The sequence below is a fragment of the Ammospiza nelsoni genome, chromosome 13 (assembly GCF_027579445.1).
Source record: "Ammospiza nelsoni isolate bAmmNel1 chromosome 13, bAmmNel1.pri, whole genome shotgun sequence".
NCBI lineage: Eukaryota > Metazoa > Chordata > Aves > Passeriformes > Passerellidae > Ammospiza > Ammospiza nelsoni.
Window position 1 is genome coordinate 17,818,570 of NC_080645.1, and position 120,370 is coordinate 17,938,939.

The window sequence follows — 120,370 nt, forward strand, 5'->3', positions numbered from 1 at the left end:
TTTTTTTTTTTTTTAATTGTTTAGACATCTACAAATGCAAATTGTTAGAAATTGTAAGGGACAGCACTGTATTTTGTGTATGAGGCCAGTGGCAGTAACTCCACAAAAGACTTTTTAAAATGCAGATCTTGCAAATAACAAGAGGCAGGGTGACTGAACTGAGGAGTAGGTCAGCTTTTGAGGACTCAGACAAACATCTCAGCAGGCACCAGGCCAGCCACTTACAAGTACAACCTCCCTTCCTTCATGTCAGCTTTCCTGCTAGTGACCTTAGTAGTTTACTTTAAGTCAATATTTACTTTAAATATTATGATTAAGTGACAATAATTTACCAAGATTAAAATGCAACTCTGATAAGAATTGAGCCAAGTACACACTAGAACACTTTCTACAAGAGATTCTCTTCAAGGAGCCTGAGCTGTGTTATGCTCAGAAAATGTGCTGGGAGTCTTGACCTGTCAAGCTGTGATGGTGTTGAAGGTGGATCTGTAAAATTCACTACTTGAATTGTGCTGCTACAGCTGGACATTGCCCTCAAAGGTCAGTTTCCTGCTACAAAGGCCCTTTGAGCCACTAAAGATGATCACTAAAACCTGATCAAGGCTTCCCAGAGTAGCTGAAGCTATTGCCATGGGGAGCTGGGGTGGCACAGGACTCTGCCAGTGACAACAGGCACATCCTTCCCCTCTTCCCTCCGGGCTGCAGCAGTTGTTGCTGCCTCAACTCTAAGAATGTGAGTTCTCTTGACAGGTTTAAAATCAGCTTGAGTCCTGCAGATGAAAACTTCATAAAGGCAAACCTTGAAAATTAAATTTTCTTTATGAAACATCTGGTTATAGTTTTGCAGCTCTAACCAGAAAATCTACCTGAGCTAACATACATCCTGCTAAGGAGTGCAGAGGCTGTGGTGGTTAGTAAATCCTTTGGCTACAAAATGTCTGTGACAGTCTAAAATATTTGTTCCTCCTGCCTAATCACTCTTTAACATTTCTTAAAACTGATGGGGTAAAGGTTTTCAACTTCTGTCTTCTGCACAAAAGGTGTTTTTTTCTCTGTATCTCCTGTGAGGAAGTGGCACCAGTTTTGTGACCATTATTTATGATATCCACGAGGCTGCCTAGCCAGTCCTGTGCTTCTCTTTCATGCCTTACTTTATTCTTCAGGGGAAGCAATCAACACTTCATTACCAAATATAAGACAGGGTTCAACTTTTCAATGCTGTAATTAAGAGAGTGTCAGCATGAACACTATAAATTCCTTTTCTGAGGGATTTATGACCAAAATGTAAAACTATACTCTAGATGAAAAACTTGCCTTTCAGATCTTATACTATAAAATGTGATATTTTAACAACTCAAGGGGTATTTAATTTTTTTAAGAAGGAAGTTAAAATGAAAAGAAAAAAGAATAAAGGAAGGAAGATTTAATTCTAGTGGTTAACCTTCTTTTTAAACACACAGGCTTTGCGGGGGCCGATTCTTCAACTCAGAGACCTAATTTTCCCCCACCTGTCCTCATCATATATTTTCCTCAGAGAAAAAAGCTCTACAGTTTTTTTTTTTCCTACAAAAAAGGACTGTAGATGTCACCTGGTGGTTATCTGTGACTATGAAATCCATAATTCTTACAGGTAATTATGTTGTCTGCCTGGAAGTTCTCACTTTTGAGGTTTGGTTGTTGGATGGCAGAGCTGCTGATTCTGATAATAAATCTGTTGGGATTGTGAGGAAGTCTAAGTACTCTTATTTCAGGTCTAGTGAATGTCCTGAGTAACAGCTGGTGTTTCTAAGAGTTACTCTTTTATTGGTTTGGTTTTAAGGATTGCTTACTCCATCTGAGATTTTGTTACACCCAGCAATTTTTAGGATTCACTGTTATGATCCCCACTGCATCTATGACTCTCTTCAAGACACATATTTTCTCTAGCTATATAACAACTCTTCAGCTTTAAGAGCATTTTCTCAGGTAAGTCTAAGGTCATGCAAGAAATGTTGGGAATGGGTAGGTTTTATTTGTCCTTCCAAAACACCAATGAGGCACAACCACAAGTATGTCCAGACCAAAGTTTTCCTTTGCAGCAGTGTTTTAACTCCTGCAGCACAGCTCTAAATACCATCAAGATGAGCAGCTCTGTGCCTGTGTGGCTTCTGGGCTGTTCAAGGGTGGTTCCTGTGCTGAAGCTGTACCACATGACTGGTGAGGAGACTGTTGGTACCTGGCCAAGTGAAGCAGAACCAGGAGGGGCTGCTGGGGCTGCTATTTGCTGAAACTTGGATTCGCTCTCTTGGAAGACTCCAGGATCTGACATTAAGTGAATACTGCCATCTCCTGCTTGTAAAATGCCCAGGATCACCTGCACCCTTCAGCTCTCTGAGGTGTGAATGGATGTTGAGGAAATTGACTGCTTGGCTCTTGCTTCTTGCCACTGTTCACATAATTTCAAAGGCAGCTTCAATACGAAACATTGAAGACTTTAAAGATGAAGACTAAAAATAATGTATGGCAGAGACACCATAGTGTGATTAACAATTATTCTGCTATTCTTATTAATTTACTACCATGGCTCCTGCTAGATGTTGTTATGGGAATTTGTAGTGAAGTCACACTTTATAAACAGACTTCTGGAAAAATGTGAAAAGTCTTCACAGAATAGCAACAGTGATAAGATTGCAATGATAATTTCTTTGTTTTGCATTTAAAATGAACCACACCTTTCCCAGGTATTGGCTTTCAGACTTTTCTTCCTTTTGTGGTGGCATATTTTGAATGTGTTCTTCAGTTCTTTTCTGATAGGTCATATTTATTTGAAACCCTTTGGTACTTTTGAGTGTGATAAAGGCTTGTTAGCTTGCTTTTGAGAAGAGTTTCCCAAATTGCTCCTAGAGAAGAGCTGGACACAATTGATGTTTTCTTCTCCTCTTGTGTAGCTAGGGAGTATTTTTGGTGGCATTTGGTACAGAACCTCATTGCAGGTATCATTTTGTTTCAGTAGTTTCTGCATATATAGGAAAGTATAAATTAATGTTTGATTACTGTTAAATTATTTATAATGTTGACTGAAATTATGGAAAACTATTTTTCCTCTCAATAGAGTAGATTAATCTGTTAAAAGACCTGTGCTTTTCACTTCATTGTGCCAGCCACCAGTACTGGAAGGAGGGGAGATGAAGAATTACTTCTGTGAAACTTAAGGTCTGTGTTTGGGAATTAGCATTTGGAATACAGGACCTGCCATTGTAATATGGCACAGCCCTTGCAGAAACGGCCAAGATCTTCCCTGGAAATGCTGTGGCATCCCGAGTTTTGGTTTCTGGGCACTTATTTTGGTGTCTGCTGAACTGGCATGACTTGTTCCCTGTGATGACCTTGTCATCCTGCCTATGGGGGTAGGAGTTTTCCCCAGATTTATCAAATTGGTCTCAGGCAAGACCAATACATTAAGTCGAATGGTTGAACCACGGCTTGACCTGCAAGCAGGATGTCTTCCTACCACTATTCTTCTGAATCCCAATCATGGAAATACTTTTAGCATTGCCACTCTGAAACTGACGTGTGACACAACTGTAGTGGATCACTTTGTGTCAAAAACTTGACAAGATAATTCCAGCGACAGTGAAGCCGTACTGCCTTTTCTTAAGGCTCAACCACCCTTCTCAGACGGGCAGAACATCATCTCGGAGCGGCGGGACAGCCCGCCCTGGCAGGGGGACACCGCGCCTCAGGGGCCGGCTGTGGGCACGGGGCCCTGGGGGGACAGGGGCTCGCCTCGACAGCAGCCCCGGCACGGGGCGAGGAATCCCGAGGGATCCCGGCCCCGCTCCGGCGCTGAGGAGGACGCGGGAAGCCCCGGGGCTGAGGGCAGGGCCGGTGCCCCGGGGCTGAGGGCAGCCCGCGCCACGGGCGCCCGGGGTGGCCGCGGGGTCAGGCCGGGTGGCGCCGCCCCTTCCCGGTGACGGCAGAAGCGGAGCCCCGAGAGGCGCCGCGGGAGCAGCGGGACGGCAGCGCCGGCACTGCCCCTGCCCCGCCGCCGCACGGAGCCCCCGCCGCCGCCGCGCAGGTGAGGGCGGCCCGGCGGAGCAGCAGCAGCAGCAGCAGGTGCCGCGGGGCTGGGGCGGGGCGGCCCCGGCGGGAGGGAGGCTCTGGGGAGGGCAGGCGGGCGATGCGCGGGGTCCGTACAGCGGAGGGTGAGGGACGGTCGTGCCAGAGCGCGGCGGGCACTTGGGCTGGAGCGGACAAGGGAGTCTGGGGGCTCCCTGAAGTGGCCCCGCCGCCCCGCACCTTGTGTCCGGCCGGGCCCCGCCGTAGCCCAGGCTGGCGGAGAAGAAGGAAGGAAACCTCGGCAGTGTGGCAGTGCCTGACAGCAGCCCGGCCGTGCGCGGCCCTGCCCGGGCTCAGGGCTCGGCTTGCCCCGGCAGGTGGGCACCGTCGTGCGGCGGTTCCGCTCCCCTGCTCGTCCTGCAGGGCTTTGCGGGCAGCAGCTGCATCGCAAGGGCCGTGCATCGATCGTTATTAATTATTACTGCTGTGGTTCTGCGCTGGTGTCACTGGTGCGGATCCATCCGGCGAGGTGATGTCCCCAATCCAAAGGCACAGCTCCGGGCCGAGGATGCAACAAACTTTTTGCAATGCCCAGAGCACATGGGAAAATTTAGAAATTGACCAGAGACAAACTTTGGACTGCACTTCTTGGTTAACTTTGTGTGTCTGGAAAGCACCTGCTGTGTCATGTGGGTGAAATTAGACTGTGGATCCATCAGTGGTTATCTGAGCTATTCTTTGCTAGCTGGTGTGTTTTTAGCTTGCCTTTTCTAGTTTTTCCTCTCTGTGTTATCATGAAGAGAGTTACAGGCTATACACCAGTCTTTTGCTAAGGAAGGCTTGTTCGTTGAAGTCTGAAGTAAACAAAATAAAACTAAGTGGACAGGACAGATTAAATAGAATTTGGATTTTTTTTAATGTCCATGTTCACTTGGTTACTTGCAGTGTGTCTTTCAGACTTTTTAGTCCAGATCAGTCAGTCTTTTCAATTGAAACCTATCAGAACAGGTCTTACACAAACAGTAATAAGTGATCCAAGTTTTTCTTATGGTACAGGGCACCTTCAAATTTTAGCTCCTGTAATTCCTACAGTCAGAGGGAAATATCATGTCTGTGTCCAAGCTGGAGCTTGTAGTGTGTTTTGATGATTATTAACTCACTTGCTGAGTCCTCTAAGTGGTGCTGGATCTTTTCAACTGAGGCTTAAGTAACTTTTCAGCAGAGGATCAGTGATGCTTCTGTTACACACAGCATCTTGTAGTTCACACTCTGCTGGGTTGGAGGCATGCAGGTAATGGGCTGATGGAGGTCATCACAGAATTCTGCTGCATGAATGGGTAGAAAGATTGTTAATTCAAGTTGTTGTGCAGTGATGGGTGTCAGAAAGGCTGGGGGGCACCTGTGTAAGACAATTCCTGATGTTTGAAGGTCTTATCCAAGGACTTTGTTAGTTCTTTTACTATTAGGCAGCTTTCTGTGATGTTACTCTTAAAGTGGAACAGGTAGCCAGAACAGTCTAGGAGTGGTCAGTTAGGCTGATCAAATATTGCAATATTCTTTCCACCTTAAGTCAAAAACTTGGCTTGTGACTTAGGAGTTAAGTTAGATTAAATCCACTGTTCTCTCTGGTTTTGGGAGAAAGAGCTCCTTTAAAAGGGGAAGTACAGTATATTATATTCAACAGAAACTGCTTAAGAAGCCACCTCTGAGAGGCAGTTCCTTTGTACTAAGGGAGTTATCTCTCAAAAAACCTAGTGCATTGCCCTTTATTAAATAGCTGTACTTAGAAACTTCTTGTCTTGTTTTCCTACATCATATTTCATTTAACAGCCATACCTTGTACTGTAAAAGGCAGAGCTGATGTGTTTTTTATCACCTCTTGAAAACTATACTCATTTAAAAGTTCAGTTTTTTGTTATTCAGTGTGGTGTTGCACAAATGCTTAATCCTTGTCCCAGATCACAGCTTATTTGTTTTATTCTGATTCTTAATGAAAAGAGCAAAGTGAGAAGACTGGGTTTCTGTTTTTTTTAATTAGAAAACAGACATTGTTCAAAGATTTTAATTTAATTGTTTATATTTCCCTCCTTTCATTTCTTATTTTAACAAATCATTGTAGCAAGATGACCATGGCTGTCTTTTTAGGTGCAGTCTTGTCATAATTTAAATGATTATCTGATTATTTTCAGGTAGTCTAAGAGGACCCGTTACATTATGGCTAAAAGAAAATAATAAATTTTTGCTTACATTACTTCAAAGTTGTTCACTCCCTCCCAGCTGTAGAATTGGGATACATAAATTTTTTCAGTAGTATAAGGAAAGAATACTCCATTTTTTTATTACTGTAACAAGGCAATATGAAACACTAAATGATGTCTATGTTTTGCAAACCATGTGCTCTACATCCTGCTGTAGAGCACTTCAAGCTCACGATTGGCAATGTAGAGGTAAGAAGGGACTCTTGTGGCTTCTCTGTTAACTTGCAAAAAAAAAAAAAAAAGTGTTTATTGAAGTGGTAGAATTCAAAAAGGGATTGGAAAGATTGCACCGGGCAGCTTCAGAGTCGGGGAGATGGCTCCTGAAGCAGCTGAGACACGGCGGTGAAAGGCAATTGAGTGCTGGTGATGAGAGGGAGCAGCACAGGGCACTCAGGAGACAGCGACGCGCGGGTGAGGGGGCGAGGGCTGCCAGGAGTCTCGAAGGGGAAGCGAGAAGTGCCACGGTCGAATTAGCCATGAACACGGAAACTGAAACTGCCTGTGATGGGGAGCAGTGGCCTGAGCAGAGAGGAAGAGAAGCAGAGGGGAGCCGTGGCTGGTGCTGCATGCACAGAGCTGCTTCAAAGCTGTCCTGCTCGGGGATCGGGCTGAGGGGATGGCTGGGAGCTGTGTGACAGCAACCCCTGCGGCTTGTGTGACAATGCCGCGCGTTCATGGGTGCCGGAGCAGCTTGCAGACCATCCTGTTGGTAAATAACCTCACTGAGGAGTGATCAGGATTGTAATTAGCTGTTCGGTGCAGTGATGTGGGAGACCAGAGATCTGCTCTGTACACAGCCCCCTTTTGGCTGTTCTGTGCCAAGATGTGTCCCAAGTGTACGCACACAAATATCTGCCACCAACATGTGGGGAAGAAAAGACAGACTGTGTAGGAGAAACAGAGCCATGAAGTTTTAAAAGTGCAAAAACCGATGTTTAGATGTTGCCAGCACTTTGTGTTTGTATTACTCATGTTTTCCCTTCACTCCAGTTCTCAAAAGGACAGTTACCTGCTTTACATTCTCATGAGGAGTCATCTAATTCTAACAGAGTGCAAGAATTGACACAAGCTGATGCTGCTGGCCCTGCCCTCTGTGAGGCTGTTTGTACCTCCTTGCAGGATAAACCAGCAAGAGTTAATGTCGGCCGTGTACCTGCCTTGCATTTGCATGGGCAGGACTCTGTAAGGAATCTAACTGCATAAATGTGTTCTTTAAAGAAATGAAAATGCTGTTTTAAATACTGAATTTTCTCCCTTTTCGTCCTTGTATTTTCTCTCTTCAGGACACTGAAGACCATAAAAGTTTGATTAAAAAGAAAAAATGCCCAGAAAGACTATAGACTATGGAGTGATGCCTGAGTATGAGAAAAGCCAGATCAAAAGGACCTTGGAACTGGGAACTGTTATGACAATATTCAGTCTTAAGAAGAGCAGCCCAGAAAGGAGGACTATTCAGGTGATAATGGAAACCAGGCAGGTGGCATGGAGCAAGACAGCTGACAAGATTGAAGGTTTCTGTGAGTATTTGCAATGTGCACCTGAATTTGGAGTTACTAATAAATTGATGTACTTGTCAAATATTAATTTAACGAGACTTTTATTAACATTATGAAGATTTTGGCTGAAAAAGTTTGGTAATTTGCTTAGAATATTTTGAATTGTTGTAATGTAGACAAAGAATCTTCTACAGCTCATTTTTTGGGTATCTAACACTACTTAAATATGATTAACATGCTTTTATCCTTAGCCTTGTTCTTCAAGTTTTAGTCTTTGAATATCATGGTGTTTGTGTTCTCTGAATTGACAGACTGTTTTCTATCATGTTTTATAAATTCAAGTGAGTAATTATTCTTTACCACTACTCTCCAAAAAAAAAAAAAAAAAAAAAAAAAAAAAAAAAAAAAAAAAAAGAACCAACCAAATGCCTTCAAATACAAGGAAACTGAATTAATTCACAATTTGATATTCTTGGGCAATTTGCTGTCTCAGGATGGAAGTCATTATTTAGGATCATTGTTGGAAAGTACCAATGGCTTGGGAGGATGAAGGTGTGAGACACGAGGTGGTTTCGAGGCCCTGATTTGGTATTGTCTCTTTAGTTGGTATTGGAACTGACTAAACCCATTATTTATAACAAGGTCAGGAAATAGAAGGGGAATGTAAGGCTAGATAGGGCTGCAAAAACTAGAATAGAAGAATAAAGTGAGACTAATCCTCAGTTCTTACGAACACAGCTGATGCCAGGAAAGCTCAGCCTGGGATTTCTGTGATTTGTGCAGCTCAGGGTGGTGTAATGATTTTACTCTACAGCTGCTAAATTGTCTTTGTCCTCAAGAAAGGAATTGAATAGTTCGTCTGAAATACCAGAATAATTTATTGGTCTGTTGAGGTGTGGATTTTTAGAAGGTTTTGGTTTTTTTGGTGAATACACGGTAAGTTAAAAATCCATTGGTCTGTAAGGTTGGAAAGACAGCATGATTTTGAGATTGTCTGAGCAGTTTCTCTTCATGCTCCTGACTTAAAAGTATTAAATCTCTGCTACTGTTTCCATTGGTTCCTGTCTCATTCCTTGTGGAGACTGGACCTGCAGCTGGAAATGTGATATAGTGGAAGTAAAAGAGTGGTTGTCTGGGAGGATGTTTTTATCATTGGTGGTGAAAATATGGTCATATTCAGTATTCTGGAGAAAAGCAAACAGGGCTGGACACCCAATTAACAGGTACTCTGGATCATAATCTTTCATTGCCCCAATTTCTTATGTGACAAATGAGGGTAATTATCCTCTCTATAATGATGTGTGTGAATGCAAGTACAAGTGTATTGCTGGTACCATGCCAAAAAAGAAGTCCTGGGAGGGCGTGTAGAATTCAGTTATGAGAGTAGTGCTTGAATATTGTTTAGCAAATAAAGCCTGGGGTTTACACACAGAGCAATAAGATTAAAACAGAGCAGAAAATGACCACTCAGTGAGGGGAGGAGACCTCAGAGTCCTCTGGCCAAACCAATCTCTGAGTGTGTGTTGAGGTTTTGCTGTAGCCATTTGCACAGAGGGGACAAATTTCAAGCTGAACAGACTGTGCATTCCAGATTTTGGGTCAACTTTTTCAGTCCTGTCTTGTAATCACCTTTTATCAAAGCTTTCCATGGCTGGTGTGTGTTTGTGTAATAATAAATAATAATAAATTAATTAGTTTGCTCCGTGCATGGATTTTAATGCTTTTGAAAGAAGGTGAATATTGTAGTTTGACTCTTAAACCTGGGTGATCCTGCAGGGGAATGACTTGTTTCCAGATCCAGGCTGGAACAGGGAATATTGCTCGAGATCCATGACTTACCCAAAAGCCATCTGCCTCTCCACAAGAATTGCAGTGCTGTAGCAGTTTCTGAAATTGAGCAACACTTCAGTGACGTGTGTAACGCTGGGAACTTCAGGTCTGAAAATATGGCCTAGTCTAAAGCACAGATATGTAAAATGTTGTTTTATTGGCTTTAAAAGCAATGAATCTGCCCCAACAAGCTGTAATTTTCAGGTATTGTTCCAGAACATGATATGAACAATTGCTCCAACTCACCATGAACCATATCTGGTCTGCTAGAAATGAAAGTCACTGCAGTTTTAGCTTGCTGACAGAGTTTGTGCTGAAGAGGAAGGAAGTATTTTATTTAGTTAGTTAGTTATTTGTGTGTTGCTGTTGCTTCTTTTGACTGAGACTCAGGCTTTCTTTTTGCTTGAAAAGTGGAAAAATGATGGATTTGAAGCTTTGCTATTTGAGAATTGAATGGAGTAGCCTCTTGAATATGAATGTATATGCTGGTAGACTGTATTGACTTTGTGACAAATAAAACCCATGTTTTTGTTTCTTGACTTTTTTTTAAAAGTAGTTTAGGGCAGAGAATTATCATCTCAAGTATTATAATATATTCATATACTTAGGCTGTACAAAATCTAATATTCATGATATGATCTTAATGGTTGCTGTTTGCATGTGTGTCAGTCCAGAACCAATTAATATTCAATATGAGTGGGAAAGTTAAGATGGTTTCCTGTTCCATGTGTGCTATTTTAACTCAAGTTTGGCAACTGCTCTTTACAGAAGGCAGAAAACTCAATGTTAGCATCTGCTATGGGTTTGTGTTTCTAAATCAGAGAGTGAGGAGAGTTTAACTTTGGGACACAAAAATAGGCTGCTAATAGATAGCAAAGACAGAGTCCTGTGTTGTGTTGTGAATTTTGGATGTCATAGTGCTGATTTTCTTGCTGATGGACTGTAAATGTTTGAAGAACACTCAAATTCCTCTAAGCCAGAGTTGATTATAATTATTACAATGACCTTTTCCAAGTTTGGTTAATATTGTTTTGGAAATGATTTAAGTTAAGCCTCACAATAACAAAAAGGCAGCTACTCTTATTCTGGAATAAATTGACCGGAGCAGGGGAGAGATGTAGGATTAGCTATGCTTATATAAATATTTACACAGCCCCATGGGCCCAAATGTGGCACTACTGTGTATTTTAAATTGCATTGCTCATAAAAGGCCCCTTTTGTTGAAAACCTGCCCGCATATCTGTTTAGAATAGAGTGAAAGAGTTGCTAAAATTAAGGATATTTCCTGCTCAGTGCAGATGTGTTTCTCTGGATGAGAAACTTCAGAAAACTCTTCCTAGATCCAGGCCTTTGGGGTGGTAAGAAGTGAGAATTTACAAAGGCTAGGAAATCTGGTTTAAACAATCCTTGTCTTCATTGTGTGGTTCAGATCACACAGTGTCCAAGTACTGGAGCTTTTACATTGACCTTTTGAGAGACTTGAGTTGCTGTATACAAAAGGAATTTCTAACAGAAAGGAACTGGGGAGAAACCTCTGTATTTTCCCCTAAATGCAAGAACACAGGTTGGTTGTGTCCTTTAGAGAAGGATATGCTATTTCAACAGTAGATCAAGAGGCACTGTATTTCTGACTGTGCACGACATAAATTTGAGGTGATGTTTTCACAGCCCAGTATTTAGCAGTTGAATTCCAAGGTTAGTCTCACTTGTGTACCCAGACAGGCATTTGAGAGGATTAACTTATTTTTGCATGAGAGAAGAAAAGTTTGGTTTCCTTGTACAGAGGGATTTGATTTGCTTGTTTAATTTGTAAGGGACCCTTTTCCTGCAGAAGTCAATCCCTGCATCCTGGGTGGGTAACTGCAGCTGCCAGCATGGTCTGGTGCAGTGTGTCGGCTCTGATGGTTCTGCTGGGTATTTTTGTGTGTTTAACCTTTGCAGCTGGCTGTGGGTCTGGATGGGTCACACACACCCTGGGTGGTTCTGCCCACCTCAGAGTGTCCCTGGGGGTGTTGTGCGCCCTGGGACTGCAGTGACAGGCAGAGGGGAAGGGAGAGGTGGCCAAGGGAGGGCAGGGTTTGCCAGGTGTCGCAGACATTTCTCCACAGAAATCCTTTCTTTCAGATTTCTGCGTCTTCGGGAGGCCAGAGGCCCCCGAAGAGAAGGTAAACAATTATTATCAGCTGCTGTGGAATGCAACAGGAACACCTTGATTGGCTCATTTTCTATGTTTATAATTAAGAGCCAATCACCAGTGCAAGCTAGGGGACTGAGTCCTTGAACACAACTTTGTTGTAGATTCTTTTCTATCTCTTCTTAGCTTAGCTAGCAGCTCTGCAAACCTCTCTCTATATTCTATTAGTATAACTATAATGTATTATATCATATATTAATAAATCAAGCCTTCTGATTCAAGAAACAAGATTCACCGTCTCTCTCTCACCAGCAGCGACCCGCAGGTCGCAGTAATAGCCAGGACCCTGCTGAGACACGCGGCTCTGTGGCTGACACCTGGGCTTTGCTGTCTGAGAGCACATTCCAAACTCCCAAATTGTGGTACAGCATTTATATGCACATGAATAAATTAAGCCCCAAAGTTAGGATATTTAAGCTTTTGTAGAGCAAGCAGGTGGTGAAGTGCAAATCTCCAGGAAGCTGATCCATTATGGGTATTCCATTCTTTCTCAGATGCAAAGTGCTTTCAGGACAATTATTAAGGGAAAGCTCTGGGTGACTAGAGTTGGATTAGTCACTGGAAAATGTGTGAGTTTCTGCATATTCTTCCAAGAATCCCTTGAGTGAAGGGATGATTCACAGCCAGGAGAATTTATACTCTCAGAAATCTGTGGTGCCATCCTTGAATGTGCAAGTGTGTGATTCTCTGTAATACAAGCATGCTCATTTCAAGGAACATTCTATTTGAGGACTGAAGATGATTTCTCTGTTTTTGAATACTTAGGATTTTTTTTTAATATGAAGAGGTGACCTGCTTTTGTAAAATTATATAAACCATATTTTAATCCCTTATTTTTTAGAAAAGAAAGACAACCTTTTCATGTTTTTTTCATGTTCTTTATTTATTGCAAAAGATCCCATAATAAAAATATCTAGTGACAATTTAGTTGTGCAAGCTCATAACAAGAAATAGGTTTAAAGCATCAGAGGGCCATAGTTAGAAAATGTCATATATCAGCTGTGAAACTGCTCTTTCTGTATGCAGAGTGAGAGGTCAGGGTGTAGATAAGGTGGGAAGAGAAATGTTAGTATTAATTTATTCTGAAAACTTTCTCAGAGGATGAAGTACCTGGACTGGGGAGTGGCAGAGATGCAGGCATCATGTCAATGTAATTGCAGAATTATGAAGCAGGGGAATAAAGGCTGTGCTTAAATTGGAGCTTTTGATGCTCGTGACACACCATGGTGCAATAGCAGCCATTTCTATTTTCTGCAGCCCAGACCTTTATTAATGCAATGAGACTATCTTGTGTCTTTTTCCCATTTATAACAGAAACCCATGTTTGACAATGCATAACATGTTATTTTAGAATTAATGTGAACTGCTCTTTTCACATTGTCTCACTGCTCTAGTTTTTATGTGTAATAATATTTTTCCAGAGTTGGTAAAAAAAAAAAATGCCCATTTTAAAATAAATTTGCCATCTCAAAGTCATTTAGCATTACCAATTTTTCATTTAAACTACAGAAAAGTGTTATCAAGTGTTAAGTTCACTTGAGATTTTCTTCCCTGCTGAACAGGGGAGATTTTACAGAATTTGTCCTCTAGAACATGATTAAAAAACCCAGACATAGAATGAACTTGAATTTTCATGTTTCACAGGTAAAGGGAGTGTGAAGACTAAAATCAGCTGCAGTAAATTCATGTTAAAAGTAGAATTAGAACCTGTGGGAGCTGCTCTGTAAGATTGTCCTGTGCTTTCAGACTTTGTTACACTGCCAAGCAGGAATCACTAATTTCTGCCAAATGTTGCACCTGGATATTTAATGATCAAAGCTCATTATAGGAGCTGTGCATCTGTAATAGAGTCCTGTAGATACCAGCACCAGGTCAGGCCACATTGAGCTGACAGGGTGAGGGGAAAAGCAGGGATCTGCAGTTTAATTTAATGGTAACCTTCTGTGTTTTGCCACAGGCAGTGCTGTTCTACCTAACAAGGCTTAGGGTTTTTTATCTTTGTTTTATTTTGTGAATTGTATCCAGCAGCATCTTTGCCTTGAAATTAAATTTTGATAATGTTGTTTTTAAAATCTTTGCTAAAACGACTGCCAAAGAGAGAGCACATTTTTATGCTGTGCATCCTTTTGGCTTTCAGATACATTGGGGAACTTCAAAAACTAACACCTAAGAGTGTCTTCATGCATGTGGCTCACATTCTTAAACATTGATTTTTTTTTCTATGTGTTAAACAGCTGAGTAATTTATTTAGTAGAATTGTTAATATCAATGTAAATTTCTTCTGTGGTGGAAAGCTTTTTTCCCCTCCCATTGGAGAAGATGGTATAAATATTTACAGATCTCTCCCTGTCTGGGAGAACTGATGAGCATCTATGTATTCTGGTGAGGAGTATGAAATGAGTGCTTAATTTGGCTTGAATACTGGACTTGATCTTGCTGATTTCTAGTAGGCACCTTTGTTTTCCTTACTGCTAGCAGAATTTTTGTCTGAATTTCCTTACTGTTTCAGACTTAAAGTAATAAATAAACTTAACTCAAATTGAAAACCCCGAGTCTCTGTTTTGTCATTGGCTTTCTGTATTCTGCATACTGTTAAAGAACAATATGTCATTGCAAAGTGAATTCACTACTTGCTCTTTTTGGAGTAGCTTCACAAAGGAGCATTCAAATTTACCTTTTTTTGGTGTGTTTTGAAATGGCTGTATTTCAGTTGTTAGCCAGGGGATCTTTGTGTAAGTCTTCAGCTGAGTACATGGAGCTTGGTTTCTGTGGTCAAATGAAAAAATGAACATGTGTAGCCTCTAGCTCCTTTCAAATAATGTCTTCCCTTTAGCAGCTCAGTTCTGCAATGTCTGATGCTAACTTACAACGACCAGACTTCCTGTCATGGCCAGCCAGCAAAACAGGGATGGAATGAACTGCACAGACCTCAGCACCCCTGAGCTGGTTGATCAAAGTGAGTGTGAGATGTAGGTACTCCATCCTTTTCCCAGTTAGGTTTATATACCAACATTTTTGTTTTGTTTTGTTGGATGGAGCAGAATGTAAACTTTTATGAGCACATATATAAATTTTACTCTATTCTTATGTCATTTTGTGGAGATGCCCTTTAATTTTTAATATGAAAACGGTAGCCAGGTGTACAGCCCCTTGAATTCAGAGCTCAAACTGGGAAGCACTGTAACATGATGCTGTACTGTGAGAAGTTATGAATTTAGCAGTAATTTGTTGTTACTGTACATGCCAGCTCTGTGTGACCTGATTATGTAAAACGCTGCGGGTTTAAAAGGTGCACTTCTCTAAACCTGATGTCAGTCACTCAGCTAAATCCCCAGGGGACCCCTGGAAAGGTACTCATGGGTGCTTTCTCAAGGTGCACCACACTGTCTCTCAGGTTTCATCCTTGTAACTGTGTTTTCAGAAGTTTTGTGGCTGATCTCTAATGACTTCCTTGGGCTGCTGAATGTCTCAGTAAACTTCTCTGTTTATATGAGCTGAATTACTGTCCCTGCCACATCTGGGCTGCCATGCTGCAGGACATTTCTGCTTTCTTGTGACTTTGTCCTCCAAGAGAAGCCTCACCTTGTTCCCTCTAGAGTCACAGAGAATTTGTGTTTCATTGCTGCTCTGAAAAAAAAGAGGCTGTTAAAACACACCTTGGGTAGTTAATATTTAATTCTGCAGAAGTGAGAGCAGAGCCATTGTCCTCACTAACCACCATGAAGTACATTTGCAAAAGGCTACTAAAGGCTTTCTTCATTCACTGGGCACTCATTTGCACACAGCCTCTGTTGCAGTGGGCAGTTTCTCACTTTCTAAAATGAAATCTACTTTGGAATATTTTGTAATGCAAATTTTTGGAAAAAAATATCTGGTTCTGAGTGCAGAATATTACTATACATATATACACATGAAAATGCAATTGTATTCATAGAGAGAATGACCAGCTCATGTCTTGGTGCACACATCTTGGGTGATGAGAGTCTCTTATTTTCTTCTTCAAAACATTACCAGTAGTTTCCCTTAAGTTTTCTTGAGACTTACTGAAATAACGCTCACAGCACGATATCTGACTCTGTAAGCCTACTCTGACACTCTCTGTAGGCTTTTCCTTTTCGTTCATTAAGTACATGACTGAGTTTTGAGCTGAGCACCATTTGTGGCCCCAGACACTGAAGGACTCCTGGGGAATCTGGGCTTTTTAATCAGGAATGTTATCTCACAGAACTCTGTAGTCCTTAATGGCAGATTCAGGTAAACTTTTACACTGTTAATGTAGACTTTTCTATCAAGGGTACCTTGATGGGTTGACAACCTCTAAGGTTTTTTGACCCATGCATTTACATGCAAACAGCCTGATGGTCCAGGCTAACATTGACCAAAGGTGTTCTTGCAAATTTGCCTTCCTCCAGTGAATTTAGATGGACATTTCCAGCCCACAGAAGGTGCTCTGCTGGTGGCAGTGGCTGGTTTTTTTTCAGCAGGGTCTGTTCCCCAACCCACCTGTCTGTTCAGGTGCTGGATGGTTCTGTTCCCACCCAGAGGTGACTGGTGGATGACCATTGTGGCAGACAGAGCCAGAACTTCTCTCTTTAAATTGCTGTGTAGCACACTGTTGTGTTTTTTTCCCAGTTCTCCTCTTGACATTAGTTTTCTACCTTTGGTTATCTTGTATTATGTCTTCCCCTCAGCTTGCACAACACCTGCTGTAGTGAAATGCAGGTTCTGTTTTACCATCTACCTCCAAGTGTGACTGCAGGAAATGTAACAGGAATTTGTACCTGCAAGTGTGTGGCTGAACATGATTGCTGCTGGGTTATTTGAATGGAGATCAGTGGAGATGTTGAGGATCAAAAGTTTATTGTTAAGTTCATGGCAGTCAAGAGCTCTGTCAGGTGCCCTGGAAGGCACTGAGCAATTCATCTGTGCAGCATTGGGAAAGTATCAATGTAGTAGTGTAAGGATCCATTGGATTTGCTGATTTGCCAAACACAGCAGCAGGAGCTGAAGTTTGGCAGCCTCAGGCTCTGAACTGCCTCAAATGCACATCCAGATCAGAGCCTGAGACAGTGTGGTAATTGAAGGTGCCTTGGAGTCTGGTCTCCTTAAGAGCCTCTTGAGGGAGTTGTCAGAATCAATCCGTGACTGATGAGGCTGCTAAGGAGATCCCTTCAACCTGGGGAAATAGTCACATAAAGAGATGGACGAACTGTAAACTAATTGTGGGTTTTAGAGTGGCACTAGACTTTTATAAACTGTTTGGCTGGGGACTGGCTGTGCTGGGGGAGTGCTCTCCTTGTCTTGCTGGATGTGAGTCAATTTCTCTACTTTGATTCATGTTTCCTTAGGAAATGTTTTAATCTTCTCTCACCTTTCTTGTGGAAATTGCACCTGCAAGTGTATTGGATTTGGTTTGACTGTGCAAGGTGTATCTGTCCAGGTTTGTGCTTTTTTTGGGAGTATCAGGCCCCAGGAATACGTGTCTGTGAAGCCAGGGCAGGATATGGCTCTGCAGTTTGCATGTGGGATTGAGAAGGAGGAAAGCTCCAGTACTTCAAAGCAGTACAAAGATAGTGTCTGAAGTGTTGTGCCTGCAGTTCTGGCATAGGTATGAAATTACATTTTAATTGTTCAGTGACAGATTGTGCTGTTAAAAAAGTTCACAGTAACTGTGTAACAACTACGTTGGTGCAGTTGATTTACTAATCTGAGTCTGAAACATGCTGCAGCTTTTCCTGGCCTGCTCCTTTCTTGGTATAGTTGGAATCAGCCATTCTGGAGTTACTGGGCATCCTGTGAAGGACACAGAGCTTAGTGCAAGACCAGAATTAATGCTTTGCATTCATATTTCTCTTTTTCCCTTTGATCCTCTACATTGGCTTTTCTTTCAATAATGTAGAGTAATATATCCTAACCAACACTATGAAATGTCGTTAAAAGTCATACATGTATTTTCTATTAATTTTTTGAAACTATAATGTGCATTACATCTTTATTTCTGTAAAAATCTAAAGAATGTTTAACAAAACTTGTGTTTTGTACCTGTTTCATTTATTTTCTAAGGAAATGTAATGATATCTTGCCCAAATTTTGTAGGATATATAGAATATATTGCCTGAAAATAATAGGGATGCTAAATTTTGAATTTAAGTTTTTTAATATAAATATTTCTTTCTCCTCTCTTTCACTCAGTTTTGTTCTCTTGCTGAACCATTCCTCTACTTACTGAATGTTTAGCAATTAGGGTATAGTGAAACCTTTTCTGAAAAACCAGTTGGAGAAGCAATAACATGTCTGTGCCTACAGAAATCCTTGTGCCACTCTGTATATACACATAGGTTCATGCAGGAGAAGGGGATGGTGGGGTTGAAAGGCTGTAGTGCAAGGAGAAGGACTGTAGTGAGTGTGTAACTGAGGGGAGACATTGGGTAAGTTTGTGTGTTTATTTCAGAGGTCAGTGTGAGGTAAGAGCCCCTGGAAATGACAACAGCAATGCAGGTTGTGAAATCTCTTTTATCGCTGCTTCTAGTTTGTACTTTGAGAGGGCCTATTGTTGTGTTGTTCATGTGTGTGGATTTAAAGGAGTCTGAAAGGAAAGGTATGATTCACTTTGAAGTTAAGACTGTGTTTTTCAGCAGGGATTTGTTGGGTGAAGGGAAAGAGAAGAGGTGACTGGGGTTGCCAATGATTGGAATGAGGCAGCCCGGTGTGCAGTCTGTGCCATTTACTGCAGCCATGCAACCTCCTCCCCTCTCCATCTGGGTATTTCTGTCTCTGCTTTCTGATTCTTCTCTGTTGATATTAATGTAAATTCATGGTGTAAGATCAGCTTTTTTAGATGGTGACGTTTAGGATGGTAATTTGGATACATCTTTAGGGATCCACGTGAGACTCTGAATGGTAAGGAGATCAGAGTCATCATTAGGAGCTTTTGGTTCCTGGTCATTTATAGGCACAGTGTAAACTTATTTTAGAAGTTCGCATCTAAATTTAGGGGTCTTCACCAATCAGACATGCAGATCTTAGGAGATGTTTTTGTGGTTTGAGAGGGAGGCTGAGACATTAAAACCTCTACCTTGAGAATAATGATTCTTGGAAAAAATCACGTAAGAAAGATGCTTGTATCCTATAATTAGTTCAGATTAACCTTTGAGGTCTCATTTTCATAGTGTAAGTTGTTTAATGACTGTGAGAAAGGAGTGTCTGGTAGAAGTTTGGCCTGGGATACTTTGCAGAGAATAAGAAGTTCCAAGATGAATTAATGTTTTAATGTTTTGTTATCAGGATTTTGTTGAAACACTTCCTTGCTTGTCTGTCCATGTTGGTATCATAGAAATGCAGCGTTACACAGGTGGAAGCTTTGCTGTTGTTCAGCTCATCCGTGTCTGGCAGCAGAGCTGCTGTTTCATTATGTTCTTAAGGTCTTCTGTTACTGATGAGGTGCTCATTTAAAACAGGGGGTTTATATTGTGGCATTCTTAAATGCAGGGACAGAAACCCTCAGCTGTTTTCCTTGGATCTTGCTCGGTCTGATAAACACATTTTGAGAGCAGCCATGAAATGGTTTTGTTCACACTTCGTCCTGTAGCTTGTAAGTCAAGACTGTCCAGAAGTGGAAAGAGCTGTTTATTTCTCTGGTCCACAGGCAGAGCAAAACCACTTCCTCAGTTTTCTAATAAGTATCTTATCTTGAGAGCACACATATTTCTATTTCAGTGCTGTCTCCCTCCTGTTCTGCAGGCCCTGTAGCACGGGTTTGAAAACAGGGAGCTGGCTTGGGGGAGTGTGTGCTTGTGCAGGGTTCCCATTCTGCTGTGCTCCAGTGCATACCTGTGTTCTCTGGAGAGCTGAGAGGTGAAAGTGATACAACAGGTTATGTTAAATAACACAGATCGCTCTGGAGCTGGCCATCAGAAAACTCACAAACATTTTAATTATTAAGCTTGATTTTCTCTTTATATTCCTACTTCAAATATTTTCCTTGAAAGTACCAGCGACTGTACTAGCTGACAAGGTTAGCTGTGTAAGATTTATGTGGATGGTTTAGGTGGGTAAGGTAGAATTGTATATTTTCTTTTTTGTTTCTGAACAGTTTTCATGGCAATTGGGAAATTACTTGGTTAGAGTTAATGCCATTTGTGAAATCACATCTTCTGTGACCCAAAGGGCTGTGTATATGCACCTTGTCCATGGAAAATTAGAGACAGTGAAGTAATAAAAATATGACATGTTATTTTTCTTCTTCTGGTCCTTTTCTACTATTATCCGTTATTATTTATTTGTGGATTTATGGATTGAAAGCTGGCATAATTTGCATTTCTTGTCCAATACAGATCTACATTTTTACATATATAGCTATTTTCTATGTGTTTACATACTTTGAGTTATCTGTCCTAGCATTTCATGCTCTGCAGTTGTACTGACTGAATGTTGTTTCCTTTCAGTGGATCTGATGGAAATAAAAGAAATTCGCCCAGGAAAGAATTCAAAGGACTTTGAACGTTGCAAAGCAAGGCACAGAGAAGAACACTGCTTTACTGTTTTTTATGGAACCCAGTTTGTCCTCAACACCTTAAGTTTAGCAGGTACTTTTATCTTTTTTCTTTCTTCTTTAAGGTTACTGATTGAACAAATCTAACACATTGATGGAACAGGAATGCACAGAATACTGTGGTTTTAACTTCTGTAGTTCAGGAGCGCACCAGATACTTAAAATCTGGAGCCAGACCTTTTACTCAGCCCTTCTTGTCTGTGACCTGCTGCACTTGGAATGTTTCACTTCCCAGTGGTGTGTCATGCAAGTGTCATTTCTGATTTTTCTAGCAAGGTAAAATAACTCCAGTAAGGTTTTCAGCACTGACGGCAGAGGTAACGTTGCCCTCTTTAAGGACAGCTATTCAGTGTGGCCAGAATATTGTCCTAACGCTTTTGGTCTGGCCAAAATTATTTTGGACGTAGTAGCCATAAACAGCTGTATCACAGAGATTTTCCTATCGCCTATGGGCAATTGCAGACTAATTTGGAAAAATGAAATTTTAGTTTGGGCTATTTGTGTGCATGTCACCTAATAATACTAACCCTCTTCTAAATAAGTACTAGGAGACCATAAATAAAATTGGAAAGTGATAAATTTAGAGATCTTGTGAAACAAATGGAATTTGTACCCTGTATCTATAGAAAGGGTTGGAACACTTTTTATTGCAGGCAACATTATCCAGGGTTACAAACCTAAAGATTTTGAAATGAAAGAGACCAAAGATTTTACAGTAGAGGCTGAATACAATTTCTAACTAGTGGAATTTACTAAGAGATTTATTTTCTAAAAGGTTTGTAGTGGGTCCTTGGTCTAGAACCATACAGACAATTTATTTGGAGTTGCAGTTCTCTCTGTCCTGAGCATGAACATGCTTCTCCATTTAAATCTTTAACTTAATTGCAAAATCTTAATGTGACAAGAGGGGAGTGCTTTGTAAGTATTTAAATACTGACACCTTTTGTTTTTAATTGTTTATGTGATGAATTTCTTATAGATTGCAGTACTAGAATACAAGTTTTTTGCAGTCAGATGCTTTTGAAATGAAAGACTCGTCCTTTCTTAGAGGTTTTTAAATAAGTTTTACCATTGTTGACTGAAGTCTGTGAAAATTTTGAGTACATGGCTGTGCTTACGTGCAGGGAGTTCAGCTTGATTTCCTCTGACAGCTCCTGCGGTCCCTCCCCATGGCAGTTCTCAAACCAGGCCTCTGCCAATGCTTTGAAAACACTTGGTACCATGAGCTGTTGCTGTAATGCTGAACTGCAGAACAACATGACATAACTTTCAGTTCAGGGGAAATCCTTTTCCTTGCTGAAGGGCTTTGTGGTGGTTCCTTAAAACAATATAAAAGAATTGTTCCTTGAGGGAATGGTGGCTGTCATAAGGGGCAGAATTGTCTTGGGAGAAGAATTGGTTTGGCAGTGGTGGTGGGTGTTCTTTCCAAAATTGTAACTAATTGAAAAACATTTCAATGGGGAGCTGAGGCTGGGCTCCAGTTTCATCCTTGGGGTATAAAGCATTGTTTGAAAGTATGTTTAAATGAAATGCAATCTTCACCTTTTGAGAAACTTGTTTGCTTTGAAAGCTGATAAAAGATTTCAGCTCCTGAGTGAAAATAATTTTTCAGAGCTGGTTTAATTGAAGAATGCCTTCATGCAATTTCAGAGCCAGCCTGCTAAATCAAATGGACTTTGCCCAGCTGAGGGCTGTAAAAATCACATCTCATGCAAGGTTATTGCAGCTTAGCTGGTATTTCCTAGGGAAAGCTGTGCCCAGCAAGCAGTTCCTCATCTTCCTTCTGTTGGGCTGAAGAATTACCAAATGCAATCATGATAAATGATGAGGACTCTTCTGGTTTGGGAATTGGAAAGGCAAACTAAATTTTAAACAAAACAAAACAGTGATATACTAATTTGCAGGGCAGGGAGGAAGATGTGCCTGGCTTCTAGCTAAGCCACATAAGGAATTTTAGACCTTTTTTGACTTGTATTAAAATGTGTTATATACACTACACCAATTTTGTACATTGCTCCCTTACTGTTTGTCTTGCCAAAATTTAGTCTGGAACGATCTGTGTTGAGAGGCATGGTTAAGATAAATAGAAGGTGATTATGTCAAAAGCCAGTATATTGTAATTTTGTTGTAAATTGCTGGGAATATAATGAACCAGCTTAATGCCATAGCAGCACTGAGTTCTTTTCCCTGTGTCCTTCACATTGCTCTGATCCGGATCCTGGGCTTTTGCCACTTTGGAGACAGAAGATAAGAGAATGAATTTTGTTTGTGTTACTACAAGAGCTCAGTAGTTTTATAGTGTTTTTGCTGAAATATTGAAACTTTCCTACTCTGATAAAAGTCTTCTAAAAGGAAGTATTTTTTGTCAGAGCTTACCTAACCCCAAACTTACACTGTTTTTTATTAGCTTTATTAGTAGCAACGTGAAGCAATACAATGAGATTTATCAAAGAGGAAGGTTATCAGCAACTTTGTATACTAGGGTTTATCTAAACAAGTTATGTCTTGGTTTTGTGTTGATTTTGCTTTGCTGTACCATATCATATTGTTTTTTTCAGCTGACTCTAAAGATGATACTGATAAATGGTTGTGTGGCTTGAATATCTTGTATCAAGAGGTCATGAGTGCTCCCACACCTGCAATCACAGAGAGGTATGTGGTAATATTTTCAGCTTGTGAGACTGGGAATTGAAAGAGGAAAATCTGAATGAAATTTTTAAGGTTCAACAAGTGGTGCTTGCCAATTACACTAAGAACACTTTCCAGTTAGTGTAGGACACTGAAACCTCACATGGAAATTCTCAATGTCTGTTTTGCTACATAGGTGCTCTGGAGTCACACTCTGCTTCATACAGTAATGTGAACTTGCCATTCACCTTGTTCTGTGCACCCAAAACAAAATCTCTTCATGAGGTCACAAGAGCAGCTGGTGTTTGTGTGTTGGCTTCTTGGAAAATTCAAAAGTCAGCCATATGAAGGTGAAACTGCACCTTTGTCCTTTAGAGGATGTTGTGTGTGAAACTGCTCAGGCTCAGATTGCCAGTTCTGTGGACAAGGATTCAGAATTTCAGTATTTCCAGTATGTCTCCATACCCCATTGCTTTCCATCACTGCTGTTACTGCAGATATGCTCTGCCCTTACTTGCTCCCTGACCAAACTGTGCCCTTGACACTGGTGTTGTCAAACAAGAGTAATTCCTATTGAGGCTCTAGATCAGCTTAGCAGTGCAGTAATCTCTTAGATCAAAATTGTATATGTATTTATTTATTATTGGTGGAACTAAAAGTATTTTACTGTGCATCTAAAACTGACATGCACTGCAATGAGGATTTTCTTTAAAATTCCTTAAAACCCTCTCCCTTCCCGCTAGTTTTTAATTTTTATGCATCTAACAGATATTTGAGCCAACAGCTCAAAGATAAATCTGGCAGAAATCATTGACTTTATGGAGTTACTCCAGTTTAGATTAGCTGAAGTTTTGGCTCACTTTATCCTCTTACTTTTTTACAGCTTCTGGTTACTCATTCTTTTCTGTCCTGCCCACCCTTCCCCTTCCTGTGTTGTTTATGTGACTGTAAAATGCAGCAAAGTACATATTTACAAATGTGGTTAAAAAAACTGGCTGGATCCTTGAATGCTGCACTGGTAATGTTTTTGCTTTGCTAAAAGAGATGACTCTTAAGACCTTTAAGTATTTCTATTGAGTTTTGTCTATAGATTTTGAAATTTCATTGGCTGTATATTCTTTATAATTCTTAAATTTTTTTTCTCCCTCTTCTACAAGCTGGCTGAGAAAGCAGATCTATTCTGTTGATCAAACTAGAAAAAATAGGTAAGAAATTCTGTCTTTTTCCAGATTTTTTAGTGACTTTTTGTTGCAGATTCTAACATGGAATGAAAAGAAATAAAGAATTCATTGTCCAAAATGTGGAGTATGAGATCCCTGCAAATGGCATTTGCCTTTGCTTTAGCAACTTGAGTTTTGCCTTTTGCTAAATACAATGTGTTCATAGCATTTCCTCAAGTTTATGTACATGGTATAACGAGGAAAGAAATGATGACAGCTAAGTATTTTAAATTTTAGCCTAGAATTACTTTGCCAGAATGAGCAAGGTGTTATTTTAGGGATTCAGCTTGGCTGGCAACTGCCTGGCCATGGGCATGTCTCTGCCTTGTATTTGGATGGACCAAAGCCAAACAATCACCTCTGACCTGGTGCTTCTCAAGGACCCAGGGGTTCTAGCTCCCAGTGTGATGTGTGGCTTCATGTGTTTGGGTTTCAGTAGCTTCTTTCAGGTCCATCTGTGATGTGGCTTTGTAGCTTTTACACACAAAGGAGACATTTTAAAAAATGAATTCAGCTGCACACCTCTCCTTAGAGTTGCCAGAAATTGTGTGGCACTGAGAAGAATGTTAGCTTTTCCTCCCTTCTGTGTTATCGTTTCACCATGTTTTTTCTCTTTGTCTGGAACATGCATTTTATTAATAAGTACAAATCAGTGTAGAAAAGCTCATGCTTTCCCTGTTGTGTACACCTTTTCCCAAAAGCAAACTGCAGTGAGGTGTTTCACCGTGTGGCTGAGGCTGTGGTATTGCAGGAAATGACACCTTTGTGCAGACAGCCTGTGGCACTGTGCAGGCTGAGCTGAGACCCCGTTTCAGAGTTGTGTTTCCCCAGCTGGCCACAGTCCCATCCTCTACTGGGCATTGACTTTACCCTCGATGCATTTTCAGAACTACCCCTGCAATGGGGGTGTGTTGTTGGGGTTCATAAAGCAAAAGCAAATGTTAGGATGGAGCAGCTGTGGCTGACAGTAGGTGTCTGCTGAAGGGGTTTCATTTGTTGCTTTACGATTGTTTTATTGGTACAAGGCAGCTTGGTTGGGATCAAGAAGACTTGCACTTCTCTTCCTAGATGATTCATGCTTTTAGAAAAATTCAGGATAGGAGTTTGGACTGAGGTCTGTTGTGTTCAGAGCTGGGATTTTTAGGAAGGTTAATTGTAAGGCTACCAGGCAAGTCCTGTTCCACAGGTTGATTTTTTTCCAGTGGTAATGAAATCCAGCTCTTTGTTTTCTCTTGCCCTTGTCTGGCCAGAGGAAATGGCTTGTGCTTGGTGTTTAGTGTACAAATGGAGTGCTCCTTCTTGCTCCTAATAGTGTTTTTTTCCAGAGGTCTGGTGACGAGGCGGAAAGCCAGGAATTTCCTGAGTTCTAATCTGGCTTGGGCACGGACTTTGGCTTAGTTCCTTCTTGCTTTGCCTCTTTGCCTCTTGCACAATGGAGATGGGAATATCTCCCAGGGTAGCTGCCGGCATGGACAATGTAGAATGGAAGTGTTACTTTCATCTACGTGCTCATTGGTTTTGTTGCTTTCAGGCAACTCTGTTCTGACCTTGTGTTTGCAGAGGTTTAATGGCTCCTGAATTGTGCTGTAGGCCAAGGGCAGAGTTCCTCAGTCTTGTTTTGTTGGGTGTTGTTGGTATTGCTTTAATATTTTGTGGGCTTCAGCAATAGGACCCACATGTTTTGTACCTGTGCTCCCTTGACTTGCTGTTATCTAGAAAACTTTGGTTTTTGAAGTGTTACTGGGATATTATTGGGCATTCTGAAGCTCTGTGAAAAGAACCAGCAGGTCTGTGTAAATGGAACTGGAAGGGAAGACTTGGTTGAGAGGAGCATGAGATCGTGTTCAGGTGTTGCAGGAGGGAAGAGTCTTCCCACTGCAAATCAGCGTTACCAGACTGAATAACATCCAGAGAAAAAGGTTAAAATGGTATTGAAAATTGGGTTTTTTATTTTCTGTTTGTGCTCGTCTGTTCGGTACAGCCTTTCCATGATGTTTTCTGTGTCTGTAATCCAGTTTCAGTGGAAGAAAGGCTGGAATTCATCTGACCATGTATAAACATCTACATTTGAGCTGATTATCTAGATCTGATTAGTTGCTGAGACAGAGATACATATCTATGCAGCATGGTTATTTTAAGTCCAAATTACTTGAAATGCCTCTTTCTCCATGTCTACCTTGCTTCCATGTAGCTGTTAAGTTTATATGTTTACAGGTATGTGAGATGAACCCTGCAAAAAATGTTTCAATAATCACATTTTTCTGTTGATAAAAATATATGAGTAGCTGTCTAGACACAGCACATTGTGGTGATTTTGCTATCCTTTTTTTTTCTCCTTTTTTTCCCCCAGTATCAGTCTTCGAGAGCTGAAAACTGTCCTTCCCCAAGTAAACTTCAAAGTGAGCAGCATGAAGTACTTGAAGGATAAATTTGCGGTAATTACCTGATTACTCAAATGTGTTTGGTAGTATCTGATAAGTGTTGATGTTTCTTTTTAGGACACTTCCTTTTTTTTGATTTATATCATGTACAGTGATTAATCTGTCAGCTTGGCTTTGCCTGTATCTGAGGGTATAAGAAAATACAGACATAAATGTTCCTTCTTTTCATTGTGTGGGTGACCAAAGCCAACATTGGGTTTTGAGCTCCAGTACTGAGCAAGTGCGTAGAAAAGTATTTTTTTGTTTCTTCTACATGAATTTGATCTTAATTTTTTTTCAAAATTATCAACGAATAACCTCTTCTCTCCAGCTGATGCCAATATTAATAGCTTTTGAAGGTCATTCCATTCTTACAGGAACCTTGAATATCCCCACCCTTTCCTGCTTTCCAGTTCTCCACCCTTAAAGCAGACCTTCTTGCTTCTGCTGGCCCAGCTCACAGTGACTAAATGATGCTCCACTTCTCTCTTGGTTATGGAAGTGGAGTGAGGGTGCAAAATGCAAGGCCAAAGATGGGGGCTAGGAACACCATGCCATAAACCAACATCTGTTTTCTTGTTTGAATTCTTAAAAACATAAATAAATTTAAAAATTCAAGTTTGAGTAGAACAGAGAATGCCAACTGAAGGAAGAGTAGCTTGTTCATTGTGCAAGGGGCAGTTTAAGGAATTCTAAATTCAATGTGTGCTACTTTGTGTTGTAGGAAATAGGTGCTCACAAGGAAGAGCTTACTTTTGAACAATTTCATTTGTTCTACAAGAAAATCATGTTTGAACAACAGAAATTGGTAAGCTTTTCATAAATTGTCTTCATACTGTTCAACTGCTGCATCAGAGTAGTCAGAGCTGGTTATCTTTTTGTTTGTTACTGATTTCCTTTTTTCCTTGTTCTTGTACCAGAAAAAGAATGAGTGCTGTACTTGATGTGTAGATCACAATCACTGTCAGCAATTGGCCTAAGGAGATGAACAAGTCATTCATGTTGCTTCTTGGGTGTTGGTAGTAGAGACAGGCACAGACATTGGTGGGTTTTTAGGAGGAACTAATTTTGTGAGTTTGTTCAGGATGCTTTCGTGAGTTTGTTCAGAATGTCTTTTCATTAGGTTTGGCTGGTATTTTTTACTGGTAGAAGCAATTCCATATTCCAGATTAGCAGCAGCAAGTCCATTTCAGGACATGCATGAGACAGTCCTTGGGAGGCATAAATGCTGGGGAATTACATTTTAGCTAATTTAAGTGGGCAACTGCCTGACTGTTTCCTTGTATTTGCTGTACAGATTCATGAAGCTGGTGGAAACTGCTTACTTTTAGTGACTCTGAAAGTTAGGAACCCTTTAAAACTGTGTGAAAACACATAAATTGAAATTACTTGCATGAATGTCTTTCTTCACTATGTGCTTATTGTGGATTCAACTTTAATTTTGCAGATGCTAAAGTAGAAGCTTAGATAGTCAAAGTCAGTGCTGATTTTCTGGCAATACAGCTTGTGCTGTTTAAAAGTGATGCTGAAATCATGGTGAAGTGATAAAACCCCTAGATTAACTGGCAGGATTTTAGTTTTGGCCATGAACGTCCTGTTAATTAGCCTGAGCAGAAAGCTGAAGAGTAAAACACACAGCAAGGAGCCTCTCTGACTTCTTTAAGCTCCTGTTATTTCCCTGTGTGAATCATTGCAAAGAAATTTCTTAATTTGCTTACAAGTGCTTTGGGTCACTTGATAAGTTTCCTGCAATCTCTAACGATGCTGTGCCAAGCTAGAAACAATTTAGGTTTTATATTCACTTGAATAAATGTGATGAATGATACTTAATTTCCAGTTTTTCTGTGATATCAAACAGTAAAAGCTCCCCAGAAATTTGAGTGCTTGTGCTTTGTCAAAGCAAGTATTTTGTATGAGAATTGTGTTCACATTGAAAGGCCTGAAGTGCAGTTGCCAGCCTTGGCAGTATGGTTTTTCTTATGTATTTAATTAAAAATGTGTCTTGCCAACTTGTGTGCAACTGCTCTAGAGCAGACAGGCATTTATTTCCCCTTTCCAAACCAATGGACATTATTAGGTGGGCTTAGATAGAAAATTGGATATTCTTTATGTTTTTTCCCTTTTCTTATGTTTGATTTTTTTGTTTGTTTGTTTTTTCTTTTTTTAAGATTCTTGATGAATTCAAAAAGGATTCCTCTGTTTTCATTCTTGGGTGAGATTCTTCATTTGTATTATTTTTCTTCATTTTCATAGGGTTGTAGTGTTGCAGGACTGTTTTTATATTACCTCACTTTATTTTAAATTTTATTTTTTCTTCTAATGTTTTAGTAAGTGAAAAGAAATCATGACTATTTTTGCATGCAGAAAGGTGAACTTATGTTGCAAGTAAGTCCTGGTGATTGCTTTTTACTTTCTGCCTACAAAACTGGTATGGACTAAAGTTGCCTGTCCTCTGATTTTATAAAGAGCTGAACAGAGCTATAGAAGGACAATTTGATGCAGAAAGTTTTGCTTCAGTCTAGAGAGTGGTGTGGTGCCCAGGCTTTGCCAAGAGCTGAGCTGAATGCTGATAGTAATGGTTTCTGCATCTTCCACTTGATGCACTTGAAAGTTTAAGTAAGATGTGTGCAGCATGAGGAAGGTGCCAGGCATTGCTGATTGTGGATTAAACTGGTTTATCTTAGTTTTGAATATGACACTAACAGATTAAGGAAGTAACTGTAAAATTTGCTCTGAGCATACTGAGTATTTCCTTAGCTCTGGGTCATGTAATAATTAAACTGTGAGGCTGCTTAAATGCACAGATTTGTAAGCACCTTCCTGGTACCAGGTGCTGCTGTGTTTGTGACTTACAGAAGGCACATCAGTGATATCATTCTTCCTTGGTGCAGCTGCACCTTGCCCCCTTTTTCAGAAGATTTAGGTCTATCACAGTAGTTCATCTAAATATTACACAGAAGGAATTACTGGTGAAGTGTGGCTCTGTGATAAATTAAAAGAAGCTTTTGCCTGTACCTCAACTAAACTTACCAAAACCCTGGTCAAGTTAATGCAGCTAATTTGCTACAAAGCAATGGCCACAGATTTGGTGCTTTTCCCAATGAATCCCTCTCAAAAGTACATCAGGAGTCCAGGAGGCTCAAAATAAGTAATTGGATGATACAAGCCTCCTCTAAATCCCATTGAAATTACAAAAAGTCTCTTGCTGGAGGCAGCACCTTTATACTGTAAATCCAAGATACAAACCCATGTAATCTTCTGCTGTAACATCTGATTAACTTCTCTTATTTCTTTAGCTTCATTTTCCCTTTCTTTTTTTAAAGAAATACTGACCGTCCAGATGCTTCAGCAGTTCACCTCCATGACTTCCAGAGATTCCTGCTACACGAGCAGCAGGTGGGAAGGTTACAGAAATACTGAACTCCTTTTCTTGGGGTTGTATCACAGAATTCTCTGCTCATTAAAAAGAAATGTGAAGAGCCATAGAATATGATTGATGCCACTGTAATACTGGGCCTTGGAAAGATTTCTCTTTCTCCATTAAAGTCCACAAAAACTATTATTTTTCATCTATATAAAGCTTCTGAAGGTGCACCAGAGGACAAGAGGGAGGACAAAGTAAATAAGGTTTTAACAAGCCTCCACTTAGTCATGTAGATAAACAGACAAGGTTAGAAATAAATGCTGGGTGCAGTCAGAGATGAATGCCTGGTCTGGTCACTGCTGTCACCAGAGGAGCACTGGGGTGATGCCTTGGCCGTGGCCCCATTTTTGCAGCTCTCACATTGCTGCCTGCCTGCATTGCAGTCAGAGGTAATTTCCTATTGAATGGAGCCAGTTAGATGTCCCGTGCCAGCAAGCAGATAAGGATGAAGGCAGGGATTGGAAATGTCGTCATGGATTTCTGTAATGTTATTTAGCACAGACTCCATGTGAAAAAATGGTGCAGTATTTGGTAGGCACTGCTGAGCTCCAGGTTTGCAAATGTGATTGAAAAGTGAGACCTACACTTCCTGTGTAAGCTTGCTACTTTCTTTTTCTCCCAATTTCATTGTTTTCAAAGGATGTTTTCTAAGGCACTGTTTTCTAAGGCACTTAGAAATGAAAGAGATTATAGTTAAGGCATGTCCAAGGAGGCCAGCTTTTTTCCCTGTCAATGCACATATGTACTTAGATAGTGTGTCTCTCTCTGTAGATCTCTCTGTTCCTTGTTTGATTTTAGTACTGAATAACACCACTTCTAAAGTTTTTTTTTTACTGTATTGCAATTATCTGAAGGAATCTTGGGCACAGGATCTCAGTAAAGTCCGAGAACGAATGACAAAGTTTATTGATGACACTATGAGAGAAACTGCTGAACCTTTCCTCTTTGTTGATGAGGTGAGATAATGGTTCTTTGTAGTACTCAGAGACTTCTTTCACAGAATTTTCACTGGGTGGCAGGACTTGTAGTCCCCTCTTGCTGCGTTGCTGGGTTTCTTTTATTCTCATAGGGTAAAAATGTTTAAATTCAGTCTCTTTGTATTGTAGTTCCTCGCTTACCTATTTGCAAAAGAAAACAGTATTTGGGATGAGAAATATGATTCAATAGATGTGCAGGACATGAATAATCCTTTGTCCCACTACTGGATTTCCTCCTCTCATAACACGTAAGTTACCAGAAGTCCCATTGTCTATCCCAGTTCAAAAAATGTACGAATGTGAGAGAGACAGTAAATTATGCCAGAAATGTGCTGTGTGGATGTGTGAAACTTTCCTACAATGTGGTCTAAATGTGACAAATGGAGTTTCTGTGACTCTTTTTTCCCCTTCTCATAAGATCTTAGAGGTTTTGAGATATAACTCAGCTTCCAGAAAATGCAAGTCCTGTGGATTAAACTGGTTTATCTTAGTTTTGAATATAGCACTAGTAGTATTCAGTCCTGGTAAAAAATAAAAAGTCCTGGTAAAAAATATAAAGTATTGAGTTGAAACTGTTCTGAAAGCCTCTCTGCTTTAAAGCATTTAAGTTACTGAAGGGGCTTCCTTTTTTTCCAAGCACCAACAGCCTCACTGAGCTCATGGCAGAATTCATTAATTGTACAAAGTATGTGATGATGAGTTTGAACTGTCTTCAAATGAAGGGGATTTGCTCATCTGGCACTGTAGTGGAAAACGAGGTGTAAAGAGAGGGAGGAGAGATGAACAAATAAAATAATGCAGGGAATGCAATAAAGTGGATATGGATATAGCATGCAGGTGTATTTTGAAGTATAAGGTGTGATATTGCTCTAAGTACCTCCCACATGCTCATGCATTGAGCATGATAAGGTTTAGGTGGGTTTCAAAGCTCATGATTTGCTCTCTAGAAGGATTTCAGGTTGGTTGCTATTTAGATTGAGCCTTTAACCTGCTATAATTTGGTTTGTTCAAAAATCTGATAGCATCAAGTTCAGCAAAGTCTGGTTCTTCCATCAGAATTAGAAAAACTGAAACAAACCAAAACAAACCAACAACAACAAAAAAATCAGCATACACTGTCCATAAGAGGAGGCAAAATGTCACTCATAAGTCAGTGAGAACTGGTTGAAATTGACTGCCTCTCTTTTTTAACATTTCCTTTTGCTCCTTAGGTACCTGACAGGAGACCAGCTTCGCAGTGAATCCTCCACAGAAGCTTACATCAGGTGCCTCAGGATGGGATGTCGATGTATTGAGTGTGAGTAAAGAGCTTGTGGAGTGGTTTGTAACATTTGGTCTGTACAAGTAGTTTCCCCTGTTTACCAAGAAAGAAAAAAGAACTGAAATCAAGAACTGTTTGCTTTCTGAATTTGAAGTTAGTCATATAAAAATCACTGATTCCTAAATTGTTTTTCTTATTTCTCACCAATGCCTTATTCACTTCCTCTGATTCTTGTTCCCAGGCAGTTTTAAGAGAGTCTTCCTAAATCTCCTCTCACTTTACACCAAAAATTAAATCCTGAATCCATATGAAAGCTTAGGATTTAAACTGGAGTACTTGTATAGTTTATTTACCTTCATTGTAATACAGACAAGCCTAAGGCACAGAGATTTTTGTGATGTTGTGCCTTTTGTCATCCTGTTTAACTTGCTTGTAAATCAGTTAATGTCTTTGTTCTCCAGCAATTGTGTATGTTGTCTGCAGCTCTGTACTTGTGTTCCTTATGGAGAATTTTCACTTCAATTTCATGTTGTTTATTTGACTAATGCAAAATGTATCTCAAATTAGAGTTTCAGGGTTGAAATAAACAAAAGACAGAAGCTCTCAGCTTGTCACTTGTTGGAGTGTATTTATCCCTGGAAAATTACTGTAAACTAGTAGATTGACACTATAGTTGCCTGAATCTCTTATTTCCAGATTCCCACACAATTATGCTTTGGGAACATTTTGTAATGTATTTTATTTGTCTTGCTCTTACTTAAGTAAACTCAGTTTCCTCTGTGAGAGAATAAATTCATCGGATGGGATATTTTATTAGAATATTAAGGTCTATGAATCAGTATATAGAACACTGAAGTTTTGGATGTATTCTCCTTACCAGAGTAATTTCAGGAGCTACCAGGTCTCTTACTTTTCCCACTGCTTGTGTTTCCTAGTGGATTGCTGGGATGGTCCTGATGGGAAACCCATCATTTACCATGGATGGACACGAACAACAAAAATCAAATTCGATGATGTAGTGCAGGCAATCAAAGACCATGCCTTTGTTACATCTGAGTAAGTTTTATTTTCCTTCAGCCTGTTTTCATGTGCTTAGACCTTTCTGAACTGAATTTCTCTGTAATCTAGAGCAAAAAGTAATCAGAGAGTAATGGATTCCAATAGCCTTCATTATTGCCACATGTGGGTGTTTAATAGATGCTGTTTTGAGGAAGAGTTCCAGAGTGTAACCATTTGTTGCTAAGGAAGATAGTGAATACCCTAAAGTATAGTGTTTCCAGCTCCTTTTTTGGGTCTTCTTTTATTAAGTTGCAAGTGAAACTTCAAATGCTTAATAGTCTGTCTTAAATCTTACAAAAAATAAACAAAATGGTACAATTGACAAAGAATAGTCTGTCACATGGTGTTTCTGTTATAGGGAAGGTCTTACCTGAGAAGATACAGAACTCAGAGCATGTCCCCTGAACTGGTAACCTCAGTTTAGATCTGCATCTCTGCCCTTCTTTAACTTGTGCTGAGATGTCCTTAACATGAAAAATATTACCCAATAATTGGGGAAGAAATCAAGCTGTCAGTGTCCTGTTTTTCCATGTTACCACTTGGACACAGAGATGCAATATTTTCCCACGTTCCTCAGTGTCTGCAAAGGAACTTTGTGTTAGTGACAACCATAACATGGGATGCATTAGTGTTAGTGACAACCATGCATGGGATGGTTTCAGACTCTTCTCAGAGTACATGTGAAGGAAAACAGACATGATTTTGAGGAGAGGTGAAGCAAATTTTCACATTATGGTGCTTTAGCAGTGAATCTATGCCCAAAGAGCTTGGAGGGAATCTTTCTCCTTGCAGATATTAAAACCTTGGCTGGATAAAGTTCTGAACAACCTGATCTAACCTAGGAATTGAGCCTTCCCAAAGAAGGGGTTTGGCTTAGATGGGCCTTCACAGGTCCCTTCTGACCTTGGCAACTCCATGATTGCACATCTGTTATTATTTTTTGTGTCTATATCTTCCTTTGTCTTCTTGTTTCCTTTAAATATTTTTCACTCATCTCGGGGCTGAGGGAGGGTGTCACCTTCCTTGCCTTGCGAGCTGTAGCAAAAAGAAATTGTCTTCACCTTGGTTTTGTCCACCAAAGATACCCAGTGATTCTGTCAATTGAAGAGCACTGCAGTGTGGAGCAGCAGCGACACATGGCCAAAGTGTTCAAGGAGGTGTTTGGGGATCAGCTTTTGATGAAGCCTGTTGAAGCCAGTGCAGATCAGCTCCCATCACCAACCCAGCTGAAAGAAAAAATCATCATCAAGGTAGGCTTTCTTTGTGTGCTGGGAGAGAAAATAGGAGAACAACAGCAGGGGCCTGAAATACTGTTCCTGACTTCACAGATTAGTTTCAAGAAACGCCTGGCTTGAAGTGTTTACTGGTTACATTTGCCAATAATGTACAGTGTTCTGTAAAACTCTGTATTGAAGTGCTTTCTCTTGGTTTCCTTTGCAGTAGGTGTTGGCAGTTCAAGTGCCAGATCAAACGTCAGCTCTTTTCTAAAGGTCTTCCACCTCCTGAAATGTCACTGCTAAATTTCAGTGAAGGTTCGCTGCTGCAGATGTTTCATCACACACTCATCAGACATGTTTTACACCATGTGGCCTGCTTAAAAATGATAGAAGTATGTTCTTGAATAGGAAGATAGATCAGTATTACTATGTTTTTTTTCAAAGACTGCCCTTCATTCAAGTGAAACCCAAAGCTCTTGCGGCTGCACACTGAAGTTGTAAAGATTTCACAAATTGATGAGTGTTTGCTAAGTCAGTGTGATTTAAATATGCAGTTTAGTGAACCACTTGTGAAACACAGAGGCACTGCTCTGAAAGGGCAGTCCCTGTCAGTGTAGGACCTTGTGGGTAGTGCAGGTGTTTTATGAGCTTTGTTGCGCAACAACAACACAAGCAAAAGATTTCTCAGATTGAAACTATGGTAGAACTTTTCAAACGGCAAAATTTGGTGAACAATCTCAGGGCTGCTTGTGATCTCTGTAGTAATATAATAATTACTTTTGTCTGTGCTCCTGGTTTCTTGCTCTTGTAACAGTATTGCATCCTCTGTATTAGACATCTGAATGGAAGAAAAAAGGGTAGGTAGGTATAAGAACATGCTCTTGAATGTAAGATTGGAAAAACGAGAACCCCACTATAAGGTGGAAAACTTCTGTGCTTAAGTTTTTGGGGATTTTTTTTTGTTCTCTCCAGACTGTCTGTTATTTCTGTGCAGAGCAGAGAGGGAGGCACATGATTAATAATAATGTGACAGATCTGATTTAAAGGGAATTGCAAACTATTATGAGTGTGCACAAGAGAGCATCCATATCACTCTGTGCTGTCTAAAAGAGCATTGACAAGTCTTTAAATAGATCAGCACCTGCCAGTGAGCTGGTTGTGTTGTTTGGCTTTTGTTTGGAAAATGTTGTCAGTAAACAGTCACAGGCAACAGCTACTTCACTGGTCTGTGAGATTTTTCAGATAGGCCTGTCAAAATGAAATCAGCCAAGAGTAGGCTGTGCAGAACTGAATATGGTTGAGGTCTGATATGAGATGATTAATTCCATCATTAACTGCAATTAAGTAATTGATGTTGCCTGTGGCCCGTTGAGACACTTCTGTGAACTCTCTAAAGAAAGTAGAACTTGACCCCTTTTTTCACAAGAGATTTCCCTTGTACTAATTTTTCTCATAAAAGGGTGAATTCCTCATTCATTTTAATTCCTTTTCCTTTTGTTTTTTGTTCCTTCTGTGCTACTTTCTGCAGGATTCCTGTTTATCCTTATTTCTTGGTATGTGTCACTTCATGTTTTCTGTTCTCCAAAGAATGGGGAGATCTTATCAAACTACTTGTTTCTTCATTGCTTCAGTGATACCTCTGCTAGTTTTTTTAACTTTTATTAATGGGATCTAAATTTTAAAGAAACAAGTTCAGCCCTGTTATTCCTTGTGGAACAGCTGCTGTTATGATAATGACAGAAGGTGGGTGTGCAATAGAGAGAGATACTTCCAGTAACTCTGAATGTGCTGAAAGACTACGACCAATTTTGTGTGATTATCTCTGAATGTGTGAATGTTGATTTTTTTCCTCTGTTTTTTAAGCACAAAAAACTGGGGCCAAAGGGAGACATTGATGTGAACTTGGAAGAAAAGAAAGAAGAAAAGAAGCAACAAGGAGAACTTTACATGTGGGACACAATAGAACAGGTATTATTTCTATGACATCTGCTACAAGTTGTTGATCAGTTCTGTAATACTGAAAATTTATGTGAATTTCCTTAATATTTCTGTAAGTAATATTGTCAGTTGAACAAGTATGGATGAGGGGAAAACAGTCTTTTTTTTTATTGTTACACCATGTTTTGAGATTGTGGTTGAGAGTGATTAGTGAGTTTCCCTCTGTTAATGGTTTTAACTTTTAACTCCCAACTTTCAGAAATGGACTCGGCACTACTGCGCTATTGCTGATGAAAAGCTTTCATTCAGTGATGATATAGAACAGAATGCTGATGATGATTCATCCAAGGTGATGGCTGTGTTTCATTGTTTAAGCATGTTCTTTTTATTATTTCAGATTATTTCAATGTCTACAGATGTGTGTTTTTTGTCCTGATTAAATTTTAGAGATTCTGTATTAGATAACAAGTGTGGGGATAAAAAACTGTAAAAGGGTCTTTGCCAAGGTCAACTCTAGTTAACCTTATTTTTAATAAAATAACTTTTTCCCTCTGTTAATGGAGGACTTGCAAGGAGGAGTACAAGGACAATGAACTATAACTTCAGTATTTCTGTGCTAATGCTGATGTTTGCACTAAGTCTTTTAAGTATTACTGCTGTTCTCAAACTAAGCAGAATGAACTCGTGTATTGTGTTACTAATGTGTTACTTGGCCACTGTGGATGGTATAGCAGGCTAATTATAAAGGGGATTGGCTGGAGAGTTCAGGCCTAGGAAGAACTGAAATCCTGAAATAGTAGATGGTTATATATAACCAATAACAATTACTTAGTTTCAAAGTCATAAAACTAGAAATGTGCTATAAAAAAATCCTTATTTTCTGGTCTAGGAGGTGAAACGAACTGAACTGCACTTAAAAGAGAAATGGTTCCATGGGAAAATGAAAGGGGGGAGAACAACTGCTGAGAAACTGCTCCAGGAATATTGTGCTGAAATGGGTGGCAAGGATGGGACATTCCTGGTTAGGGAAAGTGAAGCTTTCCCTGATGACTACACCTTGTCCTTCTGGTACGGTCATTGTCATACAGATTTAATGGGGGATTTGTTTGTCTGGGTTTGGTGTTTTCTTTTTTCTTCTGGTTGGAACGTTATAAAGAATAGTGTCAAATGGATTTCTGAGCCAGAGAGCTGTCAGACCAAATTTTGCAGAATAAATTTATGCCAGATTTTAAACTACTGTCAGTTGACAATTACTGTTTTTTGTCTTGTAACCTCTCTTGTCAGAATGTTTGTTGTTGGTTACTTTGGCTGTTTTATGAGGTGACACAACTTTCTTGCCTCACAACAAGCTCCTCAAGTAGTTGACCAGGAATGGGTGGGGAAATGCTTCGAAAAAAGAAAATCTGTTACAAACCCTGTATTTCCCTTATGCCCCCTCTGCTCCTTCAGGAGGTCAGGCAGAGTCCAGCACTGCCGGATCCGTTCCACCAGTGATGGGGACGCTGTGAAATACTACCTGACAGACAACCTGACCTTTGACAGCATCTATGATCTCATCCAACACTACAAGGAGGCCCACCTGCGATGTGCTGAGTTTGAGCTACGCCTCACCGATGCTGTGCCCAACCCCAGCCCTCACGAGACCAAAGAGTATGTATGGAAGCCAAGCACTGCTCTCATGTCACTGTCCTTGCCTTGCTTTAGGTGGGAAGTTTGCATAGAAAATTCCATGGATTCAGGAGCACTTCAGTGTTGCTTGTCCGTGGAAGTTTGAGGAATAGGCTTCCTGAAAGATGCTGAGGGAGGGGCGATGACGTTGTGAGAACCTGGTACAACAGAGAGCAGTGACTGGGAAAGCAAATTTCCTAGCAGCAACTGGAGGATCAGTGAGAACTGTAATGCTGTGGAAATGTGACAATTCTTCCTTTGTCTGTGCAGTGTTTTACAACACCCAGTGGGTTGGGTTGGATGTCAGTAGTTGGCTGTGGTTTGGCAACTAAGTGGTCGTGGCCTGTGCCATCTGGAAGCTCTGTTCCTGGGGCAGGGAGCCCAAACAGCTACATTTGCCTAACCCCACCTCCACCTCACCCTCTCAGAGCTGGTTAGGCTGACTTCACCCCGTGTAATAGGAACTAAGCATGGTGTTTACTTCCAGCTGGTAATTGTCTGCCACAGATCCTGGGCAGAGCTTGCTCTTGTTTTTTGGCAGAACATTGTTATTGCTGCCCTTTGTTTTGTTTTCTGTGCAGTGGGCAAAAGTAAATATTTGCATGTAAAATACTAATCAGTGACTTTAAAATTCCATTTTTTTTTGTCCCCCTGGGATCTGGGAGTCACTGACCACCCATAGATTACTTTGGTGGCCAGTGACTTGGGAAAGAGAATTTAAGTGTTAGACTTTCGTGCCTTTCTGCATAAGCTGCAGATATATTGCCATTATAAGTGGCCACAGCTTCACTGAAGGCACATTGGATCCAAGACAGGTCCATCCCTATGGTGAAAGATAAAATCAAGCTCTGAATAAAAAATACAAATCCCTGGTGTCTTTCTTTTGTCTGTGTTTAGGCATTATCTTAAATTTACTATGTCAAAATGGAATAAATACTGAAAACTGAATGGCAGACTAAAAGCAGGATGCAGTGCCTTTGTTTCAGGAACAAATGCAGATTTATGTTTTATTATTTCAGACAGACAAGGTGTTCTGATATATTCTTGATGCTTTCATCCAAAATAAACTGCTGTCTTACAATGTTTTGTAATAAACTGCTGTCATAGGTGCCAAGGTGGGGAAAATCTAATGCATAATTTTTCTTAGGATGTTTGAAACTCTGTTGCTAATAACGCTGGCTGTTATTTTCCAAAAATGACATTTGACAAGCCTTGTAATGCTTTGCCCATTCTGGTTTTTCACTGCTGCAGTTGGTACTATAACAACTTGAGTCGGGGTGAGGCAGAAGACATGCTCATGCGAATTCCTCGCGATGGAGCCTTTCTCATTAGAAAGAGAGATGAACCTGATTCTTTTGCCATGACTTTCAGGTAAGAAAAGACAGGTAGGACTACCTTGCCTAGCAGCCCAACAATATTCTGGTTTTTCTTTAAAAAAAAATAATGATCTTTTCTTTTTTTCAAATTTTGAATAATTAGCGTGGTTCATTTGTGCAGCAGGTCCATGTATGAGAGTATGTGCAAGAGTTAATTTGTGACTGGCCTGAACCTTTATGCTTTTATAAACATTGTTTGAGCACCAGCTGTCCTGTTCTTCCCATACAGAACTATGGGTGGCCCTTCTTTCATTCCCTGGCACTCCTTGCTAAAGAGTGTTATTTTAGTTTCCTTCAAAATTACAGTGCAGATGCAGGTTCATCAATGATTCTATGTCCTTATCCCCTAGAAATCCTGACCTGTCATAAAACTGAAATGCCAAAGTGAAATCGTTGGCTCCTCTTGCCAGGGGAAATAGTTTTGAACAGTTTTGTGGTTCTTGAAAAAGCATTAATGAAATATATAGAACTGTGATGTTCTGCATCATGCCTTCAGATCAAATTATGTTTCTCTGAAAACGCATAGTTTAGCAAAATATAAAGTTGCTTACTTGCATGCCTTATTGTGTATTGAATATTGTCCAAAATTCCCCAGTCTCCTGTTTACTATGGGGTGAAATTTTCTGCTGTTACCAAGGTGGACATTGAAGTAACAGGAGCTGCAGCATCTCAATAAAACCATTTCACACCAGGGAAAACAAGGAGTACCAAAACTTCAACAGCTTGAAAAGGGTGTAGGGTCGTTTTGCATGGGATGGTTGTCAATGGATGGTTTTACTGCGAACACAAACCTTGTGTTCAAGCACAAGAAATTTTTTTTCTTTAAAAACTGATTTCCTTAACTATCGAAATAATTAAATAACCATAATAATTGAATAAAGAAGGCTTTGTTAGAGACAGCTGTGCCCTTGTTCTGCAGGGCAGAGGGGAAGGTGAAGCACTTCAGAATCCAGCAGGAGGGGCGGCACTTTGTGCTGGGCACCTCGGCCTACTTTGAGAGCCTGGTGGAGTTGGTGACCTACTACGAGAAGCACCCACTGTACAGGAAGATGAAACTGCGCTACCCCGTGACAGAGGAGCTGCTGGAGCGCTACAGCACGGTACTGGGATGGGCTGGGGTGGACTGGGATGGACTGGGCTGGGCTCTGGTTCTGGTACAGGATCTCTGCGGGATGTTAAGCAGGTCAATTTCTATGAAGTCTATACTGACTTCTCTCACAAAGGTGTGAAGAACAGCTTCATCTTTGATGATTATTTGATTAGAGAAGCCCCACTGTGTACTGGGGGTCGTTGCACTACTAAAATTGGTTTTTGATAATAGACTTGCTTACAGTTGGCCCTGAATTCTATGGCTGAAGTGGGCATTGATTTTAAAATGATCATGCAGATGCCAATTGCTAAGTGCTTCAGAAAAAATGAAATATTCTGCTGTGCCTCTCACTCTGGACATTTCAGGGACGGTGTCCCACTGCCTTCTGTGGTAAAAGGTACCTCTGAAAGCTCACTGTGAGATAAGCATGAGGAGGAAATCTCCCCAGGAGACTTGTCTCTAGCCATTGACTAAACAAGGAGCCTGGATAATTAACTGAGGATAAAGGGCTGTTTTCTGCATGGATGTGTTTCATTTTGAGGGAGTTTTGCTTTGGAAAGCCTGAGGTGCTGTCTTCACTTTTCAAGTATATGTCTTTTTGAAGCTGCAGGAAACTACATCTGGCAGATCTGCAGAAATCAAAACCGGAGGATTTTATTTTTTCTGGGGAGACTAAAAGAGACTAAAAAGATTTTAGACCTCAGGATTTTTTATCATGTTGCCTATAGCAAAGGTTCTGTATCTTAGGGCTGGGTTCTGATGGAATCACAAGGAGAGGATAAAATGAAAAAAACGACTCTGTATATTGTTGTAGAGTCATCTAATAATGAAACCAGTGCTGGTACTGAAGTACTGTAACACAGAAATCATAAGTGCAGATATTTCTTTTCTGGTTGCACATAGAAGAGTACTCACAATAAAAAAATCTTTTGACTGATTAAAAGATACCTTTATGAGGTATTTCTGTTTCACTAGGTTTTACTCAGTTCATTAAACTGAGGCATAGACAGATTAAATAACATACTCATCTTCAGTTATGTTCAACTGTAGAGGTGAGCAAAACAGAGATGACTGGCTTCCCTCCTCTTCTGTTGGCCTGTGTGCTGTCAGAAAGGTGGTTTCAGAAAGAAATGTTCAATAAACCAGAAGTACTTTTATAACTTCTTGATTCCTGAAACTTGATTATTTTTTCTTCCTTGTTTTTAGGAAAAAGATATTAATTCCCTCTATGAAGTCAAGATGTATGTGGAGCCCAGTGAAATCACCCCCGCAGTGGTATGCTTTAAGAGATATGTTCACACTTACTGTAGACCTCTGAAAATGAGACTTGTTGGTTTCCTGTTGGCAGAAATAAAACGAATTGAAAGCATCAGGCTGCTTGGTTTAAGGGGGGGGACTGGACAACAGAAATTGAAAGGGTGTGACTTTTTTCAAGCTTCTTGCTAAAATTTGTACCCACACGTTTTCTTGTGTGCAAATCCTGTAGAGATTCACTCAGTCTGGGAATTTGGGCACTTTCTTCTCTTGAGTCTGTGGAGGTGATTTGGTTTGTGGGCCTCCAAATTAAATACCTGTGAGAGGGTTTAATTTGAGAAGGCCACATCTTCAAGGAAAAAAATACACCATGAACATTTCTGTATTTGTGGGTGTCTGTGCACTCTTGTTCCATTAGCAAAGATCTTCTGCATGCACAAATAAGTGCAGAGTTTATTCACATGCTTTCTATAAAAATTTGGTGCCTTCGGTCTATTAATGAATTATTAGAATTTTTATCCTTTATATTCTGTTTTAAAAACAAGTGTCCCAGCAAACATTACTTGACTGTAATTCTTGCAGTGCCTGCCTACTTGCAAATTCTCATGAGAATCACCTGCTTGTAAATTTTGTGACTAATTCTTTTTAGTAATTTTTGCTGGTGAATTTGCATCGCTGCTGAAGCATTTGAGTAGGAGTAAATTCAAGATAAAGGTTTAGCTCATCCTGGTGAAACTTTGTCTTCCCAAAGGAAGTGTGATCAGCAGGATTGCTGATGGGGTTTTGAAGTGGAGGTTTTGTAGGCACCTCCGCCTGAAAACTCCAATGTGTTATAAAAATAGAGGATTTATATTTCACTTTGGGTTTTTAAAAATTTTTGGGTTTATGTTTTCTACCTTAATTATGTTGCAGCACCTAAGAAAGATTTTATTTTTTCATTTTCTTTTTTTTCCAAGCTGATACTTGTATAGTACCAAAGTAGCATCACTTACTTCCACCAATAGATGTCACTCAGGAACTTCAGTATTTTGTTTCTAAGCTTCATAACAACAACAAAAAAAATCCAATCTGCCCTATTATTTTTGTTTTAAGATTGCATTATTGATTATTTTCTGACCTGTCCCCTCAGATGACCCCTTTGCTCTGTTTCTCTTAAAGCCTCAGAGAACAGTGAAAGCCTTGTATGACTACAGAGCCAAAAGGAGTGATGAATTGAGCTTCTCTCGAGGAGCTTTAATTCATAATGTCACAAAGGAAAGTGGAGGCTGGTAAGGACAAAGATTCCTCCTGGGAGGACTTCTGGTGACTTTCTAGATGGAGGAAAAAATGAGCTTTGAGTAATAGTTTTTAAAAACTGCCTGTTGTCTGATTGCTGCTTATTAACTGTGCCCTTACAAATCTTTATGCCAGTGTATTAAAAATAAACCAACCCAAACACAAGATCCCCTCATCTTCAATTCTCTTTTCATGCCTTTTTCATTTTTCTATCCCACAGCAATAACCTCAACCTGCAGAACCTCCATAGTGTGGTATATCCCCTATTTTTCCCATAATACCTCCACCCTTCCTGAACATTTGTGTTCTGGGAAGTCATTGCAATCATTGCTCTTCTTCTGTCCTTGCTCTGCTAAGCATTTCTTAAACCCACCTTTTTTAGTGCTCTGTACAGTCTCCTTTCATAACAGGTTTTCTTTTTTAGCTGGCTTGTAAATTGCTTGGAAAGCTTGGGGATCTAATGTTTCCCTGTAGTTTCTACAGGGTAATCAACCACATAATAGTGTTTTTAGTACTGGTGGGGGAAAAAGCCTCTTAAGTCATTAATTGCAGTTTACAGTAACTGTAATCCCTCTGAAATCATCTGTTGCTACAGTTAATGATTGCTTTGTTAGAGCTCTTAGCTACTTCATCATTTATATTTTTGGTGATAGGCAGCTAGACCATCTAGTGTATGGTATTAATGACCAATTTCTTGGGGATTATTGCTTCATTAATAGCCTTTTGAAGCACTTTAACTTTTTTTTCCATTCTCTCTACTTGTCTGTTTAAATTCAGGTGGAAGGGGGATTATGGAGAAAAAGTCCAACATTATTTTCCATCTAATTATGTTGAAGATCTGTCATCTGATAACTCTGCTGAGCTTGAAAATCAGGTGAGGGTAATGGTTTGCTGCATTTCCTTGGCTACCTGCTGAAGTGGAAGTCTGGTTTATACACTCACAATTCCATGTGCTGTGTTTGAGGGAGCAGAATAGAGGGATGAATGCATTCTTCATTGTTCTCTGCTGCTGAATATTTTTGTCAGGACATCCCTTGCTGAAAGCTATTTAAGGAGATAGAATATCTTGAGTTGGAAGGGACCCCCACATATCTATGAATTTATGATAGCTGAATTGGTGAGGCTTTAGGAGATTCTGGTTGTTTCCTGCTAATAAAAATCATGAACAGTTTAGATTTTTCATAGTATAGACTAAAAAATTTAATGCCTGAAACTTAACTAGTTTTCCTCTATAATCACTGTATTAATATTTACAAATAAGAAAATTATATGTCCAAACACACCTTGAGTGGTTTTACTCTCCATAATCAAGTTTTTATGAATAAACCAATCCTATTTGTCAAAATAATCTAAAAAAATTTGGTCCCCTCTCTTGGACAAAGAGCTCTTGAACAAAAGAAAACAGAACTGAACAGTAATAAGTTTTGACATCTTTGGATTTCAAAAATAAAACATTGAATTCTTATGTTCTTCTGAAGCACTTCCAGTGATTTTCCAGAAGTCTTTGGAGAAAACCACAAGTATTACATTTCCTCCCTCCTGGTTATTGTAACCTTAAGCAGAGTTGAAAAAGCAGCAGTTATGTCAAGACAGGAGCTACTACAAAGTAGTCTTGTTTTGACTTCTCTCACTGAAGAGATTCTTGTGTGTTTTTTGGAAACAGGCTTTCAAACATTATGGTGAGCATGCTGTCAGTAAAGCTGAGATTAGATTTAATGGTGCACATTTATTATTTGTTAATGTCCTGTGTGTGTTCACTCAAGAGATTTAGGGTCAGATTTAAATGTTTTTCAGATCATTGAGGACAACCCACTGGGCTCTCTGTGTCGTGGCATCCTGGTGCTCAATACATACAACGTTGGTGTGTATTTTCTGATGCTTATATATGGACTCCTGACCTTTCTCTATTAAGTAGACTCTTTTATTTTAAGCAGGAGAGATTTAAAAAAAAAAACCAAACAAACCCCTCAAACACCTACTTGTATTAATATGGCCAGCAGAATTAATATGTTGAAACTTCGTAATACTAAATGCTGCAATAAATCAACAATGACACCTTAGAAAAAGAGCTGTTGGATTTCAGTATAAATTTCTTGCTATGGTATTATCTAACAGTGAAAATGCCACAAGGAAAACACAAAAAGCCTTTTGTCTTCATTCTGGAACCTAAGAATCCAGAAGATCCATGTGTTGAGTTTGCAACTGATAAAGTAGAAGAACTCTTTGAATGGTACCAAAGTATCCGTGAGATCACCTGGAAAACAGCAGAAGAGGTATTGCAGCAAATTCATCTGTTGTTGTTTTAATAATGTGCTGTTATAAATTTGCAATAGCTTTTGTCTTTAGCTGCCCTACACTGCTAAATGTTTCTCTCACATGGTCCTTCACCCTCTTGCATATTGCTGTTGTCTGCCCATTTTATTGATGCTGTGCATCTTGTTCCATAACCTCTCTGGGGAATAGTACATGAATTAGCATTTTATGTAAATTGATGTTAACAGGAGTTTTCCAGCAGAGTACTGTATTGCACCCTGCCCCTCAGTGCAGTGTGCTTGCTAGGCCAGGGTGGATACCACTACAATTTTCCATCTGGTTACACTGGTTCATCCCAGTGTTGAGCAGCAGAAGTTCTGATGGCAGACTGTTCTTTTCAGAGCTGTGAATCCACCAGTGAGGGTGTGTGAAATCTGAGCTGCTGTTCCCTAAACTCTTCTTGTCCTCTTTGCTAACTCTGTTTTCCAGTGAATGCAGTGGCACTGATAGAGGATTGCTTGGCTAATACTTTATTTGTAACTAATTACCACATTCTGGATTTCCCAGGGCTTCAATAGTAGTATTTCCTAATACTTGCCTAGAGATTCAAGGATTCTGCCTAAGTTTAGCTTCTATGTCCCTCTACTGCCACTGAAAGATATTCTTCAGGACTTGCTGTTCCTGTTCTGATGCACTAATTTACCTCCCTGTAATCTTTTCTAGTATTTAAGAAGTCTTTGTCTTGACCAAAAAATCCTTACTTTGGCTGTGCTTAAGGAAACACTTCTTCTGTTGCTTTTATTCATCTTTTATTAAGTGGGTGATATGGTTGATAGAAAATGTGTTTCAGTGTTTCATGCTCATGGTGTTTATCTGTCATGTGGAGTGGGAGTGCTCTGAGGGTTGTCCTGATCCTATATATAGCAGACAAGTTGATATCTCAAGCAGAGGACTGTAAATCCAGCAAGGAGAGAAGCAACAGGAGCTGCTGACCTGTTGCTGGGGGAGGAGAGATACAGTTCTTGTGCCAGGCTTTCATTTAGAAGTAAAAATGAGAAAAAGAGAAACACGACCTAAAAGAAGTGCCTCCAAATTGAATGTTTTTTATGCTACAACAATGGCTCTTCAGGAGCCTCGCAGCTTTTTCTCTCTCCGTACAGTTGGAGAAGTATTAAACAGTCTGTGTTCAAAGATGCTTTAAAACCCATTTCTGTCAGTTGGGAGGCTTTTCTCACAGCGTGGCCTCCACAAAGTTCACTTGACAGACTGACTGCTGCAAGGGGAGGGGATGAAGATGAGGAAAGGCCCCTGTTGCCAGTACAGTTAAGAGGCTGAATTTTGGGGAAGGAAAAAGCACAGTGAGTTAAGACTGTGCTGCAATGTGATACAGGGGGATTTTTAAATGAGTCTGGTTTTGGACAATGTCTGTTGTGCACAAAAGATAAAACTAAGCTTCATGTCTCTTGTAATCCCTGCTCAGTACTGACACTTGCCATGCTCCCTGGGGTGGCTGTTCCTTGCTCTCCTGCTTGATTATCTCTAGAGGGTTCTGGCTAGGAATGAGCCCATGCCACCAAAAAGTGATCTTTTGCTGCTCAGAGCTCTGGTTACTGTTGAGCAATGTCTGGGAACTGTGGTGGATCACTAAGTACAATGAGGTTTGTACAGCTTTTTCCCAAGGTTATTTCCAAGTCTAAACACTGTATTCCTCTTTCTTTTTCTTTGACTTCAATTTATAATCTGTGGTTCAGTGAGATATTCTGGAAACCTGTGGCTCCCTGGTTCTGATTTTCATTCCTTTTATGTTTGTCGTGTTGGGGGAATTCTTTTGGAAGGCTTCCTGACTGCTGCTGCTTCATGATCTTTGGTGCCAAAGCTAATCACTCTTCAGTATGGGACTCCTCTAACATGTTTTATCCTGTAGCTGCTTCTTGTGCCTGAAAAGCCTCCAGCCCAAATGTCTCCACTCAGGACACGTCCTGCTGCTTTTAGCAGTTCCCAGTCTCTGCTGGCAGGGAACACTGCTCAGCTCCCACAGAGCAGGTGCTTGCAAACGTGGAAGTGGAGAGAGCAGGTTTGGTTCTGGGGATTTAACAAGCTTGCACATGATTTTCCATACAGAACATGATGGGTTTGGTGCACAAATAGAAAACGACATAGGAATGATGCTCAGAGAGTTTGAATTTCACTGTTTGGGAGTTACTAACAAGACTCAAGTTCTGCCAAGGATTATAAATAGATACAGAAACACTTTACTACCCTTTGCATTTTTTCTGCATACATTTGCATTTATATGAGGTATAGGGTTAAGAATGTAACTAAAATTGAGTTGAGTAGAGCCACATTAAAAGAAAAAAAAAACGTTGCCAGGATTCCAGGCATGACTGATCAGGGAAGAACTGAAACCCTTGCTTACAAAACAGCACCTTTGTCCCCACCAAAAAAAACCCTATAAGAACATCCCCAACTAAACCTCAGCATTTGGTTATTACCTGTTCTCTGAGCTGGGTCTGAAAGTGCATTACATCTGTGCAGGTGTCTAAGGTATCAGATAGGAATCTGGGCACCAAAGAAGGCTTTCATTAGAGTGCACCCTGGAGCTACTGTGCCATAATACTCAGTGTTCCTAGAATCTAAACTTCGTTATGTTTTCCAGGAGAACAGGAGGAAATACTGGGAAAAGAATCAGTTAATTGCCATTGAATTATCTGATCTAGTAATCTACTGCAAGCCAACGAGCAAAACCAAGGACAATTTAGGTATTGCCTTTAATATTACATCTGATTTTTACCCTTTTGACTACCTTTACAGATGTTAGTTGGGATTTTAGGTCTGAAGATAAAATCTGTCCTACTGGAAAACAAAGCTCTGCTTCACCCAGGCAGTTTTCAATAGCACTTTGAAATTGTACACCAGGGAACTTGGTGCTGCTCATCTATCACAAAAAGAGCTGTCACAATTTTTAATTAGTTAACTAGAGACACGCTCTCAGATGTATATTCCATGGGGAAGCTCACTAGTTACATTTCAATTGACTTTTTTGAGATTAAAAACTCTGGCTGAACACTTGTGATTTGTTTGTAAAAAACCTTCATAAATAGGTTTACTGTGCATTTGTTAATTTTACTGTAAGAACATGTTTGCCAGGACTAAGCTGTTGGAATGATGTATGGCTTCATAACATGACTGGGCCTGTGTAAGTGAAGCTGTGGATTCTGACACTGAAATATGTACTTTTAATTCCAGTTTTTTGTCATTGCTGCTGGAGAAGCCAGTAAATGTGCCCTTTTTCTTTAAGCTTCTTTGTAAATGTTTTTAATAAGCTGTCACTGCATTTAAGACATTATAATTATAGTTATTTTTTGAGGCATTGGCTGACCCTGGCTCACCCTTTCTTCTCCCCATTTAGACCCAGGAAAAGATGTCTCATTTAAATATGTGTTATAGTGATCAGAAGTACATTATTAGCAATGATGAGATGAGAACATGACTGCAGGCTCTTATCTGCCCTTCTGTAAAGCATGTGGCAGGAAGGCAATTTCAACTTTCAGGCTTGATTTTCAACCATTTTGCCTGAAAACAGTGCCAGTTATTGCATTAAAGGACAAGGCAGAGCAAAGTAAAACAAAGTCTTGGTGAAAATACAGTATAAATGTCAACTTCTTTCTTCCTTTGGTAACCACTCTTCTTCCTCCTCCCCCTGTGTAGACAATCCTGATTTCAGAGAAATCCGTTCTTTTGTGGAAACCAAGGCAGAGAGCATTGTGAAGCAAAAGCCACTGGAGCTGTTGAAGTACAACCTGAAGGGGCTGACTCGTGTCTACCCCAAAGGACAGAGGGTTGACTCATCCAACTATGACCCATTTCGCCTCTGGCTTTGTGGCTCCCAGATGGTGGCTCTGAACTTCCAAACTCCAGGTAATTTTCCCTTTGAAAAAGAATCGAATCCACCTTCTGTGTCACTGTAAATGAGTCCCTTTATGGCCCTTCTGCCTTCTAATCACCATCCTAATTATTTTAACTTCTCTGCAAGAAGCTGAAGAAGTTTGAAATTTGGTTTTTCATGTGTGGGTTGCCATCCAGAGCTGGGCCCCAGAAACAGATCTCCAAAAGCCCTATCTCTGAGCCCAACTGCCCCCAAGCCCTAAAAGATTTATTTCACTTTCATCTCTTGGTAGAAAGCAAGCAGATATATTTCAAGTGAGTTTCAGAAGAATGAATACAGCCAAAGGAAGGCTGTATTCCACTTCATGGTGAGGGCCAGCTAGTTTGTGATACACTGATAGGAAGCTAACTGGGATGGAGATGGGATTTTTTGGGATTGGAATTGGTGAAAAATGGCCTGATAGGTTCAGTTACTGAAGGAACAGTGTCTCCCATCTTTCCAGCTCCTTCTGATGAAGTGGTGACCAGAAAGAATTGCAGAGAGGAGCCATTAATCTGGTATTTCCTTAGCTTTATTCCAGACTATCTTGTGCTGTGACTGTTTCACTCTCTCCCCAGATAAATACATGCAGTTGAACCATGCCTTGTTTTCCCTGAATGGACGCACTGGCTACGTGCTGCAGCCAGAGAGCATGAGAAATGAGGAGTATGACCCAATGCCAAATGACTCCAAGAGGAAATTGCAGATGATTATGACAGTTAGGGTAAATCTCTTTTGTAAATTATATTTTTTACAAGTCATAAATCTCTATAAAACTAAAAATAAAGCTATTATGTTTCAGAGCAAGATCTGACAGGTTGTCAAAATACTGTTTTTAAATGTCAGTGTGTGAGAATAAAACTAACTTCACTGGTTCCTGAAAAGAAATACATGTCTTTATCATGCTAATGAAGAACATGCTATAGGACTGAAAACACAATCCTGGGATGATTTTGTGTAATTGCTAATAAATATATCAAATTAACTAACTTGAATTTCTAATCAAACGAGTTCTTAGTAGAAAGGTCCTATTGGAGATTGATTAGCAGCAGACTAACTAGTTCAGGGATTTTGAGTGTGAAAGAAAGATAGTTATAATGAAATATAAAACCTAAACAGAAAACCTAATAAGCTGATCCCCCACTTCATATTTAATACACTATGACTTAATCTGAATGTCATTCTCATTTTTCTTCAAGAGATGAATTTATGATTGGAAAATGTTGCCATCTTGACTGGGTGCCAAACAGGGCTGAACTTGTTTCTGTTTTCAATTGCTATGCAGTAAGACAGGTTCTTTAAAAGTATTTTTTCTGAGAAAAAAGAAACACATTAATTACTCTTCACTACAGTTTAAAGGTGAGGTAAACAGGGCCTGTGAATGCAAAGCAGAAATGTCTTGAAATGGGTATGTAATAAACACAGAAGAAAGATAACAGAACTTGTGCTCCGGGCTTGGCCTGGAGCTGCACACTGTGTGTAATGAATGTCAGCTACATTGTCTTTTTTTTCCTTACAATGAAAATCATTGAGTTACCCAGACTACTGGAGAGGTTGTTATTGTTGGCACAGATAATACATGCAAACGTATTCAAGAGAGAGAATGTGTGCTTTTCCATGTTCTGGATTTTCCCCCCTTTTGTTCTGTTGGCTACCTTCTGTTAGCAAAAATGATATCAAGTTTCCTTTGGAGGTGGTTCTAATTTACAGTTGCTTTGCAGGTTTTGGGTGCTCGTCATCTCCCTAAACTTGGTAGAAGCATTGCCTGTCCCTTTGTAGAGGTTGAGATTTGTGGGGCTGAATATGACAACAGCAAATTCAAGACAACAGTTGTGAGTGAGTATCTGTGGGTTTCTGTGTTGCAGGGATATGGTTCTACTTCAAGGGTACTTAAACAAAGTGAGCAGAGGATGAACATTGCAGGGGGAGTAAGTTAACTGTAGCTCTAGACTGATGAGTCACAAACTCTTGTTCTTTTTCTTATCATGGGGCCTGTTAATTTGAGAAACTTCAATGTATATCAAATTTAGAAAAAAACAGTACTATTGCAGTTTGGGAAAAAAAAAAAGACCCATTCTGTTATGTTGTTGCACATGCATAAGTTTGTGCCTTTGCATATTTTAAAAAAATACTGTCTTGGGAGTGCCTCCAACAGTGCTAGTCAGTTCCCAAAAGTCTGGCCCAAATGGGGAGTTACTACTGTGAGCTCCAGACTGTGTTTATTTAAACTGAGGTTCTGAGACTGGCACCCCATGGAGGCAGCTTGGGTGTATAGCACTGTAAAATATTTTAACTTGAAATGCATTAGAAGTTTGATCAAAGCTTAGTCCTGGGGAGTTCTGGATAAGGAATGTGTGTGTGTGTGCATGAACTTAAGTGTGCTGAAATGGGCAATATTTCAGCCACTTCATATTTCACCATTTCATGCTTATGGATGCAACACTGTTCCTCTGGTAAAAAACAGGCTCTGGTTATGATTATCCAAACCAGTGACACCAGTGGAAAATAACCACAGCATCAGGAGCAGAATGTGCATTGTGGCTCCTCAGTACTTCAGAGAAGATTATTATTTAAACTTTCTGTGAGAAGTGACCAAGAGTTTAGAAAGCAAACTTCCTGGCTGTGTCACATAAACCAAATCTTGGTGTTCTGTGCATAACTACAAAAATTGGACCAGGGTACATGAGTATTCCTAGAGCTTTTCCTGCTTTCTCTTGGATATGGAACATGAGGCTTATGAATGTGAGAAATTAGCTTTTTCTTCTCTTTACAAATACATGTCCTAGGAGGTTTTATATGTTTGAATACAAATAATAGCTTTTCTTCATGGATTTTCATCCCTGCCAAGTTTCCTCCCACCCCCACCACCAAGTAAACAAATACAAACTTTCTGAAGCAAGGTTACAACGTGAGACAGATGGCAAATAGGATTTTTGGGCTTCTGTATCCTTAGAAAACTTCCTGGGATACACACTCATATGTGAATGAAGTGAAATTATTGCTTCATACTGCAAATGTTTCCTTTTCATTACAGATGACAATGGCCTTAATCCAATTTGGGCACCTTATGCAGAGCAAGTGAGATTTGAAATTTACGACCCAAATCTGGCGTTCCTGCGCTTCGTTGTTTATGAGGAGGATATGTTCAGTGATCCCAACTTCTTAGCACATGCCACTTTTCCCATCAAAGGAATCAAATCAGGTGAGATCAGCAGCTATAATGAGGTGTTGTTGAGCATTACTGAGCTGTGCCTTCCTCTCTGATGCCAGACTCCCTCCTGCCTGGCTGAAGCTCCTTCCTCTGGCTTTACTTTTCAAGAGCATGTGAAATCAGGTGTTTCTCAATTTTGCCAGTCTTGCCTTTTGCTTCTCTGCAATTGCCATAGTAGAGCCTGCTCTCAGCAGAGGAGCATTTGAGCACTGAAGAACGTTCAAAGTGTGCACCATTCCTATGACTGCGAATTTCCCCTTGATGGATTCTGTAATTGCCCTTTGTTTTCCTTCCCCTGGCCCAGGTTTTAGGTCAGTTCCTCTCAAGAATGGCTACAGTGAAGATATAGAGCTGGCCTCGCTGCTGGTGCACTGTGAGATGCAACAAGTTCTGGTGAGAAGCTCTGGGGGTTGTTGTGTGCACTTAGGGTGTCTGTTACCAGTTCTTTGTGGGAACCAGGAACTGAGGATTCAGTTTTCTGTTCTGTGTCTGATGTGCTGTTGTCAAGCATTTCTTCTGCAGGTACTGGGGAACACAAATAGCACAAATTGAGTTCCTCTCCCTCTGGGTGGACAGATTACACGGTTGTTAAAAGAAATAACACACAAACAAAGCCTCATTACCTCCAATAGTTTTTGCTGTAACAGCATGGTCGTTGTCTTTCCTTGTTAACTGACTGATGCCATGCAAAGCTAGCTAAAATCAGCTTTGGTTTCATAGATTAATCTTTTTGTTTTTAAAGGTCCTACATAAAAAGAAATCACTTCAGCAATAGAAGGTAGTAATTTCTCCTAGTATTTCATTAAAATAAACAACCCATCAAGTAGAAGACCTATCTGGTTCTTAAAGAACTGCTAATCTCCTCCTTTTAAGCCTCTCTGAACACCTACTTGAAATAGTAGTATTTTAAAACACATGGGGGAAAAATAATGATGCTCATGAATCCAGGCATTAAAGCAGCTGATCTGTGAACAGTATTTGTTGGTGTTCCAAGGGTGCTGCTGTATATGTTGATTTGTAGGATATTTTTCAGACTCTTTCTCAATAATATATTACATAATTTAAATACACTTGTGATATGATGAAAGTTTAAAGATGCTTCTGGGAAGTGGCTATTTCAGGGTGCTTTCCAGCACCCTTCTGATTCAGAGAAAAAGAAATTTCAAGTTCTTATTTTTAGTCTGTCAAACCATTCAGGCCCACGCTGCACTTCACACTAGTGACATTATTTTCCTGATTGAAACATCAGCTTCTGTGAACTCTAAGTCATTATGTCTCTGGAGGGACTTGTACCTGCAGTTGCATACACTGAACTGGAAATTTCTGAATTCAGTCACATTGTTCTTCCCAGAGGAGTGGAAGCCTTTTTCAAATATTCTTTGTGGAGGTTTTTATGAAGCCCCCTTATAACACCTGGTGTAAAATGACAGTGTGTGCAATGACAGTGTTTGAAAGCTGTGGTAGGTTCTCTAAGTTCCTTCTGTGGGCCAGCCAAGGGATCTGAGAGCAGGAGAGGATCAGAAGCTGAGACCAGGGATGTGTGTGTGTGAAGAGGAGACCTGTATCCTTTCAAGATAATATTTAAATTGCTCATATTTCAGTGACTCAAGTCTCATAGGGGAGGCCTGGTAAATTGCTGGTTCTGGGCTTGATCCCTTAGAGAAAACTGACAAAGTCATCATTGCCTAATGCTGAGCATGGACATCACTTGTGGATACATTGCAAACCCCTCCTGCTGTGGTTTCTCTTCAGGAATCCAGATCATTATTGCCTGGGGCAGGAGCAGCTCTCAAATGTTGTTCATAGCAGCAGTCTGTCCCCCAATCTGTCAGCACTGACTCCTTTGACAGTAGCACATTTCACACTCTAGAATGCCCTTCTGCTTGTCAAGCCAAATGAAGATGCAGCTCAGCTCGGTGTTTTTACAATGCCTCGTGGCAATGCAGTGCAGGACAACTTCCAAAAACTTCCTTTTGTTTGGCAGCCTGCAACAAGCCCAGACTCACCACAGTTGTCAACTCTAGAACTTTTGCCAGGTCATTCATGAAGCATCAGAAAACATCAAGGCTTCCTCTGTTCCTCTGCTTCTTTTTAAGAAGTCATGGCCTTCCATAAAATAATGACATTTAATAGCAGGCGTTCCATAAATAATGCCATTTAACAATATCTGCTTATATACAGAGCCCATCTGCATGTGCTTGGAGATGAAATACAGAATTGTAATGAGGAATTACAGATGGCTGTGAAGTTTATCAGGAATAGTAAAGCAAAAACATTTTAGACATAAATATACACATTTGTGAATTATTGTGTGGGGCCTTAGTTGCTGTACAACTTAAACATGTTTTTTGATGTTGTAGGAATCATACTATACTGAGGTGGTTGTTGCACTTAAAGGCATGTCTTATTTGCTTGAAAATTTATTTACTTCCTTCAGAAAGTGCATGTACTTCTTCAGCTTTGTCTGACTACAGTCAGCCTCAATGCTATATATGTTCGTAACTTCAAAATTGAAGTGGACATCTTAAAATACAATTTAAGCTGTACCTTTGTGGATACATTTATTTACAGGAACTAACCACTGTACATATGCATCTTGATGATTACACCTGCAAATTGATAATTAGCAATCTGCATTTCTTTTGTGATTTGGGAATACAAAGTTTCCTACCCCTTTACAAACAAAAATTAAATAAATTATCTTTAAGTCTTAATCAGCAGTATAGCAGTGAGGCTGTTTCAGTTGCTCCAACCCATGCCTGCAGAGGAATGTATTTCAGGAGGTAAAAAGGGTTTAGGAAAGGATCTTGTTGCTGTAACTGAAACCTCTTGGGTATGTTGCTAAGCTATCAATTTTCCTAGATCTGTACTGAATGCAGAAAGAGGCATTCTTATTAGTATGCTGCCTCTGAAAATGTTTGGATTTATTACATTTATTGATTGCATGTCATTTCTTGTAGAAGGAGTATCTTGTTTTGCTGCTGATGTGAAAATTAAGACTTCAGTCCTGCCAGTTCTGTTCCCCACTAGTGACTCTATAAAGAGGCAGCTTTTGCATCCAAAGTATTGAAGTATTAAAATAATTTGAAGTCCTAAAGGGAATCATGATGATTGCTTATGGTTGTAAAATATTTTGAGACCTTCTACTGTGGGCCACAATAGAAACTCAGACCTACTCAGTTCCTTTGCAAGTACTGAATTGCCATAGTCACATAAAAATACAGGATCTGTCCTTCTTTCTTGGTACATCTGAGTATTTGCTGCTGTAAGGGGTCCTATTTACCAGTCAGTATTTTGACCTTTAGTCTACATTTCAATAGAAAATCCCCAGGATTTTCACTTTGTCACATGATAGGCAAATATGATGGAAGAGCCAAAACCTAAACATTTAAAAGTGTATTTTTAATATTGTTATAATCTGATAAGCCATCATGATGCACTATTTTCTGTTCTTTCCTCAACAGACTGTTAAGGAAAGATATTCCAGTAGAAGTATTTAGATACACAAATTTTATGATCTGTGCTAGAATGTCCCTCATGCCCCTGTCAGAGGGTATGGCTGGTCTTACTGTGGGGCTGAGGGTTTTTTTTAGTGCTTTCTAAGTTAGTTTGTTTCCAGAAACATTCTATAAACATCCAATCAAACTAATTTTATAAAATGTTCCATGCAGTTTTAAAATATGGTTAGGAAAACAAAGTCATCCCCCAAACTCTGCTGGTTCTGTATCATTTTGGGAATGATTTTTACAAATCACCTTGATTTCCAATGTTCCTTTGAAGGAAAGTGAAGAGGAGCTTTATTCCTCCTGTCGGCAGCTTCGGAAGCGCCAGGAGGAGCTGAACACCCAGCTGTTCCTCTATGACAGCCACATGAACCTGAGGAACCCCAACAGGGATGCAATTCTGAAAGAATTCAACGTCAATGAGCACAAACTACAGATTTATCAAGAGACTTGCAACCGCAGGTGGGTTGATGATCATTCTCCTTTCCAAGGCAGCTCTGTCTAGACAGGATTTATGGTAAAGAAACCTCAGCCATACCAAAGGGAGCATCTACAGAGTGGTGAGGGCAGAATGAGCTCATCTGGAATGAGAAAGGGCTGTAGAGAAGCCAGGCTGGGCTTCAAGCCACTAGAGGCCAGCAGAAGCTGAGGAATGTGTGCAGAGTGGCAGTGATCACAGTGACACTTGTAATCCTGGCAGGTTTTATATCCCTCTCTGCTGCTCTCTGGGAGGAAAGCCTGGAAGTATATACAGACAAATAAATAAACCTCTTCGCTCTTGCTACACTATCAGAGTTATGTCCCAGGAAATGTCATGCACATATGAGATATGTGGGAACAGATACACAAAGCACAAAAGATAAAGCCAGTATTGAGTTGTAACAGCACAGCATTGTCAGTTCAGTGTCAGTGCATTATCCAGAGCTTAGGGGAAGGTTCCTTCTCCTTTGCTGCCACTTTTGGCTGGGTGTGAGGGAGATAGAGGGAGGCTTCATGTACCAAGGGGAAGTTTTGAATAGATCTCAAGACTTTAAATATTCTTGCTCTTTTTTGTGTGTGCTGAGCAGCTGTGTGAATCACTTATTTACTCCCATTTATTGAGGGAAAAATTTCAGTACTTGTTGCTGATACATGACTTGCCACTGGTATCCAAGTACATTGAATTTGGTAGACTGTTTTCCTCTGAGAAATCCTATTAGGCTTGACTTTTTCCTTTTCTTTTCCCTTAAGATTAAAGGAGAAGAAAGTCAGTAACAGCAAATTCTACTCTTAGAGCCCATCATTCTTTGATGTGTGCTTTATTGTGCAATTCAGGAAGAGATGAATTTATCCTGGTCGTCCAACTCAGTGATGGTCTCATCAGACAGAATGACTGGAAGAAGAGAAGGAAGAGGAAATACGGATTTCCTTTATAATTTTTCTTCTAAGGAAAACTGTTTTAATATCTAATAATTTATATTCTGTACAAAGCATACCCTCTGTGCAGGCCAGAACTTCTGTGTATTCAAGATTTTGAAAACTTCAGGATGTGTAGTTGGATGGACCTCACTTCTCATTATCAATACCTGAAGTACAAATCATCTCCTGCATGTGTGTGCACAGGCACAGTGTCACAGATAAGACAGTCACAACAATTTGCATGCATGGAATCACACCACTTCCAACAACCTGGCTCCTCAAGATTAACTAGTAGTGAGTTTTTAATTTATTAAATGCTGTAAAAGCACTTCTACACCAGCATTGTCACGTCATGTATGTTACAATCCTCAAGACAGCAGATTGTGCTGCTGATACTGTATAAAATATTTTGGGCAGCTATTGTCTCTTACTAAAAATTTTCTGTTACATTTTCAAGAACAAGATAATATTTTAATTTTGTTGAAAGCAAATACCCTCTGTTACTGTAGTTGTGTTTTTCTTGTTGAACTCTCTTTAAGGGTTCAAGAAAGGAGCAAAGTGTGAACCTCTATTCATAGCCCCTGTGAACTTCTGTTCACAGCCTTGAGGCACTGGAAGGAAAAATTTTAAGATATGCAGTAAGAGATATCTATTTGTTTGCAGAAAGGGAAGGTATTTAAAATTCCGAGGAGCACTTACTTTTGTACAGTATCATTTCTGCAAATCCTTTCAGCTGCTAATGTGCTTAGAAATGAATTTTTAAATGAACTGTCAATTTTTAATCTTGCAATCCTACATAGACGATAGTCGAATGATAGTGTTCTGTAAATGTAGACTGTTTTCCCAAAATGTAACTAATCCAAGACTGATAGTGTGCACAAATATAGAGGTACATCCTTCTGGTGCCTTTAATCAAATCAAGAACATGAAGCTGCAGATGAGAATACTTGTTAGATTAGCAAGTGTATTTTCCTGCCAGAGCAGAACTAAAGGCCTTCGATGGAATATTTAACAGCAGTTGACATCATTTGTGTATGTGTTGGTCCTTTGTGCTTGTGCTGTATTGTTACCATCAAATTTCTGTTTGTTGTATCTCTACATGGGACGAGTTTTGCTATCTATATTCCCAATTTCAGTGTTCAAATGTGTGCAGAGGAGCTCGGTTTTTAGAGTGACTGCCTGAGGCATAAAATATTGCTTCCACAGAGCTGTACTTCTGATCACAGAGGACTTGCACAGATTTGGGATTCATGGCCTGATGCAGCTGCCTCAGCAATTTTCAGTTTCTTCTGCTCCCCGTGCTGTGAGTTCTGTTGTTTCTAGAGGCTCTTAATTGATGCCATTGTGCATTCACAGATGATGGTTTGAGGAACCCCCTTGAGGCTTTAGCTATTCTGCAAAGACAGTCTTGTCTCAGAGATGAAAGTGTTATAATAGTGTATCCCACAATGGGGTGGCTTCTGTAATTTTTTTATTATAAAGAAATTAATTACTAATCACCCAACTGAAAACAGAGAAAAGTTAAAGGCAATTCTCTCCTTTTCATCCTCCTTCCTGAAATCAGTACCCAGCTGTGATTGACCTGTTCAAGGATTAGATGGGTGTAAACCCTGCTCAAAGAAAAAAAAAATCAACATCAACTGTGGATTTGGGAGGTGGAGCTATAACCTAGACTGCTGTATAGAGCTGGTTTTATTTTCATTATCCAGGTGTGGATTGTTCTGCCTGTCAGAATTCTTTTTAAGCTCAGTTCTAAAGCAGACCCAACCAAACTGTCCATTTGTCCTGCCTTCCTTCACTGGGGTGTGTATTCCTGACACAGCACAGCCACTGTGTGATGGACACAGGAGTGAGTCCCTCACGCTGCTCTTGTGCAAATATTTAAGAATTAGCTCATTTTGTAGTCCTTTGAAAAGTGCTGTGCACATTCTCCACTCATGCATAATGTCAGGGGTTATAAGAGCCACTCCATCAGTATTTATGCAAATGCATTTTGTTTTACAGTAAAGCTTTTCCCCAGAATATGGTGTTACACTGTGTGCAGAATGAAAATACTGCAATGAGCCTTCTGCTGACTTGCAAGTGGTGGGCAAGGCTATTTTCTAACTCTTCTCTTGGTTTTGCACTCTGTGTTTTATCTGCAAGACCTCACCTCTCAGTTCTTCCTTGGGGCAGGCTCTGAGGCAACTTTATCACAGTTGCAGCTGTTTGAGTATGAAAGTAGGTTTGAATGTGTGTGCGAATTTTTTTAATCCAGGAGGGAAAACATTTATACATTTTTGAAGTTAACAATTGTTAAATTGTTATATTCTTTTAAATCATTGAAATAACTTATTTTAATAAAAAATTGTTGATATCTCATGTTGATGTGAATGATGCCAGGTGCTTTTTTGTTTAAGCATTGTTTTGTTGAATTTCATTACTTTTGCCAGTCATTTGAAGCAGTGAGTTCTTACTGAAGAGTGATCTGCTGGTGTGGTATGGTGTGCTCTGCTAGAGCTTGGAAGAAGGGCATTTCTGTGTTTTTAAGATGAACTGACTTAGAGATTGTTTCAGTAGACATGGTTATCATGGCACTTCCTCTGGCTCCAAACACACGAGGCAGAAGGAAAAGGTCAAAGATCGAGTTTAACTTGTGACTCCAAACCAACCTTTTTCAGTGAGAGACAGATACAAACTCCAGCTCTAGTGAGAGTCACATTTGTATGAGCTTGAACAATAACCTCTGAGCAAGGCAAAGATTAAATTTGTGGTAATTTGGAAGGACAGTAATATTGATGTTTACAAAAATATTTATCAGAACACGTTCTGCCTGTGAGATTGCTGGGAGAACTGCTGCTGGGTGGGTGCACTGTCTTTATGTGGTGATTTTTTTAATTGTTGGGAGTCTTGGGAACAGATTTTTTCTCATCTTTTGATCAGAATTCCATGCATATTGAACATGAATCCATATGAGGTGTCTGCAGCCCAATTCTTCAGGAAGGTCATTAAATCAGACAAAGAGTCTTTATCACCTTAGTGAGTATTGGAATGCATGAGTTCTGGAGTCTAAAAAATTACTATATTTAGGTGTTTTGTTGCCTGTATTGTCACGATTTTCTGCCCCAACATATCTATATATTTCTCTGTTGAAAGCATTTTGTTAGTTTTGCAGTTCTTTAACCTCTGAGAAGATGTGAATTGTGTACCAGCCATTATGTTTGAATTCTCCAGACCAGCTGGAAAAATCTGAATGTGGTGTGGAAGCTGAAGTGCAGTGGTTGAGATCTGTTACAGTCATGTGTCAGCATTTTTAACTGCAGTCCAACTAGCTGGCTTTGTTCCAGACTGAAATTCCCTTTATGGCCTGAGAAATAGAAGTTAAATATAATGAAAATTACAGTTCAGAGATGAATTTATCTTCTGATCTATAACAGCATTTATAAACATGCTCAGCTATTAGTTTTAAAATAATTTAAATTAAATTAAAAGCATTTCAATTCAATGCTAGTCTACATTTTTAGCTGTTACTCCAGCAAAAACGAGAATTGTGAGCTTGACTAAAGTAAAGCAGTAGTTCCCCCAACACTTCTGTACTCCTGAATTAGTTTAATCCCCAGATTCTTTACAATATGTGTAAATTATCAGCCTTCAGGACCCTTTTCTCTGAAGAGCACATAGTGCATTATTTAATATGACACTGCACTTTGGAAAGTATGTGGAAATCAGTAATAAATAGAAACAAAGGGACATTTTGGTTGGGTCCCTTAGGAGAAGGACTTAGAAAAATCTGGTTTGATTAAGCATCTAAAATAAATATATTTAAATGCACATGAGAAGTATAAATTTTCATGTATATCTTACAAATTTGTACCTTGAAATGCTGTGTCTGAGGTGAAGTAGCTGACCAAGCATTCTTAAACTATTCATTTTAAACATCAGCATCATCCTTTATAGTGAGGCACCTATCAATTGTTCAGTAATTTTGAGGACTAGGAAAAATTGAATCTGAGCTGTATTTTCATTCTGCTCTTCCAATTTTTAGGTGCATTTCTGGTAATTCAGTTTCAGGAAAATAGCTAAGGTGAAAATTTGAAAAGGGACACAACACTTGAATTAATTACCCTAATTTACCCAGATATTCATGCATGAGGAGTAATGATAAAAAAAAATACAGGAGAAAGGAGAGAGAATTCTTGTTGTAAAATACTTAAAATAGAGCAGCTGTGACTGTCTTTACAGGGATGAATTTTCAAGCAATTTTAGAGTATCTTTTTAAGCCACAGACTGCCTGTTTTCCTTTTGGAAAGAGGAAGTGTATCCTTCACCTCTGCTGTGGTCAGCACTTAGGTTTATTTAATAGCTGGAGCTAATTGATGGGGAATTAATCAGTGCTCTGATGATGGCTCGGGGTGTGTCCCCACATTAATCCCGTGTGCTGGAGCACTCTTGGGCCATTGGGACAAAACAATTCCTCCTGCTCTGTTATCAGAGTTCTGGCCTTGACTCCAGGCAGATGAAAAGCTTCACGTGTTGAGCTCAGCTCCTGCAGGACTTCTGGTATTTGGGGTTTTGTGGGGCTTTTTTGTCTTGTCAGGAGCTGCTGCTGCTGCCATACCTCAAACCTGACCAGGGCCTGAACCTCAGCTGGTATTGTGGATTTAGGATTCTTGGCTTAAGGACCCTTCCATAGATGATTTTCATAACCCCACCATTGAGAAAATTATAAATAGCAGTAGCTGAGTTTTACTGAAAGATGACAAAGAGCAGAGAAAATTCCTCTGGGGCACAGGAGTTCAGTTCCCTATGTTAAAACCAATTTTTTAGAAGACTTGACATGAAATACCAATGCTGTTTCTGTGCAACAGGCTTGTGCAATTTCTTCTACATTTTGGTTTTGTCTTCTGCTGGCATTAGAATTTTGTAATCTATTTCTGATAACACTGTGTCAAAGCCAGAGAACTTAAAGGGGAAAAGAACAAAGTGGTTTCCACTTGAAAAAACAGAGCTGTTGGAAAGAGAGCATCGGCCCAGTGCTTTCATGAGGTCATGGATGTCTTTTTTCTGTTTTATTAATAAGAAGATTTTTTCTTTCTGCAGATGATGTTGTATATTAATGGCTCCTGGAGAGTGGCCCCTGTGCCATCAGCGCTCAGTTGGAGACACATAAGCTCTTTATATGAGAGTGCAACACTCCTGCTACAGAAACAGCTTATTTGCTATTAGAGAGGGGGAAAAAAGTGAGTTCTCTCTTGAGCTGTCCCTCAAGCTAAGTATTAAATTTAGTTTCTTTCATGGTGTACTTACTGGTAGGAGAATGAGGGAGAAAAGATCTGAAGCATAAAAATACAAAAAGTTATCAATAGCGTGGGCTGGGTTTTCTTTTTAAGGTAAAATTATCAGGAAGAGAACAGTAAAAAAATAATGCTGTCTTTAGTCACCATGAGCTGTAAAAATCTAAGCAGGGGTGGCTGTGGATTTCTAGCTTGGTTCCTCTCTTTAGGCCTCTTGTTTTCTGAGAATCCTTTAACAGTGCAATGGAACTGCTCTGCTTCTTATTCATTACTTCCCCATTTTGGTTGCAGCAGAGTTGAACAGAAATATCTGGAAGTTACTCTTAATTTAAGATCAGTGTAGCTTCAGCAATTAAAATGGAAAGACTAAAGTTTAAAGAGAAGTTTTAAATTCTGTGAGGATTCTGCTTTTATCAAGGGGTACAGAAGCTGCAATACTGATGAGTTAAGGGAAAACAACTTTGTGTTTAAAATTTGAGGTGAAGTTTCTCAGTTTATGTATTAGATTGGCAGATGGAATTGCATGGGACAGCTGTGACCTGTACTTTTAGTCTTATCTTCTAATCTTGAAATTCCACAAAATTATGAGTTTCCTTGTAGCAAGTGTTTATTTTCCTATCACAAAGCTGAAATTCTATTTAGATGGTGTCAGGTGTTAAAGAAATATTATTAAAGGCTAAAAGTGTTTTAGAAATAGTGCAACGTGAACGCAATCGCTCACCAAATGTCTTTGATGAATTATTTGTTTAACCACTCAATAATGCTGGGAAAAACCATAGGTTTTATTTATGAATGCACTTTCAGCTGGCTCATTCATTTTAAACAGGCATATTTTACTGTTAGAAAAATCTACAAATCTGTGGTGCTTCAAGCACTTTGTGGTAATTTAGATTAAGCATGGTGCATTTTCCAGAAATGTCATTAGATCTCAGAGTTAACTCAGGAAAGCACACCAGAATGTATTCATGTAAAAACCTCATTTATTTATTGTCTAGAAGTTTATCAGTTAATCTTGGTTAGGCATATATCCACCCAAGCTGGGAAGAAGAACTGGGATTTGGAATGTGATCAAAGAATAACTTTATTCTCCTCTGGATCATGTAACACAAACTCTTTAGGAATAAAGGGCAGGGATCAGGAGTAAAATCCCATCAGGGAGGAAGAGTCAGCCTAAGGACATTTGTTCCATTCACTGTATTGTGCTGTTGTACCTGAGAGTAAAATGCTGTTTGCAGTAATACTGAGCTTCATCTTGTTAGTGATCTGATAAATTTCACTTTGAAGAGAATGAATATATAAAAAATGGCACCTTTTTACTCAGCAGTTCCATTCCTTGGGGATAAAGCTGTTATTTACCTCAATCACACAAGTATGTATTTTTAAAAAAATCTTTTATTACCTGTCTGTCAAAACCAAGAGTAAGCAGAGAACATAACTAAATTCTGTCCTCAGCATTTCATCTTTCAGAGTGAAAATGTCGCTGCAGATGGAAACCAGGAGACCAGCACAGCAATCAGCAGCACAAGCAGTCCTCCATCCCTAACCAGGTGCATCATGGTGTAATTTCTTGGCTTTGATCCACATCCCTGGGCTCTAAACCACTCCACCACTTCATCCAAGTTGTACTGCTGGGGCTCATAGCCCAGCTCCTTCCTGGCCTTCTCCATGCTGAAGTAGTGTGTGACGCCAGTTTTGTAAACTTCTGTGCGAGTGAGGAGGGGCTGGAAGTTATAAACATGCCCCACAAGGAAATGAACTATTTCAGTAAGGAATGCAAAAAAATAGACAAGGGAGAGGGGAAGGCGCAAGGTTGGGAACTTGTAACCCAAACCTTCCACCAGTGGTCGGAAAAATTCAAAGTTATTGACAGGCCTGCCATCAGAAATGAAATAGGCCTGGCCTGCAGCAATGTGCTGCTTGCTGGCTCTGAGGGCCTCGGAGGCAAGGACGTGAGCCTGGACCAGGTTGTCCACGTGTACAAACTCCACCAGACTCAGAGGGTCTCCATAGACAAATTTAAACAGTCCCCTTTCAATGTAGCTGACTATTCTTGGCAGGTGTCTCTGCTCCCCAGGCCCGTAGATCCCTGCTGGCCGCAGAGCACAGGTCCTCAGGACACCTCTCCCATTTCCCAGCTCAGCACCGTTTGCCTCCAGCACCTTCATTTCAGCTAAAGATTTTGTTCTGGAGTAGTGATCAGGGTGAAGGTGCAGAGGTAGGTAAGGCAGAGACTCATCCCCATTTTCTATAGTCTGGCCTCCAAATATCACATTGTAGGTACTTGTATAAACCAGGCTGGGCACTCCCCTGCTCTTGCAGGCCTGGATGACATTTTCTGTTCCTTTCACATTAACGTCTTCTATAAGTTTTCGGTTCAGCTGCTCCCTGCCAGACATTCCATAGGAGGCGATATGGAACACGCAGACTACATCTCTGAGAGCTTGTTCCACTTCTGACAGGCAACAGATATCCCCCTGCATGAACTTCATTCCCTCTGGCATGGTTTGAAGGGGCTTCACCACATCAAAGAGGATCACATCCACTCCCTTTTGATATATGGCACAACCTAAACTGAAACATGACAGAAACCATGAGTTAGGATATGGCACCATGGTGCATGAAACATCTCACCTGGAAGGGGGAGAAGACTATTAACTGTTTTTATGCTGATTATTTTTCTGGTGGGAGTCTCTTAAATGCTCAGCCCCCCACTACAGGGAATATTCAGCTGTGATAGTTTAGGTACTGAACTGATTTCTCACATTCCATCAATACTCGGGAGAAAAAGGAGAAAAAGAAAAAAGAGGGAGAACTGCTGTAAATGAAAATTCTGAAGAGATTAGCAACAGCAATTTTCAAACGTGTGACTATTGCCAAATATTTTTTATAAAAACAAGCTTTACTTGTTTTATCTTACTGCTTTTGTACCATCCCAGTTCTGGCAAAATGGGGTGGTCTTCGCCATTGTGTTCAAAATTTACAGAGGAGTGGGAGAGAAGCTTCTAAGCTGCTATGAATGCTTTGCCACATGTCTACATTTCACTCCAAGTCACAGGTATTGACACAAAGTGTAACTCTGGTGTTTCTCTTCCCCTTTCCTACATTTTTGTATGTCTATTGTGCTTTAAGGGTGTGAGAGTGGAGGGAAAAGCCAAGCAGAAGTCAGATAGGCATCTCCTGAGATTTTTTTTCCTTCCCCTGACTTGAAATTTACTTTATTTTCTGGTTCTGACTGTGATCTTTCTCCCTCTGTGAGCAGTTATAGTCTAGGGCTCAAAATAGGATTTTTTCTTTACATGGGCTGCAGCAAGGGAAAATGGATTCCACTGATATGTGCACCTTATTAACAACCCTAATCCTAAACCACCACTGTTCATGAAAGTAATATATTCTTGAGAGTTCAGCTGGAGTTGTTAACCTATAGAGCTAAGCATACGTGTAACTATTTGCAGGTGAAAAGAAAACAAGTGTAGGCTTGTCCTTCAGAGCGGGCTGACGGTGGTGATCCCAGCCCGCTACAGAGGTGAGCACACAGGTAAATAAATGTGTGCCAGGCAGCTGCTGCCGGACATTTGGAGAGGGGATAACAGCTTTACTTACAGCCTCTGGAAACAGAGTGACTGAGGTTGTTTAAAGCTGAGACCCCGGGTGAACCAGAAGATGGGAACACCTGGATCAGGTGTCTCAGGCCCACAGGTCTCCCTTTTACAGATGGATTTTGCTGCCTCCCCAGCAGCAACCTCTTATATTTATTCCTGTATGTATTAACTATTTAATGCACTAACCGGAAGCCAAAATAACCCCCTCCTCCAGTAATGAGGACTCTTTCCTTGGCAGCGTTTCCTTCTTCCATCCTCCTTCCTTTCGCACCGTGTGCTGGAACTGACCTACAAAACACACCGCAAACACACCCATAAAAACCAGTCCGCGTTTTACCATCGCTGCACATTCCCGTCCTTATTCACCGCTCTCGTTCGCGCTTTAATTCCGGCCCTTCCCCGGGGAGCAGGAGGCGATTCAGGGCCCGGATGGCTCCCAAGGGAGGGAGGCTGTTCCCGATGAGGGAGCGCCGTGCCAGCCCCGGGCCCCTCGTACCTGCGGCGCTGCCGGCCCGGCCCGTCCCTGCCGATTCCCGGGGCGGTGCCGCTCCCGATCCCGGGAAATGGAGCCGGGCGGGGCGGGGGCGGCCCGAGATGGCGGCGGGAGCTGGGCCTGTGTTGCTGTCAGCCTGTGCTGGTGTGGATTTCTCTGCCGGGCCGATGACGCTGCTGCCCTCCCCGCACAGCCTCTGAGATGGGGGGCTCGGTGGTGAAATCAGAGCCTGTCCCGGCCCGGTGTTTGTACCGCAGCCCCCGGGATCGATCCGGGCTGGAGCAGCAGTGGGAGACGAGCTCGGGGATGTTGGTGGCTGGGAGCTGGACCTGCTCCAGCCCTGATCCCTCGTGCCTCGGCCCTGATCCCCCCATTCCCCGGCCTGAACCCCCCCTACCCTGCCCCTGATGCCCCCGTTCCCCGGCCCTGTAGTGGCTTCCCCGGGCTGATCCCCCCGTGTGGACAGCAGGGAAGGGGGCAATTCTGCCTCTCTGCCCCGCTCAGGTGAGACCCCACCTGCAGAGCCGCCTCCAGCTGGGAGAACTGGGATTGTTCATCCGGGAAAAGAGAAAAGTTGTGGTCTTCCAGTAGCTGAAGGGAGCTCAGAGGAAAGATGAGGCAAGACTGTTTGCAATATATGTAGTGACAGGACAAAGGGGAATGGCTTCACGCTGAAAGAGTAGGGTTAAATCAGATATTAGGAAGAAATTCTTCCCTCTGAGGGTGGTGAGGCCCTGGCATGGCATGCCCAGAGATGCTGTGGCTGCCCCATCCCTGGCCTTGGAGCAACCTGGTTTAGTGGAAGGCGTCCCTGCCCATGGAACTACATGATCCTCAAGGTCTCTTCCAACCCAAACCATCCTGAGATTCTCTCAGGAGGTGCCTGCAAGTGTCACCCCAGAGTGTGAAGCTCTGCAGAGGTCTGGGACACTTAAGAGGGGCTGAAGAGCCCTTGACTCTTCTCAATTTGGGTGGACATGAGAGTTTCTGGACTTGCTGCTGAACATTCTTCATGGGAAGGGCTGTCAAGCGTTGGAATGGGCTGCCCAGGGAAGTGCTGGAGTCACCAGCCCTGGAGGCATTCCAGAAATCACTGGACATGGCAGTGCTGTGGTTTAGTTGACGAGGTGATGTTGGGTCAAAGGTTGGGCTTGATGATCCTGGAGCTTCCAGCTTTCCAGCTTTCCAGCTTTAGTGAGTCTGTGATTCCCTGGTGCTGTGGAGGTCCCACAGCTGAATATCCCACCATGTGCCCTCACAGCATCTCCCTGGATCAGAGTGGCTGTCCCACATCCTGCTGTGTTTGTCATGAGCCTGGACTATGGAGCACACTCACAGCAGTCTGCTGGGTCCTGTGCAGAGGTTGAGATGCTTTTGGCAGTGGGGAGACCCTGCCCAGCACTGCCTGGCTGCAGCAGAAATGCTCCTGAGCTCACATCAGCAGTCCCAGCTGTCGGTGAGAGAGAGCTGTAATAGGAAAACAATGAAGAATTACACGATCAAAGTCTGGCTTGTATTCCATTGTATTCCATTTTTCATTTGCAGAACTGAGCCACTTGGGGAATGCCAGAGAGTGGATTCAGTGTCAAAGCTACTTAAAACTCTGCAAAACTCCTTTCTGTTTTGCAAAACCTTGACAGAAGTAGATGCAGTAGGCTCTGTTGTATTTTTGATGGATGGCTGGCAAGAGTTAGAACTAAGCAGATTCTAAGAATTCTGCAAGCACTAAAATATTTTTTTCTTTAGGAATGGTTTCTTGATGGTGAATCTCTGGGACTCTTAAATAGAAATTTCAAGATGGACCTGGTGCTGTACCTGGTTATACAGAGCTGCTGCACCTGTGGAGATGTGCAGTGTCTGGTATGGAGGGCATCCCTCAGTCATAGCTGATTTCCCTGTCTCCTGTCTATAGCAGGAGAGTGGGTTTGAAATAGCCTTGAGGCATCCCCTAAGATACCATCCAGACACATAATCAATGATGTGTTCACAGAGGTATAATAATTCTAGCTCACAAGCAGAAAAATCCCTTACTTATTCCTAAATACTAAATATAAGGATTCTGTATGGCTGCACATGCCTTCAGGATTTATGCATAATCTTGATGAAGGTTTTGAGAATATTTTCCCAAATGTTTAATCACTTGCAAAGTCCAAAAGAGTCCTGAACTTTCCCTGAGATCTGTGGGCACGAAGTTTTTTTTACCTTTGAGTCTTACAGAGTTTAGGAAGCTTGGTGGTTCTCTTTTGATGAAAGAAACTGTGTTTGAATGGAATGCTGAAGGATCACAGAATATCTGAGGCTGGAAGGATATTGTCCTGTTGAACCTGTGAAAAGCAGCCAGAGGGGTTCCATGGGTTTGTGTTGGCATTGAATACCTCCAAGGATGGAAACTCCATGTTCAGCCGCTTTCCCCTCACATCTCCCAGGGCTTTGTGCTCTCAGAGCAGTGGCCTCACCCTCTGTGTTTGTGAGCAAATCCCTCTGTTTGAACAGGCAGCTGTTCACCTCAGGGTGATGTCTGTCCCTGGACTTTGTGGTGTGTCCATCCAGGACAATTTGCAGGACTGACACTCTTCTCTGTACTTTCTGCTTTATCTTGCTCTCTGTGTGTCATCCACAGAGAGTGAATTGTGACAGGGTATCTCAGAATTATGGATATTGTGACTATAATAAGGCTGTGGTTTAGATACTGTAAAGATGTTGCTCTTAAGCCACTGTCAGTTTTATTTCTCATCATAGTGAGCTGTCCTTTTTTGGCTTCAGAGAATAGTGAGGAAGATTCATTCCTTCAAAATGGTGACATCTGTGGAAGCTGTGGGTAAATATTGTCCTCCTTTGACATTGACACATCTGGTGTTAAGACATGACACTCTCAGATCTCAGTTTTGCACAACCCATTTATTACTGGTTTTTCATTTCCTGTGAGACTCTGCTTTTCCTAAGGTTTTATGGACTTTCTGAATGTATCATAAGTTCTGTTTTGCCATCAAATGAACAGACTTCCAGTTTTAGTTTATACATAATACTGAGATCGTGTCCTTCTTTAAAAAACCATGTAAACCCTTCTCTTTAAAGATCCAGGCTTTTGGAGCATGCCTTGCATGTATCTCAGCATGCAGGGAATGCGACTACTTGAAGAGATTGCATTGATATCTTGAATTGCATGTTAGGGCAAAATGTGTCAGGATAGAAGGATTTGCAGTGTAACTGGGAATTATCTGCAGTGAACCTGAAATGGGCTGCAAAGGAATCCTTAAATCAGCTAAATAAGCAACTGCTGTAAACAGTGCAAGTTAGAAAGAATCAGCAATTAAATAATTAATTATTCTTTCATAGTATGTTAGTTCATCTGGTTCCCTTTGCAATTTAAAATACTTTGCTAGTAAAATTATTTTTATCATCAGAATACAAAGTGTGCCAGCAGTACTATTTCAGGAAGAAAGGCAATATTTCATCTGGGAAAATAAACCTTAGCTTACTGTTTTCTTACTATTTGATTGATTTCTTTTAGGTATTACTTAATTGTGATTTTTTTTTAATTGAACAATGCAATGAGAGAAGAGAACAAGATTTAAAACTAGGTAGAACCAACCATGCTTATGGCCTTATTAAAACATATAAAACCAATTGGTTAAAGTAGTACTGAAGAGCTGAAAACAGAACATACATTGTGAGGGAAATTAGAATTTAATATTCAAAATTAGAATCAGACTTTCAGTCTAGATGAGACTGGAATATGTTTCAAGGGGGGGAAGTGTTCTGGATAAAAATGCTGGTCTGAGTTTTCATCTTGGCTCTGGCAGAGGTTTCCTTAGTGACCTTCAGAGTATTGATTTGTGTTCTGTGACAAAGGTGTCATTGAACTTTCTCCCTGCCTGAGGTTATGCTTGTGTTGGTTTTGTTTGTGTTTCTGATGCTCAGATGGGAGCTGCTGTAGAAATAAACCAGGAAATCAGATTTATGGAGCTCCAAGAGCTCAGAGAAGTGTGCAAGTAACACCCTTTGAAAATGTCAGCACTGACTTCTTAGGGCAGCTGTTGACTGTACAGTGTTGCTTGTGGAATGTCATACATCTGGTGATGTGTGTGGAGATGACCATCCAAAGTGCTTCTAGTTGCTTTTTCCTGTGAGTTCCAGTAATGGAAAAACTATTTTTTCCACACTGAGAAAGGAAGATTTCAGGATTAATTGTATTTTCTGCTTAGTGAACACCATTCACTGAATTGTTCATCCAAGCAGTTGCTTTATATCATTTTCCTAATCTAATTCTGCTTTAGGAGATATGACTTTATAAACATTTTAGTCCTGACCAGACAGAGGTGCAGGGAGTAGTGGATTCCTTATCAAAGTGAGAATTCACAAAATGGAAAGAAGCCTCTACTTGACAGTCTTGTAAAGGGTCAGACTGTTTGCAGAGTATTTTGAGATCCTGGGATGAAGGAAGATTTTTATGTTTGTTATGTAATACTTTCTGTACTGTCAAAAATAAATCTCCATTTTATTAGAGTTCTGGGATCATCTTGAGTGTGGATGTGGATTTTGGGGTGCATGTTAACCTGTAGCTAAGAAGTTCCTTTCCATCCATGTCCAGAAGCAAGATCCAGTGAATAACCATGGAGGGAAGAGGATGTGATGCTGTCCCTGCTCACAGGGTTCTGTCTCTGCTCGTTTGCTCGAGGCAGCTCTGCTCAAGGCTGTGCAGGAGGGAACCTTCCATCCCCCCTTGCCCAGGAGCAGCTGGCAATGGGGTGTAGGAGGGTGCAGTCAGCTTCAGAAGGGACAAACTGCTCAAACTTTGGCTGTTTCACCCCAAAAGAACAGGTTGGGCAGAAACACCAAGCAACTGCCAGTCAAACCAACTACTTTAGGTGTCTGGTGTTCCTTTTGCAGTTCCATACTCGGATAGCACCTGTGCCCTGGGAGAGGGAGCTGTTGTAGCACTGACAGCATTAATGTCACTGTTGAATTTGATGTCAGGGCTCAGTTCCAGTGAGGTATTTCACACAAGATGTGCACTGTGTGGTGTAAACAACAGGCTGGCACAGGGCAGCCTGCCTTCACAGGGCACCACAATTGAGGCTCAGTAGTCATGCCTTGGCTGACCTGGATTTTCTGGGTGGGTTGCACTGTGGTCATCCTCACTGAGTTAGTTATGAAGAAATCATTACTATAAAAGACACTGAAAATGCTTTGAATTCTCTTGGTGAAGATTCTTAGGGACTGAGCTTGATTCTGAGGTGTCCATTCAGCAGTAGGAAGTGATGCATACTTTCTGTGGAGCCATCAGAAATTAACTTATTTTCCATCCTGCAATGCTTTGAAAAATTTAGATTATCCTGTTTCCAAAAGTAGCAGTTATTTATCCTAAAGGGAAGGGAAGAAAGTTTGCATATTTTGGGATAAGTAAATGGTTGAGCACAGGACTGTGTTCTCCCTTTTTACTTTGATGCCAGGTTGCTGTTTGTGGTCTCTGTGTCTCTTTGTGTACCCTGCAGGGCACATCAATAACCCAGTTCTTAGAATGAGTATTTATTAATCTTCATAACCTCCATGGAGCTGAACAGAGTCTGCAGGGACTCACCCACTGCTGAGCACTTCAGTCCAGGTGTCTGAAGTCAGTGTTTGCTCCTGTGATATTGATCTTAAGCTCCCTTAAGCCTCATGTGTTTTTTAAAGTGGTAATTTGACCTGATGTGTTACCTGATGTTCTGAGGTGTTGATGTCTGTTTGCATAACATATTGCACTGATATTAATCCTTAGCAGTACAAGGTGATGCTATCCAGTGTAATTGCAGCACCTTGGAAGTAAAAGCCAAATTTTAGCTCATCCTGTACCCTCATTAATAACCTCAGTATTGCACGCAGGACTGCAAGGGCTCAAGGGTTGAGCCTCTTTGTACCTGAATGGAATATATACTTTACAAGTTAGTATGTTAAGAAATATCTTATGGAAAGATTGTAAAATATTATTGCAAATACTCTCACAGATGTTTTTGCTCTCAGAGTAGGGGAGGACAGGTTTTGGAATGCAGTGCTGAGTGTCTTTGATTCTGTTACTTAAAGCAAGTCTTCTACATTCTCAATAGGAGGCTATTTCAGAAGGTAATTATACACTTACATTTCAGTAATTGTCTGATTCAGTTTCAGGTGTGATTGATGTGCATCCAGATGCCCTTATTTACCACACTAATAACAAGGAAAGGCTTCTTGTTGAAGTGATTTATAATTTAATTCAGCTATCCATGGCTTTACAGAAATCTTACCCTCCAGCAAAAGCAAGATGAGGTTGGTCTGTTATGAATCGTTGACACTAATAATTGAACACCCAGTTGATGGTACTACTTTGATCTTTTGGAAGGATCTAAGGCATCTTTCAGCTTCACAGGCAGCTAATCATGTGCTATAGATACCATACGTAGAACAAACTCAAGGCAAAATGTGTTCATTAATCCAAATCTTGTGCTGTGCTAATTTTCTGTGTGTGTGTAGGAAGTCTGCAGACACTGGTGGTGAGGATGAGATGTGTCAGCAGGAGCACCAGGGCCTGAATTTGTTGGAGCTTTTCTGTGGGTTTCTCAGTGGAAAATGCACTTGATGAGGGGGAAAGGAAGTGTGTTTGCTGAAGAAATGTTTTCTGTCTTCACACTCCTGGTGCTTTCATATTCCTAGTTCTGTGGTCAGGGTCTAGACAGTGGTCTCCCATTTTCAGGCACCGAGAGCAGCATGAAATCAGGACATTGGCTTAAAAATGTTACTGCCATTTAGTTCTGTCATGACCTTGAAAGCATTCCAAAAATTACATAATTTTGCAGAGGAAAGATTAGGTAAGAGTAGGGGAAGTAGGGGAAAACAAACTCAAAAGAAGACAAAATCTCTTGCTTCAGCTGTGCTTGAGCAAGATAACCTCCACAAGGCTTCCTTAATGTCATATTTGTGTTTGTAAGAGCACCACACTCTTGTGGTGTATCTTTGATACTGATTTATTCTGTTCCACAAGACTAATGATTGCAGAATTCAGAAGCATTTTATCATGGCCTGATGTGTGCCTCTATTCTGAGCTATTTCAAGATAAGAGATTCTGACACAAGCCTGAGTTTTCCTTTAAAAGGGATTTGTTCAGAACCAAAATTTTTGAAGGTTCAAAGCACTTAGTCAAAACAAAATAAATCCAATAACTCTAAAAGGGGGAAAAATAAATGATGTTACAAAGATGAGATAGTTATAACATGCATTTTTCTTCTGTTCAAAAGCCTTATTTGAACATGTTTTAACCTGGAATGATAACACAGAGACGGTGGATCTATTCAACTGGAGGTGTGCTATAACTTACAGTAATTTACTGCAAGTTATTCTTGCTCCTAATTTTCACTCCTTGTGGCAGAAGTTGTGGGTGCAGCATCTGGTTATAACTAATTTTGATTTTTTGCATCTTTTGAAGGAGAAGCAAGATCTGAATAACGAGGGAATTGAAATATCTGATTTTTTCTTTGATTCTTATGGTAAAAGAGTTCTGAAGGAGCTTTGCATTTGAAGTGCTGCTTCAATGTCTTTCAGAGAGTATCCAGCCCATAGAAACAGAATTTGTGCCAGTGGAAAACACTGGATTAATTCGAGTCATACATCAGCTTAATTCTTCATTCATCATAGGATCATGGAAGAATCAAACATCAAACACATTATGGACAAACTGCATAAGCTGAAACGTTCCTCTGGATGACTTAGAGGAACAACATGTTCTAGTAATTGGCTTTCTTGTATAATGAAGGTTTCTCAAGTTGAATACGTAATCTCCAAGTTACCAAAAAAGAAAAAAAAAAAAAAAAAGGCAAGGAGAGCCTGGTTTAGCAGTTGTTGTTTTAACACTTTCCAAGAGAAAACATTATCTGGTTCAGTTCTTTCCCCAAGTGTTTGACTTTACATTGCCTGAACTCCTTTGCCCTTTTTAAAATTGCTCTGTGAAAGCCTGTGACAGCAGTTTGAGTGGCCACTGAGAATCCCTTCAGTGCCATGTTGTTAATGGCAAGCCAGCAGATTTCACCATTTGTGTTTCCTGTGTAGTTTTGGTCCTGGCTCCTTTCCCTTGTGCTCTAAATAAAGGTAATGTGTGCTAGGAACAGGCATCAACTCAAGCAGGCAGTTAATCACCCTTCAACAGCACGCACATTATTAGCTTATCAGGCAGAACCATCCCACCTCCCATCATGTTTTATTTGTTTATGAAGAAAATGCTTTCCATAATTGTAATTGAGAAACCAAAATGACTCAGAGTTTGGAGGTGGCAGTAAGAATATCCTGTGCAGCCAAACTCCCTGTGTCTTGTGTGCAAATGGGTCACTCTGCTTTTGCCATGGCAGCAAGGGTTTTTGTTCATGATAGGCGGCCCCCGGTGTCCTGAAGTTTATTAACTTGATGAAAATTTCAAATTTGGGATGTCCCGAGTGAGAACAGGCTACAGTCATTATTCTTATTTTGGAAACTCCCTCATTATCTCTGGTACAAAACGAAGCAGTCCCAGCAGGGCTGAACAAGGAGGCAGGGCTCCATCTCCTGTAGATTTCACTTTGAAAAGGGGTCTCAGTTAACATCTGCTGCCACCAAATCCAGTTTTCCTAGGTAGTTCTGGTGCAATATTACATCATTATTGAGTTCCATAATTCAGAATTCTTCATATTAGAATTATTAGATTATTTGGGTTACTGAATTTCTTGAACAAGTTGGCTCCTTGGTGCTTCTGGCCATAGTAGCTGAAGTGATTATCAGCACTGATATCTTGGGGTGAAGGTGCTGTATGTTACAAACTTTTAATTTACTTTCTTCCTTTATGGAATAAATAGAGAAATATTTAGTGTATAAATTAAGGCTAAATTAAACATATGCATGTGAGTACTACAGAGAATAGTTCACATGAAGTAGCTGGAGCTTGTTTTGTGCCTCATGCTGAATGCTTCACAACAGCACTCTAAGAAAAGTTGTCAGAGTAATTTTTTCCCCCTTTGGCGCCTGTGTTCTGTGGCTGCATCTGCAGCCTTTGAGCTATGAGTGTTGAATTTCAGCTGCACTCTCTGAAGTCTCTGGGTGATGGAGCTGTCCAATTTTGACTCTTTTAGTAGTTGAACTGTTCTCTTGCAGGTGAGGTATCAAATGTAAACCTTTAACACCATTCATCAACAGTCTTCAGAATCCTTTGCTGTAAATACTGATTTTATAAAAGCTTTCTGTGCTCTCTGGCATTTTATAGATTTTCGAGATTACAGAAGGACATATTTATAGCAGCACAAACCCAAGCATGTGATGGCATTCAGAAGAATGGATGAAAATAAGTGTTGCCACTTCTCCCCTTTTCATTAGAAGTCTTTGTATTTCCCTCTTTATTTTTTGTCTGGCATTACTGTAAATTGAACTTTTACATTCATGGATAATTTGTTGAATACATTCCTGTTTGTGCAGGCGTGTACAAGGCTGGATTGTGCTTTAGCCTCATGAGGTTGCAGAAGCTGTTTAACATGCTCACAAAATTTCACAAAGTGTAAAGTTCCAGTTTTAAAGACTCCAGTGTTACCAATTTCTGTCACGAATCCAACGATCCTAGGGGGTCTTTTCCAACCTAAATGATTCTATGGTTCTTAGCCCTTAAAAATACTCATCTGAGTATTTTTGAGACTCAGGTTTGTACTTTTTCCATCTGTGAGGTATCTCCACTCTGACCTCTGTTGGTTAAATCCAGAGTTTTTCATGGAACTCCTGTTCTCAGGAGGGACACAGTGGGTGGCTGCTTCCAGCTAGACTTGGAGCAATGCAGGTGTGTGAAAGGTGATAGAAGAGGTAAGAGTGGGGTGCAAAGAATCCTCACAGAATTGTGAAACTGAGGCAATGTTCAGGACAGAACCTGCAGCAATTCTGCACAACAGCACTCTTAGGAGCCTTGCCTGGATCAGCATCTCACTGCTGCTTTGTCCATAAATTCCAGCTCAATGTGCCTCTGCTGCAGTGCAGGTACAGCTTGTGCCTCACTGAGGATCTTGGATTTCCCACTTGTTTTGTTGGCAAGTTGGTTCAAGTTTGAACGATCTGTGCCTTCAAAGGAGCAGGAAGAGCCTCACCTTCAGAATTTTAAAACTCCTGTCATTTTAAAAAATTAGTTATCTTCAGTAATGGTGCTTGGATTTATCAATGCTGAAATTTAGTTTCTGATAACAGACATGAACCAAGTGAGGATGATAACATCAGTTGAATAGATAGAAGAGGATTATCTTGTGTGGAAGAAACACTTTGTGAGTTACAACACTGAGGCCAGGTGTGTCATAGTTACAGTTGGCCATGGGCAAAATCTTCATACAATAACATTTGTATTCATGCTTTGGCATGATTCCCATGGATTAATAATATCTTCTTTCCTTGTCTTTCTTGTAAAAGCAAGTTTTCCCCCACCTGTATATGCCCATTTACATATGTAGACATTTCTTCCACTTCTCTCTGACACGTTTCTGGTGAGCCCTTCCAGTCTCCACTGCCCACTTTGGATTTTCTCAGCTGGCCATCTTCTTGCTTTTTCTTATTCTCAAGGGAAATTCTGTATCAACATCTCCAACAATGTAATTGTGGGGACAGAAGACTGAGGATGAATCAGTTATCAGCAGTTAAACATACGAAGGGAAAATTAAACTGCTAAGGATACAAACATACTCCATATAATTTTTTTAGATTTAGTTTGAATTTTACTGATTAAGTTTGATCAATATCTACTGAACTGCCTCAGTACTTCCTGTAGTCCAGTTTTGATGGCTGCTTGGAAAACCTCCCCACTGTCTTTCTGCTTCAGTCATTGAGTGGCTTTCTCTGGGACCATCTCTCATTATTTGGCACATCTCATTTTCAAGCTGCATTATTTTATCAAATGGAATGGTAACCAACTCTTTGTAACCAGTTATAATGGTAAGAACTTTGAAACTTTGAACTTTTAAATGACATTGAAATTCTTATTTTATCAGCACAAAGATGTGTTTGATGTGATCTTTTACTTTCTTTAAAAACCCAGTTTGAAGGAAGCAAAAATTACTCCTAGGGTCTTTTAAATCCTAGCTTCAGTCCATAAATTTGACTGTAGACTTAAATTGAAAAAACATAATATTTAACAGGTAACATAAAATCCTTAAGAATTGGATATGCTCTCTGCTTTAAAATATTAGAAGTCAGAAAAAAGGAATGAAACCCACATAAGAGCTCATTGTTAAAAGTAATTGAAAACTAAAAGCCTCCTTGGATGCTTGTATGTATCCTTTTAAAGTTGATAGAAACTGTCTGAGAACTTTCCTGCAAGCACGTGCCTGGAATAGCTCTTGGGCATGAGCTATTTAATGATATTCCAGCCTGTTAGAATGGAATTCCTGCAATCTGGAACACCTTTATGTTGTTTCAGAACACTCTCAATGTGTTTACAGGATTTTTTGCCCCTCAGTTAAAAGTGTGGTTCACTGGTGAGCAAAAGTTTTTCCCTTCTGGTGCCCATTTGCATCCCATATTTCAGCTCAGTTCCATTTGCTCACTGCTGAGGTCCTATCCTGACTTGCATCCCTAACAGAGAGAGAAAAACTCCACCACATTATAGAGAAGGGGTTAAGAATTGTAAAGGGTTATTAATTTTAATAACTGTGTTCTGAATCTGCCCATATATGTAGATATAAATATAAAAATCCCAGAAATCCCAGGGACAAGACACAGAACCTGTCTGCCATCTGACATTTTTGACAAGCTCTCCAGAATTAATCTGTCTAGGAGCCACAATGCTCAACTTAATTATGGAAAGGCTGCATCTGTGTTCAAAGCTGTTGAGAGAGAAAGAAGAAAATAAAAATGTCCACTAGGTTTGATTAACTGCTTTCAGCCTGATGAATAAAGACAGATGGTTACTAGTTATTTTTCCTTAATGGATTTTGGAGCTCCATTTGGTGGATGAATTAATGTTATAGGTCCCAAATCTGCCTTTGAAGCTACGCCTGCCTAACCCTTAGTGATTCCAGCAGAGTTTCCGTGGCTCCAAGAGAGACGTTTGCCCTCAGGCTGCCATATATATTGTTAAAAACAGTTTTGAAATTAAAAAACAAAAGTGAAGCGATAATTTACACTATTAATAAAACAAGTTACGAGCTCTGCACAGCTCAGGAAGGGATCTCTTACAAGGGATGATTATTTTGAAGTGTCTGTGCAGACTTATCCCCATAGAATCTGTGCCTGTTTGGGAATGACCTCAACCTGGAGCCTGACAATATTTTAATGCCAACTTTAAAAGTTGGAGAAGTTAATTTTAAAGTTGCACTTGCTAGTTGTGTCACCTGGAAAGTAGAAATAAATAGTTTTATGGTGCAGGTTCATTTGCATGAATCAGTTATCATATCTCAAATCCAGGTGGGGAAGGTTTTTAAGGCAGGCTCTAATTCTGCAGGTGTGCATGTTTAAAAACATAGCTGGGAATATTTCTTTCTTTACTTGCATGTGAATATCTCTGTTTATTTTTAAGAATGTGCATATGTGTCTGTGAGTTTGGGCTCTTGGGGATCATTTAGGCCTAATGGGGTCTCAGGACTGTCATTCAGCAGCCTATTAAATCATCTGTATAGTTTTATGAGTGGATAGTCATGGTGATTTTAATGGGATTAAATTTGCTTACATCCAAACGGTTTTTGAGTCAGGGTAAAGGTTCCTGCATGATAAAAAACGTTTAAGATGGACAATATAATAAAGGGAAGCAAACCAACAAAAAATTACATTGAATACACAGGTTTTCCATAGTCAGTGGATTGCCCAGAGGAAAAACACCATTTAACTAAAATGCTGCCTGCCACAGAACCATCAAACCCCCCAGATCCTGAAAGGGACCTTGAGGGGTCCTTGCTCCCCCTGCTCCATGGCAGGATCATCTGTCACTGAGTCATTCCTGACAATGTTTGGACACAATTGCAGCACAAAAACGGCTGAAAAACGCCAGGAATGGGAACGTCCTTCAGATCTCAGCCCTGAAGGGGAAATCAGGGACATCCAGTGTGCACAGCATTCAATCACAGCAGTAATGTAAGCCATTGCTTGCACACAGAGTGAGGTCACAATTCCTCAACAGGGAAAATCCATGCCTGCAGCCTGTGCAAGTGAGGGGCTTGTCCTTCAGGTGACAGCAGACAGAGCGCGCTGGGGGCAGGTGACACTTTGTCACGGCTGATTGCTTCATGCTTTTTGAATCAGGGCTCGTTTTTCATTGCAAAGGCTGCCTGATGGAACTCTGAGGAAAATCTAAAAATAAGCAAATTCCACTGCTGAGAGGAGGAGACGTTTTTAAGGGTTTGAAGGTGGAGGGAAGGCACGTGGCAGATGTGCTCGGTTAATAACCCAAGTGACAACGGGGAGATGCTGCCACCCATTTCCTTTCATCCCTTTTGCAGAGTCAAAGCTCAGACATGTTCTGGGGCTCTCAGTTGTGTGTGATTCATTTTAAATGTTGTCACTGTCTACAGTGAATGACAAGTTATGTTGGTGATGTTGTAAATCCCCCCTCACTTCTAAGGGACTCTTTAAGAGAGTCTCTGTTTGTCCACACGTGCTTTCACCAAACTTTTGATTACCATGCTTGCCTAATTTTCTGGGTTTACCTCTATGTTTAAATTGCTATTCATAAATTCAACTGCACCAAAATTATGAGATTTTTGCATAGATAATACCTAAATGTTCAAAAACATTTTGTGGTCTGATATTAAGATGGAATGGAAAAGGCTGGATGTAAACCAGATGTGTCTCCAGCCTGCCAATGTTTGAAGGCATGCAGGAGGAGCAGTTACAGAAATTATCTGATGTAGATCTGGTTGGTATGACTTGTGGTTAGGGCAGAGCATCAGATGTAAGGCAGGCAAAACTGCGTTTGCTTTTCAGGAAGCACCTGCAAAGAAATGATCAGGCTGTGGGCTATGAAAATGTGGAAATCCTTTGTGTTCTAAGCACAGAGATGCTGCCATTAACTTCAGAGAGGCAAAGCTGCAGAGAAGGGAAGGGGATAGGGAGATGTAATGAAAATCTGGTTGGAAAAACAAACTAAACTTCCTGTTGAGAGTACAGCTTATGTCTTTATTTCTCATTTATTGAGGCAGCACTGTCTGTGCTCTGTCCTAGGCAGGGCTGAGATGTTACTCTGAATATACCAGAGGAAATTTTAGGGAACAGTCTGTGCTGTCAGAGAAGTGCACTACAATAAAGTGGTATCTTTTCTTCTCTCACTGATGGTTTTCTGAAAATGGTTTCATGTTACTGGATGACAAAAAAAGGCAAGCAAGTGTAATTTCTCATGAGGATAACCTGGAGATGATTCTTGGCTAACTTCCTAAAGAGTGCCTAATTGCTTTTAGGTTTTCTGATTCTATCTTCTTCTTGGAAAATAATCACAGTTGGGTTGATAAAAATGACTTATTTTGGAAAGAGTGCAATCCCCTTTTAGCTCTTCCTCAAAGCCCAGAGATACATGGATGTCTGGAGAATTCAGGGGGAAAACCTCCCTTGCAAATACAAAGGAGTGCTTATAATTTTAATGATTTCTCTGATGTTTTGTCTATTGCAGGAAATTAACAAAGGGTGATTGGAGTTCTTGTAAAGGCTGAGGCAGAACTTACAGCCCTTGGCTTAATTTACAGGTTCAAATTTGCCATCAGTACAGACATTCTTCACTCTGAGGTTCTTTTTTCCACTTGAGAAAATAATGGGAGATTTAGCTGAGCAAATTGTTGTTATTGTTGCTGTTGTTATTATTATTGTCTTTTGCTGGCATTGAATTTGAGGAATGATGTGCAACAGTTTTTTGTTCACTGCCAAGAGATGATCTTCAGGATCTATTGTCTATCTCTGAATTTACAATATTTACCATTATTATATTTCTAAAAACAAAATCTCCAGCAGCTTAGAGGTAAAAGATATTTCTTACTTTTCTTTAATAAGTATACACTTTATTTGACAGGAATTATTTTCCCTAAAGGTCTATTAAACAAACAGTTTGATGACAAAGGAGAGGTTACACAGCTTTATTTTCACTTGTACAAAATCCTTTTTTGCCTTAATTCAGTTTATGCCTGTGAGTTCAGAGATCTTAATTCACAAAGATACTTGGCTGCATTTCTAGCTTTAGGCAGAGTAATGGTTTTGTTGTCTTTACTGGGACAATTCTTGTGCTTCAAGTTGAGTGCATGAAGAGAGAACAGGCTGAAAGAAGAGGATTATCTTGACCTTTGTACAGGAGCTCTGCAGAATTTATAAGAGGAAAATCAGTTTGCCCAAATGAATTTTGTTTAAGGAAGTTCAACACTTTCTGCATCCACAAGTGACATCTTGACAAGTGTTCATGTAGCCATCATTAAATGTATGAAGGTGTTTATGTTCTCTCAGAAGCTGCAGCAATAAAAGTAAGTAATTTTTTTTCCCTACAGGTCCTATATGTGCTTAATCACTAGAATACTGTTTCTATCTTGCTTAATGACTCATTTGTTGAAACAGATTCCGACCTGTTTTATGCTGAAATGATTTTCCAGGAAAAACCTCGTAGGGCAGAACCTCCCTACAGAACCTGAAACACAGAGCTCTGACACAAGCCACAAAAGAACAAGAAGCACAGGGAGCAGGAGCTCTCAGGAGCCACAGCTGAAAAAGACTGAATCAGCAGGAAAAACAAAACAGTAAATTGAAGAGTTCTGTGGGAAATTATGACCTGAAATGAAAAACAGATCTGTGACCAGCAGAGAAAGCTGAAACAGAAATTGGAAGCGTAGAAAAAGTGCTTCATGCTTCTAGACAGTGAAATTGATGTTCCACTTGGGACAGAAGGATATCACTTGTATCCAGTTGGGACAGCAGCTCTTGGATATGACACATGGCACTTCTGGCTGAAGGAAAGTGCTGAAAGCAAAAAATACTGACTAGTAAATTACTGGAAAGTGCAAAGAAAGCCCATGGGAAAAGTGCCAAAGAATTGAAAAACAGTGCAGGATGAGGTAACAAAGACATTCCTGAAAACCTTGTGGTTGAACTGGAAGCTTCTACTATGCTGGAAAGTCAGAGAGGCTTGAAAAAATTATAAACATCAGGAAAATCACTGAACTCTAAAGGGAGCCATGAAAAGCAATGACAAAAGAGATCTCATTACCAAGGAAAAACCAAGAAAGAGCTTGGTGGTGTATTTCAAAGAAGTTGTGACCAGGCTCAGCTTCACCACATTTTAAATGAACTGGGGAACCTGAACCTTTCTTCTGCCTTTTTTTTTTCGTGTTAAGAAAGCAATCCAAAGCACAGGCTGCATCCATCATGCTGAAATACATAGAGCCAGCACAGTATGAGAGGGCAAAAGCTTCAAGAAATGGAGAGGAAGTAAGAGAATGTCTGTGAAGAAGTGATTTAGCTCCAGAATGGGAGTGTGGAGCCAACAATTTGATGTCTGTGATGAAGGTCCCACACACTGGAGGGGTGTCCTTGCTGTGTCCTGGGGACAGGGACACTGCAGCAGGTGAAAGGTGCTGTGAATGTAGGATTTGAAGGAAGACAAGCTGAATTTTTAGAGACTGGCTGTTCGTGTTGCTGATTACCATGGCGTGATTGTTCTCCAGGAAAGCCATCTTCTTTTGCCATTGAATATTGACTGTGCAGAGTCACCACGTATCATGAAGAGATTTAGATGGTAGTGCACACGTGAGATCTGCAAAATCCCCAGGAGAAACATCAGGAGCAGGCACAAAGTGCTCAGTGAGGGCCAGCAATGGCCCAGCTGCCAGGAGGATGCTCAGGATCATTTCTCTGCTGCTGTTTGCCACTGGCATGGGCTGCCTCTGGAATCAGGGTCCAGATTCAGTGCAGACTCTGTACTTGCCATGGAATAAAAGGACAGGGCACTGAGTTATTGTGAGGTGGCTCTGAAAAGCCCTCCCTCTTCCCCTGGAAGAAAGAACTGTCCTGGCAAGGGTAGGGTGAGCTTAGCCCCACATCAATTAACTTAAATCCATTCTTGTTGGAACACAGATGTCATGGTGATGCAAAATCCTGACAGTTTGGAGGAGCCTTCCTTTTTCCAGGAAACTATAAGAAGGTGAGATAATGGTGTATATTCATAGCATGAGTAAGCATGGTAGAGAGAAATAGATAATAATGTAAACTCAATGGCAATCCTGGGTTACTGTACAGCTTTTAGAGCTGGAGACATCTGAAAAGTGTAAAGAGAAAAGTAGGTGTTTTTCAAGATGAGTAGTTGGCACAGGATGATAGAAGTTACCTTGTCGCAAAATTGTGCTGAAAAATCCTCAAGCAGCAATCTGTCATTGCTGGTGTCAGGGAAGTGCAGAGGCTTTGTGAAGTGGGTACTCCATGCTAGCATTTTTAGATCAGAACCTCCTTTTTGGTGTGTATCATCTACACATTTACATGGAATTTTACTCACCCACATGGTCACCTTCTCATTAAAGGAAGCCTTCAGTACTTGTATTTTATTTCAAAGCGATAAACTGAGCATTGATTCAGGCAGAATCAGTCCTGCCAAATCAGCTGTTCTGCAGGGGTGTGGGTGCAGACAGGTGCTGTGTCCCTGCACCACAGTGGGTGGGTGTATAAGGAATGCATGTGGCACCCTCAGCTTTCCAAATATTCCCCACCCTGCCAGCTGGGTCTGAGGGAGGGGCTGTGCGTGGGCACAAAGCACATTTCAGTGGGACTGGAGCAGAGGGGGAGTCTGATGGAGCTTGCTCTGCAGCCCCCAGCCATGGTGGCCACCCCTAGCCCAGCTCTGCCTCATCCCCACAGGCTGAGGGGAGCCAGGGCAAACATCAGGCTGGGGTGATCACTTCTGCCCCTCATCACACTAAGGAAAAGCTCCAGCTCTCTGTAGTGTGAGAGCTCATGCTCTAAATGCCAGCACATTTGTGATCATCTAAGTGTGACAGAGACCAATAATGGAGAGAGCAAAATTCTCCAGGAAAATATTTAAGAAGATTCCTTAATGGACAGCAAGGTATAGCTGACCAGAGCAGCTTGCTAATAAAAGCAGAAGTAAATGGCAAAGAGAAATGAAAAATATTTTTCCTTTTGTGCACTGGTGGGAGGATGGGTGGGTGAGTGTTCACAAGAGTAATGAATGATGGGCAGCCCTTGAGGGTGATGTTGCTTTAAGACATTGGCTTAATCTCTGGTGTAAACTACCTGCAGAGCTATGTAAACATTTTCACTGTCTGGAAAAGTGTATATTCAAGAGATCTGTAATCCCTTAAAGCCCCAAAGGCATAATGGAATGGGAATGTGCTCTGTTTCATGTCAGGTTTGCACCAGGCGCTTCCATTCTTTGTGTCTGAAATCAGATAGAGCAGCACCACGTTGTCTTAGCAAACCAGCTACATCATGTTAGCTGGGGCTGTGGAAGGCTTGTCTCTCAAATCACTCACCAGGGATTTTTAAACAGGGTTAAATATGCATGGCTAATTTGTATCTTAATCCCTTTGGCTGGCTGGCTTTTAATTTTTTATTTATTGTTTAAATAACTTCCAGAACACAGCACAGTAGGTATTAAATCTCTTTAATATATTTAATTGATTGCTTTTTTCCCCCCACACACAACTTGCTGTGGCTATCAAGCCAGTGATTGCTGCCAGAACCAAGGTGAGTGTCATCACTGGAGATTAGCTGAAGACTCAATCTCAGGTGTGCCACCTTTGTTCGCCTACCAAAGTGCCCCTCATGCAAACCAGCAATCATCTGCTCCCAGCACCCCCTGAATGTCAATTTATTGTGGGTACTTACTGAATGTGGAGTAGGTAAATAGGTAAAGGTGGGCACTAAAGCAGAGAAAGTAATTTGGGTTTTTTTGTTGAAAGAGGAAGGCTATCCATAAGTGATAAAGCCCAAGACAGTTTGTGTTCCACAGATTAAATAACCCTGGCCTGACTCATTTTTGTCACTGCCCATCATAAACCAGTTCCACTGAAACTACACCCTAAGTTTTTTAAGCAGGAAAGCCCAACTATTCCTCATAAAAGAAACTGCTCCTTTTCTCACTGTCGAGGAAAGTGTACTTTAAAGATATATTAAAAAAAAAAAAAAAAAAAGCAGTTAATCTTTTCCTGGAGCCAGTCCATTCCTGGGGCTGTCAATCATTATCCAGGCAGCACATTGTTCAGAAGGTGGAGCTGTCAGGCAGGAAGAATGAAAGGTAAGGAAAGGAAGGCTCCTGCTCCTTGCTGATGCCAAGGGTAAGTGAGATTATGTCAAAGCTTTAAACAGAGTCCCCTTTCTCTGCCCCACCCCCTGCTCCTATATAACACACACTGCGTTTAGCAATACCTGCTTCCACCCGGGCACGGTGGGGTGAGTGCTGCCTGCTCCCCCCCTGCTGATGGATGCTGCAGCCAGCAGCCCCCTTGGCTGGCTCTGTGCAGGTGCCACCAGGCTTTTTGGGGTCACCATGGCCCGCAGGAGCCCGCTGCACAAAGCCAAGGTGCTGCTCTGCAGCCTCCTGCCTGCCCTGCTCTGCGTGGCCACGCTGGGGGCTGGCCAGGGGCTGGGGGTGTTTGTGGCCGTGTGCCTGCTCTGCTCCGTGTGCCTGGGGGACAGGGACCTGCTGCCCGTGGGGGACAGAGCCGTGCTCATCACAGGTAAGCTGCTGCCAGGGCTCAGGAACCAGCAAAGCCTGCCTTTTCTCACAGGAATGGGCAAAACCCTGCCTTTTCTCAAAGAAAAGAGCAAAACCTGCCTTTTCTCACAGGAATGGGCAAAAACCTGCCTTTTCTCAAAGAAAAGAGCAAAACCTGCCTTTTCTCACAGGAATGGGCAAAAACCTGCCTTTTCTCAAAGAAAAGAGCAAAACCTGCCTTTTCTCACAGGAATGGGCAAAAACCTGCCTTTTCTCACAGGAATGGGCAAAAACCTGCCTTTTCTCAAAGAAAAGAGCAAAACCTGCCTTTTCTCACAGGAATGGGCAAAAACCTGCCTTTTCTCAAAGAAAAGAGCAAAACCTGCCTTTTCTCATAGGAATGGGCAAACCCTGCCTTTTCTCACAGGAATGGGCAAACCCTGCCTTTTCTCACAGGAATGGGCAAACCCTGCCTTTTCTCACAGGAATGGGCAAAACCTGCCTTTTCTCACAGGAATGGGCAAACCCTGCCTTTTCTCACAAGTGGGCTGGAAAACTTCTTGTCCTCGGGTTAGTGCATGCTTGTGAGGGTTCCTTTTATCCTTTGCTGCTTGTTTTATTTGCTTCGGCAGAGATGGTTTTTTTTCCAGGTAAATAAGTGCTCTGAAATTAAGTAGGAAAGCATCTTAATAGATGCTATTATTTTTTAGTGTCTCATTTAATCTTTACAAGTAGCTTTTTAGACGTACTTGTGAAATTAACTGGTGCAAGAAGCATAGGAATACTTATGATGGTTTAATTTTTTAGGAGAGACAGTAATTCCCAGGAGCCCTCAGAACACTACATTCATTCATTACTTTTGTTTACTTGAATTAATTGTGCTGGTTATGGATGTAGAGTTGTCTTTTGGGGGGGTGTGTGTACATACTGTACACTGTGTCTATCAATGCTGAGGTTTGGTGCCATCTCTTTGAAACTCTCTGTGAAATGCTTTAGGAGGGAGTAATTCACCAGCAGAGAAAGTTCAGAGCTAATTAATTCAGTCGCTATCACCACTCTGATCTGTTCAAACCCCACTTTTATTTTGCAGGGATGGCGTTTTTGCAGTTTTATGGCTTTTCTCCTGCTTCCTCTAAAACTTTAGGTGTTGTTTATTTAGATGTTTCTTATTTGTGTTAATCAAACCTTTAAACTGGAGTGCCTGCTGACTGCTTTTTGCACTCTTAATTTGCTGGGTTTTGTTTTATTTTCTGTGTTTTTTCCCCCCTCTGGAATGCTGAATTAGCTTGCTTTGGTTTATATATAGCAATTTCTAGCAGAATTTCATTTTGTTTTATAGGGACACCTGGAAATAATTTAGATTTGCCTAGCAAGCTTTAATACAGGGATTAAATCTAAAAGTTGAGAGAGGACAAGATCAGCAGCAAGTGCTCCCCTTGCAGTTTATCTGCCAGCTGGGTTTCTCCCTGTGTCAGATGAGGATGGATGTTGGTGTGGGCAATAGGGAGCAATCCTTTCCCACCCCTGCAGCCTCAGGGGATGTGCTTGCACTTGGGCATCTCCTTGCTCTTTGTGAGACTGCAAATCTTCAGGAAGAAGCACTCTCTGGGAGCTTATCTGCTCTGGAATCTGAATTAGAGCAATATAAGAGAGCTAGGAACATTTTGGGTATAGTCCAGTCAGGGAATGTGCTTTACTTGTACCTGTGCTGCAACTGTCCTGAAGAAATGCGAGTTGGGACATCTCTGACAGCTGATTAATTTGAGGAGACTCTTTGTCTTTATTGGAGTCCTGTGCAATCCATCAAACACTCCAGCAACTGAAACAGAAGTTTTACTCAACCTGTATTTTGGCTCAATTGCTCTGATTTTGGTATTTTTCCCCATACCAACTACAGGATGTGTGTCCCTGTTCATTTGCAGCTGCAAGGTGCCTTTAAGTAGATTTTGGTGTCATTTTCTCCAGTTTTGACAAAACCTTAGGCAGGCACTTGGTGGAAAGTGGTGACTTTGATTATTTTTTCATTTTCCCTCTGCCTTTCAGCCCCACAGGGCTGAGGAATGTGGCTGTGTCCTGAGCCAGGTGTTTCTTGAGAGCCTTTGGCCAGAGGCTGGAGCAAGCTCTGCTGCTCTCCCTGGGTCCTGCCATGTGTTGTTCTGCTCCTTTTTGGATTTTCCTTGTACCAGTGCTGCTCTGCATTATTTATTTAATAAATACTCCAGCAGCTCACTGGAGTGCCAGGATAAGGGAAAAACTGTGCCCGGTGGTCAAAATGCTTTTTCACATGGATGAGTGTGGGCATGTGAGCAAACTCAAAAAATTGCTGCAACTCTGCTGTGGATCCTCTGGCTGGGAGCATGAAAACACTTTAGTGGTGAATGCAACAGCCACCTTCCCTAAAAATTAAATTATTGCCAAGATCTGAAACAACAGGAGTTGTGAAATTCTGTCCCTGGTTAGTCTGTGTGCTTTGGGATGAATTTCTCCAGTTAATTTGGTATTTCCATTCTTGGGGTGTGATTTGGTGCATGTTCAGCATGAGTTAATTGTAAATTCTCAGTAAAGGGTCAGTCACAGTCAGTGTGACTGCTTTCCTTAAAATAAGGCTTTTCATAACCCACAAATTATTTTTGGCATAGAAGCAGGAGTGGGATTAGGAGGGAATTGTCTTTTTTTTTTTTTTTCCCCCTATGGAGACTCTTTGAATTCTAGGAGTTGGAAGAGTAAAGCTTCTCTGGACTTCAATAACCGGTCTGAAACTCAAATCATATTTGTTTTGGAATAAAAAAAACAGGGACAAACCCAGCATCAGACAATGATCAAAACAACTTTTATTGCTTTCTTGGAATTGCTGTGCCCATCCCAAGTTTGAGTTTCCTTTTATTCTGCCCATTTTCAAGTTAAAGCTGCATCATAAAACTGAGGTAATATGTAGCTGTGGCTGTGTACTTTCTGGGAATGGTGAAAGAGAAAGGATTTGATCTAAAAGTGTGGTTTTTCACTAAAAGAAAAAGAAGGAAAGTCACCCCACCCCCAAACTTAAAAATCTGTCGTGTCTGGGATATTTGCAGGCTTCTTCATGTCTCTCTAGGGAATTCAAGGAATGCAGGTTTATTCAGTCAGGTCAGGACTGGAGAAGCTTCATGTGATATTTGTAGTGTTCTGGTGCATCTTCAGCAAATTGCAGACTTCTAAAATGCCAAAAAGCTGATTTTTTTTTTTTTCTTCCTAGGAATTAAATAGAGCATGAGTAATTATTTTCTACTTTTTCAAGATGCACTGATTGATCCAGACATTTAGTACATGTTTTCTTCAAGCCACCTGGAATTAATATTTTTCACCAGTCAGGACTAAAGCCCCAGTTACAAGACAGAACCCAGAAAAGGGATCTAACATGCTTATGATGAGTCTCTTTGGCAGTCCAATTCTATTGACCACATATTTTGAATGTAGGAGCAGACCTGTGAATAACTCTGATATTTTTCTTGGTGTGCCAAAATTAGAGACTAACCCTCAGAAGTTTGTAGCAGGGTTAAGTAGGGAGTATTGCAGCTCTTCCACAAACAAGAAAATAGTAAAATATCTGGCAGGAGTTGCAGTCCTTTGTCTCACATTCAGATTTCCAGGGTTTGGGAACTGAACATTGATTAGTGAATTGTTATTGCAGGAGATGCTGGATCCCAGTGCACAGCAGCATCCAGGAACTTTCTCTGCTGTAGTTACAGTGGAGGATCTGGTGCAGTGTTGTGGAACAGGCTGATGCTTTACAGTGTAAAAGCTGTATTAATTTATTAAACTCCTAATTTTCCACCTAATCTTGTCCTCTGCAAAGCTCCTGAAGCACAGTCCCTTTGAACTCCTGCCCTGTCACTACCTGTGTCACTTCACTGGAGGCTTGGTGGGGACATGGGTGATGTGTTTCTTTCCTTATGGAGTAAGTTTCACTGCAGGTGGGAAGAATGAAAAATAGAATTTAAAAATGGAGAGAAAACACTTAAAATTAACTTATAATATTTGAAGGTGTTGGTTGATGAGGAGCTGAATGTGACCCAGCACCGTGGCAGCCCAGACATCCAACTGTGTCCTGGGCTCCTTCCAAAAACCTGGGGGCAGCAGGGGAGAGGGGATTCTGACATGGACCTGCTGAAATGAGTCCAGAGGAGGCTACAAAATCATCAGAGGACTTGGAACACCTGTCCTGTGAATGCAGATGTAGGGAGCTGGGATGGTTCTGGGGAGACCTTGGAGGCCCTTCCAGTGCCTAAAGGGGCTCCAAGAGAGCTGGTGATGAGGGCATGAAGTGACAGGACAAGGACCTCAAACTAAAAGAAAGCAGGTCTGGATCAGAGATGCTTTTAGGAAGAAATTTTAGGAAGAAATTTTTTCCCTGTGAGGGTGGTGGGGCCCTGGCACAGGTGCCCAGAGAAGCTGTGGCTGCCCCTGCATCCCTGGCAGTGTCCAAGGCCAGGCTGGGCATGGTTTGGAGCACCCTGGGACAGTGGAAATTGTCCCTGCCCATGGCAGGGGGCTGGAATGAGATGATCTTCCAGGTCCTTTCCAGCCCAAACTATTCTGTCTTTTATTCTGTCGCAGCAGCAATACTCTGTCACAGGGAGAGACTTGTGAATCAAATTATTTGTTAAATATCCTTCACTGGTACTTGATGGGAAGAACTACACAATTGTGATCCCAAAGATCACAATTGTTTGCTCTTATAGTGCTTCCTGCAGCTGCTTGGTCATTCCTTTATATGGACAAAGTTTGGGAATAAGTTTGGAAGAGGATAGAGAGGATGAGAGAAATTCTGATGCAAATTTGCATGAGTTCAATAGCTGATTTAGCACACAAATGTCATTTGGAAGCTTTCTTATGTTCTGAAAGCATTGGAATGCTTTGCAGGTAAAGCTACAGTTGCTCAGTTTTGGCTTGGTTACAGTCTGTAATAAAAAGTGCTTATCTGAGGGATCTTGTGTGGTAGAGGTGTGGATGAAATAATGCTACTTTTTGGAAGGTAGAAATAGAATCCAAGAATTTGAATGTGATAGCCCTGTAATTGCTTTGCCCATTGGAGATTTCAAATTAAATCATTACTGTGGTGGTTTTTTTTGCTGTTTGTTTTTTTCTCTTATACACTTTTGTTTTCAGAGTTCAGCCTGAATATTTGTATAAAACCAAAGTACGGCTTTATTTCTTCTCTATGTATAAAGTCAGAGAATCTGTCAGTGGCAGAGAGTGAGCTGATTCCACCAGCTCTGAGTCAGGAGAACATGGCCTGTCAATCTTTGAGGAACATTTAAAGGTCCAGCTCCTCAAACTTCAGATCTGAACCTTCCTTTCTACTGACATGTGTACTTCAGGGACTTTGTTTCCATATTTCTGTTCATATTTACGTGGCTTTCCAATGCGTGTATTTATTTTATTTATTTATTTTTTAAATGATGGTGTAGGACAGACCTACTTTATAAGGTTTTTTTGATGTTTTCAGGAAGTGACACTGGGATTGGACATGCCCTGGCTAAGCACCTGGACAGCCTGGGGTTCGTTGTGTTTGCTGGGGTTTTGGACAAGGATGGCCCCGGGGCTGCGGAGCTGCGGCGCTCCTGCTCCCAGAGACTCTGTGTCCTGCAGCTGGACATCACCAACACCACCCAGGTCAGGGAGGCCTACCTGACAGTCTCAGAGAAGGTGCAGAATGCAGGTACAGCTTTTTCTCCTCCCTTTACAATGGTGTAACAGCTTAACAGGTGCATCTCTTTGCTGTTGGCTGCACCACTGCTTAGGTGTGTAGGACATTTCCAGGGTGAAGTCTGGGTCAGTCAGGGCATTTCCATCCATGAATTCTGTTTTCTGGGACATGGGAAGATGGTAGTGACAGGTCAAGGAGTGGGGAATGTGGCTCTGCAGATGATCTCTGTTTTGGCCTGGAGTCACCATCCAGCTCGCTGGTGTAATCCTTATGGATCCTTTTCCTGGTGTGTTGCAGCCTTGTGCTTTCTCCTCTTCCCAGGGCTCTGGGGTGTCGTGAACAATGCAGGAATCCTGGGCTTCCCTGCTGATGGGGAGCTGCTCCCCATGAGCACCTACAGGCACTGCATGGAAGTGAACTTCTTTGGGGCTGTGGAGGTGTCCAAGACCTTCTTGCCATTGCTGAGGAAATCACAGGGGAGGCTGGTGAACATGTCCAGCATGGCAGGTGAGTGGGCTAAAGCACCAAATAAAGTCCTGGAGCAAATGCCAAGGAAAGTGTCCATCAGTTTGGGCTGTCGGTACACCCAGGGAATAAATGTTAAGATAATAAATCCAGGTTTTTTTTTTAGTTTGGGACACTACTCCCAGAAAACACCCTTTAAAGAAGAGTTTAATGTGGCTAAGATATGCTGTGACAAAAAAAAAAAAGGCAGTAAAATTCAGATCTTGTGTTCTAGATGGCATGAGAGATAACCTTGTGAGCTAACGTAAAGATGGGTGGTACATCACAGGTATTTCTATAACATGTTCAGGTAGAAGTCTGTGATCACATCAGTTTGGGATATCTGCTGATAACTTGGGAGCTGTGTGTCTATATTTCTCTAAAAATATTTTGGATGTCTTAGAAATACTTAGGCCTAACTTATTAGCAAAGAGGTATTTTGCCATGAAAAAAAATTAAAAATATTTTGGATTTTAACCTATGCTTTTCATTTCTTTCCCTATAAATATATATATATATATATATATATATATATATATATATATATGCATGTCTTTATAACAGGACCTTCTATTCCGGGAGAACAGTTGAGATGCTAAGATGTAGGAACTAATGTAATACAGTAATGCAGTATCTGGTAGCCAACAGCTGAGGAGCAAGAATGCTCCTTTGGAAATGAGACCTTTGAAAAGGAGGTCATGCTGCTGGAAAGTATTTTGGAGTAAGAGCTCTTAGGGGTTTGCTGGGTCATGTGCTCCCCATATTTTCCTTTGCCCTTCTGCATAGCTGGAGTCCCCCTGCATGGTGCTGCATTGCTGGGGTGACTTGTGTAGGTGTTACCTGTGCTCCCTTTTGCTGAGGATGTGGCTGCAGTCTGGCTCTGGAGCTGTTTTATCTTTATAATCCCAGATATGCTCTGTATCTGCATGTCTGTGCTCATGGTTTATTGCTGACACTCTGAAAAATCAGGACTGAATTACCAGAACCTTTCTGCTGCTGCTCTGAGGCCAGAGTTTCCTCTGTGCACCCAAGTGAAGCTCTCACTGTGGGTGTTCTGGGGTGGATATCTCAATTCCTGGTGAGAATCCCTGAACTGCCTTGAAGGAATAAATGCATTTATCCCTGTGCTGAGTAGTTTGGCCTTACAGGAGCTGATAATGACCCTGTTTAAACTCAGCTGTCTGCTGAGATGTTGCTGCACACAGCCTGGTTTGGGTGAAGAGTTTCCCCTTAGCTCAGGGTCTGGGGGTCCTTTGGTGAAACATTAGTGGAGAAGTTAGTGAGGTCTCATTGTGCTGAATCTGTTCCTGTCTGTGTAGGGCTCATTTAACTGGGCTCAGGTTAGCCTGACCTCAGAGGGAAAAGTCTGTGTTTCAATTGGCTCAAACCAATCCAGCTAGTTCAGATGCATACAGAAGAATAATTAACATCTAATTGGCCTGACTTCTTCAAGGGAATGGCTCTGTGTAAACAGCTCCTGTCATACCTTGGTCATCCCAGTACCCAGTAGCACCAGTGGCTTACCTGAAAATCCCCTGGATCTGAGCTATTTTCCTTTAAATACTCAGGCACATTGAGATGAGTGTGTAGCATTTGAAACAGAGGCAGGATGTGCCCAAGTGCCCATGCAGGCAGGAGAAGGAGGGATGTGCCTCAAGGAAAGGATTCTCCATTCTGTTCCTTCCTCCCAGCACAACTTGTGGTGGCTGTGGTGATCTTAAACCTGTGTGGTGCTAACACCAGCCTTGTGGGGGAAGTGGGAGGGCTGAAGAAGAAGCTCAAATCAAAGTATGTTTGTATTTTTCTAGCACTGAAAAAGTGACAACCTGCCAGTTTTTGGGATAGAGGAAATCTCTGCATTTGGAAGATACTGTTTTCTGGAAGCTTGCTTTTGTAAATGTACTGGGTGTTCTCTTAGCTTTCCCATCTGAACAAATGTTTCTGGGATTGAAAAAGATGGGCTATAACTATAGGCAGGGGATCTGCTTCCATACTGGGAACTCTCAGGGAGTCTAGTCACTCATGGGATGTGATTCCAGCTTTGTGTTTTCCCCACTCTTGCATTATTATTTCTCTGGCCTTTCTGGAAAGAACAGAAACGAAAGTTTGCTTGATAACACTAGAATTGAGATGACTTACCTGGTTCTAACTGTGGTTTATTGTAGGGGCTTGAAATTTGTGTTACAGTGACAAGAACAGGAGTCTAAAACTACTGCTTCACTATTTATATGAACTAAGTCATTGTGTTTCTCAAATCAACAGTCATAACTTTCAGCAGTCTTTACCCTTAAATGCAGTCCAGTTTATTTTTCCTGCCCTACAAGGTGTCTTACCAGGTGTTACTGAGCATAACTGCTGTAAGCAACTGTTCATTTACAACTTTCACTCTTTTTTAACCTCTAGCAAGAAGTGATTCCCTCACTGCCTTGTCTTTAACCACAGGGAGAGAAGCATAACTTTGGTTGTGCTATAATCTGCCTTCTAAATCATGGAAATAAAGGCTGGGAAGAGCCACTGTTGAGGTTTATCAGTTTCTATTGCTCCTGCAGGAGGCATTCCACTACCGAGGTACGCAGCGTACGGGGCATCCAAAGCAGCTCTGTCCATGTTTTCTGGAGTAATGAGGCAAGAGCTTTCCAAATGGGGCATTAAAGTCATGGCAATTCATCCATCAGGCTTCAGAACAGGTTGGTGCTTGGCATTTCGGGTTGTTCTTTCTGCCTCTCCTCTTTCCCCATAGCTCAGCAGCCTCAAACAGAGCCCTGAGTGATTCTCAGGGGTTGGATGTTTTTCCCCATTCTTTATGTGGGTTATGGAAATAAGCTCAATTTTTTTTTTTGTGAGAGATGTTCCCAGCTCTGCACTCTGCCTGCCTCCCCTCTCCTGGGCAGAGCTGTCTTTGCTTTGAGGAAGGGCAGCATTCAGGCAGTTGGTGCCTTCCCTTTGCCCCAGCTTTGCTGGAGTGGAACCTCTGAGGTGTCCACTGTCCCAGCTTTGTTGGAGCTGATGAATGGAGCAGCACTGCGTGCCCAGTTTGGGTGTTATGGCTCCCTTGTCCTGCTTGGGAGCTTCAGGTCCCCCATCTCTCCTCCCTTCCACAATATCAGAGCTCTCTCTATTGGGCTGCTCTGGCATGGCAGTGTCTGCAGCCATACCTGTCACCCTGCTTGCCTGCTGTCAATATCCTCTGGTCTTCCCCCTCCACTCCTTCCCCGTGTGCTCCTGCTGCTTTCTGTTCCAAATTCTCCTCCTCCTTCAACTGAGCCTGTCCAGGTTCCAGACTCACCTCCTGCTGCACATGCCTGCCCAGAGCATTTTTTATGTCAGTGTAAATCAAGTTGGTCTTTTCCATAAAATGCTACTTCCCTGGATGCTTCCCCTCCTAGGAAGGGGCTCTGGGCTCTGACAGCTTTGTGTGGTCAGTGGAACCTGCCTGAGGCTTCACCTTCAGGGCCCTGCTTAGCTGTTCTCAGGTTTATGGGTAAAATTTAGTCCTGGGATTTGAGATTTAAATATTTTTAAAAAAGATTTTTCTTTATTTGCAATGCTTAATTTTTGGTAGTTAGGCAATAATTCCATTGGAGAAGCCCCTGCTTTCATTCCTACACTGTGCAGATGGAGGGGACAAATAGATTAAATTTCAGTTCTAAATCTGTCCTAAGAGAATGCTGATCCTTCAGGAAACTGGTTATTGAAATACTAATGTCTCCTGTGAAAGGGCAGCTTAGCACTTGGCCAACCCAAGTGAATCCTGCTCATCTTAGTTTGCCTGTCCTCAGTTGTTTATTATAAATACTGATTGGAAACCTCCACAAAATGAATCAGGACAGAATGGCAAAGTGGGGAGGAGGGAGAAAGAAAAAAATGCTGATTTGGCTGTGAGAGAGCATTTTTAGGTAGAGCAGGGAGCCAAATGGGGCATGAACTTTGTGCTTTTTGTGTGGCACAAAGCACTCGTGCTTTTCCTCCTCTTCCAGCTGAAAGCACTGGCTGCTCACCAGCTGTGGTGTTTGTTCTTCACTGCCCCATCTTGACATCTTCAGTGTCATGCTTTTTATAAGCTACAAGAACATAAAATTTGGTGGGTGGATGGTTGATGATTTATGATTATGGTTTGTATTTATTTTTTTGTTTTTTTTTGGGGGAGGGAAAGTTCTGGGGTTAATTCTGTGGTTTTTGGGGGTGGTTATGGAATGATGATGACAGTTGGTTATTGTTTTTGATGTTAGGAAATATAGAGGAAGGTTAATTGGAAGTTTAGATCAACTCTGCCTATTAATTACAGATCCATTTCTTTAAATCCAGCCCCAAACCCACTTGCTGTGCTGTGATGTTGCTCCTGCAGGTATCGAAGGCACAGCAGAGCAGTGGGACAGGCAGGAGAAGGAGCTGATGGAGAACCTCCCTGCAGACACCAGGCAGGCCTATGGCGAGGAATATCTCCTGGGGCTGAGGAATTACCTGCTCCACCTGCCCTCCCACTGTGCCCCCGACTTGTCCCCCGTGCTGGGCTCTGTCCTGCATGCTCTGCTGGCCAGGAGACCCCAGGGCCTCTACACCCCTGGCAAGGGAGCCTACGCCCCCCTCTGCATCTTCTGCTGCTTCCCCCTCTGGTTCTACGACTTCTTCATCAGCAAGGTGCTGAGTGCTGGCTCTGTCCCAAGGCAGCTGAGGACATCAGGAGATGAAGGCAAGAACCTCTGAGGTGCCCACTGGTGTTTGTTTCACTGATGAGGGAGCTGGGAAGAGCTCTGGACAGACACTGCTGCTTGTTGTGCTTTGTGAATTGCATTAACATTAAATCTTTGTGTTAAGAGTCATGTTTGGGAAAAGCGGTGGGTAAGCATAAATAGAAAGCTATTCCCAGATGGGGCATTTTTTGAGGAATTTCGGTATTTTCTTGTTGTCTTTGTGTCCTGCTTTCTGTGTAAGGTACCTCATGAAATTATATAATTCCTGTCTGCTTCTAAGGGCGTCACCAACATGCAGAGATGCAGAACATGTTTTGTTAAAGCAAAACCAAAACCTCTAGAGAGTCACCAGCCTTAACTCTCGTAAAAAGTTAAATATATTCCTGTTGTTGAAGAGACTTAGAACTGTATAATGCAAGTCTTTTTCTCTACAGCTTCAGCCTAATGTGTTTGGGGTCTGGTGTTTTCATTCTGTTGCTGTTGAACCTGAGAAATGATTGTCCTTCCCCCCCAAATTTTGTAATGTATACATTCAGTTTCAATGCATAGTTTTAAAGTTTGTAATGTGTTCTCTTTGCTAGAATAAGTAACATAAATTGGTTGGGGGAGAATGAATGCAGACAGATCAAGATCTTTATGAAGAGAGAAACAATTTCCTTCCTACAGTACTAAAAATAGTCATGGTGGGTGTATCAGCTGCTATTTTGATCTGTCTGGTCATTCTGTGCATTGCCTGTATATGCCTGTGCTTATCTAATTGTGAGTAAACTCTGATGTCACTTCTGCTTTTTGTACAATTCCTTACTTAGGTCTGGGTTTACAAAGAATTCATGGTTTTGCCCACTTCTGAAACTTTCTTGTGTCTCCTCTGCTTTGGGGGAGTTTGTGCTCTCTTGTCTAAGATCAGTCAATCTTCATGTGGCTTTGCTGGAGTCCAGTGCCCAACTTCTGATAGATTGGGGTCCTTCCCCTTCCTTAATTTCATTCCAGGAGCACCAGGTGCCCTCCTCCACTCACCCATGGCAAGTGGTTGGGCAACACACCTGTATTTTTCCTGCCTTATTCCCTTTTTGCATTGTCTGTCACATCCTTGGGCTTTGAAAGGCTGTGATATTTGAAAGAAATCCTCATCCCCCTGACTCCCATGGTCTGGCCGTGTGTCCTGCCTTTGACAAGATGCATTTCTTTTCCAGTGATGAAAAACTGAAAGTGATCACACTCTGAGCTTTAAATGTAGCCACACTTTTTTCCTTTCCTTCATGAGCAATTTCTGTCATAACCCTATTTGTGTGATGTGCTCTTGCACCCAACTGGACAAAGTCCCTGTTAATTTGCAATTATGGCATTTATTCCATCACTCTCCTGTGTCTGTCACATCAGTTCCAGCTCCTGTAGATGCACAGAGGATGCTCAGAGGGCTGGGGCCATCATTTGAGGGATTTCCCAGTGGGGGAACCCTCCTGTTCCTGACTCTCTGTCACAATAGCTGCTTTTGCTACTGAGGTTTATCACCTGGTTTGTATCAGTGTCCTGGTTGCAGAGTTTTGCTTTCCTTGGAGGAAGTGTACTCAATGTTTTGAACTCAGGAAATCTGAGACTATTTCCCTCTCTCTGTCTCTGTCTCTCCCAATTTCACCCTTTATCTATTTCCCTCATTTTTTTACGTGCCAACAAAACTGTGTAATAAAACAATATAATATTTAGTAACCAGATGGTTGTGCCTCTTTGTCTCATCTCACCTTTTGTTGTTTTGGGGCTCAGTGCTCCATCCCTGCCTTGTTCCTTCATCAGGAGAGCACTGAGGGGGAAGGGTGGGGAGCTTTTCCAGGGAAGGGGACAAATGGCAGCGGATCCCAGTTTTGGGCAGGCTGTGATCCCAGCTGGCCCAAAGGCAGCTTTGAGCAGAGGGAGAGGTGAGTGAGGAGCTGGGGCTGTGCTGGTGCCAGCCTGGGAGGTTTGGCTGCCCCAGGCTGAGGGAGCTGCTGCCAGGGAGCCCATCTCCATCTCCATCTCCATCGTGGATGCAGGTGGCTGCTTTTCCCGTCACACCCAATTTGGGTGTAAATTCTGAGGGCTGGAATTTTGCCCTTGGGCACACTAAACAACTGAAATTTGTCTTAGCAGTCGCTCAGCTCCTTTGCCTAGCAATCTCCATAACAATCTTTAATTGTTGCTTTGTTATTTGGCTCTGGTTATAAAATGTAATTTTTTTTTCTCCCATTGGCTTTCCTAATAGGAATATTATCTTGCATGTTGCAGACATTAAATTAGCCATTTGCTTGGAAGTTTTGACTTCATTTTAATTTTTTAAACTTTTATTTCCCAGGAAATTTCTGTTCTAAATAGTCATTTTATGTTTCTTCACCTAACTACAAAGATATTTTAGCAGGTCTCTAATAATTGCAATATCAAAGATTGCTATTGTTTTGTTCCTACAGGGATCTTGCTTTGTGTTTTAAAGATAATTCTGTTGTAACACATTATTGAATTATGTGTCATTTAATGGGCTGTAGTATTAGAAGTAAATTTCTTTTGCTAATGGCTTGCATTGAAAGTAATCCCAACTGTGAGAGTGGCAGAACTGCAGAATAAATGGTGAGTGTTTGTGGCCAGCAAGCCCAGGTGGGTGTTGGTGCTGGCACTGGTTCATGGTGTCAAGGACAAATGTCTGGGTGTGAGGGTGCTTTGCTTGCCATAAAGGCTGATCTGATACAAAATATTTGGGAAATGGGAAGAGAGGATGTTGGGTCCTAGCACTGGAAACCGTTATATTAAAAACCCCAAACAAATTCTTGTGATTTGGGTCTATTCAAATATAAGATTTTTTAAAGAAAAAGAGGCCTATTTTGGGCTTCTTTCAAAGATAAGATTTTTTTTTAAAATGCACATGGTGTGAGGAAAAGCATCTGAGAAACTGAAGAAATTGGCTGTGGCCCTAAGAAAGGATGATGAATAATAGACTAAAACATCACATAATGCCCCTCAGAAATCAAGTGTGACTATATTACAAACATGTGCACAGAGTGAAAAGGGGTTCTAAACTATGGAAATCATGATTAAAGGGCAGGTTTTATACACACCCCTCTGATCCAGCCTCTGGAATGAAGTTTGTGAGCAAGAAGTAAATGCTGTTGGATGCTTTTTACAATGGAATTCCCTGGCTGGAGTCCTGGGGGTGCCCCTCTCCTGCTCTGCATTCGTCCCTTCCCTCCTGTGAGGAGCTGGTTTGAGGATATGCAGCTCTGGGGGCACACAAGGTGAGTTACAAAGCAATTTGTTTTTATAAATTCTTTTATTCTGGCTCCATTTCCCCTCTTTGTGGGGCCCCTGCAGACAGCCCTGCCTGGTGTATGCCTGCATCATTGCAGGCTGGGGAAGATGGGTGAAATATTGTGCATTTTGGGGTTGTGTCACCGTGGTGGGGATGTTTTGGTGGCCACTTGCCAAAGGACCAGCCCTGCATTTCGTGGAGTGTAAATGTGTGGGGCTGCCCATGTGGCTGGAGGTGAGGAAAAGGGCTGGGAAAATTTAAAGTGTGCTCAAATGAGAGCTCTGACAGGGAATTTGGGTTGGGTAGAAAAGGTGGTGTGGGAGAATGGGGAGCTCCAGGTCACTGGGGGTTATGGACTCATGCAGGGACAAGGATTAATCCTAAAACTCCTTTCAAGCTCTGCAGGAGCTTGGTCAGACCCATTTTTCACTGGGAGGGGCCAAAAACAGCAATGGGGAGAAAGGTAATAGTCACTTTGTCTAATTTAAAGAGCATGAACAGAAATATAATTATTTCTAAATGAAAGTATTTCAGATTTTGCCAGTTTGAGTCCCTGCTATCTTCAGAAAAGAGGGAAACATTTCCATGTTCCTCTGGGGTGTGTGAGGGGTTTTTTTGTTTATAGCTACATATGAAAAGTGTTTAGAATTTTTGTATGCATTCTTTGTTTCAAGAGGATGCTTCCAAGGGGCTTTCAGGTCTCAGTGATGTCAAAGCACTCTGGTTTTGCTGTGAATTTACTCACCTGGGCACAGCATTGCAGAGGTGCAACCAAAATAGGTCACATTTCATTTGCTTGAAGCCAAGAGTCCACATGTAGCCACCAGCACCCATCTGAGCACCAACCATATTTGCAGCATGTTTGGGACAGATGTGTGAATTTGGATATTTTTCCTAAAGAGACTGATTCTGGAATCTTTTCTGGGCCACAGTGTTGTCTGTTTTACCCTGTTTATTCTCTGTTTTGAAAGTCAACTGGATTCCTAAAATGATGCAACCCCTGAGGGCATTGTGCATCAGAGAGTCACCACATTTCTAGGAACTCTCAGAGAAATTAATTTGAAATCCAATTCAAGCAGGCTTCAAAGGAAAAGCGTTCAAACAAAAAAAATCTTGGCACTTGTGAGGAAATGGGGTGTGGAATTTTATTTTTTTTTCCTCCTCCTAAAAATCTGAGGATACATAAATGGAAATTATTGCCACTGCAGGAAACACCCTGCATAAATGCATCCTGGGCTGCAATTGCCCCTGACAGAATCTGTCAGCTGCTGCAGGGGATGCAGACACCTTCGTGGCAGGATTTCTACAGCCAATGCTTTTGTCAGTCAGGCTGAACATCAGAGCTGCTGCTGCTCAATTATAGATGAATTCTGGCGACCTTGAGGCAGTGGGCTTTTACCATAGCAAGAGAGGTAATTGCTTTTACTTTTAAAGCATGACCAAACCATAAATCAAGAATCACTGGCATCTCATGAAAGGAGGAGAGTTTTAAATCCCTTTAATAGGATAAATGGGTTGTAAGCATGTTGTATAGGTCATTGTAACCTAAGCTAATGAATCTGACTTTAACAACCTGTATGAAAGTAATTACAGAGATATAAACAGTCTCCACAGGTTTCATGCCTGGAATATGTAGGTTAAATGATCCAAGCTTATATCCCTGTTCATGTTGTTGCCTGTGGCTCTAGAAAGAGCTCTGAACAAGCTGGAAACCAATCCTGGGAGCTGAGAATTTGGATCTCAGCATCTGCCATGGGTGAGAAAAAGGGGGCACAGCTCAGTGGTCAAAGGATGGCTCTCAAATCTTGGTGGCCTTCCCTGCCAGTCTGTTAAATCAGGAGAGGTCTGGAGGTGCAGAGTGTGTGGCTCTTTCCACAGAGCCTTTCAGAAATGACCTGTTATTGGACTGGTTTTTTCCTGAGTTAGTTGTACATTCTGGCCATGTTTCCCTGATTTGGGACTTTTCCCTTGTGGTATCAAAGGACACATTCCAAAATAAGAGGCAGGATATGTTTTGTTTTCTTTATGTCTTTCATGCTCACACCCCAGCAAAGATCAAGGGGTGTGAGCATGAAAGACATAAAGAAAACAAAATTATAATGACTGGTACAAAGGGAGGGAAGGAAGGAAGCAAGAAGGATGATTCTCAGGAAATGGGTTTGGGCAGATCCAGCTCCAGTGACATCTCACACTCTGGGTCAGGCTGACCTACTCACTATCTTCCACCACCTCCTTCAACACCTGACTTTTTAAAGTGCCATTTAAGAGGCTGTGGCCTGTGATAAATTTATTTACTTTGAAGTCCTGCATTTCTTGGCCTTGTAGCACCCCAGCCCATGAAGAAAGAGGACGTGGGGTGTTGTGGTGAGGACAGGGGTGGGTGCTCCTGCTCTGGGTGGTAATGGGAGACAAAATCTTGTATTTCCCCATCCCTGTGAAAGGGGACATGTTGGTGCAGCTTTGCACTCCCACACCCAGCCCACACAAGCCTGGCACTGCTGACTTCTTTGCTCTCTTTCTTTAGGGGAAAGAATATCATGGTGTACTTGGTTTCATAATGGAAAAAGAGACATTTTTGGCCTTTGGCCATAGTAATTAACATGTCAGCAATCTGTGAGAGAAGGCACTGCTGTCTGTCTGTTTGTCTGTCTGTCTGGGCTTCCTGTGGGCCTGCACTGACACCCATCCACTGGTGTGTGTGGGAATCTCTGGTGCTTGCATGGCACAGCCAACAAAGCCCTCAGGGTGAGGATGATATGTCAGAGCATGGCCTGAGGGTGATTTATTCCCCTGCTCTGTGGGCAAGCCCTGTCTCTTTAGACAAAGGGATAGGGATCAGTGTTATGGCTTCTGTGTATCTCAGAAAGCATCTCTTTGCCTTGAGTTTCTCAGAAGAACTCAGCTGATAGAATCACAGAATGGTTTGGGTCAGAAAGGACCTTTATACTCACCTCATTCCAGCCCTGCCACGAGCAGGGACAGCTCCCATTAACCAGGTTCCTCAGAGCCCCATCCAGGAATGGGCACCCACAGTTTCTCTGCACAACCTGCTCCATTCACTGCCTGCACAGCAAAATCCTAAAGGACTAATTAAATTAAAAGGATGAACTGGGGAAAGCAAACAGTCTTAATTAACAGTGTTCTAATGTACAGGCAGCAATGGAATCGTGTTGTGTGCTTGGCACAGAAGAGTTAAGGGAGTGATAGGCTTTAAAAACTTAGCATTTTTTAAAATGTTTTATCATGTAGAAATGTGCTAGAAGTGCATGTTGGGAGCTGGCTGTTTCATGGTGTGATTTGAATTGAATCATGCAATAGCATAATGTGCTTTATATTCCTTTTTCCCTAATGTTGCCACTATGGTACAAATGTGTTGCCTTAGAGCAGGAAGCACTGCTCTCAAAGGTTAAGAAACCCCAACCAACCAACCAAAACCCCACAAAAATATCTCCAAACCAGGATCCAGTCACCAGCAGTGACCGCAGCCCATGACTTTGGGCCATGCCATTGCTCCCTCTGCATTTTCCAAGTGTCCTTAAGGGTAGGAGAAGGCTAAACTGCAATATTAAAAAAGGAATGATGCTAAAAACAAGAAGATAAATGATTGTGCTCAGCCTCCAGGTTTAACATATGGTGTGGAGAAGCAAATGGGTCGTGGTGACAGCCCCACGTGCCCTGTAATGGATGGTGGTGTCCAAGGGGAGCTGCACACAGCCCAGCTCCACTGGAACCAGCTGAATTTGGGCATCAGGGAGGAAAGGGTGCCTCAGCCTCAATGAGGGCAACATGATGGATGTGCCAGGTACCAGCCAGAGCTGAAAGCTGAAATCTATCCAGGTGGTTTTGTGCAAAGAGATACAGGAGCTGCTGCTCTGGGAGAGGTTGTGTCCTTGCTGAGGGGCAGGGGCTGAGTGAAGTGGATTTTTTGGTTTTGTTTGTGTTGTTAGTTGCTTTAAAGCCTCTTGAAAGCATTTTTAAGTATCACAGACTTACTGTGTGAGGAAGGAAGGAATTATGGGCTTTCACTCTAATGCTGAGACTTTTAGCTGTGGAATGTGATGCTTGCACACCACTGTCTGTCTTTTAGGGAATTAACGGCCGAAGAAATGAATCTTTGTGGTTGGAAGGAAAAGCTTTGGGTTTCCTGACTCTGTGAGCTGAGAGGTAGCTCTTGAAACCTTTTGCATACCTTACTCCAAAAAAATATCCAGTGCCCACAGAAAATAGTCCCAAACATTTTGAGGGAATTAGCTTAGAAAAACACAGTTCCTCTGAAAGGGTTAATCTTCCCCATGGAGTTTGCACAACCTCTTGGTCTCCACTGAGTGTGTAGCCCTGCTTTTGGTTTTCTCCTGTTCCTCCATGGTGCCTGCTCAGCCTGGAGGTTGCTCTGTTCTGGGTGAGGAGGGGAAGCAGGGCTGATGGAAAAGGCTTTGTCCATCTGTTAATGTCTGATGGTCTCGTGTTACTGGGGTCACTTTTGCCACCATGGCTCCCCAAACTGCTGCCTGCCCTGGATTTGGGCTGCTCTTGAAGAATCCTTGCTCCTGTGCTGTCCAGCCTGCAGCTGTGCATCCTGGAGCAGGGTTACTGTGCAGAGCATGGAGGGACAGCCCCTGTGAGGCTGATCCTGCTCCATCCCAGCTGGGGCAGCCCTGAGGGGCCTGCCAGGATCCCACCTGGATGTGTGAAACACCTGCAGAGGCCTTTCCCTTTCCAGAGTGACACCAGAGCTGTTTGCACAAGCAGGGCAGCATTTGCACATCAGACTCCATCTGAGTGTATTCATTGCTGGGAGTGGGGTCACTAGAATGGAGACTAATGCTGGCTTTCCTCTGGGAATGGGCAGTTATTTCACATCCATTAGCTTGCTCCTGGCACAGGTACAGCTTGGCAGGAATGCTGCCAGAGCAGCAGTAGAGCCTGCAGGATGGCCAGGGCACCATCCCAGGCCCTGGACATAAAGCAAATTCTTCCTCAGAGAACTGGAAGCTCTTCAGGCTTGGTTTCCTTCACCTTCTGAAGCCCAGTTGTAGCTTGGGTTGTTCCTGATTCTTAATGGATGTTTCTACATCTAACAAATTCCTGGTGCAGTAATTAGTTTTTCAATGCCGAAGCATTTAAGTATCTCAATTTTTACACTAATGAGCTGGGATTCCCCATGGGTTGTCTCACAAGCTGTTTCAGCATCACAGAATTTCTCTGTGCCAAATATCACTGGTATCTTCTGGGAAGAAGGAGTTTCTGTGACCCCTCTGTGCCATTAAGCTGGTTGCTCTCTGCCTGTGTCAATGGTGACTTTGACAATCCCAATTTATTCCAGGCAGCAGAGCTGCTCACTGATCTTTCAAATGAGCAGATTTCTGCTCACTTCCAACCTCAACCAGCTGAAGCTGCTCCTTCTCCTTGGTCTGATTTATTCAGCAGCTTCAGGGTGGCTTGGGACCAGCAATAAAAGCAGATGTTGCTGGGGTACAACCCATCTCTTGTGTGCAATATTGGGAGGAATGTTGCTGGCACCTTTGTGCCAGTGCTCACAGGGACCTGAGGGTAGCATTGAGGTAAAGGTATAGGTAAAATCAGCATTGGTAAAATCTCCCTTTCCCCAAAATCCAGACAGCAGGACAGGCTGCTGCCTGCTCTGCTGCAAGCACCCCAAAATCTGCTCAGGCCGTGTCTCTCTGCCAGCATGTTAATGAGACAATTGACACTACACTTTGCTAAATATTTACAGCATATTTACACCTGAATTTGAGTAATAAATCCTCTCACCCACAGCTTTGGGCTGTGGGAATGATGCAACATACTGAAACAAAATAATCCCAAGAATTCCTAGATGCCAGTTTTACCCAACAAACAGCTCAGCTCTGCTGCTGAGCTGTGGTCTCCTGAACTCCAACAATGCAACTGTTGGAAGATTTAACAAGGAGACAGGCAGATGATTTAGCTGTTTGTCTGTGGTAGATGAAGAGGAAAGTCAGGCTGGAGTGGAGGTAGCACCTGGAGAATGTGAAGGAAATCAAGGATCTCCATGGCTGAGAGGGGATTTTTGAGGATGTTTCATTTTGATGAGCGCTGCCAAGGGGGACGGGGGAACAGCGCCTGCGCCTGGATGACAGAGGTGAAAATGAATGAGAAGCAGGGCAATGGTGCTGTGAGGGGCCATCAGGAGCAGGTAATGAGGCATCCTGAGTGCCAGGAGCAGGAAATGTGGAGCTGGCTGCAGGACATCTCCCATTGAACCCTGCAGAGGGGTCAGGTGTGCTGAGCACAGCCCATGGAGGCAGGGGGGTACCAAAGGCTGCTCCTGGCAGCACTGACTGCACCCAGCCAGGCTGGTTCTCACTGTGCAGGAACCTCACAGCTCTAGAAAACACAGGAAGGACTCTGGATCTACCTTTGAGATCGTGTGTTTTGTAGAAAGTTTTTGTTTTTGCTGCTTTTTAAAAACATCGTTGCCCTCACAGACATTTTTGGACTGAACACGTCCATGGATGTTTCTACATCTAACATATTAGTTTTTCAATACCAAAGCATTTAAGTGTCTTAATTTTTACACTAATGAGCTGGCCAGTTGCTGTTACAGTGGTGCAGGTAATTCTCACTGTTTGCAATGAACAAGTCTGGGCTGCATTTTCTTGTTAAAAAAATGATGTTTGTGCACTCCATGAGCGTAAACCTAATGATAAAAACAGTGGGAACCAATCTGGAGGTGGTTTGCAATAAAGAGCACAGTACACACTGTCCCAGCCTAGAGCCTTAATTACTTTGAACAGCAACTAACTGCAAATTTCCCTCCCAGGTTAAGGAAAGAGAAGTGCCAACCATTTCAGCTCCTTGCAGACACACAGTGTCCCCTTCTTTAGCTAAATGCACTAAACTGAGGAATCTGATATTCTCATCCTGAGTAAATGCTTACTGCCAAGAATATGCAGAGTGAGATTCACAGGATGTTCTCATTAAAATCTAGATCCTTGTAAACAGCAAAAGCCAAGGGGGAAAAAAAGTATAGGGCTTGAATTTACAAATGAAATCATATTTCATGCATAATTAAGAAGAAATTGTGAAATCTGCCTGGGCATGGGAAGCACTGCAGTTTGCTGCAGAGGCAGCTGGCTGCCCAGGGCCTTGCCAGGGCTCCCTACTTGTTTATCCTAAGCAAAAAGCATTGCAAGGGGAGGAGGCCAAGCCCCAGCACCAGCAGTCTTCTCTTGTGGTGATCTGTGTTGAATTGGAAAAGCATGAGAGGTTTGAAGCCCATCAGCCCCTTAGCAGGAGTTAGGTCTTTTTTTGTAATGACTGAATAAGTAACACAGGTAGGAATTAAACAAAACCAAAATGAAACATGAAGAAATGAGAAAAACTCTCTCAGCTTACTGCACTAAGATGAAGCTGGAGAGAACTATCTCCTTCTCACCCATCCTTTCCTGTTTCTTCCTTTGTGCCCCTGGTTCCCCTCAGGCTGTATCTGGTAGAGGTTCCCACCAGACAGCATTAATTAAAGAGCACCTCTCTCTCCAGAGCCCTTACACTCCTCTCTTGGGTCCATCCAGGCAGATTCAATTTTTCACCTTGAAACTTCTTTTTCTTCTTCTTAATCTATGTGACTGCCTGGCCGTGCTTCTTAATTAGATGAGTTTTATTCTTTTAAATCTCATCCAGAAATACAATTTTATCAATTCTGCAGAGGTTCAGAGAAATATGAATGGCAGCTTCTTCCTATTCCATGATTTCCCAGCAGCTGCCACCAAGGGCTTGTGCAGTGATGGAGTTTATGAAGCCAGGAGGGAAAGCTGTTCTGCAGTTAAACAGGAGATGCTGTGGTTGTGTCACAGTCTGCTAGCTGTCATGAAGATACAGCTGAAAAGGCAGCAAGGGTGGAACTTGGAGCACGGTTGTACCCTTTGAACACCTGGAGTGCTCTTTGTCCTGCAGAAACACTCCCTGGCCTCAGTGGGGTGAGGTTGGGGCTCAGCAGTGGTGGATGAATGTGACAGTGGCCCTGGAGGGCTCAGTGAGGTGTGCTGGCCCTGTGGGCTCAGAAATCCTATGAGATTCCTTAAATTAATTCCTGAACTCCTCCTGAAGGTCCTGCCCATGGCAGCAGGAGAGGCTCAGCCCTCCTGAGCCCAGCTGTGGATGGTCCTGCCATGGATCAGCTGGGCTGGTATGGAGGGAAGGCCAAAGAGAGCACTGAGATAATCCTGTCAGACAGAGCAGTTCCTGCTTAGCCACTGGTGTCAGGTGTCTTGGATTTCAGAGCAAAGCCATCTTTGCCTTGTCTCATGCAGAGACCCTCAGCTGGATCAGGGGTGTAAATTTTGGGTGTCAGTAGACACTTCTGAAACACCTGCTTAGAAAAACCAGACCCAGAAGTTCTGTCAGAGCCAAGCTGTGTCTCCTGTCCTGAATGTGACATTCAAAAAGTGAATTTCAGCTCCAGTGTTTCCTTTGCAAGGTGTCAGGTGTGGGATTTGGGATTTGTTTCCTTTCTGGGACATCCCAGGAGCTGCCGCAGACACTGAGGCCTCCTGAGGGGCCCTGTTTGCCCTGGGACACTCTGGGCTCCTTGCACCTGATCTTCTGAAGTGCTCCTCTAATTAAATTTAAGATCCAATTATTTAAAAGGTCTGTGCATGCCAAAAGTTTGATATTAATGTGGCTTGGGAGTCTGCAATTCAGCACTTTAGCACAGACAATGGCCCAGGAGCTCCTGTGGCTGCTGATCTGCATCAGCAGTGGCTGCCTCTAAAATGTGTCTGTACCTGACACCCTGAGCTCACTCATCTTCCAGCCATGGAGGGTGCAACTGGGTGTCCCTCTCCAAATCCCATTAATGTCCCCAACACCAGGTTGCTCTCACCTCCAGCTCAGCAGCAATGCTGGTTTTTAGCAGTCAGATTTGCTGTTTTCAAGCATGGAGCCAGAAGGAAAGCTGGATAATGCAGTTAATTAAAATGGACTTGTTCACTTAGAAAATCCTCTGCTAATTCCTGCTGTTTTCCAAGCTGCTAAAAAATGTAAGAAGACAATAATGTATGTCACTGTAGACAAGTAAAATAGCACAATTACTTGTGTTTTAATTTTTTTTAACCTCCTTTGTCTTGCAAACTTGCTAGAAGGTTGAAAACTAGGATGTTAAAGAGAATAATTAAGAATAATAAGATGTAGGATTTGTATCAGAACAGTTTTAGAGTGGGATAAATCAAATATCTGCATGAAGGAACATGCAGACCATTTACTTTTTGCTTGTCTAGGAGCAGCCTGAGCCTGTGTTGTTTCCCTGAGACAACCTCCAGGTACAAGAAGTACAGCACTGTGGCTGTACCTGTCTTTTGTGCAAGCCAGCTCCAGCTGGGATGTGGAGGCAAAAGGAAAATATTGTTTCGCCTGGCTTCTCCAGTAAATCTGTCTCCTGGATGTGACTGGAAATTTGATGGTGCACTTCAATTATTCAGCTAATTAGGAGAGGAGTTAATTTTTGTGTCAAGCTGTGCAAATAAGTCAATGGGTTTAAAATCCTCCCAGCCCAATACCAGTCTTTTTGACATGTCTCTGAAAGCCCTTTCCTTTTTATGTTTTCCTCTACACTAAAAGAGAGGTTAATATTATTTATTTTTTCCAGAAAGAAAAAAACCACAATATCAAGTGTTTTGAAAGCTGTGACCTGGAGGCTTTCATTGTGCTGTGCAGTCAAGGGCAAGGCTCATATTCAGAATTACAGAGACAGACAACAACATGGATCAACATTATTAAAGTTATTCAGCTGAAAGAGAAAAAAAAAACAACAACCACACCAATACCCCAGACATCAAATATTTACTGGTAAGTGCAGTGAAACAGGTATAAAGAGGTGGTTGTGTTCTGAGTTTTAAAGACCAAATTACCTTCCCAGCAAAAGGGCTGCTGAGTGAGGTTTCCATCCCACCAGCAGCTGTGGCTTTTCTGTGAAATAATGGGGCAATTATGCCTTGTTGACCTCAGGAGTGTTTGTAGGGAACAGGAGGAGAAGCAGGAGCTGGTTAGGGCACACTGCACAGAATGGGGAGCATCACCCACCAGCAGCAGCTCCACACTGTCTCTGGGACAGCAAATATGGATTTTAGTTAGTTTTCTTTTTTTTTTTCTTGCAGATAATGCCCCGTGCTGCTCTGACTGCTGGAACATGTTCAGTCCCACACATCAGCTTTGCCTGGTGCCAAAAGGGTGAGTGGGTGCCCAGGCTGAGCAGGGGACAGGGAGGCAGCTGATGTCCTGATGTCCCCGTGCTGAGGAGGTGGGTGCTGCCCTATCTCCCTTCCCCAGCTCAAAGGGCAGCCTAAGGTGGGAGCACTGCAGCAGCACAGATGGGCTGAGCTGCAGAAGGGAACAGAGCACTTCCCCAGATTTTCCCTCCAGTGCCTGAGCTTCTGAGGCTAATGAAGCTTTAAGGGATAATGTGAATTGCTGCATAAATTGATATCCTTTGCTAATTGCATCAGCATTTTGCTTTGATGATATTCTAGTATAAGGTGCCAAGAAACTAATAACATACAACAGCAATAGCTATGTTACAAAAAACAAAAGTTGATGATTGACTGATTGATTGACTGATTGATTGAGCATCTGATGATTCATGGAGCTGTGAGTCAGGTCACCAGGAAAGGTTTTGAAAAGTTCAATGGAAAAGTATTTCAACATAGTAAAGGATCATCACTTTAAAAAAAAACAACCCCCAAACACTGTCAGAACATGATTCAGGCTACTCAGAGGAAGGTCACCTTGTTCTGCTGGCTGAGATGAGACTTTTCACCACCCACAAGTTGCTTCAATCCTCTCTTGCTTTTCCCCCTCTCTGACTGCCAGCCAGTCATCTTGGCCCAGCTGCAGGAAATCAGGTGGCCAGAAAACCCTGCTGAAGGTCTCCAGAGCCAAATGAGTCCCAGGCCAGGGCTGCTGTCAATACCTCACCAGCGTTTTCCTGGCCAAATTGGACAGAGGCACACTGGCTCCCCTTAGCTCAGGGTCTGACAGAAGGAAAAGCCCTGGTACTCCTGCACTCTGCTGCCTCTGTGTCAGATGGTTGATGGCAAACAAATTGTTATTACCTTGGCAGTTGGTTGGAAAGAGAAACTCATTCACTCCATCTTTTTAAGGACATTGAAAAGCTCATTGAAGTGGTGCCATTCCCTGAGAGCCAGGGGCTGCGTCCTGCATGGCTGTGACCTCATTGCTGCTCCTGGCCACCCTGTTCATCCTTATTTTGGGCACTTCTGCCTCGACCTTGTGGCAACCTCCTCTCACTGCTGTGGTGTTGACAAATGCATTTCATGCTTCCATCTTCTGTGCTCCCTCCCCATCTCCACTGTGTGAACCAGAGGTGTTTGCAGGGACAGCAGGGTCACAACGGTGGCACCAAAGCCAAGAGCTGAGTTTGCTGTCCTGCTGAAGGCAAGGATTCCAGGCCTTTTTTTCCTTGGGCACAGTTAGTGATGGAAGCTGTTTATGATGGCTGTGAGGGAGTGGCTGGCTGGCCATGGTGTAGGAGCTGGGTGCTCAGCCAGCAGGGCAGAGACAAACCCAAACATCCTGACAGATCCTGGGAACACAAAACTCCTGTAAACCATGGACAGAAGCTCTGCTGCCTCATGAAAAGATATAAAGTTTGAATGAGGAGAGAGTAGAGGTGAGCCCAGAGGTGTAGGGCCGTGGGATGTGTTTGGGGATGTGCACACACCCATCTCCTTGTCAGGGGGTAAATCACATCTCAGTGGTTGACAAAAATCATCCAAGTTGCATGAAAGCATTGCTAATTTCCAAATGGACGAAGAACTGAAGAATTCCATTGAAACCACCTGGGTATCCACCAGGATTTCCCCACCATTCAGCTCCTGCCCCTCTGCTTCACCGGCATGATTTTTATTCCCATGTATTCCTTTTTTCATTGACACCAAGCATGTCACTGGAAAGTCTTATTGAATAATATAGAAATGTCTACAGGAAAATACATTGCTAAAGAGATTTCTGCAAGCAAATAATTTCAAGCCAATCTAATTTATTTCTGAGATGGAGCTATATATGCATAGATCTGTGTTTATCCTCACAGGACTTTAGATGTTGTGCCTGTGCCATTCCTTTAAACCAGTGGAGGAAATACAGGCTAAAAAAAATTATGTATTAAAATGGGAAGGATGAGAAGAACTCTCATGATCTCAGCTCTGCATCCCTGAAAACTATCCAGAAAAAATTTATGGGTGTTTTGTCCAGGTGCTCAGGCTGATTGTACTGGAAGAAGTCAGTCCTCACTTGGATAAAGGATAAGATGATTAAACTAAGGATAAAATGATTAAGTTTATTTGAAGTTTCTGTGGTCATGGGCAGCAGTGTCTAAATCACACCAACAATTGCTATTAAGTCCTGCCAACATGAAGAATTTCTTGTTTAATCTGATTCCACTTTTCACATTAATTTAGCTAAATGAATGCAAGTCACAGTGTATTGATAGAGTGGCTTACTTTAATTAATCTTAAACCAGTTCCAGGTCAAACGCAATAACTAGGAAGAAGTTACCAAAACTGATATTAGTGTGTCTTTATGGGGATTTCCCTGTTTAATTAAATGGGATTTAAGTCTTGCTTTTATATAAAATGATGCAACTTTCACGTGCAAAGGCTTGGATCAGCTAACCAACCTTAATAATTTAACTCTAAAAAGTTACAAATTAATGAAATAATCAGAGATGCCAGCAGGAAAAACATATGAGAGAGATCCAGGACATAATTTTCATTACTCTGTTGGTTTAACCATTGGATTTCCCTGTCCCTGCTGGCCCTGCAGGCTGAGGCCCTGTGCTGCTGCATGAGGTGGGTGTGAAGCAGCTGAAATCTGGTCTTGAGCTTCTCCTTTCCTGCACATTCCTGACACATAATGAATTTCTCTTGCTTTTTAAGCGGGGTGATGAAAGCAGTGGCACTGCAGCACTTGGGTTTGGTCCAGCTGGGGGCTGAGGTAAGTGTGGAGCTCTGATGGACCATTTGCTGATTCAGGATGGGGGCTCTGTGCCACAATTCCCAAATGAGTGGATCCCAGACCTTGTTCCCCCACAGCCAATTATACAGCTCTTATCAATTTTATGCTTTGTTGGGTATTTTTAAACCAGCCCAAAGGAGCTGTGTAAGTATGGAAAATAATTGCTAACAGCACCGCTCATAACTCTTCCTCTGCTCCCAGTTTATGCCTCCACACTTGATGTTACCCATTAGGCAGAGATCAATGTGTCAAAATGAGGTAGATTTACAGTGAAGATAATTCTGCTTCTGAGTTTGAAAAAAAAAAAGAGTGTGATATTTTCACTGAGTTAATCAAAGGAATTCAAAGGGGGTTTAAATCTTCCAGTTTTCCATGGCTCATGGAGGAGATGAAAAGGGTTTGACCTCTAGTAAACCAGCTGAATTCATGTGGTGGCTCTGTAGATAAATAAAATGTCCACCCAGACAGAACATTGATTACTTAGGTGCCATTTGCTGAATCCCAAATAGGACCATCAAACACAACAGCAAGGAAGTGTCATAAAATACATCAGGGCATCCCAAGTGTTGGGCTTAATGCAAAAAGACAAGTTAAATAAGTGGTATTAAACCAACAGGGCTGAGAAGTGGCAAGATGCATTGTTCCAGTGCATTATTCATGGCACTGGCAGGAGCCCCACTCACGCTGGCACCTGCTTTAGGGGCAGCTTGATAAAGGCACTGAGGTTGTGATGGCAAATTTGGCCTCCCGATGCTCTCACCTGGCACTGAGACAGGAGCTTTGGCCAGGTGATTTACCTGAGAAAGAATTTCCCATCTGTGCCATTTGCAGCTGCATTTTTTGAAGTGTTGGTTGTGGATCAAAGCTCACAGGCTGCTGAGGTGACCAACTGGGGACACTGGAAGTGTCACTGCTGGGGACAGAGGTCACGCTCACACAATGGGGGGGTCAACGCACAGGGGAGGATCCATCACCTCTTTAGGCATTGGGAATGAAAGAGTTGGGTTTTTTCACCTCCTAAGAGACCATAGCCCTGGATGGATATAATCACCTGGGTTAAACAAAAACAAAACAAAACAAAACAACAACAAAACCCACAAAAAAACCACACAAAAAACCAAACCAAACCAAACAAAAACATCAAAAAACACACACACAAAAAAACCCCAAACCACCAAGCAGAAGAAATCCATAACCCAAAAAAATAAAAAAAACCCCCACAAAACAAAACCAAACCAAAACTAAACCAAACAAACGAACAAAAGAAGGCAAATCTGGGGAGTCTGAGTAGTTGTCTGATTTCTGAGCAGAGACCTTGTGGCTCTGATCCTGTGAGGGATTATCACAAGTGGGCAGAGGGTACAGAATCACCCTCCCCACCTGTCAGGGATCTCTGCCATGCTGAGCAGTGGTGTGGGAAGTAAGAGAAGAGGATTATGGAAAATGTGGCATGAAAGATTAACTTCTTTTTGCCTTCCTTGTGGAAGTGAGCTCTGGTCAGTCCTTCTGGGTGTTACACTGGTTTTACTATCAGAAAAAACCGAACCAGTAGCAGGGTACAAAGAGACAAAGTTACAGATATTCTCCATGAAAGAAATTAAAATAAGTAACTTTTGCCCTTTTATATTTGTGCAAGAAGTCACCATGAAATCCATATCCTGTTTCACCTTCTTTCTGCAGAAAATACAAAAATTGCAATTAATTTCAAGTGTAGCAGCACTGCTGGAAGAAGTGCTCATAAGCCAAACCTCAGACTAACAATCTGGTTAGTAATATTTCCAAGTTGAGATAATTTTGGACTTGTCATCTTTGGCCAAAGTTCCAAGCCAGGCATATTTTTATTAAATATTTTATATGTCATGAGGCAAAAATGAAAATAAACCTGGACTTATTTCATAGAGCTGTCTTCAGACAGAGCTGTAAGGACTGTTTGTTTGTTTGGCTTTTCTTGGATGACAGTGGACTTCAGATTGAAAGAATATGTGCAGAATAATCCTTTCAGCAGATGTGGGTATCTCCAGTAATTCTTGTAGCAGGGTATGAACCTCTGGATCTGAGCAGAGAAATGGGGTGGGTCTGAGTCTGATGGGGGTATGGACACTTTCACCCTGCTAAAGACATCTTGAAGGGAATGAATTCAGAAGGAGAGCCCTATTTACAGCAATTTGTGCCTTTCAGGGCTCATCCAAAGCCAGGCTGCCAGGGATCTGCTGAATGACTGCATGAGCTGAGGTCAGTGCCTCAGCTCCTTCTAAAGGGCTTTTTTATTGCTGTATTGGGATTTGGTGTAAATGGGGGGAATGGACTTGCTCAAACATCTCCTTGGACCCAAGGAAGCAGAACAACAGGAGAAGGGTGAGCTGGACTGAGAATCTGCCAGCCAAAGAGGAACCTGCAGGTGTTATGGTTTGTGCTGGTGTTTGGCCATAGGGGGAGGATTATGAAAATATCTGTGTTAAAAACCCCAAGAGTTGAAAACCAGGGTTTTTGAGAAAAAAAACCCAAAAGAATTCTGTCCAATTCTGTTCAATACAATATCTAAATATCTTAGAAGTCAGACTGTAGGTTCTATGTCTGATGGCACACCTGAACTAGCACCAGCTCTTTGGTGTTAATGAGGGAAAAAAACCCCAAAAGCAGAGAGGTGTTTTTATGCTTTGGCATGGGCTGTGCTGCTGCAGGGACCAGGTAGGGTTTGCACACAGCCCTTGCTCTGTGCATCCTGTGTTTGAGCACATATCTGGGGAGGTTTCCTGCATTTTAACAGGCACAGGTTTGGAATTTGGGACACTGGAATAGGCTCCAGTGCTCACTGAGCTGGTGGTGGATTGCCAAAATCCCATCTCTGCCTGGGCTGACTTAACGTGATTTTGTGCCTGTGAGGTGAGAGATAAAGTGGATTTTCCTGGGGCTATGAGCACAATATCTAATCTCTATCCCCTGGATTTTGAATGGTGTGATTTCAGGTTAATAATTAACAGTGCAGGCTAATGGAAATAAATGTGTCAGCCGCACTGATTGCTGGGGCCCTTTGTTTTCTGATGGCTGCCCATGTTTTGGAAATGGAAGAATTCCCAGAAGAGGCTTTGCTGATTTGTTTGTATGTGGAGCCATTTGGTCCATCCCATCCCCAAATCTTCCCTTGTCCACTTTGATGCCCTGGTGGTGCTGCTCTCCCTCAGCTGCTTCTTTCCAGGCAGGAATACCAAACAGGGGGGATACAATTTTACACATAAAAGGTTGGATAATTAAACAGAGCTTCTCTAAGTGCATTAAGGTTTAGCCTGATGCCTGGTTGGAGAAACTCGATTTTAAGATACCAAACTATCCTCCTGCCATAAAAAGACAAAAGTCATATCCACCCTAGAGATGGGAGACACAAAAGCAGGATTCTGTGTCACTTCTCCCTTCTCTGAGCCCAGTGTTCATTGTAACAGGGGGATAATTTTTTATTATTAATGATTACTTATTTTCCTCTTTTCTTCTGGTCCCGGCTGGGCACAAACTACCAAGGAAATAAAATCCTGGTGACATCTAGTGGCAGCTGGGGCTTCTCTGAGGCATTAGAGGTGACAGTGCCTCTGCTCTGGACATGTCAGCAGGCTGTGCACAGAACAGAGATGGAAATGAACCTTTCAAGACCAACAGACTCCCACAACCTGATTTTAGAGACCTCCCCATCTTGCTCAAGGACAATATTGCTGGAATTGCTTTGATTTGTGCAGCAGTCTAAGCAGTCCTGTCCCACCTTCCTGGTCACACCCAGCACCTGTGATGCTTTGGAGACACCAGAAATGGGTGATGTCACCAAAGTAAATAAATCCAGATTTCCTTTAGAACAGTCCCTGATGTCCCACTGCCTGGCTGTGTGCTCAAATGTGTCACAGGAAAATTGGTTTGCAGATGCCTGGTGAGAGAAATTTGGGCCAATTACAGAAATATTTTGAAAAGCCAATTTGCAAGGAACACAACGTGGCACTACGTGTTAATTAGCAAATCCAAAAGGAAATACTGAGTGAAGCTGGGAGATTTGGGGTGGGTGGTAGAACACAGGCTGCCTTCATGCCAAGGAAAGCTGGTGCTTAGACAAGGAACATTGATGTGATTTGAGTTTGGACACGAAGTTTGGGCAGCCTGCAAGAACAGGCTCCTGCCAGTGTGCATCAGCAATTGGAGGTGAGTGTGGCCGAGGAGAGGCTTGGAAAACAACGACTGCAGAAAGGAAGCAACACCTGTGTGCTGCAGGGCTCCTGGCAGCTGTTTCCCCCAGGGCAGCCTCAGGGAAGGGTTACCCTCATTAAGGCAGAGCACAGATGCCAGCTTGGTCTTTTCCCATTGCTCTGTGCCTGGAATGGGGAAAACAAGCTTTGATTTTGTGATGAATGAGTGAAATTGTATTTGGGTTGTGCTCGAACAAATCAGCAGTAATTTCAGAGTGCCTGAGCCAGGGACAAGGCTGGCACGTGGGGCAGCACTGTGTTTCTGTGTGTTTCTGCTGTTTCTGTGTGATTCTGCTCTCTCAGGCAGCCACAGCCGCAGCCTGGCATGAGCTGGGCACTGCCTCACCCAGCCAGGACTGTCAGATCCAAACACAGAATCAGCACACACACACACACACACACACACACACACACACACACACACACACAGACCCAGGACCCAGATTCAATGAAATAAAAAATACCAGAGGTGCACAGCCAGGCAGTTCATCCCTTCCCACTCACCATCTGCCCCTGCTGTCCCCACATCTCCCCAGGTCATCCAGCTGGCCTGGCTGCTGCTGTAGGCAGCTGGGCAGAAGCCTGCACGTGTCCTGCACTCATGGCTTGCTGGGGAGGTTTGAAGGAGAGAAATTACAAGGGAAACTGAGGCTCCTGATGGTGCAGTTGACAGGTTTCAGCATGGCCAGTCAACACAGCACGTGTCCAGCTAGGAGTGGGGGTGGCCCATCATGTATAATTCATCAGGAAATGAGAGCTGCAATTATGATGTGTTTGCACAGCAATGTGCCTGTAATTACTGGATATATTTACACCCATTACAGCTCAGTACAGAGAAAATGAACCCCTTCCCCTTTCGTGCTGCAGTGATTCGAATCCTCAGAGTAGTCAGGGCTCAGACCACCAGCACCCTCCTAGGAGGAAAAAGCAAGCAGTCTCCTTTTTAACAGGAACTCAGGTTAAAAATGATTATTGGGTACCAAACAGGCAGCAGGTAAGCTATGGGAACACAAGAACCTACAAATAAAGAGGCAGAAAGAAAACCCCTGGAGGGAGCAGGCTGCCGAGGGGGGAATGCAGCACATCCCAGGCTCCAGATGTGGCTGGAGGAGGCTCCTGCCTGCCTTCCCCGGGCTCTGTGCTGCAGGACACGAGTGTCATCTCCCATGGGAAGCTGTCTCCTTCCTCTGCTGCACCCCAGGTGAGAGCTGAACCCACTGCAGGTGAGCCTGGGCTGCACAGAACCTTCAGTAACTCAGATCTGTCAGCGGGGACTCTCACTTCACTCAAGGCCACGTGCATAAAGTGCCAGCCAGAGTGAATTATGGAGGCAAGGTCTGACCATGGATAAATGTTTCCAGACTGGGGATTCACTTTTGTTTACCAACACCTAATGCTATTTTTTCATTCAAGTCCAATTTGCAAAATGGAGTTGAGAGCAGGGCTCCCTGCAAACCCCAGCCTCAGGGCTTGTCTGCAGGAGGAACTCTACCTGCACTTCTCCTGTAGTCAAAATGTAAGTGAATTAAAATAAATCCAATTATGGCCATGTTTTCTCTGATGGAGCACATCCACACAGGCTCACCATCTGCTTTAACTAATCTCTGCTCTGAATTCATAGCCCTGTGTTGTTCAAGTTAGTCTTCTGGGGTATTTTTGGGTAAACAAAGATTAAATCTGTTCAAAAATATGATTTACAGCAATGTTTATGCAAGGGTGTTCTACATAACTTCAGTCTTGTTTTGAGCTGTTTTCCATGCAATATTAATCTGTTTTCCAAATGATGAAATGAATGTGTGCTAACTCTTAATGTGCAATCCCTCACCTTGGACTGACAGTGGTTTATGCTGGCTTTTGTTGAAAGGGTTCCTGATTGAGTTGAATTATGTTGAAGGAAGTCAATGGCCTGGAGAGCCATTCTATGTTTAGGAGTTGCCTGTGTTTAAATGGGGCTTAAAGTTGTCACACCTGTAACTGAACTGTTTCAATGCATTTTATGTATGCACAATCAGGTTCCAGGTAATCTGTGGTCCTTCAAGACAAGTCAGAAAGTGCATGCAATTCCTTAAGAGGAGCCTGCTGTATACATGAAAGCAGATTCAAGATGTTATTTTCATTACTTACTTGCTTTAGACCTTTGTTTTCTCTCTCCCTCCTTACATTTTTTACCAGTTGTTTCCAGGAATGACCTTCCAGTTCCTGGCAGAGGGACACCATGAGAGCTGGCATGATTTCATGTGCCACCACAGACATGGACCCTCAGGACCCTGAGTGTGACAAGAGTTGCGTGCAAATCCCAATCCCACTCCTCCTGCCCCAGGTAAACCACCAGTGGCTTTGTATCAGCTTTTTCCCAGGGCTAATGAGTCTCCAGTTAACAATTTCTTCTGTCTGTTGGGCACTACTCTAACAGAGATGTGGTTACAATGATCTAACAAGGCTCCAAGTCATGTTGATAAGTGAGATCTGTTTATGGGTACTATAATTTCATTCAAGGCCTTTTGCATAAAGTGCCAGTCAGAATTAATTAAGCAGCA

At 41.8% G+C, this 120,370-nt stretch overlaps 3 protein-coding genes across 4 annotated transcripts; 2 read left to right on the top strand and 1 right to left on the bottom strand.

Annotated features, from left to right (window-relative positions):
* Positions 1–3,990: 3,990 nt before the first annotated feature.
* On the top strand, positions 3,991–59,825 carry PLCG2 (phospholipase C gamma 2). Its single transcript, XM_059481538.1, has 33 exons — positions 3,991–4,095; positions 7,580–7,813; positions 20,261–20,401; positions 22,926–23,019; positions 24,153–24,200; positions 26,566–26,650; positions 27,360–27,443; positions 28,804–28,847; positions 29,959–30,031; positions 30,914–31,015; positions 31,166–31,284; positions 32,248–32,333; positions 33,233–33,353; positions 34,438–34,606; positions 36,437–36,541; positions 36,771–36,860; positions 37,401–37,579; positions 37,961–38,161; positions 39,431–39,550; positions 40,475–40,655; positions 41,852–41,920; positions 43,058–43,167; positions 43,952–44,048; positions 44,969–45,035; positions 45,290–45,447; positions 48,084–48,186; positions 49,136–49,345; positions 49,931–50,076; positions 51,074–51,188; positions 52,387–52,554; positions 52,868–52,956; positions 56,344–56,528; positions 57,297–59,825. Exons 2-33 carry the CDS (start codon positions 7,618–7,620, stop codon positions 57,337–57,339), a joined length of 3,798 nt encoding a protein of 1,265 aa, XP_059337521.1. The 5' UTR covers positions 3,991–4,095; positions 7,580–7,617; the 3' UTR covers positions 57,340–59,825.
* A 4,204-nt stretch (positions 59,826–64,029) lies between these two features.
* On the bottom strand, positions 64,030–66,847 carry SDR42E1 (short chain dehydrogenase/reductase family 42E, member 1). 2 transcript variants are annotated; one of them, XM_059481522.1, is made up of 3 exons: positions 66,833–66,847; positions 66,523–66,624; positions 64,030–65,308 (listed from the first exon to the last, which is right to left on the bottom strand). In XM_059481522.1, exons 2-3 carry the CDS (start codon positions 66,588–66,590, stop codon positions 64,201–64,203), a joined length of 1,176 nt encoding a protein of 391 aa, XP_059337505.1. In that variant the 5' UTR covers positions 66,591–66,624; positions 66,833–66,847; the 3' UTR covers positions 64,030–64,200. The 2 variants fall into 2 exon arrangements, with proteins under 2 accessions (XP_059337505.1, XP_059337504.1); XM_059481521.1 differs by lacking the exon at positions 66,833–66,847 and adding an exon at positions 66,703–66,789.
* Positions 66,848–86,216: 19,369 nt separating this feature from the next.
* HSD17B2 (hydroxysteroid 17-beta dehydrogenase 2) lies at positions 86,217–98,963 on the top strand. Its single transcript, XM_059481560.1, has 5 exons — positions 86,217–86,475; positions 91,939–92,151; positions 92,461–92,646; positions 95,193–95,330; positions 96,989–98,963. The coding sequence occupies exons 1-5, from the start codon at positions 86,217–86,219 to the stop codon at positions 97,345–97,347; spliced, it is 1,155 nt and encodes a 384-aa protein (XP_059337543.1). The 3' UTR covers positions 97,348–98,963.
* The last annotated feature ends 21,407 nt before the right edge of the window (positions 98,964–120,370 follow it).

What these genes read in the sequence shown, in the direction of transcription:
- PLCG2 (XM_059481538.1), top strand. Translation starts at nt 7,618, where the DNA reads ATGCCCAGAAAGACTATAGACTATGGAGTGATGCCTGAGTATGAGAAA. An exon ending in CATCAAAGGAATCAAATCAG is followed by an intron (nt 52,555 to 52,867) that starts GTGAGATCAGCA and finishes CCCCTGGCCCAG; the next exon opens with GTTTTAGGTCAGTTCCTCTC. An exon ending in CAAGAGACTTGCAACCGCAG is followed by an intron (nt 56,529 to 57,296) that starts GTGGGTTGATGA and finishes TTTTCCCTTAAG; the next exon opens with ATTAAAGGAGAAGAAAGTCA.
- SDR42E1 (XM_059481522.1), bottom strand. Translation starts at nt 66,590, where the DNA reads ATGGAAGAAGGAAACGCTGCCAAGGAAAGAGTCCTCATTACTGGAGGA. An exon ending in GGGGGTTATTTTGGCTTCCG is followed by an intron (nt 65,309 to 66,522) that starts GTTAGTGCATTA and finishes GTCATGTTTCAG; the next exon opens with TTTAGGTTGTGCCATATATC.
- HSD17B2 (XM_059481560.1), top strand. Translation starts at nt 86,217, where the DNA reads ATGGATGCTGCAGCCAGCAGCCCCCTTGGCTGGCTCTGTGCAGGTGCC. An exon ending in CAGAGCCGTGCTCATCACAG is followed by an intron (nt 86,476 to 91,938) that starts GTAAGCTGCTGC and finishes TGATGTTTTCAG; the next exon opens with GAAGTGACACTGGGATTGGA. An exon ending in AGAGAAGGTGCAGAATGCAG is followed by an intron (nt 92,152 to 92,460) that starts GTACAGCTTTTT and finishes TCCTCTTCCCAG; the next exon opens with GGCTCTGGGGTGTCGTGAAC.